Source organism: Pezoporus flaviventris, unplaced genomic scaffold (genome assembly GCF_033815535.1).
Source record: "Pezoporus flaviventris isolate CSIRO_AGI_PZ_B2104156 unplaced genomic scaffold, CSIRO_AGI_Pfla_v1 ptg000090l, whole genome shotgun sequence".
Lineage (NCBI taxonomy): Eukaryota > Metazoa > Chordata > Aves > Psittaciformes > Psittacidae > Pezoporus > Pezoporus flaviventris.
The window spans coordinates 2,167,165-2,289,060 of NW_026892638.1; the positions used below are offsets into that span (position 1 = coordinate 2,167,165).

Below are 121,896 nucleotides of genomic sequence, written 5' to 3' on the forward strand. Positions count from 1 at the left end.
ATTAAGACTAGCTGTAATAGAAAGAAGAGTAGTAGCGATTGGGAAGATAGAAGGGAAACAGAGGGCCCCATATATCAGCCTGACCAGGCTCACAGGGCTTTCTGCTGCTTCCCTAGGGCCAGGGTGGGGGATGCCAGCAGAAAACTCAGTTGTCTGGTACAGCCCTGCAACTGCTATCCTTTATTAGTCTTCCAGGTGGACAATGAGGAAATATCTTCAAGAAGCGTGAGGGGACTCAAGAAGGACTTCAGGAAACAAACTGGGGGTGTTGGGGGAACTGTCTCAGGGGCTGGGAGCCCAAGCACTGTTCTCATCCTTCCTGCCAGTCACAATGACAATGGTTACATCAGAAAAATATCACTACTTAATTCCTGGCTCTCTGACTGGTGCCAGCGCCAGAATTTAGGGGGTTTTGACCATGGGTCAGCCTACACAGCACTGGGCCTGCTGGAGGCAGACAGGGGTCCCAGAGGGGGAAAGGGATCCTAGCCCAGGAGCTAGCAGGGCCTATAAAGAGGGCTTTAAACTAGGTTTGAAGGGAGAAGGGGATAACACCAGGCTCACTGAACATGAGCCATGGGGTAGCATGCTGCTGTTGGAGCCCAGATTCACAGGGCAATTTAAATTCATTTACGTCAATGTCTGCAGCCTGGGCAACAAGAGGAGCTGGAAGCCATTGTGCAGCAGGGCAATTATGACATAGTCACCATCACAGAAACATGATGGAATAATTTGTATGATTGGAGTGCTGCAATGGATGACTAAAGGCTCTTCAGAAGGCATAGTCAAGGAAAAAGAGGTGGTGGGGTTGTGTTGTATGTCAGGGAGTGCATTGACTGCCTTGAGTTCAATGTTGGGAGTGAGAAGGCTAAATGTTTGTGGGTGAAGATCTTCACTGATGATCTGGATGAGGTAATTGAGTGCACACTCAATAAATTTGCAGACACCAAGCTGGATGGGAATGTTGATCTGCTGGAGGGTGGGAAGGCTCTGCAGAGGGATCTCGACAGGCTGGATGAATAGGATGAGGCCAATTGCATGAGATTCAACAAGGCAAAGTGCCAGGTTCTGCACTTGAGCCACAACAACCCCATGCAACGCTCCAGGCTTTGGGAAGAGTGGCTGGAAAGCCTCTCATGGAAAAGGACCTGGGGGCACTGGTTGACAGAGCTGAACATGAGCCAGCTTGTGCCAGGCTAACTGGGCACAAGCTGGCCAACAACACCCTAGCCTGTATCAGCAATAGTGTGGCCAGCAGGGCCAGGGCAGTGATCATCCACCTGTACTGGGCACTGGTGAGGCTGCACCTCAAATCCTGTGTTCAGTTCCTGGCCCATCACTAGGAAAGAGATACTGAGATGCTGAAGTGGGTCCAGAAAAGGGCAATGGAGGTGGTGAAGGGTCTGGAACACAAGTGTGATGAGAAATGGCTGAGGGAACCGGAGTTATTTAGTCTGGAGAAGAGAAGGTTCAGGGGAGACCTCATCACTCTCTACAACTACCTGAAAGGAGGTTGTAATGAGGTGGGGTCGGTCTATCCTTCCAGGTAACAAGAGATAGGACGACGTAATGGCCTCAAGCTGTGCCAGGGTAGGTTTAGATTGTATATTTGGAAAATATTCTTCATGGAGAGGGTGCACAGGCATTGGAACAGGCTGCCCAGGGCAGTGGTAGAATCACTGTCCCTGGAAGTGTTCAGAAACTGTATAGATGAGGCCTTCAGTGATGTGGTTTAGTGGTGGTCTTGGCAGTCCTGGGGTAATGGTTGGACATGATCATCTTAAAGGTCTTTTCCAACATAGCTGATTCTATGATTCTATTCTATGATTCTGTAAGTGTAACCCTGTCCCCATTTGCTTGGAAACTGCTCTTAAGCCCAGGTCTTTGCCCTCAGCCTTCACTGTAGCTACCCTTCCCATGCCTGGCAATGCACTTTCCTGCCCTCCAGCCCTGACCTCCTGACCTACCTTCATCCCAGACTTGTGTTATCTTTGTGGGTTTGACTGGGTGTCAGTGGACTGCGGCTGGTCTTGTTTGCTGTCTCCAGACCTGATGTTGTCACTGACGTGCTGACTCAGCTTCTTGGCTTGACCTTGGACCTGCTGCATGCCTGTGGACTCGTCTGAGGATCAGGACTCTAAGCTGAACTTTGTTACTGTCGCTGGACCTGTCCTGCTTGCCTTGTTAGGTTGTTGTGAGCCTGTGCTTCTTGTCACTGCCACTGCCTGCCTTTCTCTCATGTTTAGCTCACATGTTGAGCTGCTCATGTTGAGCAGCCTGCTCCTGCTACTCCCTGACATTAGGCATATAATATATATTTTTTTAAATCCAGACCTAATCACAGACATAATTTACCTTCATTTAGATTTCTAGTTACTAAACTTGGTGATCAGATTCCTAGAAGCATTTCAAGTTGAGCAACCAAACATGGGAAATCACATTTAGATAAGTTCTAGCCCTCAATGTACCTGAAGGTCCTTATGTATTTAAGCTTTTCTAATAAACTCATGGAAGGGCATAAATCAGATAACTAGATGCAGAAGTTATCTTTGAAAAGTACAAAAGAGGTAGGTGAACATCATTTTACCTACTAGTGACTTCATCCTGAGAAGGCTCAACAATCCCCATTTTCTACAGTGATTGTCTGTATGTACTTCTGATTGTATTCTCATCCATCACATGTCTGCCAGCATACTCAATATTAGTCAAAAGTTCCTCCTAGAGTGAAAGAATTTCAGGAAGATGTGCTATTTTTAGTGTCTTGGGAATCAACATTTGGCATTGACCAAACTCTGGTATTTTTTACTTCTCTCTTCTGTAACATCATTCCATTTCTGGATATGTTATTGGAACAAAACAACCATTTGGATGATTGTCTCTGTGGGCTTTCTGGAAGAAATGGTTGACTTTGAAGTTTATGAGAATAAAATTAGTAGTGAGGACATTACATGTAGAGATTACATGTGATGATAAGTAGATGGAGCTGGAGTAACTGAGGCAGCTGAGAGAATACTTTGTATGGTGTTGCTCCTAGCAACAAAATTCTCAATTCGAACATATGTATTCAGAAAAAAATTAGATGAAGAAAACTAAAATCTCACTTTCTGTTATATCCTTGCTTATGTACTATTATATTTTATGTATGTGATCTAAGGCAAATTTGTAACTTGGTAAGTAGGAGATAAGATCAACTGCAGCTGCATGTTTCTGTAAAAACAGTGATTAATTTAAATCAAGTCCTTTAATTGTTTATGAAACAGCAGAAGTCAGAAATCTTTCAGGAGAATATTTCCTATATGGTGTTTTTTGTCCAAATTTATATTATTTTGCATTAGCATTTTGACATTCTTTTTAAAAATAGAGACCAATGTAGATTTCTAATGCTCCATTATAGCTTTATCAGTTTTGGATATAAAAGCTGTGTCACCATAAAAGAAAATTAAATTTTGGTGGGCTTTTTATACCAGTTTTCTCATTTTGGGAACTAACTTTCTTAATGTTAGAAATAATGTCAGAGAAAAAACTAATTGAAGAGCTGCAAAAGACAGTTGGAAAAATTATTCAAGGTAAAAGTTAAATCAGTAATACTGCCCAGAAATGGAAAAATCTAAATAAATTTCTTGATAACATTATGATAAATTTAATTATCTGCTATTGAAAAAAAAGGCTTACTAAGCATTTTTAGATTAGTTTTGCAAATTATTTGACAGGGCACAGTTTTATAATTTAGATACAGGCATCACTTGGGGAGCAAGAGTGAAAAATAAACATCCTTCAAAAACTCGTGTGAATGTTAGTGAGTTATTAGTCATATGACTATTTACTTAGACCCCTTCCTATGTGAACTGATCACTGGGCGAAACAACATGTTTCAAGTTCAGCTTTCAAAGATATCCTTATAACTGTGGGCCTGTGAGTGTTTCAAATGAATCGCCAAAATAGTAATTCTGTGTGTAGGTGTTTGATATAGCTGATTCAGATAATTCTAGGATAAAGGGTAGGGGAGAGGCAGGGGAAGACAAGATTCAGACTTACCCCTTCTACAGCTGTGGCAACATTTGTGTCATACCAGAGGATTTCTGAATGTTTTGGATTTATGTTGATGAGTCCTCCTTATTCTTTAAATAAGAAGCAGCTTGATGGATGCACTCTATAGGAACTCCTAATTTCACTCTGTTTTTTAAATGTTTCATGAGATTATATTTGCAATGAGACATTCTCTTGGAACATGTTATTTACACATAGCCGTGAGTACTCTTTAGCAGATTTGCAGCTCAGTTCTACTCCTGCCAAGATGCAGAATCTCTGCTAGTTTAAGTGACATCAAAATTTGGCTCCTGATCCTTAAATATAAAACATCTCAGGGGTTGTTCTCCATAACACACTCATAGCCTGTACATAACTGTCGTGGTTTAAACCCAGCCAGCCAGCTCGTTCACTCACTCCCAGTGAGTAGTGCCAGTCTGGAAGCCGTCGAGGCCCGCATCTCCCGCCCCCCCCCCCCCCCCCCCCCGCCCCCCCTGGGGCTCTCCCATTCCCTGCTCCCAGAGGGATGGGGAGGAGAATTGAAAGAGTGCAACTCCCACGGGTTGAGACAAGAACAGTCCAGCAACCAATGTACAACACAAATCACCACTGCTACCACCAACGACAACAATGATAAGAGAAAATAACAAGGGAAGAGAATATGATACCACCCGCTGAAAAACAAGTCCGACCCAGAAGACTCCATGTCCTTCCGGAGCACTCCCAGTTACCCCCCTGGGCATGATGTGCTGTGGTATGGAATACCTCTTTACCTCTTTTGCTAGCTTGGGTCAGGTGTCCTGTCTCTGCTTCCTCTGCCCTGGCAGAGCAAGAGCCTCACAAAGTCCTTGGTCAGGATAAACATTACTGAGCAACAACTGAAAGCATCGGCGTTATCAGCACTGTTCCCAGGCTGAAAGTCAAAACACAGCACTGCACCAGCTACCAAGAAGGAGAAAAACTGACTGCTACTGCTGAACCCAGGACAATAACGCACTGCAAACTGATGTGCCCTTCTCCTGGCAAGCTGTAAAGTAGTTGGATCTAGGATTCATGACTGCACGCAGGATATTTGCAAACTAGGTATCACTTACAAAGCAAGGAGCATAGCATGAAACTTCCTACTAGGAAGGATAAGAATAGGATGTGATCACCCTTATTTACAGTTTCACTGTAATTTCAGCTTTTGCTTATATGCTTGAACGTTTGGTGATAATTTGACCACTAAATGCATGTGGAAACCAGTCACCTCAGAGTGTCATTGTCTGGGTGTTGTACAGGAATATAAAATACAGCAATTCTAAGACAGGGATTTTGTGTCTTGCTGCAGAATTAAGTACTGATTTTCACCGATTTGTTTCACACCTGTCGTTTTACTTCCCTTTGTACTAAGAAAAGAATTATTCAGTCTTATAAATGCTGTTAGTTGCAACTTAGAGTTAAAAGGCTGTTTCACAGATTTGCTTTACTCTTCTGGATGGAAATCCTAAGCCAAATCTTGTGTTCTTTTGTTTTCTTGTTGGGTTGTTTTGTCTTTTTTTGTTTGCTTCTTTTGGTTTTGGTTTTTTGTTGTTGGTTGGGGGTTCTTTTTTTGTTTGGCTGGTTTTTGATTTTTTTTGGGGGGGGGTGGGGGGTTGTTTGTTTTTTGGTTTTGGTTTTTTTTTTCAAATTACTGACCCTTCTTGGAGTAATTCCCTTCTGTGTGAACAGCCATAAGGCCTTTATGCTGAAGAAATTGCCTCCAATTTCAGGTGATGAGTAGTCTAATGTAAGCAAGATTTGGCCCATTTGTTTAATTCTGTTGAACTGAATTGCCTTTTATAAAAGCAGCATTCAACAAATTCATGTACTACAGCAAACACACTGATCCCAGTTGTCGTTTTGTAGAACAGTGTGTCAGCTATTCCACTGGGTGTCTCCAATGGAGATACTCCAGGGAAAAGCATTAGTTATAGGGAATTTGGGCTTTACTTTTAGAAGCAAATTAAGTTATGTAGTCCATAGGGTACCCCCGTAGCCAAATCACAACATGTTGTATTCACTAACTTCATGAACTCTTTTACTTTGTTTCATAGAGCATTTTCCACTTTAAGCAATATGTTTCTAAGCTTATGAACAAGTAAAATGTGTTTTCTTTCTAAATACAGTTTCTTATATTTAAAATCTCTGCAATCCAGTATATTATTTCTTGCTGATTTAGCACTGTTAGTGTTTGGTAAGAACGTGAGGAGAACTGATGAATTCCTGAAGCACCAAATAATCATCAAATAATTTGCTTTCTGATGAAGATCAGGATGCCCAAATTAAAATACTTCTAGAAATGCAGTTCTAAAGGAGCTTTTTATATGTGTAAGGCTCAAAATCTGTCAGGATGACTCAGAAGACACAATAGAAAAGAAACTAATGAAGGTTCTGAAGTATTTTATGCTCAGTGTTAAAAAAAAACTAAGGAAAGGCTTCTAGAGTTGCTACCTGACTAGAAGAAATCCAGGAAAGTTAGATTGTTTTCATTAACTTGATCCAGAATGAGCAATGCATGTGGAAAGCGCACTATATGTGTTTAATGGTGTTGATTTAATGCCACTTCTTATAAGTGTTTTGTATAGACCTACTTCTTAACTCCTGTTACTGTTTTATCTTCAGAATTTGATTTTTTTTTTTTTTTTTGTCTTTATTCTGGTCTTTGATAGAATGTCGGAGCAATATATGTAATGAAAAAAGTCTTCTGTGGAATTTCTATTGATCTTGGGATTAACTTGTTTTCTCTTAGAAATTCAGTAGGACAAATACACTTGTTTCACCATCTTATATGGAAAAAAATTAGAAATGGTACAATGAATAAATAACACTGTTCGAGTGTAGCCCATTATATTTGTTATTTTTACGGATTCTTTGTGAAGCTAGCGTATCAACTCATATTTCAGCTCTGTGATATGTTCTAGCTTCGTACTACAAACAATGTTTGCAAGTTTCTTCAGATGCTCATACATGCCATAGGAAAGTTTCAGTCATGATTAACATGGCTTTTCATTATTCCTTATATACGTATACGAAATTCAACACCCTTGGGCATCACATGCATGACTGAGATACCTGCAAAAGACTGTGGGTTTATGATTGAATGACCAGATTATTTACATGGTTTGTACAGATTTTAAATAATAAAATATTCCCTTGAGCATACTCTTAATTTAAAAGGTAAATCCTGGCATAATTTCATTGCCATGCCATTTCATCTTCATGCCATTTACCTAGTCCCAGAGAATATACCTCAAAGAATACAGGTACAAATATGTAGCTATGAAAATATAGGTTCATTGCATAACCTCTAGACACTTCAGCATTGCCTGTCAGGAATATGAAAAAGCACCTTACAAGTTTTATTTAGGTGGAAACATGGCATAATATATACGCTGTGTTGTGGGTAAAAGAGCTTTAAAACTGGTTTGCACCAGTTCGTCATGCCACAATAGAAATGTTTGTTTGTTTGCTTTTTGAAAGAAGGTGTATTTAAGTAACAAAAGTGAATATATTCAACATGAGATACTTAATGTAACATACTAACAAGGCAGGTTACATTGTAGCAGGGTTCTCAATTCTAGGTCGTATCACCGTGCGCATAGAAGACATTGTTTTCACAAGTACACATTGAATTGCATTTAGCACCTTTTAAATTCATCTGCCATTTTATCAGTCAATAAGTGAAAATAATGAATAAAGTAATAAATAAAAGTATTTCTTGCAGCCCTCTTTCAGTTTTATGATTTTCATAGAATCATAGAACCTTTAGGGTTGGAAAGGACCTTAAGATTATCTAGTTCCAACCAACCTGCCATGGGCAGGGACACCTTACACTTAATCATATCACCCAAGGCCTCATCCAACCTGGACTTGAACACTGCCAGGGAGGGAGCATTCACAACCTCCCTGGGCAACCCATTCCAGTGCCTCACCACCCTAACAGGAAAGAATTTCCTTCTTATATCCAATCTAAACTTCCCCTGTTTAAGTTTTAACCCGTTACCCCTTGTCCTGTCACTACAGTCTCTAACGAAGAGTCCCTCCTCAGCACCCCTATAGCCCCCCTTCAGATACTGGAAGGCTGCTATGAGGTCTCCATGCAGACTTCTCTTCTCCAGGCTGAACAGCCCCAACTTCCTCAGCCTGTCTTCATACGGGAGGTGCTCCAGTCCCCTGATCATCCTCGTGGCCCTTCTCTGGCCTTGTTCCAACAGTTCCATGTCCTTTTTATGTTGAGGACACCAGAACTGCACACAATACTCCAAGTGAGGTCTCACAAGAGCAGAGTAGAGGGGCAGGATCACCTCCTTTGGCCTGCTGGTCACGCTCCTTTTGATGCAGCCCAGGATACGGTTGGCTTACTGGGCTGCAAGGGCACACTGAAGAGGGCTCATGATCATTTTCTCATCAACCAACACCCCTAAGTCCTTCTCCGCAGGGCTGCTCTGAATCTCTTCTCTGCCCAACCTGTAGCTGTGCCTGGGATTGCTCTGACCCAGGTGTAGGACCTTGCACTTGGCATGGTTAAACTTCATAAGGTTGGCATCAGCCCACCTCACAAGCGTGTTGAGGTCCCTCTGGATGGCATTCCTTCCCTCCAGCCAATCAACCAAACCACACAGCTTGGTGTCATCGGCAAACTTGCTGAGGGTGCACTCAATCCCACTGTCCATGTTAGCGACAAAGATGTTGAACAAGAGCGGTCCCAACACTGATCCCTGAGGGACACCACTCGTTACTGGTCTCCAGCTGGACACTGAGCCATTGACCACAACTCTTTGTGTGCGGCCATCCAGCCAGTTCTTTATCCACCGAGTGGTCCATCCATCAAATTGATGTTGCTAAATGACTTCTCCTTGGGTTAAATTCATATTTGTGTTCTTTGATCAGGAATTTTCTTCCTAGTATCTGCATGGTGTCCCCAGTATTGAAGACAGTATGTATGAGTATGAATTGTGCTCGAGTATGATGTATGCTGTAGCACTGTGTAAACCTGAAAGAATAAGCCACTCCGAACAGTACATGACAGTATCAGAAATCACTTTAATAAGTGATCAACCACAGAAGCAACATGATGTTTGAAAAAGAAGCTAATTACAGATTACATGCTTTATGTGATTCAGAATTCATCACAAGTTCAATACACTTGTACATGTACATTAACATATACACTGAAAAATATTAAACAGTATCTTTTCTTTTTGGGGGGTTGTTTTGTTTTGTTTTGTTTTGTTTTTTTGATTAAGCTTTTATTGCCATGAAGAAAAATAGGAATTATCTTGTTACAATTTTAGGCCTTGCTGCTGTAGAGATTTACAGCACTGAATAGAACTGCTTTATACAAGGGGTATTCCTCAGAGATTCAACTGAACATCGTACTTAGTTGACGTCATAGAATCACAGAATCCTAAGGGTTGGAAGGGACGTCAAAAGATCATCTAGTCCAACCCTCCTGCAAGAGCAGGGTAACCTAGAGTACATCACACAGGAACTTATCCAGGTGGGCCTTGAATATCTCCAATGTAGGAGACTCCACAACCCCCCTGGGCAACCTGTTCCAGTGATCTGTCACTCTCACAGTAAAGAAATTTTTCCTGATGTTCACATGGAACCTCCTATGCTCCAGTTTACACCCATTGCCCCTTGTCCTATCACTGGGCATCACTGAAAAAAACCCAGCTCCATCATCCTGACACTCACCCTTTACATATTTGTAAACATTGATGAGGTCACCCCTCAGTCTCCTCTTCTCCAAGCTAAAGAGACCCAGCTCCCTCAGCCTCTCCTCATAAGAGAGATGTTCCATTCACTTAATCATCTTTGTGGCTCTGCACTGGACTCTTTCAAGCAGTTCCCTGTCCTTCTTGAACTGCGGGGCCCAGAACTGGACACAATATTCCAGATGCGGCCTCACCAAGGCAGAGTAGAGGGGGAGGAGAACCTCTCTTGACCTACTAACCACACCCTTTCTAATGCACCCTAGGATGCCATTGGCCTTCTTGGCCACAAGGGCACATTGCTGGCTCATGGTCATCCTCCTATCCACCAGGACCCCCAGGTCCCTTTCCCCTTCACTACTGTCCAGCAGGTCAGCCCCCGACCTGTACTGGTACATGGGGTTGTTCTTCCCCACATGCAAGACTCTACACTTGCCCTTGTTGAATTTCATCAAGTTCCTCTCCACCCAACTCTCCAGCCTGTCCAGGTCTCGCTGAATGGCAACACAGCCCTCTGGTGTGTCAGCCACTCCTCCCAGTTTAGTATCATCAGTAAACTTGCTGAGGGTACATTCAGTTCCCTCATCCAGGTCGTTGATGAAAACACTAAACAGCACTGGTCCCAGCACCAACCCCTGAGGGACTCCACTAGTCACAGACCTCCAGCTAGAAATGCAGTAGTCTTTGCAGAAATGAAGCCTAAATCTTTTATTATATTTAGATACAGAGGTGTATGAATTACAAATTATTTTCAACACTAATTATGAGAACAGTGCACATATGCAGTGCAACCATATTATTCTTATGTCTAAGACACAGCATCTTAAATAGACAAGTCCAGAAAAGAACAAGAAATGAAGTTGTGGCTTGAGGAGATGATTTGTTCAAGGTCAGTGCAGCAGGTCAGCAGAAGACCCTAAACTAGGATTTAGGAGATGCACATTTAATGTTCCTTCTTGTCCAGGAAGCCACTCATTCCTACCAATCAGATTTGAAATTTAGGCAGCAGTAAGACAAGAGAGAAACACGTTATGTGAAGAAGGTGAGAGATATGTTTTTCATGCTTGTATGATGACCAAAAGTATTTAGGTGTTAATATTCCTCCAGTTGGTAGAGTATTTAATCAGCTGATAATGTTGCTCTGATAATGTTGCTCCTGCTTACATTATATGAAGATATATTTAGCGATTTTTTACTTTCAGTTCTAGAAGAGATAGAGGATATTTTTCTCAATGTCAGCCTTTACCTGTCACTTTTTTTTGGGGTTTTTTGCTTGCTTGGTTGGTTGGTGTTTTTTTGTTTGTTTTTTTTTCTTTTGTTTGTTTTTTTTTTGTTGTTTAATAAGGCCACAGGAAAACATGGTCTGATGTATTATGTGTATGAATCACGGTGAAATAGGCTGATTTAAAAGGTGATTTTTATTTGACAGCAAAGAAGTATCAGATCTTTCCCTTTTACTGTAGTGGTTTTTATGTTTGTCTAATATTTCTAATTAGATGTAGCTAAGCATTATGATACACTATCTTCAGGGTCAGATTCAGACAAGTATCTCATATATCACTAAAGAAAACTTAAAGAAAACTTAAAGAAAAAATTAACAAAACTTAATTATTCTTTGTCTTTTAGACAAACTGTAGAAATAGTTTTCTGCCTCTGTCACTTGTAACCATAATGAATTCCTTCTGTACATTTAAGTGACCTTTTCCTGCTGTTATTTATTTGAAATAAAGAGGTGTCCAAATGTCTTATTCAGGACTGGGTCCTGTTCTATTAGGTTACTGTGCAAAGGTGTAGTCTGAAAAGTTTATACAGTGCATACAATAAAATAAAGAAGTGCTTTAGTGACTGAGGTAAGCTGCTTACCACAGCAGTTCACAGGACTCATTGCTGAGGATTAACCCTAAATATTTCTGTGCACTTTATATTCTTTTCATTTTGCATTGCCTCGTTTAAATGCAATATGTATGAAGTCATATTCCAGATCTTTCACTAGAAAAATAACTTTGTTATTTGGTCTGTGATAGCTGTAAATGAATATGTCATGGAGTCTCTACAGATAACTAGCAGAGAAGCAGATATCATAAGCTTAATTGCAGCTTATTCTGCTTTGAATCTCCTCACCAGCCCATTTTTTCCCTGAAACCACACAAACAATAAAGCTGATGCTAAGAAATTGGCAGAGCATGCAGACAAGTGGAAGAGCTGTTCTCTGCAGCAGCAGCAGTGTTACTTCAGTAACTCGACCATGAAACTGCACAACTTTTACTTCTGTGAAAAAAATTCCTGGGTTTATCCTTCAGTCTATCTGCCTGTTTCTTAGAAATGCCTGAAACCTACCGTGTGAGCCTTCCTCTGTCTAATGTAGTAGGCGAAGAGGTACATGGCTGCTTTAGTGGCCCTTTCTCTCTGGAATCTGAAAGTGAGGTTAAAAAAAGCCTTGAGTCTGTCTGTTGTGCTTGTATCAAACTGATCGATTTTCCTTAGCATTTTAGTCCTATATATTCAAAACCTAAGTGTGGTGGTGTGTTTTCTTTCAGAGTTAGTTGCTACATTTACTCAAGAACACACAAGGAGCCTGTCTTCTGTCCTAATCAATTTGTGTCAGTAAAACAGAGTGGGGTTGGTTTAAGATGCATTTCATATACAGAAATGTTCCTATTAGATAGTCAACAGTAAATGTATGGAAACAACATTTTCCTATCATTCTTGTTGTGTAGCACAAACAGTCTTTTGTTGCCACAGGAAAATTTTGGAATCTTTGTTTTTCTTGTATATTGTACATGGCAAGTTTAGTTTACTAACCAAGAGCTGCCATTTTCTAACACCAGGTAAAATTTTCTAATGCTAGGATTACTGAAAAGGACAGAAAAGTAATAGGTATTTCTTTTCTATTTCTCCACTTGTGTTCACACTTGACAGCACTCCATACATAGTTCAACTAGTCTTTTCCCTCTGGGTAGCTGATCAATAAGCCAGTTTCCTTGCTGTTTGAGTCTTTTGTTGAACAACAGAGGAAAGGAAAAGCATTTCAGAGGAAAGGAAAACATGCATATAAACTCACAGTATTGACAGGAAGACTCCAAGGCAGAACTACCAAAGCAGAAATTGCAGCTCTGCGGAAGCCACAGACTAGGCATGTGCTGGCTACAAGGCAGAAGCAGTGGTGGTATCTGCCTATTACTCTACCTTGCTATTACAGGTATACTGCATGGTTTAACACATTCTGGAGATGAATCCAAGACCCTCATTGGTTAATAAAGCTGGTGGAATATTTGATGATTTTTAAAAGTAGCTTTAATACAGAGTCCTACCTACTGTCTTTACTTTCTCTGATGTCTTCACTCTGGCGGTACCGCTATGTTTGTCACATTATACACTTTGCCAGTGAAATTGCAGGTAAATGCACATAAAGGAGGAACCATTTCCACATTCTTTATTCTACAGTGGCTGTTACACCTAGTACAACAAAGTTATGCTATCACTTTCAGTCCATCATGACCCACTGCATTAAAAATTCTGTTGGTAATGGTAATAAACATAAACGCCTCCTACTGTTCATAGAACATGAGTCCAAAGAAACGCTTCACAAGGTAATCCAGTTATTCATTTCTCGCAAGACAAATCAATCAATCATCTTCAAATATATGCTTTTCTTAAAAGCCATGGATGACGGGGATTCCACCATCACCCAAGGCAATCCTTTCAATGCTTCACTCTTCCCATAGTCAGTCATTTTTCCACAGAGGGACATGAATCTTGCTTGTGGGACTTCCTAGACCAACTTCACTTCCTTCACCCTGATCTCTACACACAGTCTTTGCATGCGGAGTGCAGGCAGCTTTGCACTGTTGCTGTGAACTGCTCATGGCCTGTGCCCCTGGAAGACAGCAAGGAGGAAGGATGGAGAGATCTTTCGGTAGTCGGAGGGCCTGTTGCAACCCGTTCTGAAACAAGCCGTTTCATATGCTCTGCCCTGACACCACTTTTCATAAAACACTGTCTTCTGAAATAAGTGCATGTGTGGATGTCACTGTTTCTGTTTTCCGCTTATACCGGGTAAAAAGGGCTTGTTTTCGCAGAGGCTTCCCAGCCTTCCCCGCGGGGGGGGGGGGGGGCGGTTCTGTGCCTCCCTCTCTCCTGCTGCCTGCGGCAGGGATCCCCCTCCCCTATCCCCACGCCTTCAATTATTGATGGTGGCGGCGGCCGCCCGCGCCTGCCTCCGCGCCGCGCCGCCCTGCACCCCTCTGCGCTCCCCGTCTCTCCACAGCACTGCCGCAGAGGCTTCACCGCAAAGCGAAGCCCACACCTCCACTTCGGTCCGCCCCTCCTCTGGTCCGTCACGCCTGGCGGCTTCTCCGGGAGGCTCGGCGCTCCCTCCCACAGCAGCTCGCCGAGAGCAGGAGGCAGGCGGGGAGCGGAGGAGCCGGGAACGCCCCGCAGCCCAGTCGCTCCGCAGCTTTCCGCCGCTGCCCCGCCGCTCGGTAAGTGATGCTCCGGGCAATCAGACGGCCGCTGCTGCTCCCCGAGCAACTTTCCCCTTTTTCCTTTCTTTTCTTTTTTTTTTTCTCCTTTTATTTTTTTTCTTTTTTTTTTTTTTTAATTCATTTCCTTTTTTTTTTCCTTCCTAATTTTTTTTTTTCTGGACTTCAACTTTTTCCACGGGACTTTCGGGGGGTTTGTTCGCTGGGGTGCGGGAAGAGCTCTTTGCGGGGCGGGCCGGGCGGTGCAGGAAGCTCGGGGCTCCCTCGCTTCTCGGCTGTGAGCTGGAGGACCAGCCTGTGCTCGGCAGCTACTCACTCCAGCTCTATCAAGAGCTCGGTCGCTCTTCTGCGCAGTTAGACTAGGTTGCACAGATCCGAGCTAGGTCTAATCTCTGCTTTGGAAGCTGACAGGCATATTAACGCTGGCAGAACTTTTGCACACTAGGGGAGCAAAAACCAGGGGTGTTGAGGTTCGCAGACTCCAAATGTTTGAAGAAAACATGCTTACAGATGTCCTAGCGATAAGGATGGCAAAGAGAATCAAAGATGCAAGAAGGGTGTCAAGACTCCAGCTCTTTAGGGAACCGACACTTTCTAAGATGTGTTTAGAAGAGAAACGGTAGGGTTTTGGACCCTGCAACAGAAAAACAAACAAAAAACCCCACCAACCCAACTCTCTCTCCCCCCCCCCCCCCCCCCAGAAAAAAAACCAACAAAAAAAACCCCACCAAAAATACAAACAAAAAAAAAAACCAAACCAAACAAAAACCACAAAACAAACAAAAAACCCACCAAAACCCCAAACAATTTAGGTGTTTTGGGAAACTGTTGCTTTTCTCACTCTAGGTTGCTTCAAGGACTGTAACTCATACTGACTATGTTGGGAGAATGGTTTAGCATTTGTGACCCACAGAGGGGAGGGTGGACTGTCTTGCAGCTTTAGGAAAGGACTTTGCCAAAACACCAAGTTACTGCTTTCTTAGTGCTTAGGGATTTAGATTCTGAGATGCTTCTGGCAGTATATGGGCAGGGAAGCACAGAGAAGTCACAGTCCTAGTCCTAGGGTTAGGAAGAGCCATGGGATGGTGACGTTTTGGGGGGCGACTCCATCCAATTTTGAGAGGATAGCAAGACAGAAGGGATGCAAAAAGGCCAAAGAGCGGGTCTGGCAGTCCTGAGTGGAGGCAGGACACCCCAGGGACCTGAGGGCCGATTGAAATGGGGGTAACGGAGCATGGAGGTCGCTGACAAGTCTTGGGAGCCTAATCCTGCCAAGCAGTGGGCGCAGTGCGAGTAGGGGGCGAGAGTGGGAGCTGAGTCATGGGGCAGCCATGGCACATCTGTACGGAAATGGGGAGGCTGAGGTGAGAAGGAAAAGATTAGAAAGACGCATATAAAGATAGGCAGGGAGGAGGCAGATCATCTCTTCAAAAGAAGCCAAGATCACCGTGAGACTCCTCTGTGACTGATAGTACCCTGCTCTCCTTACAGGGTTAGGAGGCTGATGAGTGTAACTCTGGTGGAGGGGGTGGCAGATTGCAGTGGTTAGTACAACACAAGGGAAACCTACTCAGCCAAACACAACTGGTAACTGCTGATACTTGGGCTGCATTGCGCTGCAGTGCAGGGAGCTCACAGCAACTTCTGCCTTAGAAGGGAGAGGGAGATGCTGAATTGATCTGTAGAGGTTGCACAAACTGCCAAAATTACTGCTTTGTGGGGGAATTGCAGATAGAACTGGAAGCAGAGATGTAAGGAGATTTTGGAAGGAACTTCCTGATGAATCACAATTAACCACAAAATATCTGGGGGGAAGAGGGGAGAAGAAAGGGGCAGGAGGGAAGAAAAAAAGAAGACCCCCCCTCCCCCCCCCCAACAAAACTAGCAACACCCAAAGCAAATGAAGTTCTTCGATCAGAAAAATTGTAAATGGTATACTGCTGTTGCTTTCCTCTGAGTTCTGTATGGGAAAGAGCCCTGTTTTAACTATGCCATATGTCCTCCTGAATTACTGAAGTTTTACAATGATCTTCTTTGTCTTATTGTTTGTTCTCTGACTGATGTCCCTGTGGGAATGAAAACTACTATTGCACTATTTTGTGCAATATTCATAATTTTCCCTGTAATTGTGCATTTATTCAGCATTTTCATAGAGAACAAGGCACCATGGTAAAGCCAAGACTCCTTTTCTTCCCTTCCCTCTCACCTGGCCATTTATGGAATGACAACATCCCATAAATGTTAACATTAAATCTTATGGATTTGGTCCTTTTTAACAAAAATAAATATTTTTCTCTAATGTGGGAGTGCGAAGCTTTTCTGTATTCCAGAGAAATACAAAATACACTAAAATACAGTCACAGTAAGTTCCAAATAGTCTTTCATTTATATTTGCAGAAAAGCTTTGCATAGGCAAATAGTAACAAAAAGACTGTCAATTAAAATTATTGACACATATTGAGCCTCCAAACATCTTCAAATGATACTTGGAGAAAAAGAGGAAGAAACTGTTTAATGTCTGTGTTTCTGAAGCTGTATTCCTACTGCTTATTCAATAAAGATGACCCTTAATACCAGTGGTGAAGACTAGACATAGACTTTCCCTGACGGCAACTTGATGTAAAATGTCATTGCATTCTGGAAAAATAGATTTGTATTTGGCCAAATGATATCAAGCCAATTTTTTTCTGAGTATTTGTTTGCTAGATCTAATTATTTTTTAATAATAGCAAAGCAAAGATGTTTGTTAGGTTTTTTCTCAGTTGTCAGCAGCACGCGAGAAAGATGTTTGCAACAAAGGAAAATCGCATGAAGCGATCAATTATGTTTGCAAACCATGATGTTACTTCAGGTGACAATATGAAACATATAATCAATTTTGTAAGTACCTGAGTATATAAGCTTTTATAAGTTGTTTGCAGTAATGGTGGATGTCAATTTTTTTTTTTAATGGTGTGTTCCAGAGCACAGAGGACAAATGTTTATTCAAAGTGGTCCTGATCATCCCATTAAAATTGGTGTGAAATCTATTGTAGATTTTGGTGTGAAGCACAATGAATTCAGCTATATAGTTAGCTAGTAGTTTTGTGTGAAAATACTAATGTTTCATTCTCAGTCATATAAAAGTTGTTTCAGCATCACAGGCAGATCACTTGGATTGTATGTTGCTGTGAATCTTTGCAACCCATATGCATCACAGGATGCATATCAATGGTTGTTTAAACAAAAGCTCATCAATTAGATTAAATGTGTTTGCAAACCTACGATAGGGAAAGCACAGCTGCTGCCACCGCCTTTGTATTATGTAGTGCATAACATTTTCCTATTGAAACAGAATAGAGTCCTTTTAAAAATTATTCAGATGACTGGATTTAGAGCTTGTCTTCTTTTAAGTGTTTGTAAGCACTAGAATGGAAAAATTAGTTGAAAGTATGCTCAAAGTATTTACACCAGGAAGAAAAAGGCAGTTAAATTTTTCTTTTAAATTAGCTGTTTCAGTTTTTAATTAAATGTGATATATTCTCTAATAACTATGCTACAAAACGTGGTGGACCTTTTTTTCCACAAAGCACCAGTTGATAGCCTCCCATTTTAATTCATCTCTAATTTTGTGTGTTGCTACATGGTTCTTCTGGAGACATCCTAAACATTCAGATTACCTACTTGCCTGTAAATATATATGTTGCTGTCTGTGCTATGTTAGGTTTGGTTTCAAGTTGCTATTTTTATGCCAGTGAGAGATAAATGTGTGTATACTAAATATAATCAAATGCAAATTTCTTTTTCACGATTATTACTGAAGCTGTTGTCCTCTTATTAAAAACCAAACAGAGGGGGTAAAGCAATGCTGAACATATCCTTTCCTCCTCTATGATTCAAACTCTTAGTCACTTTCCCTCTGAGAGGCTAATAAAAGTTTAAATGTTGATTAAGGTATAATGTAGTGTAATGCGATTAAGATACCATAACGTCATTTCATTTTTAAGACTGAATTCTAACCTCTGACTGCATTTCTGCTGGCCAGCTGCTGGCAGTAAAGACCTTCCATGCATCAACAGACTGTCAGAGATTTTCATAATTAGGTGGGTATTCCATCCAAATATTTCTAATTCAACTAAAACTGCACCATATTGAAAACGCGAATGATACCTACCATGTAATGTAGCTGTTTTAGCGCACACAAGGCTTTATACTGATCTGAGACTCCTGAAAAATCTGGTGTTGCTGCAGCTTCATGTTTCCTTGCCAGCAGCAAGATTTTTTTTTAAGATAAAGCAGCATCCCTGTAGCTGGCTCTCTCATTCTCAGCAGGTTATTTTTGTGGTTGTGGCTGTGTGGATCTAGTTACGTGCTTTGTTCTACAATGATAGCCTGTGTCTCACAAGCACGTCTAGATTTTTGAGTGAAAATCCACATTGCAGTGAATACAGTTGGTAGCAGCATTAGAGGGTGGTGTAGGATTTTTTTCCCCTTAATGATCATAGGAGGTTTTCTATAGGAAAAAACATTGTGAAATACATCACGGAAACAAATTATTACAGTTAAATGTGGAACTGAGAGACAACCTTGCTCATTGCATCTCATAGGCCCTCTGGATCTTTAAGTGGCACCATTTTTGTTGCACACAGAGCTAGAGGGTAAGCTTCTCTTTCTCCAAAAAACTGCACTGCTAATCCCAAGAAGATGGTTTTGTAAATGGGATTCCACCTTTCTCACCCCTTCCCTGCCCTGCTCTGGCATGGCAAGTTTTGCTTTTATCCAGGGATGCCAGTCATTGCCACAGCCTTACAAATGAAGTGGTCCTCTGAACTGCTCCTAAGGCTGAAAATGAGCGATTCCTTGGAACAGCACTTCCAGATGGAAGTTGCTGGTATCCAGCATGTAGCTTTTTGTTTTTTTCTCCTTTGTCTGTGTGGATTCTTGAAATCCTTTCTCTTGGTCTGCTGATGTCTCACATCCTTGCTGTCTGTATAAATGGGAGAAAATATTCATTTTCATTAAAAAGGAACCACTTGAAAATTCCATCACAAAATATATCCAAGCACCGAACAATAAAGATAAGATCAATAGTGTATTTTTCCATTTCCTGATTGTGTTCCTGATTGTGTTGAAAGCTGTCTGCAGCACACCTGTGATAACTTTCTTGTACCTATATGAAAGATATTATTCCCTTTTTAACTTTCACACCAACACAGTAATTTGTTCGGTACAAACTGTGAAGATCTTATAATGATGGCTTGTTAGTGCTTCTTGAGAGGTTTATGGATCTGTGAATGTTTGGGGTACTTTGTAAGTCATGCAAGGCTGGTCCTCAAAGGAAAGGTAAGACCAAGTGTTATGTGGTCTCCTGTGAGTCTAGAAAATGCATATGCTTGATTTTACAAAGCAAAGTTTCCTCAGTTTTTACTGAGCTGGGTTTAATGAACAAATAAAAGAAGGTATTTCTAAATACAGTAGATACCAGATATTAACATTTCTCGTGTCTGTCTCCTACATTTCACACTGGCATATAGCTTGCAGCTGACAGTGGCTTTTGCTTTTGGACAGTATTCTTGTTGGTGTCTAGACCTCACGTGAGCAGGACTCTCTGCCTGTCTTCATGTCTAGCTGGTGCACAGACAGCCACTGCCACCAGATTCACTTATCCTTTTAACGTTCTGTCTCAGTGTATGAGCAGCACCTTATTTTCTAACAACTCAACTGCTATTTCCACTCAGCTTTGTTAAAGAAATAAAGTTCTGGCAACAGGGAGACTGTTAGAGAAAAATGTGCTTACTGATACAAGACATATCACTAACGAACTCATTAGCTTGTGTGCCTGTGGCTTGTGGGCGATATGTCCAGAAAAAAGAAAACCACAGACCAAACAAACAAACAAAAACCACCCCAATAAAAACCCAGGAAAAAAAAAACAAAACAAGAACTCTCCCTCTCCCCCCCCCCCCCCCCCCAACGAAACCCAACAAACAAACCAAGGAGTATTAAGGCTTGTGGGAATCCCTGCTATGCAGATATAGTCTGTCTTTGCCTTGGTTTCCCTTGGCATGCCACATCACCCTTAGCTGCAGTATGCCATAGTCATAGTGAAGATATTTAAAATAGCTAATTCCTGTTGCAAACTTGTACACCAGGATGATGCTCTGAATAAACCACAGACATGCTTGAGGTTATCCTACAGTGTGGGCCACAATGCAGGTAGATTGCCTTCCATTCAAGGCTAACTAGTTTAAAACTTGTAAGAAGGTTTCTGCACAACACTGCTGCAATGCAAAAGAATAATTGAATAATGTACATCCGAAGGGACTCCTTGAAGTCATTTCATCCAGTCCCCATCCCAAAGCAGAGCAAACTCTTATAGTTAGATTACATTGCTCAGGGCCTTGCCCTGTCAAAGGTTGAAAATCTCCAAACCTCCAACCATTCCTGTGCTTCACTGGCCTCATCATGAAGGGTTTCTTCCTTATTATTACCTGTTAGTAAGGGGAGCAAAATTGGACGCACTAAACTAGAAGTAGCTTCACAAGCAGAGAGGAATAATTACTGTAGGTAAAAGGCTTGCTAATGCATCCCAGGGTGCGATTATCCTTCATTACTACAGGGTACACTGTGGTGCATAGCAGCATAAGTCAGAATGTTGTCCCTTTGCCATTATCCTGGCATTGGTACAGAGGCCCTGATTTTTGTTGTAGAAAATATTTCCCATTATCTGTTAGAAATGTGTTACAGTACTGTGCAATTTTTGAAGTGTGGTAACCCATTAAAAATATTTTGGGATGACTGCCTATAAACAGCATGAAGATAAGTGTCCCACTGAGCTATCAGGTACTATAGGGGTCTAAGTCTTGGTTAAGACGACATCCAGAAGTGTCTTCACCCCATTTGTGAGAGGAAGGGTGCCATAGATTATTACAGATCTACATTCATATGTATATTGACCAATTTAGATCCCAGTATAACCCACAGTAATTCAAATAAGGTGAGTGGAGTTGCATTCAGTGGGAATTTGGCTCAGGATCTATCAGTCTGGAGGTTTTATTGTAGAAAAGAGGCTATATAAGTCATTGATCTTTTTTCTCTGATAATTATTTTCTCTTTAATTTTAAATAGTCTTAACTATACTGATAAGTAAATAAGTATCTGACCAGAAAATCTGTATCCTTCTAAGATTCCATGTATCCAGACATGTCTTAAACTTGTATTTAAATAGAACCTTCATGGTTAGCCTAGGCAAATGTCATGATAATTAGCAGGAAAAAATTCAGATGGATATGTTTGTCAGTACCATAAGGAAAAAAATATCCCATATCTCATTTATGGTGTACATCTACCTTATAAAACCTTACGAAGGTCATAAAGATTTTTAAAAGGAAAAAAAACCCTCTATTTTTTGCATGCACCTTTTGTAGTTTTTTATTGCACCTAAGAGGATTAAAGTTGAAAATAACCAAAGGAAAAATTACTTTTATAGGAATTGAAAGCCTTTACCCATATATTTTATGCATTGCACATTCTTCAGATATACCTGCTCTGACAGTTTTCCCCCATGTATCTTAGAAAGCTTGTGTACTCACATGGACCTGATGTAAAAACAGGAGAGAAGAGAGTATGAAAACCCAAAGCTACATATACTGTAATATAGTGTTACAAAAACTGATAGGAAAATCATCAGAAAATCTAAATTGTTGCTCTTGTCAGTCACATAATTAGACTATTTAAGTGTTAAATTCAGAATAAAGCTTTTCCTTATAACCTCTATGTGGAGTGAGTAGTTGGAAGAATGTATGTTTGTAATATTTCAGTTTTTAAATGTTGGTATACACATTGTAAACGAGGAATGTTATTTCATTTTGTGAATGGAAATACAAACTTATTGTGTAAAGAACAGAAAAATATCAAGCCAAATCACACTGACTTTAAAAAATACATATCCCCTGAAAATGTATGACATTCGTATTTCTAAAGGAGTTCAGGTCACTACATTTGCCTATTGCAGGTATAATCCTGGAGGGCCACAACATGTGTACACTTAAAGTGCATTCTTTGGTATTCTAAACTATCAAATATGTTTGCAAGTTTAATATATTCCATAAGTCTTCCCAAGTTGTGTATGCCAAGTCTGATGCAGCGAATATTCAGCTGACTTCCTGGGAAAGCTGGAAAAGCCTTGTATAATATTCTTTGATAATGTCTTTGGTATATTTAGCTGGAATACTAATTCCTTTCCAGTCCTCTTCTTGCCTTCAAATGAAGTCCTGGAAGGAAAATAGAAACAACCTGGACATGGAGAAGTGAGTATGCTTTTCCTAGAAAACACAAAAAGGTGGTATAAATGTTACACACCATATAGGAACATCTAAAAGCTGTTTGCTAAAATAAATTACATTCTGTTTAATTTTTGCTTCTTCAAATAGAATTCCATGCTCAGTTCACATCTGAACTTGGAGGAATCCAAGCACTAATTAATTGCAAAGCTCTTTAAAGTTCTGCTTAGTACATGGTGCTAAGGATGTGAGCCATCTTCTACTCCAGAAACACACTTTTAATATCTAAACAGATATTTAAACCCATGTTTATGATCATAACTATCATGGCCTCACTTTCTGAGACCCTGGAAATACTCTAACTAGAAGATGTATTCCAGTTGAAAGCAGGAGATACCTGTAATAAAAAACCCAAGTGAGATATCAGCCCTTGTATATCTTGAACAATCAAACAATAGCAAACTCCCAGACTTTAAAAGATAATGCCATTCAGGTGGTTCTGTGTATTTGCTCAGGAAAACTACACAGCAGGAAAAAAACCTGAACTGTTAACCAGTTGTCCAAACACATTTTAGTAAATGGATGTTTAGAAAATGGGTGTTAATTAGCTAAAATAAATTCAAAGACCATTATTTATTAGGTCGTATATGGAACAGAAAAAACTGGCTCCTACCTGAAGAACCTTAGCAGCTAAAATTAAAATGAATGAATCATAAATATCTCACGTGGTATTTACTGGAGTTACAGCCTGGCTCTCTACTGTCTGTTCATGACCATGTCTGTCCATGGTGAAAGTAGCAATCCAAGATGTGACACTACTTATTAGTAGTCTAGAAGCAATCCTAATGTTTTGCTAGTGAACACCTTACCTCCTCAAGGCAGTTCTGTCCTGAGTGCTGCTTGTTTTGGACTAGCTTCCTTTGTAGAAATAAAGGCACCCGGAAATTCTCTTTCAGTTCACATTTGTTCAATGTTATTTTTTTTCTGCTGTAAAATAGCATTACAGTTTTGATTACAAAACTAGATCAACCAGTAAAACTAATTCATTAAATAGAAAATATTGATAATTTCACTGAGACATCTTTTGATTGAAGTGACTAAGGACCAACTCAAGAGTAACCCATTCATGATGCTTTCCTTTACTATATCAAAGCCATTCTTTGACTTATCAATTACTTAGAGAAGATTAGTGTACTTCAATTTGTGAAAATCCAGGAAATGTTTCTCAAATTCCTGTCTGGGATTGAAATTCATAAAAACTTTGAGTAATGGTTATTTGTCATATCTGGCTCATCATCTTGCCTGAGAAGATGACTGTATTGCCTCCTGACTGATGTTCGCTCTCCCACATAATATGACAAACTTTCTAAGACTTCATAAAAATAACTTAAAAATATTAAGAATCTTCTTCCTTCTCATTTTTAAAGTTTCAGTTTCACTAGAGCTACAGTTTCATGGCAGAAAACTACTAAAAGTGACATAATTATTTTCAATGTTATTTCTTTTTCTCACTGCCCCACTCCTCCCCACTCCTCCCTCTCCTCCCTATTCAGTATTTACTGAATGCTTATCGTTCATGTGGTCTTGGAGCACAATTTAGGAGATTCCTTGCTATCACCAGCTGTACAAAATTATTAAGTAGATCAGCACTCTGCTGCTATTATACTTAATCATTTGGTAAAAGGAGAAACTGTTTCTCTCTGTGGAGTTAGGTATCTCTAAGAATAACCAATTTTCACTATAGAAATTGTAGAAAATAAATATGGTGACTCCCTGCTCCATAGTTGAAAGGAAGAAAATCTATCTTCCAGTATTTGAGAAACTATTGCAAACCAATTTATTTCAATCTGCTGGTGGTGTAACTGCTCTCTAAAGTAAACATTGCTCATAGAAGTTACTAAAGAATTATGTTATTGTGTATATTCGCTGAAATATGGACAACTCAGGGGGATAACCTGAAACCTGTGTAACATCCTAATTGGTGTTTCAAGAGATATATGTTATTCTGGTAGGAATAGGATGCAAATGTTTGCTTAATGTTGTAAACTTCCCTAGTGCTTGCTCCATGTACAGTTTTTCAGAACAGAACAACCACATTTTCCACTGGGTGAAGAAAGACAGAGACAGACAGGTAGTCTAGCATAAGGATGCGTGGGTTTTCTCAGCTGGGGAGAGAAGACCAAAGGAAAATGGAGAGGACCTAATTGCTGCCTTCTCTAATCTAATGACTGATTATAAAAAAGATGGAGTCAGGAAATGGAATGGAAATTTGAACAAGACAGATAGAAGGAAGAAATCCTTCAGTGTGGGGGTGGTGAAGTACTACGGTAGGTACACAGGACCACTGTGGTATCTCTGTCCTTAGAGATGCTCAAAACTTCCCTGGACATAGCTCTAGGCAACCTGATCTAATTGTGAGGCTAGCCTGGCTATAAGAAAAGATACACTGATCCAAATTTCTGTGAAATTTTAGATTCAGTTAAAAAATCTGTTTCCTCAATGGGAATGTCCCTTGCTCTAGGGATGCAAACACTTAACATGGCATCAGATACACAATCTGCAAAACTATTTTCAATGTTACATTCAACACTTAATCTATGTGACTTATGCATTCAACACTTAATCAATGTGACTTATATCCTCAGGCTACCACAAAGTGATCCTTTTTAAAAGCTAATTATAAACTATAATCAGGAACTAATTGGCTGATAAAGCAAGAATTTCTTTTCAAAACTTGCTTTGCTTATTAAATTTAAACATGACATCTGATTTTTTAATCTTTTCTTGGTAGAAAAGAAAAATTGTTTTTAGAGTTTTGCTGCTGTGTTTTACTGGGATTTAGTGGTTTATTTTGCCTACCTTGGACCTATGTCTACACACATAGTGAATTGTTTCTTCTCGTACTCTCTTCATACTCCCCCAGCAACAGAGCAGGCAAGAGACCTTCTTTGAGCATACACCTGTTTCCTTCATTAGTCAGCAGGCACTGATGGTTTACAGATTGTTTTCTGTTCTTGAACCCAAAATACTATCTGATGTGAGTCATCCAGAGCCCCCATTGTGGGTGGGTAAGAAGAGTCTTAATGTTTCTTTTGAATAAGTGATAATAATAGGCCAAGTCTGAAGAGAGAAAATGGGCATGCTTACAAATGTCAATAGTAATGTGGAACATTTAAATAATTTGCTGCCCAAGCATAAGCATAAATGAGATCCCACTGGAGGAGCCTGCCAAGTGTGAATAGTGGCCCTTCAACATCCTTTGTGTGTGTGTGTGTAACTGAGGTGCCAGTAAAGGGGTGGTCCACCTTATCTGTGGCATTCAGAGGACATTACTGGTGTGGCATTACTTCCCTGGTTCACTAATAGTAGTAATACCTTTAGTTACACAAAAAGCACGTGTGAACATGGTAGCACTATGCAGGTTTTTGTACTTCAGTACTTGCTGAAGAGCCATGATTAGTTTTTTTCAAGGGCAATATCAGCAAAGAGGCAGGGTGAAAAACAGCAATAATGATTAGTCAGGTTGAAGGCAGAAATTCATGGGAAATTACTTCAGAACACAGCTATGCCGGGATGGTGCCTTATTGACCTCAATATTGTTGCTGCAAGTCAAACAAAGTTAAAAATAAGTTGGTGAAAAGCTTAAATAATTCTTACCTTCTGGGGGTGTATGGGTTTTGGGGATGGAGCCAGTCTGAGTTTAGACTTTAGGAAGTTATCAGATACTTTTTATTTTGCAATATGCATTCTTGACATGTTTTTTGCTTTCCTGACTGTCATGATTAAGTGCTGTAAATATTGCTGATATTCCATCTTTTAAAATATGGAGGTAACATGAAAAATTAAATAAGGGTACTATGTACTCTCTCTCTTAACGGTTTGGTTTATCAAACGGTATTGAAACTTGAGAGTTAGAAGAAAACCATTAGTATGGCTGTGTAGCTCCTCAGTGCTGTAGTCCACATTGCTATAAAAACAAGTACTTCTTCTAGTAGAAAGACACAGAAAAATAAGCAAGATTTTTTTTCCTATTTAAACACTTATTACTTATTTTCCCCACATTTTTATTGCAGTTTCTTTTCATTAAAGCCCTTTTAAGGTTACTTAAGAAAGGAGAGCATTTCATACATTCATTCTCTGCAACTGGCAGTGTTAACGTCCTCCCTTTGGAAGTGTGAGGTTAACAACTTTTCTAAGTGCGCTATGATTAAGACTTAACCAACTTAGGACTTTCTAAACCACCCCCTTCAAAAAATGTCTAATTGCTTCTATTTGCAGCTTTGTATATGACAGAACAGAGACTGCTTTGATAAAACTTATAATATACTATTTGAGTGGCAGCACAGGAAATCAAACCCATGGCGCCCGAGAACGGCAGTGTTGCAAAGGTCCTGTTCTTTCAACCTTCTGTCTTTTCAAGGGTTTCTTTCAGTGACATTTTTCTCATGATGCAAATAATGAAGAATTGTTGTAAATTCATAATCCTAGTCAATGTTAAAAGTTGTGCAGAATTTAGTGTTGTGTCTTCTGTGATTTTAGCAGGTACTCCTAATAAACTGCTGAAGATAATCACTCCAGAAAAGGTGGTGTATATTCATTCCAAATCCCACTGGCTTCACTGTGAGCATTTTAATTAATTCTAATCCAGTCCCAAATGTTCATCCTTAATGTCCCATTGAAACAGTCTCCTCAGTCTTGAAGATTGTATAGCTGCTTCACGTGTCAGAAGAGAAAATGGAGATCACACAGAGATAAGAGGCTGGATGCTAAAACTGGCAGTTAGCATATGAAATGCAGTGCTCCCCACACCTCACCAGAAAGGAGAACTAAGCTAACATCTGATAAACTAGGCTTACTACATGTGCCAATAGTGAGTATCCTCTTAGCCATCCTGGTAACAACTATAATCAGTGATTGCTAATGAAAAATACTGTCACATTTCCCAATGTGTATCTTTCTTTGTCTGTTACTGGAGCTCCTCCAGATTATAGTTTTGATCACAACAGGTGTCATATTTTTGGGTATACCATTCTGTATGCATAAAGAAATTCCCAGCCTTTTGGAGTTTAGAGATTGTCTTGGTTTAAACCCAGTCAGGCAACTTGTTCACTCACTCCCAGGACAGAGAAGCCTTCAGATTTTCCTGTACAGATAAGGATCCATGTGTAGAAAATTTCAGCCTGCTGGCAGTAGTCTCACTTCTGGTTTTAGTGAGCTTTTTCAGTCCTAAGAGTAGACTGCAAGTCAGGCACATACCCTCAGTCTCTGTGAGGATGCTGAGTGCCCAACAGACCTTGTTTGTCCTGATGAGTCTCAACTAGACCCCTCACACAAGCATCATCTGCCTGCTGGTCCAGGAGCTTTATTTAAACTCAAGCTTCTGCCTGGAGTTGAGGGGGATTATAGTACGGGTGGTACTTTTGCTGATGAAGTATGGTCCACAGGCAGGGTATACAGAGATGGTGGAAGCAGCAGCAGTAGTTTTCTGTCAATAGCCTGAAACTCACTGGACAAGGTGAGGCAGGCAGTGCAATGTTCAAGGTTAGTGAGGCAAATCCAGTCTGAGATTCAGGAAGAGCAGGGGATAGGAGATAGGCACCCTGTGGTGTAGCTCAGGCAGAGTTGGGCTGCCCAGGTCTGAGCTTAAAGGCAGCTTATGTCCATGGCAGAATATGTGAGTGCCTGGCAAGGGTCTCAGGTGAGGCTGGGAAGGATGATTAAGTCCTATTGGACCCCTGGGGTCCCAACAGTCAATTAAAACTCTTCAGGAGAAGAAGGAAAAACCATTTCAAGGCAGGGGACTGCGGGAAGATGGTCAACTTCAGTGTTGGGTGTCAGGCATTTTAAGAACCAGACTAAGAATTAGGCTAAGAATAAGTGGGAAGACTGAGGGTCTTAGTGAATTGGTGAGTTGTCCATGTCCATAAAGCACACACTGGAAAAAAGGCTGTTGTGTCATTCTTCTTTAAAATAAAATAGAAATGGTTTCATATGGCAGAATTTGTTTCTGAAATGTTTTGCCTCACCACACCTTTTTTCTGTGCAGCATCAAACACATTTTTTTTCCAGGTTGGCAATGAGTAGTTTTCAAAATAAGCTGCAGGAAGCTTACTGAAATAAATAAAAACAATGTTCATCAGCTTTTCTATCTTGATTTCGTTGTCTATTCTCAGTGATAAAGCACTGTTTTTTGTTCAGTTGTGCTATTCACCCCTACATATTCTACCCAACGGAAGAAAACCACACTGAAGTAGTGTTTGGATTGCATAATGCACTCCGAGATACAGATAAATCCCATTCTGTCAGAGGTCTAAGCTGCAGAATCTGAAAAGCTAGGGCCTGATGCATTTTCAGTACACTGTTCATCAGTCCCTTGTTTTAGTCTGTTTCCACACTCTCTTCTTCCCTATGTTACCAAACCTACAAAATAAAGGCTTATGAAGTTTACTGAACTGCGTAGGGATATAAACTAAAATATTAAATTTGTGATTTAATGGAAGCCATGCACATGCAGCCATTTGAACTTACTTACTTTAGGGCTGAAGTTGCTAAAAGCCTGCATGCCCTGAGGCACATGTGCACTGTGTAACTTGTAATAGCAGTGTGATTTGGGTTAACAAACTGAAGAGATCTAATTAAATATGTGATCAGCAAATGACAGTTTGAATATGACTGAAACCTGAGTTACAGGGATCTTAGGAAGCCTTTATTTTCCACAGTGGAATAAAACTATGTAAACAATTTGAACAATTGTAAGCCAGTTCAGCCTTAAAAAAAAAAAAAAAGCAGTTCAATTTTTAGCAGTGGCATTTACATTTTGGGAGCTAAGAGCACTCGTGATTTCCTTTCTTACCCAGTTAAAGCCTGGAAGACCATGAGTCAAGATTAATGATGAAAAAAGTAATTTCCACCTGAAATTGTTAAATAAATAGGGAGAGGTAAGACTTTCTGAGTGTGCAGAATCACTTTTTTCCTTTTTAATGCAGCAGAACTAGTGCTCTATTTGGATATCATGTTCCATAATCTTTAATAGCTGAGGTATGTCTGAAGCAGAAGGATACGTTGCTGTGATCACAAGCTTCCAATGAAAACACTGTATCTGGCATGGTGCAGCAAAGTCCTAGGAAAACCCTAAAGGACCAGGATGATATAGAAAGAATAGGTGTACACCATCTGGAATATACACAGTACACATTTTTTTCAGTCTAATGGTTTAGAAAGTACCCTGTTCTTTAATAAAAACAGAGAAAAGATACGGTGGATGTAAAACCAAATCAGGTTGTTTGCAAGAAGGAGCCTAGCAGTTTTAGTGGTACAAAACTGAGAAGAATTTAGGTTTGCAAGCTATTTTTAAAATAATCTGCTCATTAACCCCCTTCCTTTTTTATATGAGATGCCAAATGTTTTAAGACAGGCCATCAACTTTTAATTATTTCAGGATAAAAAAGGAAGTAAAGCTAAATAAAGCTTTTAAATTTAATTTCTACATCCATACGTAGGATTTTTTTTTTTCTGCTATTTATAAACCTATTTTGAAATCACTAAAGCTGCATTTGCCAAGGTACCTGTTATCTGCATATTATCAGACTGTTTTTATTACAGCTCTCTATGAATGTTCTTGTCATTCTTGACTATAGCTGAGTTCCCATATTGGTGAATTTCCATGTCACCATGACTCTGAAAGTCCTTGTTACTTCTTATGTGCAAGTACACTTATCAACTCTGTTATTGCCTTATTCTGTGTAATGATCTGTACTGGATGTGTACAGCTCTTACTTCTGTAGTTAGGCAGTTTTCTAATTTGAGTCTGGTATTTTTTGAGTTGTTTTCTCTCAGAGGTAGCGAGTCTATGGAAAAACACAAGGAAGAAATGATCTATAATTCAAAGAGCAAGATGTTGAAGTTGCCATATAATTTTAAGACCTATTTTGATACCTGTCCATGTCAAGTTGGGCAAGTGACCTAACTTTTCTGTGCTTTAATTGCCACTATTTCAAAGCAGGGAAGAGAAAATTATTGAATAACCTGCTTCTGTAGTTCATCTGAGGTACCGATCTAAAAGCAAATTTTTGTGCTCTTTTAAACATTGATAGTCTAAAGCATTTGTTCTATATTTCCTGTATATCTTAATTCACTTGCAACAAGAAAAATAAAGGCTATATGACATTTAATTTTGCTTTTCAAAATGGGGCAAAATTAAGAGGCACAGTCAGCAGAGGCTTTGTTGTTTTTTTCCCAAAGTAACTCGAGATCAGATCTTTTGAACTAGAGCAAAATCATAAAATGTTGGTATATTTATGTCACGTGACAAGGATGTGACAAATACCTGATCCATATTTAACTACTGTTCAGATCTGACATATTTGTCAAATGCTTCTCTGAGATCAAATTTTTATGAAACCAGAAGGCTGCTTTCCTTTTCTCTTATGTGCAATGGTTGTTTAACCAGTTTTAGCCAGCCATTTAGGCTTTGTGACTTTTGGGTGTATATATGCCACCTGCCCTCCAGGGTCCACTAAACCATCCCCTACCTTTGAGTTTTCTATACTGGATTCCGAATGTTTTCAGTTTTCAGTGAAAGATACATTTGTACACTGTCACGTCCAGCACTTGACACTTGATTTTAATTTATAAAAAATGAGCTCTTTGTTTAATATAGGACCATTGATTTAAAAAAAAAGGAATGTGCTAGAATGATGGGATAATTTAGGTGGGACTCTGGAGTCATCTAAATTCAAACCTGAACTTTAGTTATCCCGGTCTTGTCCAGTTGAGTTTTGAATACCTCCAAGGCTATGGATCCCTGAGCTCCTATGTGCAGCCATTCCAGCCTCATTGTAGAGAATGTCTGCCTTAGGACTGGCTGGAATTTTCCGTGCTGCAGCTTGCAGCTGTTTCCTCTTTTCTTTTTGTTTTTTTTTTACCTCTGTTATGGCTGAAAAGGGACTCTGCAGGTTTGTGTTTAGCCTGTTATTCACCTAGACCCTTAGGTCCCTTTCTGCAGACATAATACAGTGACTAAAACCTAACCTATGTAAGTATTATTTCATTCAGGGAATACATTCTCCATCTTAAATTTGCTTTTGGTGTAACCAGCCTAAAGAAATATAGCAATAAGCCTCTATATTAAAATAGTTATCAGAGAATGCTTTGTTTGTTCATTTCCTTCATCGCTTTCTAGCACTATTTGGATAACAAACAGCAAACAAACCATTCTATGCTACTGTGGTGTGGTGGGTTGACCAGCGCAAGACACCAGCTGTCTGCCAAATCTTCTCTGTGTCTCCCTCCCTCAGCTGAAAAGGGGAAACAAGGCTGTCTTTAACAAAAAGCTCTTGGGTTGAGATTCGGACAGGAAGATCGCTCACCAGTTACCGTAATGGGCAAAATAGACTTGGCTTGGGGAAATCTATTTAATTAAAACTAAATCTTAAACCACCTTCCTAACACCCCTCCCTTCTTCCTGGGCTGAATTTTACTCATGTATCCTCTACCTCCTCCCCTCCAGTGGTGTAAGGGGATGTGAAATGGGGTTGCAGTCAGTTCATAACATGTTGTCTCTGCCCCTTCTTCTTCCTCAGGGGGAAGACTCGTCACGTTCTTCCCCTGCTCCAGATTGGGCTCTTTCCCACAGCAAACAGTCCCCCATGAACTTCTCCAATGTGAGTCTTTCCCATGGGCTGCAGTTCTTCACAAACTACTCCAGTGTGGGTCTCTTTCATGGGTGCAGTCTTTCAGGAACAGATTGCTCCAATGTGGGTCCCTGGAGGGTCACAAGTCCTGCAGCAAACCCACTCCAGTGCAGGCTTTCCACAGGGTCACATCCTCCTTTGAGCATCCCCTTGCTCCAGTGTGGTGTCCTCCCTGGGCTGCAGGTGGAGATTTGCTCCACCATGGACCTCCATGTGCTGCAGGGGCACAGCCTGCCTCACCATGGGAGGCACCATGGGCTGCAGGGGAATCTCTGCTCTGGCCCCTGCAGCACCTCCTCCCCTCCTTCTGCACTGGCCTTCATATCTGCAGAATTGTGTTGCTCTCATGTATTTTCCTTCCTCTCTCCTCCTGCAATTGTTCCACAGCAGTCTTTTTTTCTGAGTATATTATCTCAGAGATGCTACCACTGCTGATGATGCTCTCAGCCTTGGCCAGTGGAGGGTCTTGTCTTGGAGCCCTCTGGCATTGGTTTTGTTGGACATGGAGAAAGCTTCCAGAAGCTTCTTACAGAAACCACCTCTCTATCCCTCCCCAGCTTCCAAACCTTGCCACGCAAACCCAATATAGCCACCAAGCACAAATGTTTCCTTTTTGACTGAAAATGTGAATTTTTCCCATGCAAAGTTAGTTGTTACTCATGATTTGTTTATAGTGAAGCATTTAATAGGTATGCGTTTGCATAATTAATATTAATTTGTATAATTAATATAATTGCGTGTGTATATTAAAAGACACACATTTATATGTATAATTGTTTTAATTTATTATTTCTTTTTTTTTTTTACCTACCCTCACTGATGTGTTTCATGTTTTCCACCCAGGCTCATTTCATTTCATTATACACCTGGAATTATTCCTTTTCCTCCTCACTATTTAGGTCAAATTGATGAATGCGCAGTTTCTTCTCAGATTCCCACAGCTGAAGCAGTCCCTCATCAGAAAGGCTTAGTATGTCATCCTTGTTTTTATTATTTATCTCTTCTCACAAGATAGTTTTGCAAGTGTGCTGGCTGAATGCCAATGAGGAAATGGGCTTTCAGTCACAGAAAACACTATATATAGCTTGTCTTTTTCTTTTTTTTTTTTTTTGTTTGTTCAGGAGAGACAATTCAAACATCTTTCACTAAAGGAGGAACAGATTAACTTGAGTGCTTGAGATTCTCGGAACAAGCATCAGTCTGATGTGGTTGTGAAACAGAGAAATAAAATTGAAATAACAAGTTCAGCTGTTGTCATGTTGAAAATGTAGCAAAATAAAATATTTAGGAAATGAGAACTATGGAATTCTATAAAAGGATTGTGTTTTCCAACTTTTCATACCCTGTTACAAACAATAAAAAAGTAACAGATGTTAAAGATGAAAGAGTATGTGCTTTGACTGAATAGCAAAATGCCTGGAAGGCAGCGTGGGTTAAAACACAGGGTGTTAAAGTATCTTTTAACATTGTGCCAAGAAACCACTGCTTTTTTACCAAGATTTATTGGCTGCAATAGCTGATTCCCCATGAGGAGTCCAATCTAAACTAGCAGCAGAAAAGGAGGGAGTTGGCAGACTGTGTTAGCTCAGAACGGAGAAGAGTCTTGGGACTGTAATTGTGGTGGTGCAGGGATGACTTGCCCCGGCAGCAAACTGGCAGCACAGAAAGCCGATTCTTTTCAGAAAGTTTTTGCGAAGGGTAGCCATGATTGTGACCCTGTGTTTCCTCCTTAAATGTAAAGAAGGCTTGCCTGATTTATTCCAGGAGGAAAGAAAAGATGCGTAATTCCAACTTGTATTACAGCTTGCCCTACAAGATACCATTCAACCTTCCCATGTTTTCCCTAAGCTCCAGCACTGTTCTGTGGCACCTGTCTGTCTAGTATTTGTACAAGTGCTGTTTCACAGCACCTGTGCATCACAGATTTATGCAAAGTAATTTCAGGAACGGCTACTTGAGTCCTGCAGATTTTATTCCCTGGAGACTTTCGACAGCGTGTCATTAGTTTCCTTCCAGGGCGGGATTCCTTGGCTATTGTTCTCAGGACTTCAGTCTTGGCACTTTTAAGATGCATTTTTTAGTTACCTATCTCCGGATTTTCCATCTCCCTTCTCCATTGTGAGGGGAATTTTTTTTCCATCTTCTTTCAACCTTGAGTCGTTCTTCCCAGCAGGTGGGCCTTTACGTTTAGAAGACACTCTTGTTTGCTTTCTGTGCAGCAGCAGACATGACCATGGCAGACACAAGAAAGTGCTGGCAGGCGTGGTTTTGGTGTTCTATTTTTATTTTTGATTGGCAGTGATGAGCAATGAAAACTTGCTTGTCCACCTTCTCACTATTGAAAAGCAGGATGATTATTTTCACTATAATTCTGGCAACTGAAAAGTATAAGGCATGTTGGATGCACATATCCTGCTGAAGAAAGTGAATTTTCAAGAGAAGTAGGTGTGAGAAAGGGGGATAGCTCTCAGCTCCAACTGGGAAATACAATTTTTTTTAATAATGTGCCTGAAAATTTCAGAAATGTGTTCAAATATGTTTGGTTTAAATGAAGGTTTTTAAAATAACAGAATTTCGGCTTCCCCTACATATGGGTAGTCATTGCAGGCAGTGTGGGTACAGTATGCAGTCTTACTGAAGAAACTTAGTTTTTGTCATCCAGTCTGTCTGAAATTTCTCCTTGGTTGATTCTTATCAATACTTACTGAACAAGTCAATGCATTTTAGTGACCACCACCCAACATAATCCCGGAAATGCTCATTTAATAGGTCCACAGGAAGCATGTGAAGAAGCAAGGAAGAGTGTTTAAAGAGCAAATAAAAACAGTGTTGGAAGAGGATTCCAATGGTCCTGCCTTGCTTTTAATGAGAACGAATTTTTCAGTGTTTGCCATGTGAAAACCAATAACATCTTTAAGCATCAAGATAGTGATCAGATAGTGATGGAACTGATTGCAAAACCAACAAAAGCAATTAAAACTCTTGTATTTAAGTACTTAAAAGCAAAAAAAAAAGCAACTAGAATTAGGTTAAAAAGAACCCTTATTAGTAAAGTTGTTTTCTTTGTATGTGCTATTCTCTGTTACCGGTTTGCTATGTAAGAGATAACAAGAAATTTCAAAGTATGTCTTTTTTTTTGTTCAATCACCTTTTCCCCACAAGTAACCTTTTGATTTAAAAAAAATCAAAGGAAAGGATCACTCCACTATAAAGTCTTTACAGTTTTGATGCTATAGTTTAAAGATACTATTATTTCAGTTTTGTAACCCTATCTAGCCCTGCTGTTGAAGAGGAGGGACACATTGAGCCGAGTCTAGATAGTTTGGTAAGTTTTACAGTCAGAGAGTAAATAACATCTTCCCCTACTGTCAGTAATAAAGCTGTTTTGTAGGTCAAAAAAAAGAGCATTATAAGAGAGGGTGGACCATAGATGAATCTTCAGTGGAGATTGTGACCTTAGTGGATCAGAGGGGTTTTGAAGCCTGAGTGTATTTAATGACAGCTAGCTGAATTAGAAATATCTATGCACTGTTTAAAATGATGGTGGTGCCCATAAAATGTTGCAGCCTTGTGGCACCCTCCTTTGGGATATTCTTTGAAAGATATTTAGAGCATAGAAGTAATGCAGAAAAGAATAATAAAGTGCAAATATGATGTGGAGAATGGCCCACCTCCCAGCTTTATACCTGTCATTTTCTACTCTGTGTCCCCTGATTAAAGGAGAATTCCTTTTTACAATATTATTGACTTTTTATCCTAAGTGATTCAATTAAGATTTGCTGATTTTCACTGGACAGAGTATTTCATTTTTGATCTCACACAGTCATTTGTACTGCTTTAAGTAAAGCTTTTGCAGATCCTGCTTCCACGCTTTTATATCCGGCTGTAAGTGAGGTAGAATTAAGGCTGTGATCAAAAGAACTGTGAGAAAAGTATTAGTAAAGGTATCTGGGTTTATTAATACTTTTAGGCCATAGGAGACAGTTAAAGATAGTACTTTTTTGCTAATGGCTAATGTCCATAAAAGAAAATGAACATGCTTTCAGGCAAAAATGTCCTTTTTTTTTTTTTTCTGATAAGGGTTATCAAATTTCAAGCAAAATCAAATTAAAATCAATTCCTCTAGTGTTATTCCTATTAGGTAGATTAGTTAAATAGTGTAAGAGAAACTGGGCAGGTAAAGCATACAATGCAGAGAGATAAAGCTATCTCTGCTGGTTAATGAGGAAGGAAAGGAATAAAATAGGGAGCGAGTGCAATGTACCATGTAATGTCCATCTTTGCTGAGCTCAGGATCTTTGATGTGTACTAGATTAATGAATTTCCAGGCTCATCTTGTGTACGTGTTTTGTGCCTGCACTGAGAATGAACAGTGAAAACTGCTGGTACAGGACAAATGGTGAGAATGCCATCTGAACTGGGAAAGGATTGGGGACTGCTGCTGGTCGTGGCACTGCAGGTTTACAGTGACTTACATGGCTTTGGCAACTGCAGCCTGAGATAGAAGAGTTGCAGTCTGGCTGTGTGAATTTCAACATGAGAAAAAGAAAAATTGTTTAGACTATAGAAGCTTTTATTTTAATCAGCTAACATTACCCTAAAAAAATCTCATTCTCATCAGCTTTGGTGCCAGCTCTTATTTGTTATGAATAAAGACCTGAATAAATAAATATATGTAATACAGTTATAAATAAATATATTTTATTGAGGCTCCTGTTCTTTATCAGGGCATTCTGAATTTCATACCCTGGAATTATAACAGGACAGCTCTTACAGAACAGGTTTTGTGCATGAAGAGGTGTAGCTGTGTGAAGTTTGCAGCTGTCCCAATAAATGAAAGGACAGGTTGTACTGCATATGGCTTACATCTATGGTGACTTGTAGGATTGTATCCTTTGTGTTATATGAACTGTACCATGCAAAAATTGTTGAACTTCCACAAAATTTGTATACTATTGTTCTCTGTCATGACATAGAAATGCGTAATCTTCTATTTTTTTCTTACCTGTTTTTTAATAACTGACAGCAATGCAAAAGAAAAATATCTTGTGTTTGTGAGTTCACATAGTTCAGGTGCTTATATTTCACCTGGAAATAAAATCATTTGACACATCAGAGTAATATAATTAAAATTAGTTATGATCTAATAGAAGATTATAGCTTCAGATGAAGACTAACACTGAACAACAGATAAACTCAGAAGAAACAAAACTCTTGTATCTATGCAAAACTCATTAATAAAAAATGAAGGCAGAAAAACTGAAATTAAACCAGAATCAAAATATTGGTTAAAATGTTCATTTAAAAAAGCATCTTCTTATATAAGAAATGTTTGGGGGGGTTCTTTTGTTTTGCTTTTGTGGTTTTATTTTTGTTTTTATTTTGGGGGTGGGGTGGGGGTTGTTTGTTTTATTTTCCTTTGAAAAGGAATCACGGATTCAAAAGCAAATAAGTTATTATAGCAGGTCCCCAAGTGTATCTGAAATGTGATAGTTCAGAATAGATTTCCGTGTTTATTCTGACAAATTTATTATCTCAAGGTATACATATAGCTGATATCATGTATTATTAGTCTTTAGTGAGTCTTCTTACAGATTATGTTAAGCAATGACGTAAGACTTTGTAGAAATGGGTTTTCTGACTTCTCGTAGATTTACATATTCATAGGGCCTCACTGATTTGGTCTGTAATGTCTGACCTTCATTTCAGATGTAGCATAGTATGTCTAAAGTGTAAATGTATTGAAATTTGTGAATGTAATAGGATGAAAAAGAGTAAACATTAGAGAAAATTTGTTGGGTTTTTTTTTTTTTTTGGTGAGTGCATCTCTGAGTGTTTTGTGGGGAGAAAAAAAGAAAGGAATTATTGCTTGAAATAGTATTTTTCTTCCAGGTGAAATCACTCTTTTCCTGGAATATTTTTTTTTTTTTTAATTGAAGGAATTGAATGGGAATGTGGTGTTTGGGGTTTAGTGAAGGTGAGCAGGCTCGTTGGGTAAGACAGTCGGTACAAACCTTGTGCTTTTGCTGCTTTATGCTACTCAGGTAGTCATTAATCCTCACTCTTCCAGACTTTCCAGCTACTTGTACTCAATCAGTCCAACATAATTAAAAGGGTGGGGAGCTACCATGCATGGGCTGTAAATAATTCCTCTTTGTGCTTATCACTCTTAAGGCAGGGATTTAAGTTCCCTAAGAAAGCAAAGATGTTTAAAAAACAGTGCTCAAAGTAGGTAATCTTAGGCAAGATAAATTTTTGATTTTGTACTCTGCCCAGACAGAAATTTGACATGTTCTATGTGCTGGATTTTGCTGGCAGAGTTATACGGTTGATGAGTTTCAGCATGCATAATTCCTATTGCCATACCTATTATATCATAAACTACAGTGTAAGCTCAGTTGGTTTTGCAAATCTGTGTTTTTAGAGTCTGCTGAACTCATGAGCTAGGTGTACTATAGGAATGCAACACACAGTTTTGCCAGTGTTGGCATTCAGACTTTATACTCTTACATTGGCATTCAGACTCCTGCTGTCTCCCTTCCATGGACATACCCTACAGTAAAATGGCATTTGACAACTGAAAATCTTTAATAGAAGACTGTACTCACTGGGGAAAACCAAAACCAACCAACCAACCAACCAAAACCCAAACAAAACGAACAAACAAACAAGAATTAGATAAATTCAGAGTTTAGGGTAAATAGGGTGCATACATAATCTAGAATAATCTAAAAATCTAAAACAGTCAATATCTAGGATCACATCATAGTCAGAAGTCCCTGTTAGGCGACTGTTAGCTTCTTCAAAGTATTTGTAGAAGCTACAGCAGATGCAGTGGACATTTTTATGCACTGTGTGTTTAATAACAGATAGTAGACCCGGTATTAACGCACAGGTAACAATAGGGATCAAATGCTTAATTCAGTACACAATAACTTCTAAGAAGTGCCTTGAAAACTGAAAAGGTGTAGTTAGAGAATCTGCCTTAGCATTAAAGATTCATCGGGATGACCTACTTAGAATGATCATTATGTACCTAAGATCAGGCTACAGTTTTCGGCCATAAATATTACATTCTGTTTCTTTTATTTTAAGGCTGCATTTGTCTTCTAGTAAATGCTTCAGTTTACACTGAATAGCTAAGTAGTGCCATCACGTTTGGTTTCTTTGAGAAGCAGTCAGAGTGTAATCTAGAGGAAGGAACTAAAAATAAAGACGTTTTCCACTATAGCTGAATTTCTATAGTCATTATCAAAGAAACCAGGGAAATATCTTTTAGGGTCTTAATTCATACTACCTGCATGTCTGTGTGATTTTAGGGTTTGTTTTTTTTTTTTTTTAATCAGAAGTACATCATGTCCTTAATTTATCTAATGCAGTCTGTGATTCTTCCTACCCCTCAAAACACTACCAGACTTAAAACTGATGTCTGGAATGTACTTCTGGGACAGTGTTTACAGCTGAATAAGTAAAGGACAGCTTCTTGAAGCACTACCCTGGTCTTCTCCCATGGAGTTCAGGGTGGGCAGTTCACACTACTTTAGCAAAGGGAATAGGATTTTCTTCAGAAGTTTCCAGCCATTTTCTCTTACTCCTGCATTACATCTCACTGCTTCCCTAGCTGTACCACTGCAGCTTTTTCTGAGGTTATGCTTATTAAAATGGTCATGTTTAAAAATAAGTTTTCCCCAAGCTGGAAGGAGGCACTGTTTTCTTGGAAGCACTGCTAAAGAGATTTTAGCCTGCTTTGTCCCAGGGGTGAGGCTTCTGCAGTCCTGTTGCAATGCCCAAGTTCGCCCCCCTCTTAACTTTCGACATATGAGTAATGGTACAGTCTTGTAATTGATTTCAGCTGTTATAGCTATGGATGGTTGCCAAAGAAGGATAGTGCATTTCTCCCCTCCACCTGCTTGCATGCTGCTGCCATTTCCTACTACTACCCCTAGCAACTATGCAGATGTGTGATGAGCAAATAGCCTTGCTAATATGCCTGAAAACTTTGTGGAAAAGAAGAGAATGGTTAGTCTTCAGTCAAATAAGCAAGCTGCTCTTGACTCATTGTGCCTGTATTTGTGATCCTGGGGCTGCATGAAGGGAGAGATGGAAAAGTCCAGCAGGAGAATGTGGATAAAATGTCTTGGTGGTTTCGTGCATGTAGATTGGCTTGAGCTTGTGCCAGACTAACACACTCTGGGGTGAATTAGCTGTTTATAAACAGTTGCTTTGGGCTGCCTCTACTGTTACTATGGGTATGGGGAAAGAGGGATGTGTCTGGGCATGATTTAGGTATCGGAAAACTCTGAAGTGTGGAAGTCCCATCACTTCCACCCACCCAGCTCCCTGTGCTGACTCTTTTAGCACAGAAATACATGTTGCTAAGACTCAGTATGAATGCACTGTGAATACATTGGCCAAGCTCAGTAAGTTTGAGAGACTAGTACAGATTTCAGGAATATTAACTCCATACAAGATTCATGTAAGTGGGAGGCTGGACAGAGGACAGCTATTTCATGGTAGCTAATTGGGAGAAAAGCAGTGTTTTATTACATAGCAGGCAGTTCAAAACACAGCAAGCAGATCAAATGGAGAAGGACATTGCCGACAGAGTTGATATGATGTATGGTGCATGGAATCACTTGTTTTATTTCAGAATAAAACCTGGTATCTAAGACTAGAGTGTAATAAATTTCATTTTGAGAAACAGGAAGGATGTCAGCTTTTTCTTTAGAATATTTTCTTTGTAACCTGGGATATTTGTATCTCTGAGGAAAATCCACAATTGTACATTTGAAGGCCTGAACTATAGTGTTGTGTGCTTAAATAAAGATTGGTATGGCACTGTATCAGTGTGAAAAAGCAACTAAGGAGCAAAGTATTAACTTTTTTCTCTCGTATTTTGCAGGTTGAACATTACGGCTTCACACGTACTTGGGCCTTTTCCACTGATGTCTAACACACAGTAGGTGCTCTACGCGGTATTCAGCAGGTCCCACAGCAGCATAGCAGCAGCATAACAGTAGTCCTTCTTTGATACAAGATGGAGGAAACATACAAAGATAGAACTTCATTAATGAAAGGGGCAAAAGATATTGCCAAAGAAGTGAAGAGGCAAGCAGTGAAAAAAGTGAATAAAGCTGTTGAAAAGGCTCAGGATGGCTACACACAGAGGTCCTACAATCGATTCCAGGATGAGGAAGATGATGATGATTACTATGTGCAAGGAGGAAATTATGGTGTTGAAGCTAATGATGATGAAGGATCAAGTGAAGCAACTGAAGGGCATGATGAAGATGATGAAATTTATGAAGGGGAGTATCAGGGCGTCCCCAGCATGGGAGGTAAAGATGGCATGGTGGCCTTAGGTCAGCCTATGAGTGATGAATATAAGGATCGTCATGAACTGGAAACAGAGAGAAAAGCTGATGAAGAAGAGCTAGCACAGCAGTATGAACTGATAATACAAGAATGTGGCCATGGTCGTTTCCAGTGGGCCCTCTTCTTTGTGTTAGGAATGGCCCTGATGGCTGATGGGGTTGAAGTTTTTGTAGTTGGATTTGTGCTGCCCAGTGCTGAAACAGACATGTGTATACCCAATTCTGGATCAGGATGGCTTGGTGAGTAAAGTCCTTTCTCTGTCTTTGTGCTATTACAAGTGCTGCTTACAGTATGCCTAAATATGTATTTGTCAACACCAATGCTTATATAAAAATATATTTGTATTGAATATATATGATCCACAAAGTGCATGAAGAGCTCTATGGATTTAATGAAGATTATAATTTTATTTTTAGACTTTTTTTTCAGTAAGTATAAATAAATTGCTGAAATGGAAGTCTGCGCAGTAAAACTTAAGAGCAGAGGGATATATTTTGCTCTCATATACAAGAGTAGACATGCAGATGAAAGAATTAAAAACCAAAATAAAACAAAAAAACAAACAAGAAAACAAAAATACCCAACCAACCAACAATAAAAACCCCAAAACAAAACAAAAACCAAACCACTCTCAGAGTATTGGAGTTCTGCTGGGTTTATACAGGCATAATAAAGAGAAGACGATACAACTGTCCAGAAACATACTACATGGGAGCCACTCCAAGGGCAAAGTGGAATGCAATCTGGGAAATGCAAGAAATTCAGGGAAAATGCTGCCTAGCCTTTTCCTTCTTCTTGTCTTTTACTCATTTTATCCCAATGACTGCTCTCTGGCCATCCGAAAAGTAGAATGTTTATTTTGATTAGGGGGACACAGAATCAGTCAGCCAAATGGCTGAAGAAGAGCATAGGGTATCCTTTTTTTTATCTGTTCAGTTGATGGGGATGGGCTGTGTCTCATCTTGTTGCCTATTCTCTCCCGCAGTGCGGCAAAGAGGCAGGCTGAGGCAGCCTTGTGTGACTTGAAGAGAGTAGCAGCGCTGTGAGCAGGTCTGTGCTTGCTCTCCCTGCATATACTCAGGTGCAGCAGATAAAGCAAGGATCTCATGGGGCAGGGCTGTGGAGAAAGGGTGTAGAAATGGTTCCCTGAGGATGAAGGGAGGTAGCAGCATGGGGGCTTTGGATGTGGCAGAAAATGGAGTGTATGTGTGTAGATAAGCAGCTTAGGCCTGAAGGACCCAAGCTATTACAGAAAAGGAGAGTTCTCATAAAATATTTAGGAACCTTTGTCTTCTAGCAGATGTACTGTTTGTTTACTGCATCCTTACAGTGCATGGTTCTGTTGCAACAGTCTCATTTTAACATAATTGATTTAAACTTAAGTCAGTCTCCAGATTTTATTTCTTTGCTCACAATCAATTAGAAGGACCCGAAGATACCAAATGCATCAATATCAGATTCAGAATTTTAGACAACACAAGGCTATTTGTGCTATTTGAGTAACACAGAAGCTTTCTGGGCAGATCATTAAGGCCATGACAGGTTGTATTCTGACATATTGATATGAGCTTTTTGGCTCTATAGGTTTCAATAATGGGGGCTGTAGTTACCCTCATTTATATCTGTAAGCCTCCCTCCATGTGAGAGGATCATGACTGGAAACAGGAGCCGAGTTATCAAATGGCTGAGTCCTTTGAGTCATTCCTTGCCATTTGATCATTTGTTGTTAGAAATCAACTACTCTTATTTGTACAGTACAGTGGTTAAACTTCTAATAAATGAAAATAAATTATCTAAGCTTTTATTGTTAAAGAGGCTGCATACAAATACCCTGTTTGGTACTGTTTTTTTACAAAAAATTACAAGCATTGTATTTGCCATGCTTCAACCTTTGAGTTTTCTGATCTACTTCTTAAAGAAAGAAAGTGCATAAACATGTCTGTATATAGCTATTATGGAGCTCTACTCAGTAGAGAGAAAGAAGAGAAATAAAAACTCCAAAAGGTAACACTAGAAAAATATTACTGTGTCAGTGCAGATAGTAACACAGAATATATTTTATAAAATCAGCACAAGCAGAATGTGATTCTGCTACCCAGTACTTGCAGCTGAGAATATCTTTAAACTCTAATAAGCACTTTTTGTAAGTCCTGTTTATTGCTGGAAAAAAAATTGATGGATCTCGACTCCTTTAATTTTTTGTTATTTTTTTTTTCACTGATAACACAGTTTGTTTCACCACACACACACACTCCCAACAAGTTGAACGGTCAAAGTTGTCATTGTTTTCCAGAACAATAACAATGTAAGTGCAGCCACCACATCTCTCTGCAATTAGTTTGTATGGAGTTATGGAAAAAAACAAAGTTATGCAACATTAAGAGGGAGCTTCATGATGCTTACACATTCAGTAGCTAACTTATCCACATATGCAGTTCCTTCCATTTACATTAAATGTTGGACTGGGAAATAAATCTTTTCACAATTAAGATATTCTGAACACATTAATATTCCTGGCTTCTCCTGTCAAGTTACGAGTGTGGAGAGCATGGTTATAACGCTTTTTCTTTGTTATATGCTTTTTCTTCGCTATATAGAACTGAAATTTTCGGGAAAATATATTTTCTAAAAACAGTGTTTCATTCAAACAGTTGTGGTAAGTACTATGGAGATATCTGGAACTTGGTACGAGAAGTGTTGACACTAAGCTGCCATGAGGCTGCCATGAGGATTTGTAGCCACTTGTTTAGGTCTGACCCATGTCAAGAAGAGCATTAAGGATTTGCCCATTATTAAACTTCTTATGATTCTGTCCTGAGGTATATTGGAGTGACTCCATCAATGTCTAACTAAAATTCAGTAAGCTGTTAAATATCACATGGATACGTGTGTATATGTAAATGATGCTTCCTGACAAAATGAAGGAAACTACTCTGGAAGGCCTAGGTGTGCAAGCAATGTATTCTCATGCCTAAAATACAGAAATTGTAATGGATATCCCTGTATCTTCCTTTTGTAATAATGTAACACTACAATTATATTGCCATTGTGATTTCGCATCATAATTACAGTCTAACTGGTGTCTTACAGACAGGCATACATTTTTTTCATAGTTATAATTCCATAATCCAGAGAGCTTTAATGCTGTTAAAATACTGAAGTCATGGGACCAGCCCTAGGTGTTATAGGCTGGAGCTGGTATACATACACAGTGTTTATTTTCCAGGCAATTTTCTAGACTGTTAAGAAACACACTAAGAACATGTTAATTTGTCATTGAAAAGTACTTATTGACTCAGTTGTAAAAAACTGATTTCTCATATACTGTGCCATGATAGTTTACTAGGGAACTTGAGCTAATTAAAAACAAGTGATAATATTCATAGAGCCTACCTGTTGTTTTTTTTTTCTTTTATTTAACAAGACAATTTCCTTGTAAAAGATATTCATAGTTGTTGAGCCATACAGACTGTTTCTTCCATCTAGAAAAGTCAAGTATCTTGATAAATCACTGGTCTGATAATGGAGTTATTGTAAATGTGAGTAGCAACAAACATCTTACTAAGGAAATGAAAGGATTTTCTGAAACCCCTGTTTAATGTCAAATAATGCCTCGATGTAAAAGGCTTCTCTGATATTGTCAGAATTTAATAATCACACCTTTAATAATATTCATAGGAAAGAAAGTGCAGAGGTGATAATTAAGTCTTTTGGACTGAAATAGCTTTCAGTCTGGGACAACAGATGACATGTCTACCCATTCGGCATTGATTGCCTATTTGCATATTACCTGGCTTAATGCAATGCTTTCTACATTTACTCTATTTTAAAAAAACTATGTAACATAACCCAGCATAATTCTAATCCAGACAATGCTTCCTCTTACATGGGAGGAAGTGCTACCCAGAGGCACAGTAGTTGATGCACTTATAAACTCTGCTAAGGATACCAGGTCATTACTGAGCATTTTCCCCCCAGTTTAAAAAATACTGGTTTGCCAGATATTTGCTACTTAAGGTAAATCTGGTTTTGTACAGATCTTTTGCAACAGATCTATATTCAACATGAAACTTGACAATGACAAATACAAGTCCTTTGCCCGGGAGAGAATGACACAAATCATGGGTATAGGCTAGGCACTGTCTTGCTAGGCAGCAACAGCTCTGCAGAAGAGGATATAGGGCTCCTAGTAAGAAATAAGTTGATGAGTCACCAGTGCCTTGCAACAATGAAAGTTAACCACAACCGGGGCTGCATTGGGAAGAGTGACCAGTAACTAGAGAGAAGTGATTATTTTCCTTTGTTACCACAATGAGGCCACATAGAACTAGCCATGGTTGGAAAAGACCTTTAAGATTATCAGGTCCAACCATTTCCCCAGGACTGCCAAGTCCATCACTCTTCTCCTAGCCTATGTGGATTGTCTCTGCATTTGGCAGAAATCTGGAAGTGTGTGACAAAATGTCGGTGACTAAAGGACTGCAGAACCTGAGTCTGAGTGGGCCATTTCATAAATATTCAGGCATCTAATTGCCTAGTGGGATTCTCCAACATGTCTAGGCACCGTCTACATCACTAGACATATTGCATACTTTTTTAGAGGCATAAATATATGAAAAAATCTGCAATCAAATTGTTATTCTCAGGCTGGTTTTCATTTTGCACATTTGGATAGGTTTCCTTTATGTAATTAGTTGCTGAAACAACAAATATCCATTTTAGAGAGACTTCTCTTGTAGATGTTCAAACTAAAACAATCTTAAATAAAATTTTATGTTGAGCTTTCTTTGCTGTTCAGTGCTTTTGGTACTCATTCGTTTTAACACTTATTAAGTAGCTGAAAGTTCTCTGTGCAGGCCAGATACAGACACATCATGATTTGAAGGGGAGGAGGAGCTGTCTGGGGATTGCTAATCTCTTTTGAGGACTATGATTTAATATGGAAGCTAAAGGTTTTGGGTTTGCTAACTGATGGTTAAGCAAACATTTTATTAAAAAAATAAATAATCTTTTTACGAATTGTAAATAAACGTATTTTTAAAGCTTGAAAAAAGGCCGTGAAAACTAAATGTCTTTATCTTACTTATCAATTATGATTATTCCTTTTTGTGAATTCATTAAACCATTTTTAATCAGCCTTGTTTATTCTACGTTATGTTACACCTGTGGCTTAACTGAAATTCTAACTTCAGGACCAAGTCCAGAATTCAAAGACTGAAAACTCAGGAAGTATAATGCTGAGCAGCAGACTTTCTGTTTTGCATTTCTTCTTAAAATTCAGACATTTAAGACTTTCTTTCTAAAGAAAGTCTACTTCAGGCATCATGGTTTTCTCTCATCTACTTGATTTCAGTAATAGTTTTGACAGCATGGTGCTTCTATATATTATCATACAGAACACATGACACTACTTATTTACAGGTCTGAATTTGAGTTGATTGTCACAAAACTGACCTTACACAGCACTGAAAATTCCTTCTGCTGCTGTGAGTAGATTTTTATGTATTGCTATACAATACTATTCTCTTTTATTGTTCATTATTACTACAGCTCACTAGATACAGGTGAGATATTGTTATATTCCAGTTATTAGCAAGGTACTGGATTTGTGATGACATAATAGACCACAAGTGATGTAAAATAAAGGAAAACCAGCCTCTGCCACTCTTACATTTTACTGTTGTGTGCAGCTGGCTTCTAAAAAGTTAAAACTTCCATGGCAAGATTCATATTTTTATTGTGAAAAGCATGTGGAAGTTCTTTTCTTAAAATGATTTTAGACTTCAGGATTACAGGAAGAGATTCAGAACTAATTTTTTAATGTGAGGTCTTGGCAGTGGTATAAATTTTATTGAAGAGAGCACAGATTTCAAAATGTAAGGCACTTGCATATGGCTTTGAGAATTACTGCATTCACAAGAAATGTATCTAGGTTAAGAATACTTACTGAAACCATAGCAGACCTTTGAGTGTGAGGAGTCTCACTGAAATAGCAGTGAAACTCCATTGCACTTGCAGTTAATACTAGTAATAAATCTTTAGCTATGACAGAAAAATTTAGAAATAGAGCCACAGTCATTGAAATGTGTGCTAAATATTCCAGAGCAAGGTGAAAACTAGTCTGTAGGATTAATGTCTTCTTTCTTCAGAAGGAAATGCCAGAAATACAAATGACATCATGCACGCTGCTCACCTCTGGTATAGTTCCGTTCCCTTGCAATGACATTATTAAAGTGCTCCTACTGCAGTGCTTTTTCTGCTTGCCTTCCAAAACCAATTGTTTGAGTGAGAAAAATTAAAAGAAATATCCTTTTCTGTTATAAGAAGCTACATTATGTAGACCAGTGGATATGTTGGTTATGTTTGTTTCTCTTTTCTGAGGGGAAAACAAGGATGGTTGAGAGAATATGCAGTGTAATCTTTGTCTACTATGAACTGAAGTAAACCTGAAATGTCATGGGCTTGTCACAAGACAGTAACTAGGAGCACAGATTTGAACCATTAATGAAATATTGTGTATTCAGTCCTCTGCACTGTCGCAAGCTCCCACTATAAGCCAGTAAGGTGGTCATAGCTGCCTTCCTTTTCTGAGGTGTTGTTCCCAAACCACCTTACTGAAGCTTTGCCAACAGGGAAAACAGTACCACCATGTCAAATGTCTTTACTCTTTTGTGGTGTTCCTGCATGCAGCTTTACTGAGGAAAACAAGGTGCCAGACACCATTAACTTACATGTTCACTTTAGTTTTTAAGAGGTGCACCATTTAGCAACTTGGGCTAAACATAATATTTCCCTAGCTCAATACCCAGTTTCAGTCATGCAGCTTTAAGCTGAGGAACACAATGTGAGACAACATGAAATGATTGCAATGCAGTCCATAGCTGAGAGTCTTGCTGTTTGCATTCATGTTTAGCACAAACACTGTTTTAACCAATTCACGTTTTGAAAGCTCTGTAAATAATGCAGTAAGTGCTTCTCACTTTTTTCTTTTTTTTAGTTAAATGGACCTAACTATACCTGTGTACCTTGGAACACATCAGAGATCAATCAGTGCATATATAACTAATAAAGTAGTAGGCAACTTTTTGAGCAAGACATAAAATCATGGAATCATAGAATCATATAGTCATAAAATCATAGGAACATAGAATCATAGAATCATAGAATAGTTACAGTTGGAAAGGACCTTAAGATCCTCTAGTTCCAAGCCCCCTGCCATGTGCAGGGATGCCTCACAGTAGACCATGTCACCTAAGGCTCTGTCCAGCATGACCTTGAACACTGCCAGGGATGGAGCATTCACCATTTCATTGGGCAGCCCGTTCTAGTGCCTCATATTTATCACCAGAATATAGCACTCCTTCAAGGTTTAAGCTATAATTTCTTTAGCTGAATTAAGTGAGTTCAGTGGATATTGGGAAACTTGCTTTTATTTAAATGATAAAAATACAACCTGGAATTGGGATAATGTATGTACTTGGGAAGATTGTGTGAGTAGCCAGTAGATACTTGTACATTTGACTGCTTACGGACATGCATTACCACCATGTCAAAGTATGCATATACCTTTTATTTGCACACAGTATTAAAACTAAGTAATTATGTACATGTTGTTATCTTCAAACATCTGTCTCAGAGACTGATTATGTCTAAAATAATTGAAAATCACTGGGCTGTTTTTTTATGTACTACAGGTTATTTTCTGGCTGTACCTATCCCACCACAGATCAGTGATTTTACTGCTTACATCACACAAATCTATAATTTTATAGAAGTGGCCAAAGGAAGGAAATTCCCCCCAAAGGAAAATCCTGAGGGCCATGGTAATTTCACACCTTTAATTCAGCTTCTGCCACCACTTTTTCTTCCCTCTCTCAAATGCCATGGGATCTCTGACTGTTGATACATCATTTTTTAAATCAATGTGTCAAATGAAGTTGTTCAAACATTTTATACATGACGGTGGACTCTCATCCAAAGCCCTGTTTGGTTAATTCTGCAATGGCATTAAGTTATGATCTGCAAGCATTCATTTATAGAAATGTTATCTTCCTTATTTTTGTCGTTTTAGCTTTGTTTTTTTGGGTTTTGCATCTAATGCTGAGCTTTGAATAGAAAGAGAGGACATATCACCTCCTCAGCAAGAAAAGTAAATATTTTCACAGTAAAATGTTAATAAACTTCATTAAGACATGACATGGAACGAACATAATTTAATGGCACTTTGTTACAGCTAAGTAAATTTCTTCTTATGTCTTTTTTCTGTGGATTTCATCAGTACTCTAGATGGGCACTTAGCTACCACTAGTGTAAATGTTGTTCCCGGGCTCTCTTAAACTAATGACGTTTTTGCCCAACATCTATCAGTCTTTGTTCCAGCCAGTGAGAACAAACCTAAGAGTTTTTAATGATACATAACATATGTCAAGTTATTCTAGTTTTTCTTAATAAGTGTGCTTTCTCATGTGTCGTAGTTTAAACCCAGTCAGGTAACTCGTTCACTCACTTCCCCCCCTTTCTTGCCCTCCCCCTGCTCTCGGAGGGACGGAGAGGAGAATCAAAAGAATGCAACTCCCACGGGTTGAGATAAGAACAGTTTAGTAACTAAGGTATAACACAAATCACTACTGCTACCACCAATGATAATAATGATAAAGGAAATAACAAGGGAACAGAATACAACACCTCACCACCCGCTGACCGATAACTCGCCCCCCAAGCCCGACCAAGCACCGACCGATACCTCCTCCAACCCTGCAGTCTCCCAGCCCTTCTGGCTAACTCCCAGTTACATCCTGGTCATGACGTGCTGTGGTATGGAATAGCTCTTTGGTCAGTTTGGGTCAGGTGTCCTGTCTCTGCTTCCTCCCAGCTTCCCCTCCTCCCTGGCAGAGCATGAGGCTCACAAAGTCCTTGGCCAAACCAAAACATCTTTATCAGCTCTGTTCTCGAGCCGAAAGTCAAAACACTGCACTGCACCAGCTACCAAGGAGGAGAAACATGACTGCTACTGCTGAACCCAGGACATTATCCACCCCTTATTCCATACCATTCACGTCATGCTCAGATCCCACATTTTCAATATACCATCACTCTTATCTCAGTGCACTCTTATCTTAGTGCATGGACCAGTCCCTATAAAGCTGCTGCGTCCATCTGGTCCATGTCAGGCTCCATCTCTTGTAACAGTCTTCCAGAGCAGGAGAGACTGTGTGCAGTGTTCACACTCGTGAATAACCTGGGCAATAGTGTCCATTGCTAAGTCCACCCCTCGATCATGAGTCCATCTCTGTGTTGCATCTCTGCTCTGATGGCCTGAAGTGCAATGGGCCCACCAGGCTTAAAATAATTCACTGTCCCCTTAAGCAGTTTCTGCAGCTTGTTGCTGGGGACTCCATACAGCTGCCTTCCATCTCCAATGCTTCCAAAGCACTGGAGGGGCCCAGTGGACTAGATACTTGCCCATACTGTCCCACACACCCTGCCACTCATGACTGTCCAGCCTTGGGGAAAATCTCTTGGTCCCCCTATATTGTTGTCTAACCCTAGACAAGACCCAAACCTGACTCTGCTTAACTTTTGAGATCAGACAAAATGGTTGTGGGTAGAACACAGCCTGTGTGTGTGCCAACATGCTGATCCCCATCACAATCAGCAGGCAGGTCCCAGGGATACCCAAAGGCCATTCAGAGCCTTCAGAACTCTCAAACGATGCTGCTGTGCTTGTCACTGGGGCTGGTGTAGCTGCTGTGCTTGCCGGCTCTCCCACCACCGGCTTCTCTTTTCCTGAGTCCAGCTCTTCCTCCTCTGCCTTGCTGGGAAGTGCTGCGTGGTCTCCTGCATCCTCCTGGGGCTCGGCGGGCGGCTGCCGGGGAATGCTGTCGGCCGTCGCGGGGCTGGGCTCCTCCGCGGGGCTCGGCTCCTCCGCCGCCTTCTCCCGCTGCTCGGCAGCCGCTTCCTTCTGCTCCTCGACCGCCCCGGCCTCCTCCACCGGCAGCCGTCCCCTGGCGGCCTCCGGCCCCGCTCCCGCCGCCGCTTGGTCCCCGGGGCCGCTCTCCCGGGCCGCTTCAGCAGCCGCCGGCTCCCGGGGCCGCTCCCCCTCGGGTCCCCGCAGCCTCACGAAGATGGAGAGTAGGGTGAGGGCCAGGACGGTGAAGAGCAGCCGGACGGCCAGGTACAAGTCCACGGCCACGTCCGTCCCGCCCTGCTGCTGGAGCCCGCCCGTATTACAAGCCATTGCCATAAAGCACAGTGAGACAAGAACCTTAGCCCAGGCCCCACACTTGATAAACACTAACACAGCAAATACCGGCTCTACGTTAAGTTACAACGGTCTGAAGCTGTGAGATCAAGAAGAACAACTCTGAGAGCCAGTAAATCAGCATTGTGACGAGTGACTATTAATCCAGTCAAATCTGTCGTTATCTCAACCCTTCGTGCCCCACGTTGGGCGCCAAAAAGAACTGTCGTAGTTTAAACCCAGTCAGGTAACTCGTTCACTCACTTCCCCCCCTTTCTTGCCCTCCCCCTGCTCTCGGAGGGACGGAGAGGAGAATCAAAAGAATGCAACTCCCACGGGTTGAGATAAGAACAGTTTAGTAACTAAGGTATAACACAAATCACTACTGCTACCACCAATGATAATAATGATAAAGGAAATAACAAGGGAACAGAATACAACACCTCACCACCCGCTGACCGATAACTCGCCCCCCAAGCCCGACCAAGCACCGACCGATACCTCCTCCAACCCTGCAGTCTCCCAGCCCTTCTGGCTAACTCCCAGTTACATCCTGGTCATGACGTGCTGTGGTATGGAATAGCTCTTTGGTCAGTTTGGGTCAGGTGTCCTGTCTCTGCTTCCTCCCAGCTTCCCCTCCTCCCTGGCAGAGCATGAGGCTCACAAAGTCCTTGGCCAAACCAAAACATCTTTATCAGCTCTGTTCTCGAGCCGAAAGTCAAAACACTGCACTGCACCAGCTACCAAGGAGGAGAAACATGACTGCTACTGCTGAACCCAGGACATCATGATAAACACGTGATGGACAAAGTGTCTTCAAAGACTCACATAAACCCATATATCAGTCAGGCAGATGTTTTTATATGACTTTGGGGGGATTGTAGAAAGTTGGGAGAGTAATCTAAAGTAGGGAAATTAAGAAAATGGTGTAAAGTGACACTGGCTTTGCATCCATAGTATTAAAAAAAAAGGTCTGTGTTCTCAAGGATAGACAAAGGTGGCCCATTTGCAAATTTCTTCATGTCTTGTTAGCTAGACTGAATTTATTTGTTGTATATTGGTTAGCATTCGAGAGCTTCATATGAAGTTGAGGGAATATGGATGAACGTACCCCCTGTCTATTGTCCTCTATATTGCTTTTCTCTGGCATTCGTCAGACCTGCTCTTTTTCACAGAGCACGCGTATTTTCCAAATTCACTAGAATTCAGGGCAATTTTCAAGGCTGGTTCTGAAGTTGCCAGGAGCAAGTCTTGTTAAACAGAGATCATGAGCTGATAGATACAGTCATCTAAACAATTTTCCAATTAGTCATTATAATAGTGCCTCTGGCACTACTGTAAATACATAACTAAAAAGCTTGTTTATCATCACCACCACCTGCAGGTGTATTGGCACCATATAGAGGATTATTCTGATCTGTTACTCTTCTTTCCACATTGGATTAGTTAATCTATTTCTTTGACTCTAAATGGGAAAACAGAAAAAAGATGTGGGACCATTAGCAACAAAAGTTTCCTTTACACTGTTGCGTGCTAGCTGAGGTTGACCAGGTCTCTTCTCAGCACTTCAGAAGATGTTTCAGGCCCTTATTAATTTTGGTAACCTGTTCCTGATGAGGTTTAGCGTAATTCAGCATCTTTTATTGAAACCAGTGGAAGGTTGGTTTGTTTTTTGTTTTGGTTTAGTTTTTGGCTTTTGATTTGTATTTTTTTGTATGATTTCTCTTTTCCCACGCTTTCATCTCATTGGAATGAAAATGGCAACAGCCAGTGTATGGATGAAGCAAAATAAAAAATATTTCCTCCCATTTACGAGGAAAGAAGTTTACACAGTGCTGGAATACAGTTATGATAAGGAGAGTTAATGGTTTGTTAAACCCAGGAGAAATAATAACTGTTAGCTTTAATACTATACACATACCTTTACTAGAAGCCTAGTTTTATTAATTAATTCTTAGCACCATGTGCTTTGATTTCCTGAGTTGGATGCATCTATTATTAATGTAGGCGTATCTACTTTGGGTTTTTTGTTTTAATTCAGCATTAATGAAAAGTTAGCTATATTCATGCACTTACCTGTTTTGAGTCAGAAGAAGTACTAGGCAAATAAGAGATTAACATTCAGGCAGTAAAACGTGTAGCCAAAATGAACAGTTTTGATAGGAAATAAGAGGATTAATGTATATTATTGTGTGGGCAATTTAAACCTTTAGTGAAGTATATTTTTTTACTTTGAAATTTAATTAATCCTAGCACATTGCACCATGCTATGCACTATTCAATCATATGCAACCTTTATAATCATTCTAATTCTCAGGATTGCCATGGAAGTGCATTTCAAATTGCAAAGTCACAGCAATTTCTAGCATGACAGGGTCAATTCAGAGATGGGCAAAGAATGAATTTAGCATCTAAATCTGAGAGTAGAAAAATCCAGAGGAACCTCCACAGTTGCAGTGAAAGAAAACTGGAATTAGTGGTATTAGGACAGCTTAACTAGGTGTGTTTTATCTGAAGCTTGTCTGTTAGGATTTTCTCACTAATGTCAGAGGGAACTATTGGATCAAACGAGAAGATAATGTGAAAAAAGTATGTTCAGTGATAGCACATAAGGAATCTGTCAACAGCTTCTCATCATCACCTGGGATTACACTGTTTTTTGATAAAGTCTGTGCTCTATATATTCCATCTTGTAAAATATTGTTTATGTAGGAAGAACGATACCACAGATTGGCTGGTTCTTACAGCCCTGTGTTACTAAATTTGAATGCTGATTGATTGGTTATTTCTGTTGTGTCAAGGAAGTAGTGCTTTGGTCTCTTTTTTTTGTAATGCATGGTTGATATTGCTAGTCAAGAAATAGCAGTATGAAATGGTGTGCTGCTGCTTGTGCAATAGTTGCTACCAGTATTCAGTTTGTAAATAATTCTAATGAAGAAAATGGAAAAGCTCTGATCAATTTTTTTTATTCTGAGAAATCTGGTTATTGACATGAAAACATTCTTAAAGCAGAAGTGATGATGACAATACACTGCAAAGGCTCTGGTTTACCATATTCTTCATTTTTGCTGCCTTATCAGAAAATACAGCTGTGAAGAAAATTTCCCATCCTAGCTAGTAATCTATTACCTGTCACAATCTCTGCAGTTGCTGAGCTTCTTCTATGCATTTATTAATTTATCCAATTTTGATCTGAGGATAAGCAGGAGCAGTTATTCCTTTTGTTATTACAGTGTTTCAATTAAAATACTATCTAAGTACACAGGAAACTCATCTGTTAAGACAGAGTATTATTTCATTAATAAAAATATATGTATCAGTACACCTGCTTGTGTAAGTTCAGATGTATTATAAGGTGAATTTCTTTAGAACTGTAACAAGAATTAATAGCATAGACTCTCAAAGCAAGGTAATACTATATTTTTCAAAATTAACAGATAATTTAAAAGTGCAGAGCTAAATCACCTTGTTCTGAATTGGTCTCATTAGCCAAATGAGAGGAAACATGAAGGCAAAATGTCAACTTTTTTACTGTTGGAATTAAATTAAGCCTTAAACCACTTTAGGTTATAAATTTCACCCCTGAGATACAGGAAGCTAATAAAAAATAGAAATATTAGACACATAAATTTAACAAAAGATGCCAGAGGAAAAAAAATCAGCTAATACATAAATGAAATTTGTGTGAATGATTTTTGTGGGATCTTTTGACTTTAATGTGGGTGGTATTTCCATTATAACACTGGAAAACTCTTGGTCAATCCTTTCCAGCTATGAGTTTTTATCTCTGAAATTTCCACTGGAGTTGCTTCAAGATTTGAAAATATATGCAAGTTGTTTCCCTGGGAAAAAAAAAAAAAAAAAGGGGGGGGGGGGGGGAGGGGAAGGAATGTGGTTGGTTCATTGTTTTGTTTGATTTCATGGGAAGGACAGAACTGTTCTCACTTTTCCTTTCCTCCCAAGGAAAAAAAAGATTCTTCCTGGCTTATATTTGACCTTTACAAAAACGTAACTGGTTGATGAATTTGGGTAGCCATGCCATGAGACTGTTTTCATTTTAGTCTCAGTGTTAAGTCAAAACAAATATATTGTAGGTATTTGTTGGTCTGAAGTTTTTTTGACCTAAAATTTTGTACTGTCAAATTTTTTATTGCATTAGGTGCTTTCTGGTTTCTGTATATGCCTGAAGTCCCATTCACTTAGATTCAGTTGTATTACAACTATCTTGGAGGATCCATAGCGGGCTTTTGTATCTACTACCCTTTCTGAATTAAGTTCTAGGGAAATTTGGACTTGATCCTTTTGAAATGTGTAGGTTCCCCCCCTACCTAATTTTATTTTCATTTAATAGTTTGTACTTTTTCTAGGCTCTATCTTTGTTTTGTATTTGTGATGCTACTCTTTAAAAGTAGAGTGCTTGTTTACCTCATGGCAATTTTCCTTTGATTATACAATCATCAAAATATTCCCCTCATACTATTACAAACCTGTATAGTTTGAGTTACTTACTTGTGTTGCTGCTTATTTTTTCCCCTCTATTACCTTGAAGATCATAAATAGGTTTGCACATAGAACTATTGGATTACTTGAGTTACTTGTAATTTCATTTTCCTATCTACACTGGTCAACAGAGTGTGATCTTACATTTGCTCAGCTTTACTTTAAGTTCCATTTTGCTGACTTTTATGGTTAAGTTTCTCTATTGCAATTCATCAGTATTGTAAGAAAACCAGATAGAGTTAATTTAATTTCTATTTATGTGAAGTTTCTGGATTTGTATCAGATTGGATGTCATCAAATAGATGTTTTGTAGGTATGTTTAGAAGTGGTATAAGCAGGTGCTTTTTAAAAAAGTATGCAAAAGCTAAATGGTCTGTTATGTGAAGACTTGTCACTTCAGAATTATTTCTATTAGAGAAATAAACATACGGGTTACTCAGTTTCAAGTCACGTTCTAAGGTACAAGAGTCACTCTAGCGTGAGAGATGCACTACAAAATTTTATATTGAGACTGAAGAGCTTTAACATTTTGAAATAGCTTTCTACTTCTAACCTATTGAAACAGATAAGCCCTATTACCAGGATTGCTAAAAATAATTCTAATAATCTAATAGTAAGTAGAACTTAACAGTTTGTAAATATATATTAAGCAGAAGAGTGAAAAGCTTCAAACCAAATATGTAATTAAGCATCTGCATTAGAGAGTATGAAATAGCAGATTGAAGCCTGTCTGCAGCTGTCCTGAAAGGGAATGCAGAGAGAGTGGATTAGTCTGAAGAGTCGTAATAGAAAAAGAACATGATATGCTGTGGCATTAAGGGATTTGCATATATTGCATATAGTTAAGTAAGAGCAATCATTTAACATCTGAAATTAAGACACAAAATGATTGCTGTTGGAATCACAAGCACTTAGATAAAGGAAATCCATGGCTTGAGAAGTCTTGAACTTCCAAAGAGTCGTGCAAAATTTTTATTTTAGTTAACATGGAGGCTATCTTACATGTTTGCTGGAAAACAGTACCCATTGACTTTTTCAGATGTCTGAACAATTGACTGTTTTACTCCTTTAACCACTAAGATCTACACCTTAAAAATTTCCTACTCCATAAATTCTGGGCATATTGTTCCACCACTTCAAGCACTGTTTAGAGAAAAGAAGGAATATTTGTTACAGAGGAATATTATTTTGTGGTAGTTCTTTATGTAAGGATCATTGAATCATAAAATCAGGATGGTTTGTGTTGGAAGGAGCTTTTAAAGGTCATCTAGTTCCAATCCCCCTGCCATGGGCAGGGACATCTTCCACTAGACCAGGATGCTCAAAGCCTCACCAAGCCTGGTGTTGAACACTTCCAGGAATGGAGTATCCACAGTTTCTCTGGACAACCTGTTCCAGTGTATCACCACCCTCACAGTAAAGAATTTCTTAATATCTAACCTAAATCAACCCTCTTTCAGTTTAAAGCTGTTTTAATTTCATTTAAAGCCCAAGCGAACTGGTTAATATTTAAGGATCACCACCTCAGAGCTCAGTAGCAATGCATCCCGACAAAGAGGAAGGCAGGCAAAAATGCCAGGAAGCCTGTGTGGATGAACAAGGATCTTCTGAACAAACTCAGACACACAAGAAAACCTACAGTTAGAGGAAGCAAGGATGCATAGCCTGGAAAGAATACAGAGAAATTGTCTGAGCAGCCATGGATTAGGTTCTGAACGTGAAAGCCCTGATAGAATTAAATCTGACCGGGGCATTAAAGGCAACAAGAAAAACATCTGTAAGTATGTTGGCAATAAAAAAAAAGGCTAGGAAAATGTGAGTCTTCTCCAGAAGGTAACAGATCTGGTTATATGGAGAAAGCTGAGGTACTCAACAATGACATTTTGCCTTAGTCTTTCACCAGCAAGAGCTCCAGCCACACCACCCAAGCCACAGAAGACTAGGGACTGGGAGAGTGAAAACCCACCTGCTGTAGGAAAAGGTCTAAGGAACCTGAAGATGTGTAAGTCCGTGGGACCTGGTGACATGCATCACAGGTTGTAGGGGAACTGGCAGATTAGGTGGCTAAGACACTGTCCGTCACTGGAACAGTTTGCTCAGAGAAGCTGTGGATGCCTGATGACAGGAATTGTTCAAGGTCAGGTTGGACAGGGCTTTGAGCAACCTGGTTGTTCAGTGGAAGGTGTCCCTAACCATGGCAGGGGGTTTGGAACTAGGTGACCTTTAAAAGTGCCTTCCAACACATACCATCCTATGATTTTATGTTTCTATTACCTACTGTACAAAGAGAGACAAGAAATATGAAAAAGAAAATAGACAGGAAAATACATGGAAACGGGTATCATTGGCAGCTGCAATAAGTTCATCATGGAATGGATCTCCTGGGGGGGGGAGGAGAGGGATTGTGAAGAGTCTGCGAGGCAATTAGGACAAAATTCAAGGTTATTATAATGGGAAAGAATAAGCTAATGTTGCAATTCAGAGACCAGCTTATTATAGCAGTTTATTGATAGAAGGAGAATATTATTTTAAGCAGTGGCTTTTGAATGCTCTTCAGAAGAATTACATGGGTATAAGAGAGACCAAAGTGCAGTACAGTGACTTGTCATTAAAAAGAAAGGTTAATGTTTTTAACTGTCAAGACTTGAAAACTTTATTATTCTGTTGTTCGCAGGGTTTTGGTATTTCTGTGCATCATAAGGAAGTAGCTGGTAAAATGATTACTATTTGCATAAAATATTTCCAAGTTATCTACATAAAGAAATACACTACTATTTGATTGGCCTTCTCTGAGTATTTCTAGTATTAAGAGTGTTTACTGGGAAAGCCCAACAAGATTTATATATGAGAGATTATACGGAATTTCACTTTAAAAGTAAAAATTAACCATTTTATTTTCCCTTTAAAATCAGTCTGCTGTCAATGCAGCTACTGAATTTTGCTAACATTGACAAGCAAGTATGAGGTCTGCTGGATGGAGTTTCCAAACTGCTTTTGAGTACTGGTCTACGTGGAGCGTGGTACGGTATCCTTGCCCACAAAAGAGATAAAGCAGTTGAGCAAATATGCTAAGCCACTTGCCAAACTTCATCTCTTTAGGAACAGAAAGTGTATGAGCAATGTATGCATTCACAAGAAAATTTCAACTATTGGAAAAAAAAAATTCTGATCAGAATGAAGGAGCTATCTGATAAATGTCTGTTGCTAAACATCTCTAAACCAGAAAGAATACTGTAGTCTCCATGTCCTTCCTAGGCTAAAAAGAAGAACAAAAATATCAGTAATTCTGCAAATTCTGGATTGACCTACATTCTTATTAATATCCTTTGATGAAAGGCAAAGATCCCAGTAACAGCTAGAAAATGTTCATTGATAGAAGTTGTTCTGAGGGGACGTTTAACTGTTGTTCTTAATGAGCTTGTTGCTCTTGCTTATGTAAAGGGATAGTTAATGTTCCTGTGATGAGCAACAGTGTATTTGTCAGACTGTCCTGAGGGACTCTTGGAGAAAATGGTCAGTCTAGAAATATCCTGTTCTTATTTTAAGTTGGCTAAAAAGGCAGCTGCAGGAAAAACCTGATTTGCTGGTGTTGGTAACAATAAAAGGCAAAGGACATGGATGCAAACAGCATATTCACATAGACAAAGTAAAATTCTCTATCTTGCTAATGTTAATTTCACACAATGGGTCTTCTGTTGGATGTTTAAAATGATGTTTCACAAGGAAGCAGCAGCGGGAACTGCTTGTACAACACATGAGAGGGAGCAGGGATATTTTGGGGTGCATGAGACCCTGCAGATGTCAGGACTTCAAATGTTAACATCTAGAATTCCAAGCATGGAAATGCTGATGAGTGACCTCTATATTAATATGCAGTTAAAAAAGTCCAGGCCTTTAAGTGTTTCGTTGGTTTTTTTTTCCAGCTTTCTTTCTATTCCAACTACCTGCTGCAAGGCAGAGGTCTTTCTTTTGGAGACCAGAATTTTACAAAACAGCTATTTGAGCCCAGCAGAGTTGCTGGGGAATTTGTCTGCTCTTGTGGCTGTTTGAAAAGTGACACAGTTTGGATTGCTAGTATTTTAGCTGCTTCCAGATACTTGATGTTTAATTCCTGCTCTGTAGTAGACATAGAAGATGACAGCAACTGCTAGGTAGATAAAAAGCAAACTGGGAAGTTCAGTGAGAAAGTAGGTGGAAAAAGAATGACATGTATCAAATAAAATAGAAATCTGGTTGGTTCTGTTCAAAGCTTGGTATATACTTTTTCTTCTGACAGTGTGCTCATTGCGTTGTGCATCTTCGCGAATGTCTCACAGAAGATGTTTCCCTGGAAAGGAAGTGATGCACAATATGCTACGTGTGAATGGTTAATATGTTAAATATTTCAACTTACCTTTCTGTGGGAAAATACTTCATGTTGAAAACATCATTAATGTAGAAAAAATAAAATAAAATCACCCCATAGTATTTTTTCCTATCCCATTTTCATATATGTAGCTAAACTAATACATCTGTACAAAATTCTTTGAGGAAAAAAAACACAAAAAAAAAAACCAAAAAAAAACCACCCCAAAACCAAAACCCACAAACCAAAACATTCCAGTACTTTTCTGTATACAGGACAGTGCCTTTTTAAATAAAGCAGTATACTACTGTAGTACAGAGAAGAAAAGTAGAGAGAAAAAACTAATCAAGCTGGACATCTTTGATTCTATAGATCTTAAATGGGAAAGTGCCTGTTTCATTATTCCCAGACTCAGCACATCTTACTCCCAGTGCCTAAACCACTACAGAACTGCTTATATACTAGAAATGTTCCGACAATTCATTACTGTAGGGGAAGTTATAACTTTCGCAGTGCTTAACATGAACGTAGTTGATTACTGAGGAAGCAGTGGCATTCTTTCTCCCCTTCAGTCTTATTTACCTCTATTTTAATTGTTTTAGCTAGAGGTACCTTGTTTAATAATTATAGTAAGCTTCAGTGTGTCTGGTAACAGATGACAAGACACAGTAGGAAATCTGTTCTCACTAGATATATTTTCAAAAATGTGCATATAATTTATAATCCCTGAGAAAGGAGAAATCAATCTGTATACCGTTTGTTTTGTCAATATAGAAGGTCAATTATTTTTGGTCTCATCAATTATGGTCAGTTATGTAGCTCACAAAACATCTTTCTTTTTTGTGTATTGCAGGTAGCATAGTGTACCTGGGGATGATGGTGGGGGCATTCTTCTGGGGAGGCTTGGCAGACAAGGTGGGAAGGAGACAGTCACTCCTGATATGCATGTCTGTCAATGGATTCTTTGCCTTCCTTTCATCATTTGTCCAGGGCTATGGCTTCTTCCTCTTCTGTCGCTTGTTTTCTGGATTTGGGTAAGCTTCTCTGGTTTTGTTCCTTTCCACAATTTTTTATGTTAATAAAACTTTACTGTTTGTAAAAGCATATTATTTAATGTAGAAATATAGTCTGTGTCAGGAGTGAGAGAATTAAACAAGGTAGCTCCTGTACCCCTAAGCAACATAATAACAATAATAACCTGAAGGAGAAGAATAATAATTTTAGGGGAAAGACACAGACTGCAAATTGTGAAATTGAGTTTTCAACAGACTTTCTTTGTGAACTTGATTTATTTGCTTAACTCTTCTACGCCTCAGCTTCTCCATGTATTGTTTGTTCAGTCAGCAAAATAATACCCTCCTCACATGTGTACTGTAAGATTTCAGCAATATTTGTAAAGTTTCTCATGTCTTTGCACACATACTATTGTTTATAATACCACTGAATTCAATACTATAAAATTTAAAACAGGGCCCTGGAGTGTGCCAGATATTATTGCTCTCTCCATAAGAATGTTTTTTTTTGACTTTGGTTTTGCTTTACTTTTCATTTAAATAACTTCTCAGTTGTTGGAAATGTTTAGGATATTGGTAATGGTCAATTAAGTTTATAATTTTAAACTTACATGAGCAGAGATCGAGATACAGAAGTAAATTACTATGAGAAAGCTTCTACCTTTACTGCACCATTGGATAATCAAGAGTACTGTTCTGCAGAGCAGTTAGTTTACTTCTGGTAATTCCTTGGCTCAGATCAAAACTCCCAGTTACAATTTCATTTCACGCTACTACCAATTTTTAGGATGCTGAACAGACAGGATCTGGTGAGAGCACAGTATGCTGATTGTAAAGATATGCACATGAAGTCCACTTCTATGGTTTGTTGGCTACAGTTTATGTGACCACAGTGTACTGACACTGTTGTGTGATGTCTGCAGTTTTAGAAACCCCTTGAACTGGTCTGAAGTAGGGTTGGACTAGCCACTCAAAATACCAAAATGAAGTTACTACAGCACTAAGTATTATTAAACTGTTTTAGGAATGAGGGTAGAAGGGCAAAGGGAGAGAAGAAGGAGATGTGAGGAGTCTTCTTTCTAGAAGAATCCCCTTAGTCACCAAATTGTCAAATGTGACTTTAAGAAAGATCAAGAGGCAACTCTTCCAATTCTTAAAAAACTTAGAAAGACAAACAAAAAAAATCCCATCCAGCTACTTTACTTTTTTTCCATATTATAGGTCACTCTCAATTTCAGGTATTAGTTTTCTCTCTCCATAGACGAATCTTGCTCACTTTACATGACATTTTCAATGTTCCATGACCCTCTCAAAGACCAGAAGCTGCTTGTGTATCTGCTTATTGGGTTATATACTGACCAATTCATGAGGGCAGTACTGGACCCTTGTGCCACAAAGGTTTGTCTATTGTGAGGCAGGTTTGTGACACTGTCAGTTTCCCAGATTTTCCCCCTTGGGACATATGACAAAATGTGTATTTGTCATGCCTCATGCTAAACTTGCCTGCAGGGTCTCCTCATCACCTATACCTGTTGCTTTTCCAGTAACATGCAGTTCCTATAGTTTTACTTGTGATAAATGTACGTCCTGGATTAGGAAGCATGTTCTATTGTGTACCCAGTTTATGATTTGAAAGAACAAGCCCTTCAGATCTTTATCTTCCACTTGTTTTGGTCTCCACTTGTCTGAAACTCTCCTACCTCATCTTTGAGAACTGCATCAATTGGTAATAGATAATTTGGCAACTACATTTTAAATGCCCACCCCCCCAAAAAAAAAAAAAAAATCAACAAAACCCCAACCAAACATAAAAGAGAACAACCAGACAATGACAACAAGAACCCAAGACACGATGAACTACAAAGTCATTCCTTGTCCTGGTTTCAGCTGGTATAGAGTTAATTCTTTCTTAGTGCTTAGTTGCTGGCTGGTGTTAAACCACAGCAGTGGTCATAGCAATTGCTGCAGAGAAAGATGCTCGGCTGGCTCACATTTGCTATTTTTTTCAAAGACCAGACTTCTGCTCAGAATAATCCCTTTCAGCTGGTTATCAGAGTAGCATTATAAAAACCATGAGGTTTCTAGAACTCGATCTGTGCTCCATACAAGGGGTAACGGGTTAAAACTTAAACAGGGGAAGTTTAGATCGGATATAAGAAGGAAATTCTTTCATGTTAGGGTGGTGAGGCACTGGAATAGGCTGCCCAGGGAGGCTGTGAATGCTCCATCCCTGGCAGTGTTCAAGGCCAGGTTGGACGAGGCCTTGGGTGATATGATTTAGCGTAAGGTGCCATGGCAGGGGGGTTGGAACTAGATGATCTTAAGGTCCTTTCCAAACCTAATTATTCTATGATTCTATGAGGGAAAACTCTTTCTTCTTCTGCTCTCAATGTTTGCTGTGATGACGTAGTTTACCACCAGACTTTGCATGTTTGGTGCTCTTCTTTTTCATCTGCTCACTGGACCTCAGAGGAGGCTTACTTTTCACTTAACAGCAGTATTCAAGATGGTATTTTTGTCATATCTGCCTTTCCTCTGATTTTCAACCCTGCCTTGGGTATGATCTTGTGTTGAGAGCAGCTGTAACAGCAAACAGACACATCATATGCCAAGCACCAAGAAAGGAGAGGCTAGAATGTTCCAGCTACAGAGACAGTAAAGCAAATCTTTTCACTTTTAAACACATATATGCTACTGTTAGAGCATGCATCTAACACTTATCTGTTTCCAGATACTTTGCATCAGCTGCTATGAAAGAAGCCCGTGTCACTCACTTAGAAACTCTCAGAAGTTTGTGCCAGCTTTGAAGCCCTATATTCTTGCAGCATGACAGGAAATTTGCTTAAAGGGATCCTGAGCATTTATTGCATTCTTTACTACATCCCATAGCTCACTGGAGTGAGACTGACTGGCCTGTAGTTCCCTGGGTCTTCCTTTTTTCCCTTTTTAAAAATGGAGGCTATGTTTCCTCTTTTCCCAGTGGGAACTTCATTGGACTGCCATGACTTCTCAAATATGATGGATAGCGGCTTAGCCACTTTATCCAGCAGTTTCTTCAGGACACACGGATGCAACTCATCATGTCCCATGGACTCACACACCTTCAGGTTCCTTATATGGTCTTCAGTCTGATCTTCTCCAACAGAGGACAATTCTTCATTCTTCCAGTCCCTGCCTTTGTCTTCTGAGTGCTTTGTCTGAAACACTCACTGGTGGAGATCAAGGAAAAAGTCATCTTTGAGTAGCTTAGCCTTCCCCATATCCTGGGTGACCACTTTCCTGTTACCTCCTGGAGAGGGCCCACAGTCTTCTCTTTTTTCACTGACATACCTCTATACCTCTCTTAGCAAGAGAGGTGGCTTTATTCCAGTAATTTTGTTGAATCAGGGAGCCCAAATGTGAAATAGGAATAATTGTAAGTAAAGAATTTAATTATGTGCTTTAAATGCAGAATAGTATTGTTACTCACATTGAAGAGGAGCTTTTTGAAGAGCCAAAGAATTATCTGGATAATTTCATATAATTCAAAGTCAGTAAAATATTAAGAAGTGTTCAGAAGATATCATTTAGATGTATAGAGTTTAAACTGGTCTGTTATCTGCCAGATAATATAAAAATAGACTAAGAAGCATAAAAAATAAAAACATTATCTGATAGAAGTTTTTATTTATAAAAAATACTATGAAACAGGTTCTTAGGTTTTATTTGCAGTCAAAATGTGTTTATACAAGTAAACTGCTCAGAGAAAAAACTCCCTTCAAATACTTATGCTGCATCTCAAAAACTGATGGCTAGTAAAAATTTTGCATGCAAAAAATTGTTTAGAATTCAAAACAGTCTCAATAATACTAAGATACTGCTGGATAAAGGATATTGAGGGATAAGAAAGGTAAACTTAAGCTAGTGAAAAGAATAAAGGAATGTTGAACAATATGCAAAATCATTTCCTTTTACAGAAAATAATATCATAGCTGTGATTCTTCGATTGATTAATCAAAATTCAAAAGGAACTTGAACCCAAAAGGCTGGTAAAGGTCTAAGAGGGCTTTAGACATGGTTTCCTACTGTCGTGGTTTAAACACAGTTGGGGTTTGGGTAGCCGCTGTACTTGTCACTGGAGTAGCTGCGCTGTCTGTTGCTTTGCCATCAGATCCAGGGATATTTTTTTTCTTTCTGAAGGTGCTTGATGGTGTTGAACAGGGTTCTGTAAGCATAGGCCAAGCCCCAGCATGTTGCCATGATTTGTCCCTCTCTGGTATGACCAGGATGACAACACACCTCATTTAAATGTTTTATTAATTCTTCTTTATTTTGCACTTGTTCAGTGGTGAAGTTCCAAAGCACTGGAGGGGGGCCCACTGGCCTAGATGCTTGCCCATCCTATCCCACACACTATTCGTGACTATGCAGCCTCAGGGAAAACCTCTTCATCCTCCTATATCATCATCAAACCCTGGACAAGGCCTAAACCCAACTCTGCTTAACTCTTGAGACCAGACAAAATGGTCGTGGGTAAAACACTCTGTATACGTGCCAACATCGTGATCCCCATTACAATCAGCAGGCAGCTCTCAAGGGTACCTAAAAGCCACTCAAAACCTTCAGAACTCTCAAATGATGCTGTAAACGGTCTGGGGGGGGGGGGGGGGGGGACAGGGAACGTAAGGGAATGTCTCCTTCACGGGCTGACCACCCGAGGAGGGGAAAAAAGATGTGTAATTGCTAAACGCTTCTATTTTATACCTCCCAAAGTATAGAGGTGATGAACACACTGGGGACGCAAGCCAGATCAATTTCATGATCAATGATTCTATTGTATTACAAGTCAATACCATAAAGCACAATGAAACAAGAACCTTAGCCCAAGGCCCCCAGCCGATAAACACTAACACAGCAAATACCGGCTGTAAGTAAGGTACGACATGCTGAAACTCTGAGATCAAGAGCGACAGCTTTGAGAGCCAATAAATCAGCATTGTGACAAATGACTATTAATCCAAACCAATGAATGCTTATCACAAATATGATTAGACACCCTCCGGTCAGATCTGTCGTTATCTCAACACTTCGTGCCCCATGTTGGGTGCCAAAAAGAACTGTCATGGTTTAAGCCTAATCGGCAGCTAAGCCACCCAACCGCTCGCTCATTCACTCTCCCACCCCCCCCCCCCCCCCCCCGCCCCGCCCCACCCCAGGGGGATGGGGAGGAGAATCCAAAGAATGTAACTCCCACGGGTTGAGATAAGAACAGTCCAGTAACTAAGGTATAACACAAACCAATGCTGCTGCCACCAGTAATAATAATGATAAGGGAAATGACAAGGGGAGAGAATACAACCACTCACCACCAGCTGACCAATACTCAGCCCGACCCAAGCAGTGATCTAACCTTTCCAGGTGACTGCCCCCAGTCTATATACTGGGCATGACGTGCTGTGGTATGGAATACCTCTTTGGCTAGTTTGGGTCAGGTGTCCTGTCTCTACTTCCTCCTGGCTTCCCCTCTTCCCTGGCAGAGCATGAGGCTCACAAAGTCCTTGGTCAGAGTAAACATTACTGAGCAGCAACTAAAACATTGCTGTTATCAGCTCTGTTCCCAGGCTGAAAGTCAGAAACACAGCACTGCACCAGCTACTAAGAAAGAGAAAAAATAACTGCTACTGCTGAACCCAGGACACCTACAAAGGAAAAAGACCTAGACAATAAACTGTGAGCTGTATTTATCAGCGCCCATGTGGGAAATGTGCAAAGATTTATCATCAAAAAGCACATTGTTACATCTGTCTTTGAAATTGTCAAAGGTTTCTCTAATACTAGAACATGATTCATAACATCACTGTTAACTTGAATGGAACCAGAGTTGTTGCCTATTTTACATTGCCACTGTGAGGTATTACTCACAGATGCAGTTAACTTATGTAACTAAAAGCTATAAAAAAGCCTTTTTCCTGCCCACTGCCCTTTGTGAATAACTGTCTCTCTTGAGATATACTATCATACAATGTTTCTTTTCTAGAATATACTTCACTGAATTGGAGATTCACCTTCAGACAGCTTTCCTAACCCTCCTTCAGAAATACCTCTAAAGCTGCTTGCAGTACTCCTTCTATGTTACTAGGATCTGCTAAAGATTGCTGGTGTCAATGTAGTAACACCAAACTCATCATTTAGATCTTTCATTGAATTCTTCACATTCTTATGTGAATCAATAGTTAGCAAAAAATCCAAAACCATGGTTGTAGTTTTTTGTAACTAGCAGTTTTGAGGTGATTGCTTGTGTAAATCCACCCATGCTGACTTTTAATACTATTTTCATATATCATGTGTAGTGTCAAGAAACTATTCCTATTGTATATCCCCTTCTTTTAATGGCCAAGACAGGAAGGACATACAAGCAGCCCAAATGCATAACTGTAAAATGTTCCAGCAGGGGTATGGACCATGTGGACACAACACAAGATGGTTGACCTGGAACAAGCAGTTGCCTTCAAGAACTTTTGATCTAGACCAACAGGCTGCTTTTGTAACTGTGTGTCATCAGTATTTACTATCATGTTGTATTTATCTTTTACCTCTTCATGCCCACTTTCTTCATTTCTGTCTCTTGAAATACTTTATGTCCTCTCACCCTCACAAGGCTGTAATACTGCTGTCTCTAATTCCTCTCCAGCTCTAAGCTATCTCCGACCCATGTCTATCAGCGTTTTTATGCTGTGAGCTAATGAATAGCTCTACAGGTGACTGGCTTCAAAGCTGAAAGTGTATTCCAAAAGGGTAGACACACTTTTCGATCAAGCCAAGGAAGCAGTTGGAAAGGTCTGAGCTTTCCAAACAGCTTTGATCCATCTGTAACAGCTTCAGCTGTGGGGAAATGTTGACTAATGTAAAATTGGGGTAGCTGTGAAAGAAGTGATCTTTGATTAGGGTGTTAGAAGAGGACAGTAGCCTTATGAGGAGCAAAGATTATACAAAAGGGAGAGAAAGACTAGACAAGTGAAACATATAAATAAGGTAGAGAGCCTACATGACAGAAAACAATCAAAAGAAAAAGTACAGAATCATAGGGTCATTTAGGTTGGAAAAGAGCTTTAATATAATTGAGGCCAACCATTAGTCAAACACTGCCAAGTCCACCACAAAACCATGTCCCTAAGTACCGCATCTACACATCTTTTAAATATCTCCAGGGATAGGGACTCAGCCACTTCCCTGGGCAGCCTGTTCCAGTGCTTGACAACCCTTTAGGTGAAGAAATTTTTCCTAATATTCAATTCAAACCTCCCCTGGTCCCTAATATCCAATCCAAACAACCCCAGTTCCCTCAGCTGCTCCACTCCTCATCAGACTTGTTCTCCAGCCCCTTCACCAACCTCATTGCCCTTCTTCAGACACACTTCACTACCTGTGAAGGGCCCAGAACTGAACACAGTATTTGAGGTGCAGCCTCACCAGTGCAGGGGGATGATCACTGCCCTGGCCCTGCTGGCCACACTATTGCTGACACAGGCCAGGATGCCGTTGGCCTTCTTGGCTACCTGGGCTCAAGCTGGGTCACGTTCAGCTCTGTCAATCAGCACCCACAGGTCCCTTTCCATGAGCAGCTTTCCAGCCACTCTGCCCCAAACCTGGAACATTGCATGGGGTTGTTGTGGCTCAAGTGTGGGACCCGGCACTTTGCCTTGTTGAGCCTCATACCACTGACCACAGCCCGTCAATTCAGCCTGTCCAGATCCCTCTGCAGAGACTTCCTGTCCTCAAGCAGATCAACACTCCCTCCCAACTTGGTGGTTTCTTGCAAACTTACTGAGGATGCACTTGATCCTCTCATCCAGGTCACTGATAACAATATTAAACAGAACTGGTTCCAATACTGAGCCCTGTGGAACAACATCTGTGACCAGATGCCAACTGGACTCAATTCCATTCACCAGCAGTCTTTGGGCTTGGCCATACAGCCAGTTTTTTACCCAGTGAATAGTATGCCTGTCCAAGCCATGAGCATTCAATTTCTCCAGAAGAATGCTGTGGGAAACAGTGTCAGAGGCTTTACTGAAGTCTAGATAGACAACATTCACAGCCTTTCCTCATACACTAAGTGCGTCATCTTGCTGTAGAAGGAGATCAGGTTAGTTAAGCAGGACCTGCCTTTCATAAACCATGCTGACAGGGCCCTATCACCTAGTTGTCCCGTACATACCACATGATGGCATTCAAGATGATCTGCTCTATAATCTTTCCCTGCACCAAGGTCAGACTGATAGGTCTGTAGTCCCAAGATCCTCCTTCTGGCCCTCCCTGGATGAGTGTCACACTTGCCAACCTCCAGTCAACTGGGACCTCCCCAGTTAGCCAGGACTTCCAATAAATGATGCAAAGTGACCTGGTGAGTGTTTCTGCCAGCTCCCCCATTACCCTTGGGTGGATCCCTTCTTGCCCCATAGACTTGCATGTGTCTAAGTGGTGTAGCAGGACTAACAAATTCTCTTTGGATTATGTGGCTTCGTTCTCCTCCCCATCCCTGCCTCCCAGAAATTCAGGGGGCTGGTCAACCAGAGGACAATTGGTCTTAAAAGACTGAGGCAAAGAAGTCATTAAATGCCTCAGCCTTTTCTTCATCCATTGTCACTGTTTCCCCCTGCATCCAATATGGCATATTTGTAGTCCTTCTGAGAAGCATGCCTCTTCTTCCAAAGGCTGTGAACTTTCCCTTTTTTCCCGAGTTCAGATTTCTGTTTAGCCAGGCTGGTCTTCTTCTCTGATGGCTCGTCTTTCAATGGATGGGGACAGCCTGCTCCTGCACCTTTATAATTTTCTTCTTGAAAAATATTCAGCCTTCCTGGACTCCTTTGCCCTTCAGGATTGCCTCCCAAGGGACTCTGTCAAACAGGCTCCTGAACAGGCCAAAGTCTGCCCTCCACAAGCCCAAGGTAGCAGTCCTATTGAGTCCCCATCCTTACTTCTCCGAGAATTAAAATTTCTTATAATTTAATGATTGTTGTGGCCTAGATGGCCTCCAACCATGGCATCATCCACGAGTCCTTCACTGTTCACAAACATCAAGTCCAGGGGCAACCTTCCCTACGTTTCCTCACCAGCTGTGTCAGGAATTTATCTTCCACGCATTCCAGCAACCTCCTGAACTGTTTTCTTTTTACTGTATTGCATTTCGAGCAGACATCTGGTAAGTTGAAGTTCCCCATGAGAACAAGGTCTAGTGATTGTGAGACTTCTGCTGGCTGCCTATAGAATATTCCTTCTGCCTCTTCATTGGTTGTGTCATCTTTAACAGATATCCCACTATGTTGTCTGCCTTTCAAATGAAAACTTGAAAAGAACAATGAAGAAGATAAAAATCTGCAAAAGAGAATGTTCATAAACAGCAATATTATGATTACTAATACTGGCGAACATGAAAGCAATATATCTGACATACCTAGCTGAGCAAATACTGCAGGCAAATTCTTTACAATTATATGCTTGAACTTGACATCAAATTTTACTTGATTTTTCAAAGTAGTGTTGAGTAAATTTGGGGAATTATTTACTCATCAGGCCAGCTTCCATCAGAACAAACAGTACGGTAGAATTTAGGAAACAATCACGTGAATCTTTACCCCAAGGACTTCCTTGTTGTTAAACAGACAAGCCACACGTGTACCTGAAAGACAGCTTCTATACTATTCACAATCAAAATAGGCACTTGTATTTAAACAAGGGTAGAATGATAACAAAGCTTAGTCTATAGCATGCTGTAGTTCTGAAGGGATTTATCCAGCAGTTTTCAAGGAGAACTGGTCAATTTGGCTGCTTACTCTCAGATACTTCGCCAGTCTAATGACAGTTCTGAAAAGTAAATCAACAGATGTTTTTAATGGGACTTGTGGCAGTGCGGGTAAGGGAACTATTAATCAGAATAGAAATAAGTGCAATTTGGCAGAAGGGCAAAGGGTGGTGGGCAGTTTCCAAATCTCAGGAGTGTAACACTAAATCTGTGTTTTAAGCTCTATCACTTTTAAAAAAATTGCAAGTAACAAGGGACAACTTGCAAATACCATTTCACACAGACACTATATATTTAGTCTGGATGCTGTCCAAGTTTGAAAGGGAAGAAGACAAGGTATTTTAGAAGAACACCATCCTGCCTGTGCAATTAGTATTCTGTAAAGGTTTTTTCCTAATCATCTCTATTCCTTATATGCTTTTGCATTTCAAGCCCCTTTGGCTAGTGGATCTGCAAATATACAAAGGCTTCTATCTGAAGTCAGAGGGTCCTGAATGCTCACAGAAATGTTTTCATCCCAGCTGCCACACTGTGCAGTTGCCAAAATCTTGTGACAAATCACAGCTCTGAAGGTAGATTAGCAGACATCTATCATCGTTGTTTGTGACAAAGTAAGCAAAAATGTATCTTATCTTATTGTTTTCTTTCACAGACTCCTTCCCTCCAAAGGTGCATCGCTTAAATCTGCCCATATTTCACAGAACAATTATGAACAGAGAGTATACAGAAATGACATTCTAAAATAACAGCTTTCAGTTTGCATCATTTTCTGGGGCTGGAAACTGAACCTTTTGTTGACAAGTAGGATTAGACCAGTTGTTTTTTTCTGTGTTGTCATTTCCCCCTGAATAGCTGTTGCTTTTTTTTTTTTTAATCTAAAAAGACCCAATAAAACAAACCCAAACCAAACCAAATCAACAAACAAAAAAACAAACCTCACAAAAAAAAAACAAACACGCAAAAAAAAAAAACAGAAAAAAAACCAAACAAACTGAAACTGCATCAAAATGTTGGATAGGGAGACACCCTTCTTTGTGAATAAATAGAAGAAACAGTACAACTCTTTTTTTTTTGAAGTAAGAACTCAGAAGATGTGACCTACCACCCAAAACACATGTCATATGCACACTCAGTGGAAGCTGGACTATGTAGAAAATGGCTTTCACTAGAGACTAAATGCAGCTGCAGGGCATAGGTACCAGATAGTGGAGAAATCTGCATGCATGTGTCTGTATATGACCAAAAGCAGACAGAAAGAGATAGCTAAATCCTAAAAATGTAGCTAGAAAGACACTAAGAACATAATCCTAGAAATAACAGTAAGATGTAAGAGCAAAGTAATAATTTTGGGGCAGATTGTGTATATTCTTTATAGCCAGGATGGTGCCAAATAATATTTTAAGTCATTATTTTTTCTCCAAAAAAGAAAAAATCTAGAAAGCTCCAAAACTGACTTATCTTTTGCATGAAAAAGGGTAACAATATGCTGATTAATTCGTATTTCCTTCTAATTTTTTTTTTTTGAGAAAATAAAAAAAAAATATGCATTCTGGTCTTGCTCTGCCTACTTATGATGGGGTTTATTGCAGAAGATAAAAAAAAGCTGAAAAAGATTATGGCTGTCATTTGTGTCATTTTCTCCACATATGTAAAAATATGTGCAGTGGAAAAAGAGTCCTGCTGTTTATTAAGTGTCCTTCTTGTATATATTCATACGTATTTATTAAAAAAAGGCAAGGCTGAAGGAATGCATTTTGTTGTTTTAAGTACAGAGACTGATCCTTATAGAGCAAGAGAGTTTCTTTTATGGTCTAGAACCACTCAATAAAGTTTTGCCTCCTGTCAGTTTAGGCTGTGCCTTATTACAGAATCTGTTATTCTGGAGACAGTTATCATTTATGATCATCAACCCAGAGGTATAGAACAGTGGATTTTTAATCTCTTAAAAAAATGTTCAGACTCTACTCAGTTCTTCATTGGAGGTATAAAAACCCTGTATAGTTAATATGTGCATATTCACAGGATATTCACATCTCATAGATGCTTTTTGTCACCCTTTAGGAAGTAATGCATGGACTCATCTCTGTGATCTCTGGATAACAAGTTTATGTCCATTGCTTTGATTATGATGACTGAAGAAATCATGTACATGAATGACAGATGAGATGTAAAAACTTCAGGTTTTTTGAATCATTTGTATTTAAGAAAGTTAAAATCCTTCCTATGTTTTAGAATAAACATTTGTCTCAAGTCAGCAAGGTTTTCACAGGCCTTTAGTCTGCACGTACAGATGAGGAGTATAGTTTTATGTATCAAATTCTTTTCAAGAAATTCCATAAATTTTCAAACACTGTAAGAGCAAACAGCTGTCTGTGTCAAACCAGTTAATTGCCAGAAACCAATTTAATACTGTACCCTATGGGAAAAGAGTGCTTGTATTTCCATTAAAACAAAAGGTGAGGTCTTTTTACTTTAAAATCAGAGGCAACTCTGCATTTGATTTTATTTGGAATTCCCTCCTGTGCATGTCACCATCCATTTCACACAATGTTGGTGGGTTACCACAGAGGTAGTCTATTTTCAAAGCTATAATACAAAAATGTTGAGGATCAAATTCTGTTCCTTCCATGTAAATATGTAAGAGTTCAACTGGAGCCACTGAATTATTAAGGGATTATATGAACGTAAGTGAAGGTGGGATCTAGCCTAGATTTTTTTTTACTAGAAAGTGCATTCTTCTTTCCAGCTACTGGGTGATATGATGGTTGGGTTTTTTTTATGAATTAATTCAGAATTTGCAATAGTTGCTGAAGTATGTGAAAGATCCTCAGTGGAGAGAATTCAGAGTTGCTTTGATCTTCTTTTGCCCAAGTCTTCACAAGGTACCAGTATCCTAAAAGCTTCTGGCAGTATAACTCTGCACTTACGTAAGGACAGAAGGAAGAATTTACCAGTTTTTACCAGAGAAGTAAGTTTTCCATTCACACATTTAAGGTGTGAAGAAGTGCACAGCACACTTTACTACACAGTTGCTATGAAACAGAGACCTACAACTCTAAATCACTGATGTTGTCTGTATGATGAAAATACATCCTCTATTTATCCTTTAGACATTATTTTCACTGTTTAACCACGATGAAAGTAATATCTAGATTTTTAAGCTTCTCTTAGCCTGTTGAGGTGCTTGCTGTAAATGTCATTTACATCCGATGAAACAGAAAAACTGTTTTGTTTTTCAAAGCTGATGAATTGTTTTCTGTTTATTTGCATATCCAAAATAAACATTTTAGTTTGCTGGCTCCAAAATTCCTCTTGCATGTCTAAAAGGTCTATTTGTAAAAAAAGTTACCCTATTAAATTGGTCGCTATAGCCAAGGCTTCTTGTGTAGCCTTAGAGGACATTTAGGACATTGCATATGAGTCAACCCACCTGGATCGATTTTGTATGCTAAAGCAGCATCAACTTCCCATCCCTCATGGTATAGCTGGTTAATGCTGATAGGTAGGAGATGCCTTTTTTGCTGCCTTTGGTCAGGATCTCTGTACTTGTTATGCCCTTAAAATAGGGTGTGTTCTTTTCACTTGAAGCATCCACCCACTTCCTAAACCATCATCCCACAAACATTTGTACATCCTACAGACATACTCCACCCACGGGAAACTCTCCACAGTCTCACTTCTTCAAAATTGCAGCCTAGGATATTTTAAGGGAGATTTCATGAGGATTGTACGTAAAGTCTGAAATTTCATAAGCATAAAAACTGCATTTGCCTGAAGCAAACCTTTTATAGAGAATGTTTCCAAGCACTTTGCAGTAGGAAAACTACTAAAGTTTTAAATGTGATTTACTGCTAATTGTGTTACATATCACAGGTGGTTTCAGGCTATATTTACTACCATAGTAACTGCATTATAATATAAAGAGAAGATTCTTTTCTTCATGAACAATCATATGAAATGAAGAAAATTGTAACTTTAAAGAACAGATCATATAAAAGAACAGAAAAATTACCAAATATATATTTACTTACTCTTTTCTATACTTTTCTTGACAAGTGGAAGCAATCAGAGAAAAAAGCACGGATTTACCAAAAATTACTCTCTTTAGGTACGGTGTTATTACATGAATGATACTGTCCTACATGCCATGAGCAATCTATTAATTTCTGTCTTCTTGAAAGTGGGCTCCTATAACTCCTCATCAGCACTTTCCAGCTGGAAGACTTTGTTTCTGGTTCTGATAGTGAATTTTCTACAGGAAAAACAAAACAAACAACCCCCCAGACCACAACCCCCCAGAACCACTCTAATCAGATCCATGAGTACTGTATTTGGGCAATACTGTGCAATTCAAATCTGTGCCTGAGCCCTGGAGGATATGAAATCATATTTGTAATCTCCTTATACTTTGGGAACTGGAAAGCCCCAAATCCATAGCATCACTGAGGCAGCATGGCTTCCCCATTACTTCAAAAGAAGTTGCAGTTCCACCCTTGGTCATGCCACTTCCACCGTTCCTTACTCTGGACTTCCAAGAGAACCACTGAGTGTAACTTCTCCCATTACCTGTAATGGGTCAGTTCACTCATGAAGGTTTTTAGTGTTTTCACCTATGAACACAAATGAGATACAGCCCTTGTTAGCTGTGTATCTGTCACGGTTTAACCCCAGCTGGTTACTGTGCTCCACACAGCTGCTTGCTTACTCCCTACCCGTCCATGGAACGGGAAGGAGAATCAGAAAAAGGTAAGACCCATAGGCTGAGATAAGAACAGCTTAATAATTGAAATGAACTAAAATATAATAATATAATAATGCTAACAACAAGAAAACTCAATAAATGCAAATGATACACAGCTGCTGACTGATGTTCAGCCAGTCCCCAAGCAGTGACTGGGGGTTTCCAGCCAGCTCACCCCAGTTTATGGACTGAGCATTCTGTGGTGTGGAATACCCCTTTGGCTAGTTTGGGCCGGGTGTCCTGGCTGTGCTCTCTCCCAGCTTCCCATGCCCTCCTTACTGGCAGAGCATAAGTGACTGAAAAGTCCTTCATCGGGGTAAGCATTGCTTAGCAACAACTAAAATACCAGTGTGTTATCAGCATTATTCTCAGACTAAAGCCAAAACACAGCACTGCAGCAGCTACTAAGAAAAAGTGAACTCCATTCCAGCCAAAACTGGGACCAGGATCTAGCAAGAGTTAATGGAGGTATAAACCTTTACAGCACTGGCTGTAACTGAACCTGAACTAGCAGGGTCAACTATGGTAAACATTCCTTGTAAAGGTGAGAGCTGACAAGTGATACCTCATGAAGAGCTGTCTAGAAAGAAGTGACAAAACATCAGACCACTAAACAAGTATAACAACTCAATCCAGTATTTTATCGTTCTCTCTCAGTGTAAAAATAAACTGTATTGCTATGGCACTGAATTTTCTTCGGAGTGAAAAACCATTTCTGCATGCATATTTTCCTTTTTAATATTTGTTTTAATCTGTTTCAAGCTTCCTTCTTTTTGTTCCCGGTGCGACAGCTCCCAGATGACATCATAAATATGTATTTATCTTTGAAACTCGGTTAAAAATTCAATCCATGCAAGGTACTGCTTTCAAGTATGTAATCTAGTGTGTGAGAATATCTCTTCAAGCTTCACAGATATTACCTAGCAGGGAAAATAAAATCCGCAAGGACTCATCCTGCTGTGGAACATTTGACAACTTGCATTGATAACGAAGAGGTAAAGACAGTAGATAATCTGTAAACCAGTACTGAAAATGATACATATTTTGAGTTACTCTAATTTTTGTAAAACCGAGTTAAACTTTCTTTTTTTTTGTCCAACCAACTTTCAGAGAGTGTTTATTTTTACCATGTGGAAAAAAAAGAATATTTTATGAATGCATAGGCTTTTCATAGAAAACTTAAGTCAAAAGCCATCATGGGCTTCTCAAAACATGTATTACAAATGAGTAGAACCTCTTTTTAAATATGCAGTATTAGTAACATAGCTGGCATTTACTTACTTCTTGATTACCTAAAGCATGGGAGGTAAGATTTAGAGAAATTTCTATTATTCTTCTGGAAAATTACTTGTCTTTTCAGATAACATTAATGTATTTTGACACTTGTCAGCAGACTCCCATAATTTTAAGATTTCTGTAATGGTGAAAGTCAACCACTATGTGTAGCCACCTGTTCCAGCAGCTGACCCGTTGACAATTCCCTTGAACACTGAATGCAACTAATAGTACATACAGTTTTAAAGGAAATACGTGACAAAAATTGTCCAAACTTGTGAAAATTTCCTCAAGAGTTTCCCAATACATGGTGCACTTTGAGAAAAAAAAATAATTCTTTACCAGAAAAGCTGCTTGCAGTCTGGTTTTTCAATGACTGCAGCTATGGGCTTGTTCAAACTTCAGTTAGCTGTTACTCTCTCAACTTAATCCATAATCTGTATCTCCTTTTAGGATTGGTGGAGCTGTGCCTACAGTCTTCTCCTATTTTTCGGAAGTGCTTGCTCGGGAGAAACGAGGTGAACACCTGAGCTGGCTCTGTATGTTTTGGATGATTGGTGGCATCTATGCTTCTGCAATGGCTTGGGCAATAATTCCTCATTATGGTAAGAAAGAACATCTCCTAGTGACTTGTAGCTCTTCCACTGTGAAAGTAAAGATCCTGAAGTATAGTTTAAAAAGGGGACTTCATGTCTGCTCCCAAAATACTGACCCTGCTGTCAAGAAAAAAATATTATTCCTTCTGGTAGGAATAATAAGAATAGGTTGTACCCTAAATAACAAACAATGTATTAAAATGGTGAAACATAGTCAAACCCCATGTTTAGTCAGATTGTTTAAATTACTGAAAACTTGGACACATAAAAATACAGTTGGTGGTTGTGTTTAATCTGGAGAAAGTAGGTGTGGAGATTTGCATCCGAGAAAATAAACATTAAATTGCTGGATATCAAACTTGTGCTCACATTGCATGATTCAGAGGTCAAATGTCAAATACACATTCTTGAGAAAGAAGAGTAAGGATAATTAATGCTTACAGTGTTAATTCTGAATATGAAGCTATGCTGAATGTTTCATTCTTAGTAGAAGAACTAGAAGTCTAGAAGTAGAGAAATTGAACAGAGTGTACTGTTCAATCCTGTAAGGGTGCTGTAGGGGTAGAATGAGGACAGGTAGTACAGAAAGCTTGCAATAGCTGAAGTTATACACACATGCAATATAAGCCACTTTGTGAAAGACTTCTTTACTGCCCTGACATGGTTAAACATTATGTGGAGGTACAGATTCAGTTCTTAGTCTCTTGGGTTTGCCTTTTGCACGTGTTAAGTGCTCACAGGTCTCCTGTGACAGCTCAGGGGCTCTTAAAAATTAACCTCTGCAAGCACTTCTCTCTGGTAGTCCTCAAGACAGTAAAGCAGAGCTGTGAGTTAGCTGGCATCCAAAGCAGCTTTCTTTAGCCAAGCAGTGAGGTTTATCACAGTTGGATTGTGGAAGAGATGACAACTTCATAACGTTTGCCCAAAGTGATTGGAACATTCAGCAAGCTGTTGTGTCCAGAAATGAATTATAATAATTCAGACTAATAAAATATCTAGACTGTTGCATTAAAATTAATTTTTCCACAAACCTGAATCTATGTCTTCAACCTTGCCTTTTGTCTTTGAACTGCTGGAAGTAAAAAGAGTAATTATTGCTGACAAAGTATAATGTGGATAATTTATTTTTTGTCCAATTAATAAATTGCTCTTAATGCCAAGCACGTTTCACTTTCCTATGGATTTTTATTTTCCTTATCTTTGAGTGGAAAATGCAAACATTATGACAGATATATGTTGTTTGAGTTCACTGTAGATTTTATAAATAACTCCATAACCTTTACTAATGTGCTTTTGAAAGACCACGTGGCAGTATATGAGTGGATGATAATACACTTCTTTATACCAAGGCAGTAGCAGTAGAGAGAAAAGTTTTCTTCTTTCTTTAGCAGTGGAAGAATATCAGCAACAAAAATACATTCTGCACCTCTTTTTGTGTGTGTGTTTGTGTCCTGCAAAAATGTTTATGAAATAATATTAAGGCAATCAGAAAAACTAATTTTAAAAGACAGTATTCTTCAGTGTTGGCTGTAGAATCATAGAATCAACTTGGCTGGAAATGATCTTTAAGCTCATCAAGTCCAACTGTTACCCCAGGACTGCCAAGTCTACCATTAAGGCATATCACTAAGGGCTACACAGTTTTTGAACACTTCCAGGGGTGGTGATTCCACCAATGCCCTGTGCAGCCTGTTCTAATGCTTGATCACCTTTTGGTGAAGAAACTTTTCCTGATACCCAGTCTAAACCTTCCTTGTGCAGCTGGAGGCCGTTTCCTCTTATTCTATTCCTTGTTACCTGGAGGAAGAGACTAGCCACTTCCTCCTTTCAGGTTGCTGTGCAGACTGATGAGGTCCTTCCTGAGCCCTCATTTCTTCAGACTAAACAAGCCCAGTTCCCCCAGCTGTTCCCAATTACACTTGTGCTCCAGACCCTTCACCAGCTCCATTGCCCTTCTCTGGACCCGCTTCAGCACCTCAATGTCTCTTTTGCAGTGAGGGGCCCAGAACTGAGCACAGGACTCAAGAGGTAGCCTCGCCAGTGCTGAGTACAGGGGGATTATAAATCACTCTCCTTACAGTATAGTAAAGAAAGTTGTAATAGCCAAAAGGAGGGCTAAAAAGCAAGCTATGAACAACAGAAACAATCCTTTCTCACAGGAGAAGAAGTGGGGTTAAACATAATTTAAACAAAATTAGATAAAATGTATTTATGGATTTTGATGAGGTTGTAAGAAAGTTTTCACTTTGATCAAACTTTTTTATTACACTGTGAAATTTAAAACATGTGTCTTAGTTCATAATACACACCTGGAGTCACCCTAGCCCATGATCAGGGCAAACTTTATTGTTATAATGCTGTGCCAAGTTTTCAGGCATTGCCAAGGGCTCCCAGGGCAAACCCTGCTCTGGGTCTTGGGAGTATGTTGTCATACATTGCTGTACCGTCCTGGAAACAAACCAGGTTAGGCAAGCACATTGCTCATTCTTAAATCTGCTTTCCATAAGTAGGTAGATCTTTTCATAGGCATAAGAGTCCATGAGTAGTTTCTATTTCTAACCAAGTGTAATTGTGATTAGAATGGAACAATCTGTTTTTCTTTAGAGTAAGCGGCTTGCAAAGTGACGAAGATTTCTCTTTGTAGCAGAAGATTGGCAAGGTGAAACAGATCAATTTGTCTAAAGAAATTAACTTGACTAGCAATCAAAAAGATCTTTTTATCACCTTTTTGGTAGGTGGCTTGAGAGTTGTTTTGGTACTATTTTCTATTTTCATGTTCGCTCTATTCTTGTGTCCAGTTGGACATAAAACATATAAAAAAGGTAAACATCTTCAAACCTGCAATACAATTCCCATCATGAGCTACATTGTAGTAAAAAAGGCAAGGAAGTAAGCAGAGAGATGAGAAGATGGAGAGCTACTGGCTCATTTTGCAACTCAGGGCATGTACAGCATCGTTCAGTGTTGAGGGGGGATTTAATTTGTCAGCCTGCAGCAGACTACACTGAGAACATGATGGACTAAAACTGTTCAGTGGCAATAAAGTCAGAAAAACTTTTAACTTCCTTATTCAATGAGTTGGGGGGGGTGTTAAAGGGTTTCTCAGTGGCACATGGCAGTAGAAACACTAGAATAAAAAAGTCCTACACCAATGCTGTATTATCAATGGGGTTATAGGGCATGGTGAATGCTTAGAATCATAGAATCATAGAAAAGTTAGGGCTGGAAAGGACCTTAAGATCATCAAGTTCCAACCCCCCTGCTAAGGGCAGGAAGACCTCACTCTAGACCATGTCGCTCAAGACTCTGTCCAACCTGGCTTAGCAATAGAAGCAGAAGTATCTTAGGAGCTGTCTGTCTTTGAGTACTTCTGATGAACAGAGCTGGATCTTAGTGGTAGGAGCTGCAAGTGTGGCTGTACAGATGTTTCAGTCTAGTCTGCTGTTCTCCTCCCATTACAAGGAGACAAGAGGTTTTTTTGCATCAGCAAAACATCAAAGAGTCAAAAGGTTGCACTTTTCCATGGTGATGGTTATTCCAAGATAAATGCTGTGAAATAATAGTTCACAGCACATTAAATGTTAAGTGGTAAAGCTTTTTCTGTTTGACAGCGTTTATCTTTATTGAAATTTAAAGGTTAACAAAATGGCTTTGTTATGAAGATGAAGGACTTGAAGCTAGATTTTTTTTGACTAGCAGCTTGTATAAGCTACAATTTCTTCAAATGTAACCCATGAACTTGAGTATCTCAAGGTTTAAGTCAGGGTACCTGGATAGAAATAGAAAATTCTTGACTCCTTCGAAAAGTTAAGGTCTTAACTTCACTATTACTTGCGTATAAAAAAAACAAGCGACAAAAACCAACAAAACCAAAACACTAGTAATTACTTTGTTGAGAGTGCACAGATCAATATCTGCAAAGCATCTTTAGACACAGTTTGTGTCCTCAGATCTATGAGCTTCAAAGTGTCAAAGTTGATGGTGATGCTGTAAATAAGTGTCTGTTATTTTTGTCACCTACTGCCGCATTTCAAGTATTGCTGGTAGTGTTTCTAGATTCTGAAATGTTTGTTAGAGGTGGGTCTGAGCATTGGAGGAACAGCTTGATTTCACTCACAGCTATTTATTCAGCTGCTGCTAGCATTTCCTCAGCAGTGAGGTGCCCAGCAGCTCATAAATGTGTTATAAATCGTGGTTTAATCTTAGGGAAAAGATTACCAAGTTCCTTCTTCCACCCTTTTCTTTGCTGTAGTCCTCAGAGAGGAATTTGACTATCTCTAATGCAGTGCACCCATCCAATCAAAAGACCAGGATGTGCTTACATGATTTATAATAAAAAGAGCCACACTTGACTGATTTCATATTGCTGCATCTCTGCAGTGACTGTGCCCAAAACAACAAGAGAAAGAAATGTATTCAATAGTCGTATCTACAGAGGTGATTTACTGCAGTACTTGTACGTCAACAACTGATTAATGTGAGTTGGAAATAGGAAAAACAGTTATGTGATGGCTGTTTTGTTTCCTTGTTCAAAGTTGAAACGTACTGAAATAGGGTGCTATCAGTGATTCAGACAAGCAAGAGGTGCATCAGTGATGTCTTCTTTAATCCTGCAGAAGGCAAATAAGAGAAAAGCATGATTAGCTGCAGATGGAAAGAAATAAACTGCTTGCTGATAAGACAAAAATTAATGAGCTGAACTTTCTGTCAAGAGGAGGTAGTATAGATGATGAAAAAGACTTTCTAATGGTGTGTTAGCTTCTGAATAAAGCATCTAAATAAATGAAGCACCTCAATAAAACTGCTACGGAACTAGAGAAAACTCAATGTAGGTCTAAGATGATATTTTGAGAACGTTGTAAAGGCTATTGTTGATCCTGATTTGGAGCAAGTGTGTGCCCCCTCAAAATCCCATCTACGCTTGTTTTCAGCAAACTATTAAACAGATACTGCTGCTCCTAGGAATGCTGGGGTGGGCCAGAAAAGAGCAAACAAAACAAAGACAGAAGAAGAACAGAACTTCAGAAATTAGAAGGATCAAACAACAACAAAAAAGAAGTAGCGCAGGACATTCACAGAAACAAGTTGATCCTTCTCTAATCTAGACCCTCAATTTAAAAAGTATTATTTTTCTTTTTTTCCTAATAGTCTATTCTTTCATGGTGGTTCAGAACAAATCCAAATTGTGGCAGCAGCCGCTTTGGAAAAATCTGAGCCCAAGGCTGTATTTTCTATTATACAATAGCTTCTATTCTCTGAATTTTATTAGTTGCCCAGACCAAAGAGATACCAAAAAAGAAGACCTGGGAAGATGGCCTGGGAATGAGCTTCACATGTCTTTTCTTACTTTTAAAAAGCTCCTGAATGGACTAATAAATCTGCAGAATTTAGTTATTGATTTTTTATTTTTTTTTATCTTGGTGGAAATATTTGATCCAAATTTTGAAATGAAGATCTGCTCTTCAATTTTTACTTCATGCATCTGCCTTTCTGATACATCTTCTGTCTTCAGAATTCATGAATTTATGAATGCCTAAACCAATGAAAGATACTGTTTGAGATTTAATGGAAGTTGTTGAAGCTTCCTTAAGGCTGGATCTGCATTTGTTGTGAGGCTGTGTCAGTCTGAACAAATGGAATAGATCAGACATAAAGGCATCTACTACCTAATGCAACATCTGTTGATTTGTTTTGCATTCCACTAGGATACAAAATGATCCCCAATGTGTTATGCTCCCCTCATACTTAGTGCACTTCCATTAATCTGGTATTCTGCAGGCTGAAGCTATTTTAAAACTTCATTAATTAAAGTGGGTATGAGGCAGGTTTAATGTTAACCTGAGTTATCAACTCCTACTGGTGAATTGCTCTTAATTTGAAATAATCCTGTGAAATTAGATTATACTTAATGTGTATACTTTAAAAAAATCTTCACCTTTAGGCGCAAGAAGAACGATGGAACGCAGCAGAATTTTAGAATAGATGCTTATGCAGATCCAGCTAGGAAAGCAAAACAAATCACTTTGTTTATCAGTTTACTATGTTCTGTGCCCTAATGCAGGGTTTGATACGGTCATTTGAATGTTTATATTTGCAATTGCTAGAAGCTTAAGTAGCTTTTAGCACATCTACTTAATGAGCACTAAAGATACTCATTAATGAGCTTCAAATATAATCTTCCCCTGGTCTCTTCAGGTTGATTGTGAAAGAGAAAATTTGTTTATTGAGAGGCTTAGTAAAAAGCTAGTAAATTGTTTTGTGGGCAGAGAAGTTATGAGGCAATTTCTTATTTTTTTTTTTTTTTTTTTTTTGGCAATGTCCCTGTTATCCAGGCTAACACCCTTCTCTCCTTTCATCCCCTATATACCTTTCAGGACACCACAGCAGTACCCAGTTTCTCCTTGTTTTTTTCAGATCCCTTTCTGCTATAGTGTGCCCACATTTGCCTTTTCTTGTCCCCAACACTGTGCAATAAGAAACACACTCACTAGAGAGAGTGAGCTCACCAGGAGCTCACAGAGCTCCTTGCTGTTTTGCAGCCCTGCTCCAGTCTAGCTGCTGTTGGTGTGGAGTCAACAAATTTTGGCTTGGGTCAGACTGGTTCCAGAGCCGATGGATGACACAGCCAAGGCATGGTTTCAGCTACCAGGCAGGCCACAGCACCCCTGAGGGACCACTGGCTTCTTCAGCCTTTTCCTTTGTGATTATCTTTGAGACTATTTCTTACTGCCAGATTTGATTGAAGCAGGTCAGTCACTTTAAGCAATGCTGGAGGAGGAACTGACAGACAGGTGAACAGTCTGTTTCCATAAACACCACTGCCTAATGCCATAAACATGGTTTTCTGCAGACACTAGTAATAGTTAATCATTCTTACAGCAGTAAAACAATGGCAGTTCCTCATCCTTGGTTTTACTGAAAACTCAGTTTCACACAATGAATTGTCCTGCAGTATAAATTAAAAAAAATACATCCAAGTTAATGAAGCTGCCTTAGAAGTCTGCTCAGTGACTATCAGAAATGTCTGCAGTGTCAGACATAACCCTTGCTTTTTCCTTGTAGAAACAAATAAGATGCTAATCTGACAAGATTTTAATGTTAAAAAGACAGAAAAAGCTTTTGGTTTTATGATTGGTCTGTGACAGCTGAAGAAGGTGTTTTGTACAGATGGACAAAGGAAGAGGTCATTGGTGTTATTGTATGATTATTCTGATACCTAAATATATTCATTTGCTCTGGAACACAGTGCAACAGTACAAGTTTGTCAGTCATATTGCCATATTGCTTGTCTGGCTTATAAAATTGTCTGCTCTGAAGGAGATAGCAATTGTCCTTTTAGCAACAGTTTCTTTTCACTTTAATAATACACTATATCTATGGATTTGATATACAACTGTAATATCGTTTGTCAATTTGCAGTGCAGTTGCCTTTAAAAAAAATAATTAACATAATCCACTACAGAATGGCATTGGATTTCTTTTTCAGGAAACTTGTTTATATCTGTTCTCAATTTGAAATATTAAATATTGTTTTGAAAGTCATGCCTACTTCAGTGGAAGTAGTTCCTTCAAGGTATATTCAATCATCCATCTATATCTGAGTAGGTGACTACAGCATCTGATCAAATTATTCTTGTATATATAGGAAGGACCTGCATAAATATATGGTAAAAACCTGATCTACCTCCCCTATAGTGTTTGTGCGCTCAGTATTCTCAATACAATTTTATTTTTACACTTTCTAAAGACACCAGCAGAAAATAGTATAAAACGAGCAAAGAGAAACAGCAAGATTTTGTAGTCAGGGCTCTGGGCAGCAGTTTTGGTACCTGGTCTCCTCAGCTTTGATGCTGGCCAAGGTGAGGAGATAATGTATTCTACCAGTGTCTGTTCCTTTCTTGCTGTATTGTCTTCCATTTCTAGTACAGGGGCTATTCGTTTGGGGGCACTGGAAGTTTGGGCCCCTCCTAGTTGTTTCCTGAAGGTAGCATTGCCATATAATAAAAAACAGAGGAGTCACATCTAAAGAGATCAAGGTAACACATTTAGATTGCTCAGAAACCTTATGTATTTCAACCTGATATAAGCATCTGATTCTTTCATGATTTCTAGGTATTCTAGACTCTGAGGAAGTCACGAAGCTTTATAAAAGAAAAAAATATAATATAATTCTGTTTATTAAACATACTGTATTTTCTTTGTTCCCTTTGATAATTACACTTCAAACACTGTGACTGCATGTCTGTAAACAAAATCCACCCCCACCCCTCTTCCTTCAGTATCTATGATAGATTATAACTGACGATCATTGGTACATGATTTGTGAGTGCAAATAATATTTGTATTGGAAGTGTTTTTCCCAAATTTGAATTCAAGACTTTTGACCCATGGTTCACATTTTATACGGAAAAGCTCCATGTATTCAACCAAACATGTTTATTTAATTGGCTGCTGATAGTTTGGAAGATAATTCTTAGAATGTTTATCTGGTCTACTTATTAGGTCACATAACTGCCTTCCTCTCTCTTAGTAATAGCATATTGATCATTGTAGTTTAAAATTAAAAAACAAAAACCAAAAAACAACCAAACATTAGAAGTAAATTAAATATAAAAAAAAAAAAAAGGAAATGACACTTCAAACACAACACTGAAATGTGCATTTAAAAAATATTTTTCTTACAACTTTCAAGCAAATAAGACATAACAAGGTTAAATTCTGAAAGACTTTCTTGAACTGCATTATATTCTGTTGCTACAGTGCAGCAGCATGTGAAAAGTAAAAGCTTGTCACTGGTAAAAGACAGAGCCTGTATTCTTCAGAAAATGTTCCAGTATTTCAATGATGATTTTGTTTGTAAGTTAGGCTAGATAAGAAAGCCCCATTTTCTTTTCATAAACTGCAATATTTAATTTTGCCTTTTCATGATTGTCTTTTTTGATTAATTGTTTCTCTTTTCTTCTTCAACTGTGAGCCCATCATTTAAATACCCTTAGTCCAGATGCACATAAATCATTGGAAGTCCTGAACCAGGACAGAAACACTTACATTTTCAATTAGCTTCCACATTTAACAGCTGCTGGTAATGGTGTCTACAATAAGTCATCACACAGTATGTGCACTCAGGTCTATGGGTAGGCCATGGGAGGCACCACACAAAAATTGCAGACGTACCATCATATATTTATTTTGTATATTGGTAGGACAACAATATAATCAGATTTTGTTGCAGACAAGTGTTTTATTTCACACTTGATTTGTAATGACTACGGCATAATGCATTTGGCAATTTTATATTGTCTACTTATACAAATGTATTTTGTCTGCTGTTGATGAGTACAATTTACTCTTATTGTGCTGTTTATCACTGTCCAAACAGATGTTTTGAGCTTAATACACAAACCATTATCCAACTCTTAATTAGGTGTAGAAAAATAGAGTAGTACTGCTAAGTACATGTAGAAGACCAGAGGTAGAAAACTTAAAAAGAAATCAAAAGTAAGGTCATGCAAACAAATCTAAAGCACGTTTTAGTGAAATTTGATTGCACAGTCTCAATATTGACACTGACCATGATATTTTTAAGCTATGACAGCAGCATCTTTTAATGTGTGCTCTCACCCATTTATTTTTTTACATTAGTTGCATCTGCTTGATCCATCATTTGTGGAAAGCATGACATGGCCTTTTTTAATTAGACCGACAAGCCTGTAAGTTATGATGTTGTCCGAGTAGTGGCCAGCAGCTTTTTCTCTTTGTTTAGCAGATTGTGAAGTGCATCACTGAACAGCTGCACAGAGCCAGACACAGGCAAGGACTTTGCAGAACTGCATGAGTACATATATCTCTTGGGCCACTGACTCAGGCAGGCAAACAGTCACATCAATTATGTGCTACAGTCTTTGTAATGAGATTTTCAATAGTATCAGCTAAATATTAACCCTTGGTGGCCTATCATGCGTTTGTTTGTTCAATATGTAAGTAATTAGAAAATCGTTTTTGCAGTTCCTCAGTGTCCATTCCGTTTTGGACTATGATGTAAACTCAGTGTAATTATTGAATAAAACTTGTTCATATTTGAAAAATACATATTAATATTTATACATACTTTTTATCGGATTTTTAAGCTGAGAAAATTCTTAGACCATTCTTCGATTCAGTTTATTTTCCAGATCCTGCCAGCTATTGCTGTGGTTTTCAATAGCAGGGATTTCATTAAATGTTTCCAGGCTATATGCGTGTAAAAATAATTAAGACAAATAAATCTTTCATCCACAAGCCTTAGCTGGTCGTGTAGGAGTCTACACATCCACTTAAAAAATGTCTAGTTGTTTTAAATTCAGGAAGGTCACAAGTCACTGAACTATTGCATCCCAGCACTATTTTTTTTTTTCAGACTCCATCGTATTGCATGTATGTATGGAAGAATTTTACATCCAAGCACTTGTAGCGTGTGTTGATTTCCACAGAGCTGAGGAAGTTGCCATATGAGTCCTAATATCTTTACTTACAAGTAGATGTAGATCTATATCAGATCTTTGACTGAAAGGATAAAATTTTCCAAATCCAATTTAGATGCAGAAATATGACAAAAGCAGGCATTTATAGGGAAATAAAACATTTGAACTTTTGATTACAAATCACAGTTCTCTTCAAGTTTTGAAGATGGACCATGGACAAAATTTTATCTGTATCCATCTACATTAATTTCTACTGGTCTTGGGCAGTTTTCTCTCAGTAAGTCTCTCATAACTGCATAAAAGGGAAGTGCAGAACATCCTATTCTTCTATTCGTGAATATGCATATTTACTTAATAATTTTAATTGCAACATGGTGTTTCTCATTTTAAGAGACATAAGTTTTAAAGAGAGTTCTTGCACTGATTTGTATATTATAAAGTATGAGGTAAAGAAGAAGAAAGCTATTGTGAGGGTGCACAAGTAGAATGTTTTAGATTTATTATTTAAGCAGAAATGTACAGGTTTGCACTGGAAAATTTTCAAGGTCTATGCTCATTATCCAGGGATCATAATGAGTGAGGATATACTCATTTCCCAAGGAGTATAACAATATTTGCCTTCAGAATGAAGACGTGTGAAAGTAATTCAGACTTGATTCCTAGGATAGGAAGAGGTGGCTGAAGTCTGGCAAAACATCTCAGAACATAGACCGAAGTGTTAATGGTAATGAAAATCAATATATTGGAATTCTCTGTTGAAGTGCTATGAAAATTGGTAGGTTTCCAGCCCAACAGGATGGATGCATTGCATTTGCATTCAGAATTGCTAAGGTACAAAATTAGATCCTACATGGTGGTTGCCAGGTGGAGGCATTTACATCACCATGACATCTTACCAAAGTGCATTTCTATTATTTCTGTCTAGTTTGAGAATGGAAAATTCTAAGTGGCCAGAGTTAAACAGAAGCAGAAGACTGCTGGGATGTCTCCACTTCTAAGCGGTGACATTCTTTATTCCTTTCCTGTACATGGAATGTTTTGCTCTTAGCCTTTATGTTTATGCAGTATCATATTAATGGGTGCAACAATGAGCTTAAGTCAGGGGATCAATCTAGCAAAGGCTCGCAAAGTTCTGTATGATGATCCCACATCAGTTGAGCACATCTCCAGGCCCATGTATTGGAGAACAAACTCTAATTCTCTTAGGAATAAGGTGTGGATATATCAAGAAATCATGTAAAGGGTTTTGTACAAATTTGATGTTTATCCTTCCCCTCTCCCCTTAAGGAATGGTGGCTCTTCATTTCATATCAATGTCTTTCTTTATGGATTTGAAGAGTACAGTCTTCTCCCAAATGATGTATATTTTGGCTCTGATTTTCCTCTTATTTTCATGCCCCTGCAGTGTTTCTGAGAACTTCCAGCACTGACTTAAGACTTAACCTGTGTAAGTATCATTATTCCTGTTTTATTGATATGGATGTAGCATATAAATACACAGAAAAGCACAATATAACACCACAGATTGCCAATAACTCACCATGTAATTGAATATAATCATATATCATAGAATAGTTTGGGTTAGAAGAGACCTTTAAAGGTCATCTAGTGCAACCCCCCTTCAATGAGCAGGAACATCTTGAACTAGATCAGGTTGCCCAGAACCACCTGGCTTTGAATGTCTTCAGGGATGGCGCATCCACCACTTCTCTGGGCAACCTGTGCCAGTGTTTTTGCACCCTTGCTGTAAAGAATTTATTTCTCACATCCAGCCTGAATCTTCCCTCTTTTAGTTTAAAACCCCTTGTACTATTGCAAGAGGCCCTGCTAGAAAGTTTCTCCCTGTCTTTTTTATAGGTCACTTTTAAGTACCGGAAGGCTGCTCTAAGTTCTCCTTTGAGCCTTCTCATCTCCAGACTGAATGAACCCTTTCCTCACAGGAGGGGTGCTTCATCCCTCTAATGAATTTTGTGGCCCTCCTCTGGACCCACTCCAACAGGTCCATATCTTTCCTGTATGGAGGATAATGTTATGGAGAGTGACGGCCTGGAGACTAACTGAAGTTATTAAATAATACGTATAGAGGGAGAGGAATCTTCATCTCCTGCAAGCTGTTTTGCTGTCAGATGATTCTTAGGGCTACTCTTCAAACCAGAATGTTTTCTGCCAAGTGCACTTACCCAAGGCTTGCTTCGTCTCTGCTTTGTGTGAGTAAAAGGTCCAACTGTAAGGTGTGCAGGAATCTCCTTGCTATCAGACCTTTCTTAGTCATATAATAAGCACAGAAGATGAAAACCAATTCTGAAAATGTTATAAGCTACCTCTTATGAAAATTCTTCTACTCTTTTGCCACCATTTCAACTATTCACCATTACAACTATCATGTCTTTGGAACAGTCCACCGAAGGGAAGATTATCACTGAAGGGGTGAATATGCCAAAAATGTACGAAGGTCAATTTAGGTTTCAAGTCCTTTCTCTCTGGTTCTGTATAGCTTCTCTTCTGTCCTGTAAGACTTCATAAAAAGTGAACTATTAATGAGTGATTTTGCCTTACTCATGTCTGTTTTATTTAGTTGGCTCAGTATTCTTCTCAGAAAGAAAATTGCAGTGCAAGAATAGCTTCCTTTGTTGAAGTCAAGAGGCAGACATGCCATTCCCATCAGGCTCCATACTATCAACAGCCTACTTTAAGTCTCTACATGCATTCATATTTATCTAGATAGGAAGGCAAGTGAGATCTTGATTTCCTAATCGTAAATAGACCACTAATTAAACATCCTTTGCCACCTCTAGCGTCTGCCAAGATTTGACAGATGACATGACCAGGCTGTTTGGTATCTGCAGTTCTCTTATTAGTGCTTCAGTTCTTCTAGAAAATTATACATGTTCATCTCTTCTGTCCTTTTAAAGATTAACTTCTTGCCTGTGATGGCTACTATGAGTCACAACATCCTGCTACAGTCATACTCTAGGGCCAAATGAAAGTCAGATTTCAGACAGATCATTTCAATCTGTGCACACAATGACTTACAAGCTTCCCTCATCTTTTCTTTTTTTTTCCCCTGATCATTGCTAGATGTTATGATTCGCAACTATTTTTTTGTTTTGTTTTGTTGTTTTTTTTGGTTGGCTTTGTTGTTTTTTTTTTTTTTTTTCTATCAGGTCTGTCACAGACACATTAGCAATTCCATAGCAAGGAAATAAGCACCACAGCTCTGTAATCTGCACAGAGTATATGAAAAGTTAAGTGAAAGGCTGACATATCATTAGTAAACCATGAATTTTGAGGACATATAATACTGCATTATTGTCTGAAATATGAGGATACACAGATTTCCTCCTCAATGAAGAGTAAAACTGGGCAGTACTACAGCATGTACTAGAAACATTTTAAAAGTGCATTATTGATATCACTGTTCAGACAGAGTACAGCTGGAGACATCACCTGGACTGCAGTGCCAGGCACTGGGTACAGGAATTATGTCTGATGGTATTACAGACCAAATTATTTTATATAGAAGGTCAGCCCTGCTCACAGCTCTCCTGGGACTTGTCTGAATGGTAGATAATGTTACCTGAGTGATTGGAGACACGATAATCTCAGGTCTTCAGATACGATCAGTGCTGGCACAGGGAAGTGATAAGTGTCAGTGGTTGACAGCCACCACCTCTGTGGGAGACAAAATGTGTCTTTAGAGAATGCCTTGTCCCTTTTAATCACAGTTTTAAGCATCAGCAGACCAAGCCTGAGTGTAATGTATTTGTAAAATATATCTGTTTAACACTATTACTTTCTTCTTCCATGGAACTGTTGATCCTTATGGCTCCCATGGGTAATTAACATCAGCTAAAGAACCAGGCAAATGTGGATGATATCTAGAGAGTCTTCTACAGGCACCTTTGTTAAGATGCCACATGATGGCCTGCCACACTTCAGCTATTTTATTACCAGATTCCTTCTGCAGAAATTACCAGCAAATGACCCGCTGAGGCAGTGGGTTTGTAAAGTATCTAACTATCTCAACAGGCTAAAAATACCACTGTCTTTCCAATACGATATTAACAAACTAATAACAGGAAAGACATGCATTCTACTGGAAATTCACATAAATACCATTACAGAATAATTCTGAAAACATTATTTCTGCATTTCTTGGAAACTATTATTTCACTCAGTCTTGTAAAAATGTCTGTCTAATTGAGCTTCCCCAGCTATATAACTTACCTGAACTTTATTTTTCCCCCCTATGTCACTTTTACCATTATTCTAATCAGTACCACTAAAATACATATGCTCAAATCCTAGATACCACTCTCAGTTAAACTTGGTAACGTCAGGACAGACAAATATCACTGCAATAATCTTGTATTTCAGCGCTGCTAGCTGCAAAATATTTCCAGTCCTGCTTCTAATTTCATTTTAGCTTAGATTTGTGAAATGCTAAATAAAACAGCAATATTTAATAGAAGTATTTTTGCAGATTTTTTATTTGTATTAAGTGAGGTAACAGTGCCATCAGGTGGCAATTTGCGGCAATCACACATCTTCGTTGCTGGAAATACTTCAAATTTAAAACGTTAAAAATAGAGCCTAGAAAGCTGAATTTTGACCAAAGACTGCGTGATGAAACAGAAATAAGGAAAAAAAAATAGAAGGGATTGTGTAGATGAATCTATCTAGTCTATGAATTTATATAAGTTCCTTGGCTATCCCTCCACCCCTAATTTTAGGGATATTCTTCCATCTGCTTCCTCTTTTGATCTACCAAAAGACAGAATTTTATGCAAACTCGCATTTGTAAATTTCTGAAACTGCTAGGAATCTTTTTCCTCTTATTTCTACTGTATGACTAACAAAAATTGTTATCGAGAGTGGTCAATCTTTAGCTAGCTATGTTGTAAAATCCCTCTATTCTGATTAGCTTTCTTTATCCACACTGGTCTCTTACAAAGGTGTTTCACAGCTGTAGGCACCCGTAATTTCATTGCCCACATTGCACCTTAGTGTAACCCTTATGGATTTTTACAGAACTATTGTGTTCCCTTTCAGCCCTCATTTTGAAAAGTTAAGCAGATCTTTCTCATTAGTCTGCTCTCTGGTAACATACCCACTGTATAAGATGACCCTTGTATTTGAAAATACTGCTGTTTATCAGGTAGTATAAATTTACAAAATTCAGCATAATGTGAACAGGTTTACCTCTATATTTATTCAGAAAGTCTATGACATAAATGTTCTTTTCTCTCCTTTGGAGCAAGACCTTGTTTATAACAGGCTTTTAATTTATTAACATTATGGAGTGAATGAACTGCTGTGTTGGGAGGGAAGATTTTGTTACATTAAATTCAACATATAATTAGATATAGATTAGTATCTTGTACATTTTGCTCTGCTGTGTGGTGTTGTATTTCTGTAATCAGTAATCGCCGTGTCTGTGATTCACTTGGCCTTTTCAGTTGTCAGTAGAGTGGGAGAGTGGTACTCAGCACAAAGGTTGCTGCAGCATCTTCATACTTAGTCACTGCAAGTTCTGCGTTGCTGTACAGGACATCATTCCCAAGATGCATTTGGGCCAAGTGTTTTGCAATTCGTAAAACATTGGGACTTGCCACTGTTTTTATGATTAATGACTCTCAAATATGGCATAGCCAGGGATCAAGGGTGAAGTTTATCTCTAGGTTGCTGTGCAGTGCTCTGAATGGAACTGCATAGAGCTGTTGAGTCTTTGCTGTTGTGTCATAAATCACGGAAGTGAGAAGCAAATTGAGTTACAGGCAAGAACACACTTCCGTTTGGTTTCAAGACCTACATTTAAGAGGAATGAAAGCCGCTTTGTGAGCTAAATTCAGAGCCAGTCTAATGGCCTCATTTTCCAGATGAGCTCATGACCTAGGAAATTGGGATGTGTTAAACATCAGAATAACTCTAAACTTGTTCTTAATTCAGAATACATGTTTGTTTTGCTGATTTAGTGCTGGTGGTGATGGAATAGACAGGAGAGCAACATCAAGACAGCTGTGTTGCAGCTGGCTTTTTTCTACCAATTGCTTCTTATAATCCTGACATTTATTATTATAATTAACTCAGCAAATATGTTGATAAATTGCAGCAGCTAATACAATAGAGAAAAAGACAGAATAACAGCAATAAACATTTCACTTAACAGAATAATAAACATTTCACTTAACATGCCCCTCCAATATTTTGAGGTGCAAAGAAGATGTTTTGTAGGTTGTCAGGATGACAGCAGGATGAATGGTGCACTCATTGTCTTTAATTTAGTGTGATATAGTTCACTTACATTAATAAATTACACCTTAAAATAAATTCTCATTTTCCAGGGCTGGCTATGGATCACAAGATGTTACTGTTGGTTTTTATAACAGGTATAAAGCCAGGTTGATTACATTTACAGCAGAAGTGCCTATTGTGCAGCTCAATCTCGTAAAACATAAACCAAAGCAGTGAAAGGCATATTGTCTAAGTATACCAGTGGGTCTGTGTATTTCTGGGACAGTTTCTAATGACAAGAGCCAGTACCTGGACCTCACTGTCGTGAAAGACGAAGCCCCCTCTCCTGTGCTGTCTTCCCTGTGACCTTTTGAAACCATGTTGTAGTAGCTGTTTATGGACATGCAGACAGATCTAATTAACCATGTCTTTTGTCTAAAAAATATCAGTTAGCAAAGAAATATATCAGAACAATCTGGTATCATCTTTTTCATCAGTCAGGGTTCCATTTAATTCCAGTAACTTATCTGTCCTTTATCATTCTTATCTTCCACTCATCTTTTAATATGTTATCCTTTGAAAATTGTACTTGAAAATTTCTGCTGTATTGAAGACAGACTAAAAGGCCAGATAATTATTCAAACAATATTTTTCTCTTTCTTTAGAGAAATTCTTAGGTTTCTTAAAATTATGCCATTTCAATAGTCCAGTCATAATATACAGAACAATCAGATATTTTATTAAAGAGCTGAACTACCAGCACTGCAATTACACATACAAGTTTTCCAGTATTTCCTTTTGTGTTCTTCTCAGAATATTTTAACAATGGCTTCTACAGCATGTTATTAACACTCAGATGTATCTCAAAACCAATTTTTCAGATAAGAGTTCTTTTCTTGTTCATTTTTTGTAATTTTTTTTATATAATCATAAATTCTCTCTCTACTTCAGTGTTAAGGTTGTTCATCTCAGATATAAACTTAAATGCTGAGTATTTTTTCCTGAATATCTAGTTATGGGGCAGGGGGGTCAACTGTCAGTTTACTTCTAACAGAATTTAAGGAGTGGTATAGTGCTCTGGAACAAGATGGAAACAGAAGTTAGGTACTATAAATGCTTTATGTGTTGCACTGTATCATGTTAGGAAACTCTTATTAAGAGTGTTGAAATTAACTCTCTGTAGAAAAAGTTAATAAGGAAGACTGTAAAATTCCACAAAACATGTCATCTGAGTGTAGCTCTTTAATTCTTCCTTCTTCCAGTATTCTTAGAAACTATTTCTTTGTGTACGTATTCTTATGTATGGTGATTGTGTCCCTATTTGTTTTTTATAACTACTTTCATGCAGATTTTGATAAGAGATGTCAATGAGCTTTCTTCATCCCTGTGCAAGAAAATCTCCCACCCTGCATAATATTGGCAATTTTCCAGCCTGACTAATCACGTGAAAGAGCATGAAACTCATTGTGTAAGATTATTTGTGAAATCATCAATATTTGTGGAAATAGAAGAGGGAGACCAACCAGGCTTCATTTAATTAAAAGTATCATTTTGCATCTCAAAGAAGCTGCAGACTCTCACGTACAATACTCCTTATTTCTCTACATGCTGTGAATTTCTTATTTCATAGGATGGAGTTTCAGCATGGGCTCTGCCTACCAGTTCCACAGCTGGCGAGTATTTGTGATCGTCTGTGCACTGCCTTGTGTCTCTTCCGTGGTAGCCCTCACCTTTATGCCAGAAAGCCCACGGTTCTTGCTGGAGGTATATGTAACTTTCCAAATTGTTTTTAGATTCCAGTCAAAATTATGTCTGTGTTTATATCACGACCTCTGTATAACAGGCATTAAGATTGTTCAGTGGTAATACTGAATATATTAATCTGTATGTATATTGTGTTTAAATGAACATTTAGGTTGGAAAACATGATGAAGCTTGGATGATACTCAAGCAAATTCATGACACAAACATGCGAGCTCGTGGTCAGCCTGAGAAAGTCTTCACAGTGAGTATTGTTTTTAAAGCTAATCACTTTAACACATCAGTAAGCTGGCTGATTGGCAAGGTCTGGAGGGCTTAAGCAACCAATATTAATACTCTGCATGACCAAGTAAATAATTTGCACTCTAAATTCCTAAATACAAGAACCAAATTCCTACTGAAGTCGTTATATATACAATTGCTATATATACAAGTCTTGTAAAGATACAAGCCTTTGACCAACATGTTCTTGAACCTATGAATCCACATTGTGTTTTCCTTTGGTGTACCAAGACACTTAATAGACTCAATCTGTGTTTTATTTAATGAAAAGGCCAGATTCAAAGCATTGATAGGTTGTTTCTATTTGGAGGATAAACTGGTGATTCAAATGTGGGGGATTTTTATGGCATGTTCCTTAAATATGAAAAATATACCCAATAATTTTTTTTTTTCCTGGATACAGTAGGACCAAACAGCAGAAGGCATTTTCTTGCTTTGAAAATCAATCATCTCCCTTTACAACTTGTGCTGTGCTGTGGGAGTGTAAGCACTCTGCTTCCACTCAGAGCCATGTTTGGGATGTTTTTGCTCTTCCAGAGGCTTTCTTCTTACTTTAATGCACACATAACTCAATTAAGAAATCCTTTTAAAGGCTCTGCATTTGCAGGCAGTCTCAAGGAATGACCATCTGACCATATAACTTTATTTCATTGAGACTTGCAGTTTATTGCCTTGGATGTAGTTTCCATTTACTCTATTTAATTTTTTTCCACAGAGAAGCTTAAAATCTCCTATTTAGTCTGAAAGAAGGCTGGCTAGCATGCTTATCATGTTAAATCCACATTTATTGATACACCTGTGATCTACCTCAAATCCCATCTAACCTAGTATTTTATTTTCTGATTTCATTTATGGATAAAGGGATTTGCCTAACACCATACGGCTAGGGTGTAATTTCACAACTGGCTTTTGCTGATCTGAGCTGCTTTCAGACAAAGTGTGCCTGCCCTTGGTCACTCTTTGTTTTTCTTCAGCCAGTGTTGATATTCATTGACTGATTGCACAGTCAGCCACAGCACAGACGCCATCCCCCTGCAGTGTTGGCTTAGGCATGAGGAATAAGACAGAAATATACTGGGACAAAAGGTGGGAGGAAGGATCAGTTCACATTAGTTTAGCATAATCATAATCATGTCCTAAAGCAGCTGTGGAGAAGAAAACAAAGCACACGCTTGTTGTTTCCAGTTCTTGTGATCTAACAAGTCTTTCTACGCTTGTTAAAATGTGACACTGAATCATGTTGAACTCAACAGTTTATTTATAGCTATTTTTTGTTAATCTGTCACCCATGAATAGGGCATGAATAAAGAAAACACACCACTTTCTTGGGATATTTGCCAGTTTCTGCCATGATAATTGGGAAAACTCAATTCCAGATATTGAGGATTGGAAAGATTAGACATATTGTATGTAAAGGTTACACATATATAGAAGTCCCTGGTTTTAGCTTGCATTAATATGATTAGAAAATACGTCATTGTCTCCTCACTGGAAATATCAGCACTTAATCTTATTAACCCAGAAAGTGAAGAACTTATGCATAAATTTTTTGGGTCATACTTTTAGTCTCTCTTTTTTAAAAAAATATAAGCTATTCCTATTGTGACATTTTGTCTCAGGAATTTATTCACATAGCTCTCCTAAACCCTGTTTCTTCATCCAGTGCCATTCTATGACTTCTGTGTTACTATTTTTCTCCACTTCATGTTACTAGTCACATTTGATATGCTTTAATAGTATTTCTAACTCCACAGCTGATGTAACTTTTTTTATTACTGCTATAATTTTAATGTTCTTTCCTTCTGTATGTTTTCCTATCTTATCTTGATTTCATCTTTTCCTAGAAGCTTTTTTCACATGTCATGTTTACTCTTGTTACTCATATTGAGGATTTTATCTTCAAACCTTTAGAAAAGGGAAGGCATCAACGGATGAACAACTGGGTTTTGAGTTAGAAACTCGCATAAGTATATCTAGTTACTTACTGAGGTGATAGTATCTTTGAAAAATTCTGAAAATCTCTCTCGAGAGCAGTGACATTAGTAGAGATGGTAGAAAATTAATAGTATCTTCTATTAGGGAACTATCCAAGTTAAACATTTATGTACATGCTTAACTACCTTCCTGGGTCCTTAAAATATACATTCATTAGATCTATTGGTTTAAACGTTTAAGTAAAAAAAAAAACCTTTCTATCCTTAAACCCCAAATTCTATCTACTCTTTGTGATAATCTTTTATTCTGCAAAAAACTTTGCAGCAAGTCTTGATTTTGTAAGATTCAAACCATTGCATATTTCTAGCCATTGCTTTTAAACAGAAGTTCCATTTTCATTAAAATAGGTATTCTTTATTTTTTTCTTTCATTCTTCATATACTGACAGCTGAATTTGCATGGTCCAGATGGACCATTGTCTTGATTCAATAGGACTTTTCTTATGTTAAAAAAAAACCATCAAGGCCAGCAGCTCTTTGTCTCCAGTCACATACAGTGGTCCTAGGATATACACATGCTTCCCCCAACCTCCAAAGCTCCAAATGAGTCAGGTGAAAAGGCTGCCCCTGAGCTTACAAATGTGGCACTGGTTTATAGTGTGATTCAGAAAGCGTGCCCTTTCTACCTGGAGGTGTGACATGTGAGGATGTTTGTATATGCAAGGTGATAAATAATCTTGGAAGACCCAACTCAGTCTTCTGTATAGCATGTTTCGTAAAAGCAGTTTAAGAAAAGCTTAAAATCAATTGAATGATGCAGACAAGATTATTGCAATTGAGAAAGGCATGATGAGAAGAGAACAGTCTTGTCTTTGATGCAGTCATGATTTGGCAAGACAGTGAGCTGTAGTATTTCAGAAATGATGGTGATTATAGCTAAATCACTTAGTGGGCATTTGTTTGTTCTTGTTCATGGGATGAGGCTGCTGGTACATCTTAAAGAGTGTACATCTGTAAAAGCAGTGAGCTGAAAACTAGAGCTTTACCACCAATACTGCTATTCCCTGATGTCCTCTAATCCACTGTGGTGCATCTGTGGGTAGTGGTGTCACCGTTCTCTTAAGAAGCACAAGCTATTGTGACCTTCAGAAATGTCAGCCATACACTGAACACTTGGTGTCTTGCTGTCTCCCTCCCCATATATCAGGCCCCCTCCTATTTTATCTTTTTTTTTTTCTGTTCTCTATTTCTATTCTTTTAAAATAAACTGTGGGTGAATGCACTGCCTTTTGTGATATTGGTATGAACCTGGGACCGGAGTAGAAACCAAAACCAAAACTATACAGTGGTTTAAGTTTGTCAGACCCTGTGTCTGGAAAGACAATATAACGCATTCTTGTTCTGCTACACAGGAGAGTGCAAGTGAAAACTAGCGTTGTAGGCAACATCACATTCTCTGTCACTGATAGTTCTGTATTTTTCCATGATGTCTGTTTATCTCATTTCACTTTAGATGAAGTAGGTGATTGCTCATAGCAGCAATAACATGCATGGTTCCAGATCATTTCACCTAACTTTTTCTCTCTTCATTAGATAGTTAAATTCAACATCCAAAAGACAAAGAGAGCTCCCTGTCTAACAGTAAAGAAAATAAGAACAAAAGAATAATATTACTCAACTATTAATTCTTGGCATTTCAAATAATTCTATTTGCATCACTGTACCTTTAATCAATAGACTTTCAAGAATGTTGTGATAGGAAGTCAGAAACATCTTGATAGCAAAATCCAGACATGGTTAACTGAGGGTTTAAATACTGTTTTATCCTTTGTGGCATTAGGGATATGGACAGCAACGGTCTAGCAGAACCTGACAGTAACAGCTTGCTTCAGTCAGAGGAAACTGATTTCCTGCATGCTTTAAATCTGAAGTTTTTCCAGTACAGTTGCATCCATAACAAAATTTGGCATTATAGTGTGCTACTGTTCCTTTATATTTCTAATACATTCCAAGTGTATACACAGGTTTAACATCCGCTCATTTTTGATTTATGGGATTTATTAAAACCTTCCAAATCTCCTTGAGAGACAGGTAATTATTCCATAAAATGCAAATATTTGCTGTTCTATTTTTATTTCTAGGTTAACAGAATCAAAACTCCAAAGCAGATAGACGAGCTTATAGAAATAGAGAGCGATACAGGAACTTGGTACAGGAGGTGTTTTGTTAGAATTCGCACAGAGCTGTATGGCGTAAGTAACAACATCTCTGTTTGTTCTGTAACCTGTTAACTTTCCTCTTTTTAATTAGTCTTCAGATATGGGATGGATTATTGAGCTCATGCTGGTGATTGCTGCAATGCTGCATTTTCCATGCACTGGCAGATTCAGGAACCTGTGCAAGGTTCTCATTTCCTGACCCAGGAGAAATGCTGGTGAATCATAGAGGTTGGTCCCAGTTTGTGAGAAGGAAAATGGCTGATAGTTATGTAGCCATATTCCCAAGCACCATGGTATAATACGTACTGGAAATGTGTATCAATAAATACGTATAGAAAGAGGTGACACATGATGAGATGGAAAATTTGCAGCATGAACTTGAGGCAGCAACATTAAGTACAAATGGTAAAGTCATGAATAAATTGTGTAAATGGATGCCATAAAATCTTTATAAGGCTTTGTATCTGCATGTATTTTTAAGCATGTTAAATGTTTTACCAGAAAACTATGTTAGAGCTATTTCAGAGGGTTTAATGCAAGTTCAATGAGAGTATGCTCTTCTTTACTTCCTTGCAAAGCCAAAATTATGCAGTACCTTTGAACCTTGTAATGAAAATTGAGAAAAGTCTCATTATTAAAAAAATAAAAGTTAGGAATATCTTTTAACAGCTGTTAAATATCTGGCATCTTGAAGGTCTCCAGAGCTATGATAAAGTGCTGTAAAACAAGGTTTGTCACAATACTGCTTGGCTTGGAAAAATGGCATTTTCACTATAAAAAAAAAAAAACAAAAAAAACCCAACCAAACAAACCCAGAAGGTGTCTGCTTTTATAGTTATTTGTACACAAATGAAGTAGTTGAAGATTGAAATGTTATGATTTTGCCTTGTTACCAAACCACCTTTAAAACTAAACCACTTAGTTACAGAGCGGCTGTCTCACATGCTTGTTATCTCACTGGACTAGACCCTGGGTTAGAGCTCCTTGTTGCACAATGTGCGCTGAAACCTCCTTAGACAGGCTGATACGTCTCTTCAAAAAGAGAAAATCATCTTGAGATGAGAGAGAGGGGAGAGACCACCATTCTCAGTTGGCTCTGCTGTAGTGTCTCTGACCTGGAGGTAGTCCCATCTTTTCCTCATAAAGTACCAGTTTCTAGCTGTGGTAGGTTATGACAGATCAAACTCTGTGTCACTATTGAATTATGGAATATAGTTTATCTAAACTTAAAGCAGTGTAATACTGGGAAGTCAGAAGAAAACATTTTTTACAAGATCTCTGTTTATTTGACATAGTGAAATGAAGTTGCCTAGATATTGGAAATTTTGAGGTGATCAGAGCAGAGGGTGAATTAATAAACACTGTGCATACTGGTGTGTAAATAATTTTATATAGGCCAGCAATGTGTGCTTGCATCCCAGAAAGCCAATCACATCCTAAGCTGCATAAAAAGAAGCATAGCCAGCAGATCTGCCTCTCTACTCTGCTCTTGTGAGACCCCGCCTGCAGTACTGTGTCCAGCTTTGGGGCCCCCAACGTAAAAAGGACATGGACTGTTTGAGCAAGTCCAGAGGAGGCTGCACAGATGATCTAAGGGCTGGAGTACGTGTCCTATGAGAAAAGGTTGAAAAGTTGGGACTGTTCAGCCTGGAGAAGAGAAGGCTTCAGAGAGACCTTATACCAACCTTTCAGTACCTAAAGGGGGCTTATAGAAAAGATTGAGGGAGACCTTTCACCAAGGCCTGTAGTGACAGGAGAAGGAGTAAGAATGTTAGACCATAATAGGATAGATTTAGACTGGACATTAGGAATAAATGCTTGATGATGAGGGTGGTGAGGCCCTGGAACAGGCTGTCCAAAGAAGTTGTGACTGCCCCATCCCTGGCAGTGCTCAAGGCCAGTTTGGATGGGGCTTTGAGCAACTGGATCTAGTGGTAGGCGTCCCTGCCTGTGTCAGGAAGGTTGGAAAGAGATGATCTTTAAAGGTCCCTTCCAACCTAAACTGTTCAATGATTCTATGAAAAGAAGTCAAAAGTCATATAACGTGCACAACTTGGCTATATCTGGAGATTAACATACTTATGTGACCAATGACTTGTGATTAACATAGAGTTACCTCCTATCTCAGAGGCCCTGAAGAAGCAAGCAAATCAGAATCAAAAAAGGTTTTATCATTTAACAAAATTGTTCAAAATACAATTTATAATAAATGTATTTCCTAATGATTTACAGATTTGGTTGACATTTATGAGATGCTTCAACTACCCAGTGAAGGATAATACCATCAAACTTACAGCTGTATGGTTCACCCTGTCTTTTGGGTAAGAGTGGTTGAAATCTTAAATAATTTTTGATAGACTTGAAGGACAGAAGAATCATCTGCATGCAAATTTTTATCACTATGATTATCTTTTTTATTCAGAAGGGTTTTATCCCTTATCTTTCCACAAAATGTATATCTATGTTAGCCTGTTCTTACTGCAAGCTTACCTCATCAAAAACATTTGCTTCAGAAAAGATTATCTCCTGGTGTCAGCATCTCTCAATATTTTTATTTTTGTGGTGGATTCTACTATGATGGACTGTCATGGTTTAAACCCAGCTGGTAACTCAGCACCACGAAGCTACTCACTCACCCCCCATTTTTCCCCCTCCCCAGGTGGGCTGGGAGGACAATAGAGAGAATGTAAAACCCATGGGTTGAGATAAGAACAGTTTAATAACCAAAATAAAGTAAAATGCACTGATAGTAGAAAGAATACCAACAATAGCAATAATAATAATAATAGGAAACAACAAAGAAGAAGTGAAAGCTCAGAAAACACAAGGGAAGCACAATACAATTGCTTACCACCTGCTGACTGATACCCAGCCCGATCTGAGCAGTGATTGGTCCCTTCCAGATGACTCCCCCCCAGTTTATATACTGGGCATGATGTGCTGTGGTACGGAATACCCCTTTGGCTAGTTTGGGTCAGGTGTCCTGTCTCTGCTCCCTCCCAGATTCTTGTGCCCCTCCTCACTGGCAGAGCATGAGACTGAAAAGTCCTTAGAGCAGGCATTACTTAGCAACAACTGAAACATCAGTGTGCTATCAGCATTGTTCTCAGACTAAAGCCAAAACGTAGCACTGCACCAGCTATTAGAAAGAATAAGTAACTGTTACAGCTGAAACCAGGACATGTAACAACTGCTCCATCATATAAGAGCTGCTCATCCTCAACTTAGACAGATTTCCCAATAAGTAAGACTGGCGACTGACCTTTTTGCTGTTTTTTGCAGCTACTATGGCTTATCTGTCTGGTTTCCCGACGTCATTAAACATCTGCAGTCAGACGAGTACGCATCCCGAGTGAAACATTTCCGCAATGAGGAGGTTTCACATTTCGTCTTCAACTTCACACTGGAAAATCAGATTCACAGCAATGGAGAATACATCAATGACAGGTTTAGAGATTTCCTAATATACTGGCTTAGCTGGAATAAAAATGACATTTTAAAGCATGTCCTAATAATCTCATCTTTTTCTCCATCAGCTAATGATACTTGCTTTTGTTACTTTTTAATGGGAATTTATTCCTGATATTGATTTCTTGTGCCCTGTGGAGCATGAGGAGAAATGAATCTATACATGTCCTAGTGGTTCCTGTGTGAGGATCCCCCAAGCAAACATAGCTTCCTTGTCATCCTGAAAAATAGACCAAAAAGCCTAAATTAACAGTACGTCCTTTCACATTGGGATTCAAAGATCTTCAGACCCAACACATGCAGCATACTGTAGGGGCCTGAGAATGGACATACTTTCATCTCTGTTGCTAATTCTTTATTACATGAATGAAAGATGCTTCTATGAAAATGCTGAACATTGAGACATTAGCATCTTACCACAGAAAACTAAAACCTAAATGTTACCATAAATCAATAAAAAGTACAAACAGATCTGAATGGGAAACAACACGTTGGCAATGACTTTTGTGTTGTTTTGTTGGGTTTTTTTTTCAACTGAATCTGAACATATTAAGGCTCTAGCTGGACTTCACAGATAACTAGGGAACTTAGGGGAAAATTAAACACAGCTGGTTAAGGTATCTGGTTTCTCTTAAGTTATAACCATGTGACTGGTCTGCTGGAGTTCTGATGCTAAGTAATTACTATTTCCATAGGAAAATAAATCTAGGTGAATAAAATTACCGGCTTTTGTAATACAAGGCTTTTAAAATGGTAAGAAATTGAGTTTTGACACAACTGGAAGTTTATGCACTTCAGAAAAAAAGATGCAGTTATCTCATTTTCAAACTAGCCATAGCTTTCCAGTTTCACTCCTTTCTAGGAGGTAAATTTTCTCCTAAAAGCAAAGAACTATCTACTGTCAGTAACCGGCAGCACTCCATCAGCTGGGGTCTTATCAATTTAAACTGAAAATTCTTGTAAAACACTTGATCTAATATTTATCTGCTCCAAAACACTAACTTACTCTTTCAAATGTGCAAATTTAAGAAGCCTCTGACAGTTATATGAGATGACCAAAACATATTCCGCAGAAGTATTAGCTCATTTGATATTCTTCCTCCACAAAGATTTAAATACTCCACCCACCCTCAATGTGTATTTCCCTCCTGTTCTTTCTTAAATAGAAGATCGATTAGTACTTGACTTTTTGCTTTGTTACATCTCTCTTGGGTTTTAATGCAAATCATAGCAACACGAATTTTAATATAGTCATATTTCCTATCCAAAGCTAGAAAGTGCATCAGAAGAATGTAGGACATGTAGTCTGTCATTTCTTTTCCAACTGACTAATTTAATTGCTAAATTTTCTTTGTTCTCCTCTGGAATTAGGCTACATTTTGAAATGGCAAGTGCCATATGAAAAATGATAATGAGTTGACACTAAACACTGATTTTAATCAGTCTGTCACAAATAAGAAATGATACAGTAAATGAAACTAATGGGCTGAAAACACCATTCTTCTGACCAATAGACAAAGAGAATTCATTAGCTGGAAATCTTTTCCTGTAGCAAACATGGTCATCTTTTCTCTCCTTTCTCATAAAGATTCCAAGAACTTTATTGGTGAGAGTTTAATTCCTACTATTTTGTAGGTAACATATTTTCTGTCCTATTGTTACTATCAGTCTTATAATAAGAAAATTATTTAGCTAGTCACACCATGTTTAATTAGAGCAAAGCCAGGTCTGTGTTTTGAAGGCTTTGACATTTTAGCAGTTCTTACAGCTGTATAACAAAGCACTGCTTTTAAAACTTTTGCCACTTTGAGTGAAATCTGCCAGCAAAACTATGAGCTTGTTCCACACCTTCATGTGAAATAGAAGACATCACAAAAATAATGATGTATTTCTACATCTCTTTTTTTTTTAATTATTAGCATAGTAATGTTATTTTCTAGAATTATACTAAAAAAGGCTGACAGCATTTTTTTATTCTATTAACATCGAGGTAGAAAATTATTGCTAGTAATGCACTTCATCATTGACTTTTTCTGTGAATTACTTGAATGACAGTCATGATCAAATTCCAGAAGCTATATGGGTCAGTAGGAAGAGGGATGTTCAGAAATAAGAAAAAGTTACTAAAAATTTGCTTATACCTGTTTTATGTACACAGTAATTGAAGTTGCACTCACATGCACAGGGGGAATAAACATAAACTTCCAGTTAGATAGGTAGCTGTGTAACTGGCAATATAATCATTGTGTTCCTGTTTTGCATTTGAGGCTAATACAACACTCACTGTGTCCGTCTGGAAAGATACAAGTTCTTTAAAATATTCTTTTCTTCCAGCTTCCTGGTACTAGCGAGCGATTGTTTGTTCCAAGATATTGAGTTTCTGGAGCATGATCTCCCAGTTTCTGACTGTAATGTCAAGTTATAAGTAATAGTTATTTTCCAAGGCTATTCCATTTATGTCATGACATTGTTTTCTGCTGATCATTAAGGACAACTAATAACTGAAATATTATCAAAGGAATTGTTGTGGCCGGTAGCTGTATGGAGCTATGCTTCTTATTAATGTTTTTTTCTGAACAATAGTATTCTAGAATCAGGTAATCATTAATTACATCCCCAGAATGCCTTTAAGGAATCATTGTTACTGGGGTTAATATTTTTTAGACCTGTACAGCTGCGTCAGCTTGACCTGTTGCTCTTTCTAACCTATGAAGGTAGACTGACAGAAATTATTTCTACTGGGCAGGTTTATTATGATGAAGTTTAAATCAGTAACCTTTGAAGATTCACTTTTTAAGAACTGTGTGTTTGAAGATATTACTTCACTGAACACATACTTCAGGAACTGTACTTTCGTGAATACCACCTTCTCCAACACAGGTATTATGAGAAAAAACACTGAATATCCATTCAGCTGTGTGTTCTCACATTTGTAATTTCTGGATTTCTGATAAGGCATACTAAAAGCCCTCTTGTAGGGAATAGAAAGCTATAAAAAAGCAACAGGCCTCTGTAATGTAACAGAAAAGCGAAAGGATCAGATCACACCTGCATACATCAGGCCTAATATTGACTCAGATAATAAACTTCTCTTTGATATTAATATCTCTAAAGAGATTCACACTGGAAGGGAGAAAATATATTTATTGCTTTACTGGTAGGTTTAACCTGGGGGGGAGGTTACTTCATCTAAATAGGACTGGTGAAATACATTGTTCATTGTGCTTCCTGTGACATGAGAATCAGAGTTCATGATACAACCTACCTGATCTATAATCATTCCCACTCTCCTAAGTATTGTAACAAAAATGGGAATGCATATTTTCATACGTTAAACAGAGGACTCTTTTTTTCTCACTTTATTAAATCATAACTGAAAGTAGAACATGGCCAGCTAAGCTTGTGGAAAAGATGGGGCACTTCCTACCAGTTTCAAGCAACTGCATCAGTCATACTATTAATAGACCTAGGTTTCAAAGCAAGTGGCACCCATCTTTCTTTGCATGAGAGGAAGGTATTCATGATTCAGGGTTATAAGGCTGACAGGAGGAATGGAAAGCAAGTGGAAGTTTAGGAAGAGATCTCTGAAATGCTATTGGAAGAATGGCATGTGGGAGCTCATCTGTGTTTGAGCTGAAGACCATGAGGCCTTCTCAGAAATGAAAATTAGTTTAATCTGAATTCTGTATGAATGTCTCACTATAAAGGAAGTCAAACCAAACTGACCGTAATTTGCAGTCTCATCTAAAAGGCTGTCTGATGTGGAAACAGAAGATCTGATACCAAGCAAAACAGAGTGATAGAAACTTGCAGATATCCAGTACCTTTTATGCAAGACCAGCTGGTGCTGAAAGAACTTAACCAAATACAGTCCAAGCAGAACTGAAATTCAGTAGTCTATCCTGCCTAACTCAAGGCCTTAGATCCTTTTTTTCATGAGCTTTGCATATTTTTGTATTAAGATAAAAAGGTATCAAAATTAGCAGCAATAACTAGTTCCATTTTATGAAGCAATGAAAGCTCAGAATTGTCATTAAAGTTGTGTAAACTTGAAATGTTTCTACTCAAATGCGGCACATGGAGTCAGCTGTTACCTGAAATGTCCCTTTTTCTTCTTTTCACAGATCTCGAGCAGTATAAATTTGTTGACAGCGAATTGATAAATTGCACATTTTTCCACATCAGGACAGGATGCCAGATTTCTTTTGATGACGACTACAGTGCCTACTGGATTTACTTTGTTAATTTCCTGGGAACCTTGGCAGTGTTACCAGGGAATATTGTGTCCGCTCTCCTGATGGATAGAATTGGACGGTTAACGATGCTAGGTAGAGGCTTTGATTTAAAACAGGGAACAACACCAAAATCTAAAGCTCTCCTGATAAAGTAATACATGCTCTTTTTAAAGACTTTAGTTCAGACAGACACAGAACATTCCTTCTGCAGATACTTTGTTTCTGTGGCATCATAAGTGCCATTTTAAAGCATCACCAATTTAGAAACTGTGGGAACAAAAGGTTCTGTAACCAGTTCTGCTATAGCCACAGTATCAGTCATTGCTCTTCCACATTGATATTACAAAACCATTATTTAGGCATTTGAGATGAGATTTTGGAGAGTGATGACCGTTGGCTCCTCTCTGCTCCAGCTGAAAGAAAAGAGAGATGTGCACAGGTGAGATGTGCTGAGATGCTCCTCAGCTAGTGGAGCAGCCCCTTGGAAGAGTCAGAAGTCCTTTGCTGTTACCTACCTTGCAAAGTAAGACAACTGAAAGATAATTCCCGTGGATTATCGTCAATGACAAATCTGTTTTCAATTTACTTAAATCTGGTTTACTTAAATAACTATGTGGTAGTTCAGTGAGTATATTTTCTAGGATAATATCTCTATATAAGTGCAATTCCCACTCAGTGTTTTTATTGCTACAATATTTAAATGAGTTTCATGTAATTGCAGAAGATGATAAACAAGGGATAATGGGGTTGTTTTCCCTGAATAGCTTAATTATGGATTTCAGAGGGGGTTTCAATAAACTTTATACTACATACTTTATGATATATCCTAATACTTGAGGAGTTACTTTTTTTTTTTTCCTATGAAAAGTCTGCCTGACTGGTCTTTCTAGCAGAGGAGGTCTCTTTAACTCAAGTATATGTGTCATTTATTTAGGTGCACTGTGTGTTTAGAAACATCAGACAAAACAAAAAACGGTAATTTTAAAAATACAGCTCCGCCTCATGCTCGTTTTACCTGTTTCAAACCTAGGTGGTTCCATGGTTCTCTCTGGCATCAGCTGTTTTTTCCTGTGGTTTGGGACCAGTGAATCCATGATGATAGGTATGCTGTGCCTCTACAATGGCCTCACCATCTCAGCATGGAACTCTCTAGATGTTATTACTGTGGAGTTATATCCTACTGACAGAAGGTATGGGCACATACATCTCCCCTAACTTTACTGACACTATGTATCAGCAGAAATGGTAATTGGAAATGGTTACCTATGAGCTTTACAGAGGTGAGTGGTATTTTGAGTGGGCTGAATTAATAGTTTGACTTACAAAGGGGAAAAAAGGTGGTTTTGAGCTATTTGGGATTTTGCATCAAACATCACCTAATGAGGAAAATACCACAAATGTAACTTCATGTGAAAAAAAAAGGTCTAACTGCTACTCTCATTTAAAACACAGCTAATGACTAGTATTTCTGAAAACAATAATGGAATATTTCTGGGTTTCTCTTAGTGCAGCTGGCTATAAAGACAGTTGTTGGTCCGAAACAGCAATAAAGCTACATTAGTCTGTCAGCTGTGAAATGGTGGGGATGATAATAAAAATCACTGTCTGGAGCTGAACATCATCTTCTGGATGAGACTGTGGGCTTGAATCATGCTGAGCTGTTAATCAGTCTGCTACAGATTTGTATTCAGGGTCACTAGAAGTGTACACACTCAGCATTAAGAGGATACAAAAATGTCTCAGGCACTGTTCCTGAGTTTTCAGAGCTCTTACCAGAAAACTCAGAGCAGTTTTCATGTCCTGCAAGCATTGCTGCTAGATGACACGGTTTGGCTTTTATTCCCAGAAACATTTTCATGCTAATTTTATGTCACTTAATGGAATAAAGGAAGAAGAGTTGAGTCTTATGCTATTGTATGTCATGTGTAAGAACACATTTTCTTGGAAAAACTGGGATATTTCTCCTTCCTTCTCTCCTGAAACAAATTTTATGCAAAATTGCTCAGGCTTCTGCCTAGGGACAGTGTGCTTTTTCTCCTGTCACAGTCCTATTCATTATGTCATTCACTAGAAGTTTCAAATATGACAAAAAATATCTCCAGTTTATAAATGCATGACACCTTCTTTTTATTTGCATTATGAAAGTATATGCTTCTTCATGCAAGACATTGATATGCACTGTTGTGTTTGTATTGAATAACCATACTAGGCTACTTACGAATCCAAAAAACTAAGCTTTAATATTGAGAGATAATGTTTATATTATACCTCAGAAAATTGCTCTCTTGGCAAGAATTATTCCATCATCTAAACTCTATAATATAATTCTAATAAATATATAGAAATAGCTATCTTTTTTTTGCATTCCTGAATGTAGCAATGATACATATTTTCTTAAAATGAAGTGAAGAAAAAACAACTGGAAAAGCCATTGATGTTAATGGAAGCAAAAATAATCATTACTAGGAATGATAAAAGGAATGTAACTGACATGTATTCCAGATCATTTATACTGGTAGATAATAGTTGTTTCAAATAGTTTTTGCTATTTTTGGGATTGCAGAAACTCTTCCCCATTTTTAATTTTTAAAAAGCTTATGTGTGCAATAATAGCTTTCTGGAACTCCACTTCAGAAATTTACTTGCAGCTGAGTTGTTGGCATTTTTTGCAACAACTTAGATGGGGCTTAGCCCTTTGTATTATCAACATAAAAACGCTGGTAAGCCAAGTCTACCTGTGCCAGGAAAGGCACTGCCCACACATACTGTAGATGAGGTGTTTTTTTCAGAATTTTAAAAGTGATGGAACTGTCACTGCCAGTTTTTGCCAGCTGATCGTAAGAAAATTCTGAGTTCTAAAGTCACTTCCTAGATGTGGTTTTTTAGACTTTGGCAAAGCTTATTCATGTTTCATAGAATTATTTGAAAACTAATACCTGCAGGGACTCAAATAACTTGCTTCCCAGGATTTTTTTCTTTGTTTCTTTTTTTTTTATCCAGACCAACTGCAGTTTATAAGCCGTCACTGCCCACCTCTGATGGTCCTGTCTTCCCTTCTAATAGATTTCTTATCTCCACAGCCGGTCATAACTCGCCATAACTTGCCATATTTTGCTGGGAATTTTCACCTTCTGCAAGTAGGTGTAGGGCTGAGCAGCCTTCCCAGGCATATATGGTGCAACAAGCTGTATGATCTGCTTTTGCACATGAGGTCCTTCATACTTATAATGATGATCTGTTTCAGTGGAAAGCTGCATCCAGAGAGAATCTGGTCCTGAACCTGGTTTTCAGCTTCCTCTCAAAAGATAATCTAGGCACAAAAGCTTTGCTCACTCTGTCACTATTTTACTATTCCAATAGACACATTTTTGTACACCCAGTCAGTGAAATGACCACAAATGAGCAGCAAAGTGCAGCTGGAGATTGGACTGGAAGAAAAGTATGTAAAGGAGGCTAGTTCATGCTGCCATGCACTAGAGACCAAGCTGGGTAGCCCCTGCTTTTCCTCCTGTGCAACTCCTCTTGGAGACTAGCCAGATGCCAAATCAGTGGGACTTTGACAGTATTGTGCAGCATAATACAAAAGGTGTTTCATAAATTGTACTCCACGTTATTTAGGGACTATACTGGCTTTTTGCCAGGTAAGGGTGTGGTGAGCAATTTGGAAATGTGCTATATGCAACACACACACACATCTAGCACACGTCTCAGTTCCTTCTTCATCAGCTGCCTGCAAGGCAGAGTTAAGGTTGCTTCAAAATCTTGATAGATTTGGTTTCTGTATGCATTCACACTGATCTACGTAACCACATATTAATTTTCTAGTGTGTGGATTTGAGGTAATTAAGTAGTTTGTCCTGTCTTTTTGATGAGCACTATCAAATTTTATGCTATTTTAGCATAGCTTTTGCCTGCATGTTCTGTATACAATCTCAGTTTATTTACACAACTGCTAAAATATGTTCAAGGTTGTATAGATTTCAGGTGGTTGTCAGGTAGATGATGAAGTTCTGTTAAAAGCTGAAGATACTTTACTAATGGTAGTTCTAGGTGGTTTTCTGTCTTCCAGATGACACTCATGGTGGTGATAAATAATCTTTTGATATTTCTTTTCATACACAAATTTTAAAGGATGGTCATGATGACTAGCTATGAACCAGATGATTTCCAATAAGCAACTAAATTAACCCAGCTCCACAATGTGAAGAACTTGTTTTAAGTCATCTTTTGTCTCATCATATCTGTTTTACCTTTTCTTCTTAATGTGGTATTCTGGACTAATCAGCACATTCTAAGAAGCCTTTGGTCAGCTGTTGAAGGCCAAACCAATATATTCCATAGCTCTGCTCTCAAGAAGATCTGTTAAATGTCTTTTAATCATTTTTGGATGCTCCAGAGAGCTTTCGTACTCTTTTATAAACTTTCCATATTTTTCAAACACTGCTTTGGAAAGAGGTGATGGCTGTAGCAACTGAGGCACAGAGGAAAAATAGATTGTTAAAACTTACTTTAGCACTGTCTGTTAGGAAAGGAAACCTGTGGACTGGCACACATGGTACCAACTATCCCTAAGCATTTTTGATGAGGGAATGTCTGGAAATGTAACTTCCACTGCTCAGCGCTTCAGCAACACAAACCTGAAGGTGCTAAGCTGAACATCCAGAAAATGTGAAATGCATACTTTATGACTATTTAGTTAGTTTTATGTGACTTGCTCACGTCATATATGAATTTTGTGGCAGGGGTAGTGATTGTATACTTTCTTCTGATAGCACTCAAATACTTTAACCAATGAGACTGCTTTCTCATCTTGCAGTCCCCAGCTTAATTCACAGTGCGTCTTCCAAATTTCTGCAGCAGATGAAGGAAACCAAGTTTGTGTTTTACCCTCAAGCTGTCTTTGTTCTCTGCACTGGCAGAGTGATGCGGAAAAAAAATACTGTGTGATGAGGTCATTATGGCTTGTGTTGTAATGTGTGCCCAAGGGGCTTGCAAGAACATTGTAGCTTCCTACCTCTGCCTGTAATATAAATATGAATGGAAGAGAGTTAAAATTCTCTGAAGAATTAACATACAGGAGGTTTTTATGACTTTAAAATGCAATCATTAGTTTTACATAAGTGATAAATATCTTGTTGTGAACTAGCTTGGGAAGCACAAACTTTTTAAGGCCAGACTCTTGTCAAGGAGTAGATACAACCAGTAACCCAAACCCAAACAGCAAGTGGAATAGAAGTAGGTCAACTCCCGCAAAGTAAATCAAGGTCAGATTGTATCAGATAACCTACAATTCATCAGTTTTATTACAGCTGCCAGACATCTGATTTTGAATCTTGGCCAGGAATATTTAAAATCCAGGTTTTGCTATAAAATGAAGTCATCTTGTTTTGCCTTTTTTTTAATACCTCAGAAACAAGCTCAGAAGGGCTTGGTTGTAATTAAGTCACCTATCTTTAGTTAGTTACATTTCTTGTTCTCCTTTTCTTGAGCCCTGAGAATCTGTTCCCAGAGTAATAAATGTTATTTGTAGGGTATTTAAGTTCAACTTTGATTTGCTGTGGCTGTTAGAAGAGATGTTTCCTATTCTTTTGAGTCATGACCACAGTCATAGACTTACAGCAGACCTCCTGATAGTTATTTTCTACTGCCATCCTGTGGATGTGCTTCAATTGCATTTTGCTGGAATTTCATGTTAATTTGTTTAAGGCATGACACGTCAAACCTATAGGAGGCTTTGGGCAGTAGTTGAAGCAGGGAGACAAATACCACAGTTTTACTTACTTGCACACTGAATGCTGTAATTCACCCAAATATGATATCCATCTTTTCTTTTTTTTTTTTTTTTTTTACGAACTTGAGATGTTCGGACATGAGAGAATTGTTTGTAGCATATTCAGAAGTCGTTGTAATAGTCTTTGCATATTATCAACACCCACAAAATTATATTCAGATGTTTTTATAATTTTCTCTGGTAGGCTTCACACTAGCTCTGGCAAGAAACTTACCAAATTTCTGTGCTACACACATTCAGTAGCACTATGGGACCATGACGTGTTTAGGTACTCTAACTATCAGCAATGGAAAGGTGGTCTTGAAGTATTATATGTGGGAATATACGTACCTGTCCAAGAAGGAACATATGTGGCAATCACGGAACAAGCTCTTTTAATCTGAAGGCCTGGATAATCCTTCTATTTTTAACTGTTTGGACTATTATCATTTTTGTGTGGGGCTTGGGTGAAAGGAAGATGAGCATTTTACTTCGTAGTAGCTTTCCCAGCAAGAGGTAAAATACATTGGGGAAAATTCATTCTCTGTAAGATGCATCTTTCTATCAGACCTGACAGTTTTACAAGACTTATAAGACTGCTGCATTTTTCTTCTATCAATACTAAACTATGTAACTGGTTTTACTCATTGTGATTTTTTTTGTTTCTTTGTTAGCTTGGATTGGGGGGGGTTTGTTTAATTTTTTTGGTTCTGGATTGGTTTGGTTTGGTTTGGTTTGACTTGGTTTGGTTTGGGGTTTTTTAAAGGCAATTCCAAACTGTTTCACCAGCATTGTATCACTGATGTGCCAAGGGGCTTTGATGACATTCTCTGGCTGGACAAGGGAATCTTGCTGCCATACTCCTTTGACAAGTAATAAGGATTGTTCGTGAAGTCAAAACGACATTTTTGTGCCAGTGCTTCACCTAGTAACTGATCAACATAACAGAAATTGGTGTAATGGCCTTATGCTGTTGGATTTTTTCATTTATACATGTGTGTGACGCATCAAGTGTCTTTGATCATTTGCAGACTTCCTGTACACTTTAGCACTTTCCTGAAACACTGTAGCAGAGGCTGAGCTAGTGCTGCAACAGAAGACTCTTCTTGTACATGCATGTGAATTGCCGCGTATTTATTGCCCAGCTATTTTTATTCTGGGTTCAGCAGGATTAAGTATAAAGGCATGAATTAATGCAGATTTTGACTGATCTGAATCGCAAACACTCTTCTAAGAAAGATGTTTAAAACACAGCAAGTCTAAATTTACTATCCCTAGAGCTCAATAGTTTGCTTAATGACTTTATTCTGTAAGTACACAACAAATACATATTCAAACACAGCATTAAAATTGAAGGATATGAAAGCAGACTACTGAACAGGTTGCAACAATATTTTACTTTAGCCTGTAAAATTCTTGCTGTTCCTGCCAATGAAGCGCGTATTTTAGGGAAAAAGATGTGCCTGAAAACTGCTTTAAGATCAAAAGATTGAACTTCTGCGGGGTTATTCATGTCGCATCATAAGAACAGCCAAGAGCAATGAAAATGGGCTTACTTTGTCTTACTCTGTTTAAAATTTTATAATATTAATGGGATTAGATTAATTGACCCTTTACAATTGGAAAAATTAAGTAAGTCCATTTTACAAAGCAGAGCCATTTTCTCAGTGCCAACAGATTAACTTACTTTTACTCAGACATAAAAGATACTGTATTACAGAATTACTTTAAACCTTATTAAGGTAATCTTGGCTATATAACCTATAGTATACCTAAAACACATTGTCAGCCCTGAATGTGCTATTTGCAGAGGAAAAGAAATATATTGCACAGGAAAAGAAATGATTTAAATTGCTCAGCAAACTGTGTTTGGATCCTGCTATTTCTAGTTGATACAAGCAAACAGCATCTGTAAAACAGCTTATCTTTATAAGGCAGTATAAAACAACGCTGAATATAATATCCTCATATGTTGTGCTTTTGTGCATTTCCACAGATTTCCTGCATGTATCCATCCAAATTTGCTTTAGTTAAATATATGTATTTTTTAGGGAGTTCTGGTATACCTCTGAATATCCTGAGGCTGTTGATGACCAGGTGTCTATTTTCTGCATATGAATGCTTGTTTTGTGGTTTGTTTTGTTTTTTTTTTCTTGTTACTGTTATTTGGGGGCAAGTTTGGTTTCACAGGAGCACCAGCAGCTGAAGAAATTGTATTCACATGTACAGACACTGACTGCAACCACCACCGCAACTTCAGAAATACTTTCTGTGTATAAATGTGGCTGAAATTAGAATAGTTCTTTTTTCCTTTCCTTCTTCTCTGACTTATTCAGAATAGCTACAACCTGCTATATCCTATCACATAAACAGTGTTTTCCAGGCTGGCTGTGTCATCTTTAACCTCTTCCTGCCTGTTTAATGTCTATTTTACAACAGCCTTTTCTCTTCATGCTCCTTCTTCCTACCTGCACTCTCTTCTACCCTGGAAGATGCATCAGTCTGTAGCTCCTTCCCACTCAGGAGCTTTTCCCCATCCTGGATCAGCTTCCTCCAGATATTCTGGGCTTTATCTGGCCTTGCAGTATAGATGTTTCTGTGGTAGGGATTTGATCTTCTCATAGGCTTTGGAGGATTACTCCAGTAGGGTGGCTCTTGGCTACTTCCTTCAGTGCATCTCCTGCTCCTTCTTTACACCAGTTCCTTCAAATGTCATTCTTAAAATGGGCAAATTTTAACTTACCCATTCCTCCTCTGGGGAACATATTTTCAAGGAGCTGCTGCAAATATTTCTTTGTCAGAAAGCTTCATAAACAACACCTCCAAAGTTTCCTCAACTGCTGCCCTCAGCAGTTTGCTCTCCAGTAGCCATCACTGGTCTGCACTGTCAGGCAGCATAGAATGTTGCTTATAGAATGGTGGACTCATAGAATAGTTAGGGTTGGAAAGGAACTTAAGATTATCTAGTTCCAACCTCCAACTTCCAAGTTACTTATTTTCAGGATGTGCATGTTTAGCTCTTCTTGGCAGTAGGTAGGTAAAAATATTGCAGGTTTAATTAAATGTAGAAAAAAACAAGTAGGTAAGGACTTTGAACATTCAGGAGGTATATCTGAGTCTCTTTTGCTTGTTTTCAACTTTTTTCTGGGTAGTTTCTGATTTGCCATTTGCATGCCTGATCTCTCCTTCCTTAGATATTGCTACATATTGGCATGCAGCGTGTGAATGGGTACAATGCTTAGCACAAAAAGGAATTATGATTACTTCAGACAAATAGTAATTACTTTTTAAAATCTCAGGTATTTTAAAGAGACACTGTTTTGATTGCTAGAGACTAATCACCAAACTAATAATAAATATATTATGATAATGATCACTGAGAAGAAGAAATGAACTTGTGTTTTGTCTTGGGGTCAGAAAAAGCATGTAATACACAGAGCTGACACTGGAACAGTAAGTATCAGCTTTTCTGGTTTTACTTCCATAATGTTTTATGCAAGAGTGTTGGCTTTTGTCTGCAACCATGGACAAATGAATATTTAATAATAATGGGAAAAGAAACACTTTCTGGAGGTACAATAATCAGTCTGTTCCATGTTTTAACTCTGTTCTACAAATGTCTTTTTAACTGATTTAAGAATTTGACAATAAAAGTACCGTTACTTCAAATTAGCACATTTCTGAATCTTGTTTCAGGTTCTGGAGTTGACTCTATGAGCTAACTAGAGTTGTGCTTCTTAAACTAAAGTGACTTAGAAATACACCAGAAGGATCTACTCTCATCATTCTTTTGGTGCAGGGTCCTCAAGTCTATCAGGAGTGGTAGAATTCTGAACCACAGCATGTCAGATACAGCCAGGGCACAGACAATCCTGAAATCCCCTATATCCTGGTCAGCTATACTAGAGAGAAGTTTTTACCTCTCCCCGGTATAAGGCCTGGAGGTAGGAAACCAGCACTCTTGAGATCTAGTTTGCAGGAGAACAGAGGAGATTGGTAGCTCTGGGCAGTGGCCATGTCCAGCAGTTTCTTGAGGCAGAGGATCCTTCTCCCTTGACAACACGATTTGCTGTTTTCAAAGTCAGAGACTAGTTCTAGGAAAAATATTGTTTATGTCTTTTTTCCTTCTAATGGCAATACTTAACAGGAAAGAAATATTTTGTTCTGAAACGAAGAACAGCTACCTTCCTAATTCATATTATTTTATCTCAGAGAGCACAGTGTGACCTCCACATACTCCTTCCCTCTTTCACTTCTAAGAAATCTGAGACATTTTTGAGATTCTATTGTACAGATATTTTTGTTAAGATATTTTTGTTAGGGCGAGGCTATTGTTGCAATAATGAGTCATACAGTCAAGTAAAGTATAATTTATTAATTTAATTGCAGTTTGCGTAATACATCTATGCACAGGTTACCAAGCATCTAAAATACTTAATACAGGCTACTAAAATCACACCAGTGCAATGCAAAAGCCCCTCAGAACTGCCTGTGTCATACTTTCTGTCGTCACTCTATTTCTTTTCCCTTTTCTCCAAAGTTTCTCAGATATCACTCCTGCACCAAGCAGGTTTTTATATACCCTATTCTCATTGCCTCCAAGAGACAAACATTCATTATTACTAGAGGTCTTATTTTTTTGAAAAAGCACTGGTTGAATATGTACACCACCTGTAAGAAATCCATTTCTATTCAGTGCCCCAAGATGAACATTCTTTTATTCTGATGGCTTCTTTCCAAAATCACCAAGTAGCTCTATTTTGAACTCTTTTGATTCCTCCTGTCTCCCAATCCAGCATTTGAAGTATTACTGAATTTTCATTTGCAGGCCTTTGATCTACTGTGGAGGTGTGAACGTAGCTATTCAGTCATTCATTCCCCATTTTGGTCCCTGAGGCAGCAGAATGAATTTGCTTTAATAAAATATTGTAACAGCTGAGCTTTTATTTTGCATTATAGAGACAAGCACAGAATCCTTCTTGGCATAAGTTCTGTTTAAGATGTTTGGGCTATACTGATTTATTCCTGCTGAGGATTTGTCTGAAAGGCCTTACTCTCTAGCCCATTTTTAAACTTTCTTCTGTTTTCTCTTCTAGGGCAACAGGTTTTGGCTTTTTGAATGCACTATGCAAAGCAGCAGCTGTGCTTGGAAACTTAATATTCGGTTCCCTTGTTGGTATCACCAAAGCAATCCCTATTCTCCTTGCTTCTACTGTTCTAGTATGTGGAGGTCTCGTAGGACTTCGTCTTCCTGACACAAGAACCCAGGTGTTGATGTAATGGGAAAAAGCCATTTACTATTTATTTATTTATTTATTTGTACAAATGTCAACCCTCCTGACCAATGGTGCAAAGGCTTCAGATTCTCAATGCTTAGTAGAGTACTCAAATGTCAGAAATCAAACCCAAAACGCATTTGGAGTGGCAGAGATTTAGAAACCTCTGTATGAAAATTTCAGATTTCAATTTTGTTTGCTTGCATATATCACTATTAAAAATCACTTAAAACTGTAAAGCTACCTCTTAGAACACTTCTGGTGACATGTCCAGGTATGTAAAAACAATACTGATGATAAGGTATTTAAAATGTGAGCAGTCACATTGTTTAAAAAATTCGGCAACAGCATTTGGAGCTTTTGTACGAGTACAGACACACAAGTCCATTACTTAGCAGTGTTGGTGCAGAGAATGTTAATGTATCAATGCACGCAGCATTAATTAGGAAACTCTACAGACCGCATCAAGACTGATAATAGTAGGATCTCTTTAAAATGTTAACATTAAAAATTCAATACAAATACATTTATAAAATTATCCAAAAAAAGGGGTAGATCCTCTGATGGCAGAAGCTGGCATTGCTTTCAGTGGAGCTAAGACAACATGTATAAGCTGATGAACTATCTACCCTTTCAAGTTTCAGAGAACAAATCTGGTATAACACATAAGGAAAAATTTATCAGTATTTTTTTCTAATTATGTCTGACAACATTCATTAGGTGGTTGAACCATTGCCAAAGAAATCAGGGTCTCAGATAAGATATAGTAAGATAGATTTTTGGGGTTTTGTCATTAATTTGTCTCTTGCTCATTTATATGAACTTGGCATTGGGTAGTAATACCTATCACTGCATTCTGTGTCAGTCATTGTCTTAATCATATTGAAAGAGTCACTAAAAGTCCATATAAGAACATCATTCATTACATTTAAAGTTCACTGTTTATTTCCTGGTTCTAGAAGCTGCATTTTTCAGTTACTAACAAATGCGTGTGCTACACATTGTAGCACCAGAATGTTACCCCAAGAAGTGTTTTTCTGCTATTAACAAGTGAGAAAGGTAGCTGAATTAAAAATACATACGTAGGGAAAACTGAGTATTTTTTTAATGTTGAAAATTTAAATATGATATAGTAAAAACAAAGTTTAGTAATTGTTTTTATTTTAGAATATAAATGATCAAGACTTATGAGATGAAGTATTTTATATTTCAATCTGACTTAAACATGTCTTTTAAATTTCTAAACAATGGTATAAAAAGGAGGAAGGATTATTTTTCACCAAGTACCAGGTTAAGAAAAAAATGCTGGCCTTATTTTTGCATCTGTGGCTTCTGTCCACTAGTCAAAGCCTTAGTATTATTTCAAGGCTGTTTTCTCCAATGAGATTATATTTGAGCTCTCTTTCTCTGTTACATTCAATAGTATGTGTCCACCTTCTTGTACTTACTGCACAACGTATTTCGAAATCTGAAGCCTCTGTACATGCTTGGAGTAAACATCAACAGCAATGGTAAAATATTACATTGTCTTGCTGTCCACTGTCCGCTTGAAGTAATATATTCTGCCCATCTCTGTATGTTATTCTGAAAACCACCCAGATCCAACACTTCATGCCGCCTGACCAGTAGGGTGAAAATGTGCTACAGAAAAATAAGGTTTGAATTTTGAGGGCTATGGTTAACACACTAAAATCTCATTACATGCAAAATTCTGCTGATCTGAAAGCTGGTTCTTACCATAAAACCTGAGTACATCATTAGTGTGCGATCAAGTCTGGGTGAAGTAGAATATAACAATAGGAATCAGTAAAGGTGAATAAGATTCTCAACTACACAGACCTTGCATGGTCCAGAATTAAAATGAATGTTCTACGGTAGGAAAAGGGAAAAAAAAGAATAGTGTTCAGGAAAGGAAAAAAACAAAACAAAACAAAACAAAAAAACCAAGAAGAACAAAGAAAAGATCCACGAACATTTCCACCCTATGAAACAAAACTTAAAGCTAGAATTTCCCTAACTGGTGAGCCAGTTCGCTCAACAGATTTGAACCAGGAAGCAAGCCAGCATCAAAGCTGTTTGAACAATCGTTTGGGCTTGAGTGCAGTGAAGATTTGTCTCATATAAAGACAAAAGAAGTGAATGCAATTTCAAGTTATAAATACTTAGGTACATACTTGATCTATGGAGATCTAG

General features: G+C 38.6%; 1 protein-coding gene across 1 annotated transcript; it reads left to right on the forward strand.

Moving 5' to 3' along the window:
* The first annotated feature begins 13,846 nt into the window (after positions 1-13,846).
* SV2C (synaptic vesicle glycoprotein 2C) lies at positions 13,847-121,622 on the forward strand. Its single transcript, XM_061475780.1, has 13 exons — positions 13,847-14,245; positions 41,101-41,812; positions 61,512-61,692; positions 77,922-78,073; positions 96,389-96,522; positions 96,674-96,763; positions 100,877-100,987; positions 103,187-103,275; positions 104,237-104,401; positions 107,169-107,302; positions 108,547-108,750; positions 109,688-109,847; positions 119,524-121,622. Exons 2-13 carry the CDS (start codon positions 41,236-41,238, stop codon positions 119,705-119,707), a joined length of 2,181 nt encoding a protein of 726 aa, XP_061331764.1. The 5' UTR covers positions 13,847-14,245; positions 41,101-41,235; the 3' UTR covers positions 119,708-121,622.
* The last annotated feature ends 274 nt before the right edge of the window (positions 121,623-121,896 follow it).

Bases quoted from the DNA above. Each gene is read 5' to 3' on its own strand.
- SV2C (XM_061475780.1), top strand. From the start codon at position 41,236: ATGGAGGAAACATACAAAGATAGAACTTCATTAATGAAAGGGGCAAAA. The intron at 103,276-104,236 runs GTAAGAGTGGTT...TGTTTTTTGCAG, and splicing joins TGGTTCACCCTGTCTTTTGG to CTACTATGGCTTATCTGTCT. The intron at 107,303-108,546 runs GTATTATGAGAA...TTCTTTTCACAG, and splicing joins TACCACCTTCTCCAACACAG to ATCTCGAGCAGTATAAATTT.